Source organism: Mustela erminea, chromosome 4, assembly GCF_009829155.1.
Source record: "Mustela erminea isolate mMusErm1 chromosome 4, mMusErm1.Pri, whole genome shotgun sequence".
NCBI classification, from domain to species: domain Eukaryota; kingdom Metazoa; phylum Chordata; class Mammalia; order Carnivora; family Mustelidae; genus Mustela; species Mustela erminea.
In genome coordinates this window covers 82712237-82846007 of record NC_045617.1, presented here as the reverse complement: position 1 = coordinate 82846007, position 133771 = coordinate 82712237, and the positions used below count along the sequence as shown (strand labels likewise).

Below are 133771 nucleotides of genomic sequence, written 5' to 3'. Positions count from 1 at the left end.
AAGTGAATTCTGAAGGCAGCTGTGAATCCATAGATTATTTAATGGAAACATTGTGGGAGAATTTTCCATTAGTCTAATTTTCCTTATGTGGTCCACTAGCAAGTCATATAATGACCTTGATAAATGCCCTACTATTTCTGGAGGGATCAATTAACTTTTATGTCTCTCATGTCTCCCTTCAAAACTAACTCATAGTTAGAAACAGATCATCAACCACCTTTTCGATGTGATTTAGGTTACAAATTAGTGGTTATAATGGCTATGCTGTAAGGATGAAGTGGCTATTTATTCAGTTCATAAAACTGAAGCTTAGTTCACCATACTGTCAGTTGGTGAGTAAGCTTATATGCGACTTGAATTTACATCTGATTTTAAGTTGCCCTACTTGTCAGTGGGTTAAGTTTCTGGAGATATGAGTAAACAGAAATTACAAGTAGATCAACCCACAATGTGTGATCATTATTTGCTTTCCATGTTAATGTAATTGTTGCTATAGTATGCTTTTATACTATGTGCCATTTAATTCTTAAGTTGATGCATTATTTTCAAAGTTACATATTCTGATTTATTTTGATATGCCTAATTAATGTAGAAAGATATAATGTTGAACTAAAATTCAACCGAGTTTGACATGTTTAGGTTGGTAACTCTAATTTTTAGTACTACATAATTTAGGAAAATGATCAATAAGCATTTTTATTTGAAATATTAATTGTTTGATGTTTTAGCTATTTTTGGTTTTATAAAAGTTAATATCAAAGTTATTTTTTGACTTCTTTATCTCTTATTGATTTCTTCTCCTCATCTTTATTCCTTTTTTTTTTTAACCTGGAATACATGATTTTTTTAAAGATGCTGACATGGAAACAAGTTCTATTGCCTTTCTATAATTTTGTACTTTCTTGTTTCATATTTTGTATTTGTATTATAGCCTCATATTTTATGTAAAGTAATAAAAATTCTCTTGAAATTTCACTTCATGTCATCAAAATGGCTAACTGAAAAGGCAAAATATGTAAGTTGTACATGCTTTCTAATACAACAATTAAATTATTTCATTCAAATGTAAATAACAGTTATCAAGAAAAATGTTCTACATGTAATGCTATGTCCACTTAATAGTATTCCATAACTGACTGTGGAAATGGGGAAACTCTCCCATTTCCTTCTTTACAATGAGCTGGAAAATGGCCCAGCAGCATCCTGGCATTAGCCTTCCTATTCTTCAAAGTAGAAAAGATAAAGCCAGTGCCAGGCTTTGCTGAGGGCATGCAGTGATGAACACTAACAGAGTGATGGATGTTCCCAGAGCATTTTCCCAACAGGATGTCTTCAAAGGGATAGCATTGATCCCCTGTCTCTTGCAGTGTTCAGAATCTCTGGTCTGTTTCCCTCTTGCTAGGAGCAGACTCATGTGTTTACCCCAATGTGCTGTATAAAACTTGGCCATTTTCTACATGAGCCATGGTATGGAAAACCGGGAAAGCACCACTGAGGCCACTAGGAGATTGTGAGCACCTTCTCATTCCTCAACCTGCCCACTTCACTCTCCCCTCCTCCTTCTTTTCACTCTCTCCTCCACACTGCCTTTCCAAATGAGCCATAATCTGCCTGAAAGCATCCTCTATTACCTCTCTAAGATCTTAGACTATGACTTAGGCTGGGACACAATATCCTTCCTTGTGTCTTCTGAAGCCCGATTTTCCTTGTCTTACTGTGAGAAATTCATAATATGTGATACTGTATGGATGAAATACATTTATGCAGTAATACCCTGGTTCTGAATGTGTATGTGCATATTTCACATTTACTTTGGGTAATGCCGATGCAGATGGTCCAATTTCAAGAAGGATCATCTCAATCCTTGTGTTAAATATATCAACTACCTTTTCTCTTGACCTAATTTACTATGTCATTCTCTCATTACTTATCCTCTACTGGCACCCCAAATCAGTAAGTTATGGAAAGAGTAGCAGTTACTGAGCAACTTGAGTTGATAAATTGTTCAGTAAAGATGGTGTATTGAGCTCAGAAGCTTCAGACAGAGTGAGGGATGAGGAATAGATGCATTGCACACACAATCTTAGAACCACGGCCTGGAGTTAGTAGGTAAAGTTATCCATTCTGCTCAGTGACAAGTTACAGAATTCATGACTTAAGCAAAACTAATCTTCTGTAGCTTGAGGAAATTATATGAGTTCTCAAGAATTATTGATTTCAATATTGTATTTAAAAAGTAATTAATTCATCAAAATTACTATAATTTTAATTATTATATACAGAAAAATGATTACAATTAACATCTTCACATGTCTTTTATATAAAATTCGAAGGATTGGAAGGCTGAGGAAAAAATGAAAGCCACAATCTTTAATAATCTTGGAACAGGGATTCTAAGTAAAGAAACCGTTTAGAGTGTATTTCACAACTAAGGAGTGATTTGCAGAAGTCCACTGAGAAGATAAAGAAGTTTGGAACCAGTTTGATTACAAACCATTCAAAACAAATGTATGAGAAATCATGTATACTGCCTTAAATTTTAGATCACCTAGTTTCTTCTATATTTCTTCTATATTATCCATGATAGTAGGTAAAACATGACTAAAATTTTATGCTTACAATGTATTTTAATTTCAATTAAATTTGCCCTGTTATGATAAGAATAGTAAGGCTGAAAAGCATTCTGGTCTTGCCCAGTGATTTCTCCCAAATGAACACTGCTATGACCTGGAACAGTTTATTGTCTTCCTCTTGTAGACTACACATTATATTTTGAAATTAAATGCTCTATAAACTAGAAAATCTTATTATATAATTTATTATTTGGAATAGTAGGCACTCCAACCCCAATGCACTAGGAAAATATGTGGTAACTACTGTAACTAAAAAATTCAAAAATAAAGTTGAGTTTGTTGAGCCTGAAACACGATTCATTTATTGAGAGGATTTAGGGCTCACACACCCATACTGTGTGTGTGTCTCTGTGTGAACACTTCTTTTTGAAGAAGCAACTGCACAATTCTTTGTGTTTGGAAGAAGAAGTTTGCCCATGAAAATTATATTCCTCCTATAGTATGGAACTTTAGGGAGCTGTTTGAAAGTGTACTGGGGGACCCCAAGTTGTTTCTCCCCAAAATGGGATGTGTGAATGCCTATCTCTCTCTCTCTCTCTGTACGTGTATAGCCACTTGTGTGAATTCCTAAAGTCAAATAGAAAATAAGTACATATAATCCATACATACAGACCTATAAGGTAACAATTATTTTTCATTTGGTGTTTTGGTGTATTATTACTGCATTGGATCTTTATATAAACCCTTTGAAGTAAGTTTGATTATTCAAAACTTCCCTCACCTTTGAGTTCTATTCTTCCTTATCCAAAAAAACAAATGTAAACAAACAAACAAACAAAAACCATGAAAACCAAACAAAATCACTGCACACTCAGTTTTCAGACTGTTTTTCCCACTATCTACTGCTACTCCTAAGTCTCTGAAGTACGACCAACTTTTTGTGGCAGTCAGGGGATAAACTATCAGCTAGCCCATTACTGTATCAGTTAGTTTTTGCTGTGTAACAAACCACCTCCCAATTTTAGTGGCTTGAAACCACAGTTATTTTCTCGTGTACAGTTCTATGGGCCAGCAATTTGTGCTGAGCTTAATCCTGAGCCTCACTCATGACAGTGCACTCAGCTGGCACATTAGCCAGAGGCTGGTTATTTTAGAATGGCTTTATTTACATCACTGTCTTGTAGTTTGTTCTAGTTATTGGCTAATTTTAGCTGGCAACTAGAATAATGGGCATGACATGTTTCTGGCAAGCTAGTGTGGGCTTGGCTACCTGGTAATGGTCTCAAAATTTTCAGCATCAGTGAGAGAATGCATAAATGCTTTTCAAGCCTCTGCTTGATGTCTGCTAATGGCCAAGTTTAGAGTCAACATAAGAGGGGGATTACCCAATGGCATAAATGAAGGATACATGAATCACTGGAGGGGCCAGTACTGTAAAAATTTGTCACAATCACCATGTATCAGGCCTTATTACGTTCTTGAATTGCCTCTTTTTTTCTGCCTTTGCCTCCATTGTCCTAGGCCAAGCCTTATTTTTTATTTTTTTTAAGATTTTATTTATTTATTTGACAGACAGAGATCACAAGTAGGCAGAGAGGCAGGCAGAGAGAGAGAGAGAGAGGAGGAAGCAGGCTCCCTGCAGAGCAAAGAGCCTGACACAGGGCTCAATCCCAGGACCCTGGAATCATGACCTGAGCCGAAGGCAGAGGCTTCAACCCACTGAGGCACCCAGATGCCCCCCCCCTATTTTGTTTTATCACATGGTTTTCCTAACTTTCCTCCCCCACAATCCACCCATTCTTTACACTTTCTTCCGAAAACCCCTCAGTGATGTGTTATTATTAGTTGCAATGTGTATCTGTTAGCTTGAACAAGGCCCTCAAGATCTGATCGCAGCTCATGATCATTCATGTTCCATGATATCCTTATCCTCCAGCTGCACCCAGCCACCATTCCTCCAGCCAGCCATGTCTTTCTTGCCTCCGTGCCTGTGTACATTCCGTTTCTTCTGTCTTCCACCTGTGATTGCATACCAGACCTTTAAGACTAGTTCACATGTTATACTCTCTATGAAAATTTCTACCTTCTTGGACCAAGGCTGCCCTTGATCTGGGCTGGTCATTCTTGCCTCTGCGCTCTTTAAGCACTTTGTGCTTACCACCATTATAATATTTATCATGTCGTATTAAAACATACCTGCCTTTTCCACTAGACTGAGAGTACTGGATGGAGCAAAATCATGTCTTACTTATTTTTGAACCTCTAGGTCATAATAAGTCATTTTTGGTAGAATGAAGGAGAAGATGGAGGGTTGCCATTATTTTCCGTTCATTTTTATAACAAATATTTGGTAGACATCTACTATGTGTCAGTTGTTATTTAACATATACATCTAATATTTAATTTGATCAGCAGGTCATATTTTTGCTATTTATTATACTTATTGTATATACAGTATATATTCTCAAATGTAAGAAGTTCTCAAATACACATAAAGCAGCATATTACTTAGTTTTGTATAAGACTAACTTAACCGATTTTCTTTCTTCACTATTGCAAGCATATAATTCATTTTATATTAATCTAAAAAAGATCATTAGACTATATTTTAATTGGAAATGAAGAGAGAGCTAAGTGGTTATTTATATGTGAAGGATAAAAGTTACTGGAGACAGTGAACATAAAGTTTGAACAAAGTAACTTTCCATAAAAATAGGGTCACTTAATTTATTTAGAGAAGTGAATATTGAAATCTTTTAAATCTATTCTTTCCATTTTTAACAGTAGCATTATAATAAAAACACATCTTTCCTTGGCCTTAACATATATTATGTATGTGTATGCATCCCTAAAATTATGTAAATGTCTTTTTTATAAACAAATATAGGTCAACTTTTACTAAAGATAAAAAAGCTTGGGGTGCCTGGGTGGCTCAGTGGGTTAAAGCCTCTGCCTTTGGCTCAGGTCATGATCCCGGGGTCCTGGGATCGAGCCCCGCGTCGGGCTCTCTGCTCAACTTGGAACCTGCTTCCTCCTCTCTCTCTGCCTGCCTCTCTGCCTACTGGTGATCTCTGACAAATCAATAAATAAAATCTTTAATTAAAAAAAAAAGCTTATTACACTTTTTAAAAATTTTATTTTGAAACAATTTTAATCTAGAGAAAAGTTATGAGTGTAATGTAAAAAGCACCCATGTACTCTCTTCTTCCATTTCTATTTTCCTAAACAACACATAGAACAACAAATAAGTGACTTGCATCAGTCACTCAGTAGAATTTACAGTATGGAAAGTTACAAACCAAGAAGAACATCTTCTCACAGCCTTGAGGAAAATCTGAAGAAATGTCTGGACACTGGACTGGGTTTCAGCAGCTCTCAATCAAGGCACTTGTGATTCAGGGCTGAGTTATTAGCTCTGTGCCCCAGTGCAGGCTGATGTCCCTGTTCTGAGTTTGAGACACGTGTCTCTTTTTGGAATGATGCTAGTAAAAGGGGTAGCTGTTATTCATGAGTTGCCTGTCTGATAACATTGTGTTTGGCAATGACTGTAGTGTGTTCTGGGACAGAGTCAGAGCCATTAGCTGAGCAATTATTTTACATAGAAAGTCCTCTTATTTTCTTTGATATCTCCTGAAGACAGCAATCTGGGAAATAACTTTTCTGTTCCATGCAAGACCTGCCCACTAGTCACCAGGAAATGCTGATTCTTCCTTTAAATCACCTTAGTGCCGACCACTCACTGCATTTCTAGCCAGACACTCCCTTTCCTGGTCCAGATCACTGCCCAGATGTAATCTGGCTATAGCATTGATCTGCAGTTTTGGAAAAAATGGTTCTGCCCATACAGAGACTAAAGCCATCAACTCTGTCTCCTAACTTCTAACTGGATGAATTTCATCTTTCCTTTTTTTATTTTACTGACTCCTTCAGTCTTTTCAATCATTTCTTAACCCTCTCTCTCCCTTCTCCTCTTCATTCCCTATTTCCTATTATTTCCTTCTCATCCTACATGCAGTAAACACAAAAGAGAGAAAGAGAAAGTTAAATTAACATGGCACAACCAAGTTTGAAGGACGAAGAAATGAGACTTGAAGAAGGAATAAGATATAATTTGTTGAAATTTACAGGGCAATTACAAAAGTAATGACTCATATTTTAAGAATAAGCCTGTGAAGTTTGTCCAAACTAGTGACTTTTATCTGGTAAGAATGTAGCAGATTCTTAAGTAGTTTTTTTTTATATACCTGACTTTGCTTATTAAATTTTTTTTTTATTGAGATAAAATGCACCATTTTGACCATTGAAGTGTACGCTTCAGTGGTTTTTAGCATCTTCACAATGTTAGGCAACTGTCACCTCTCATTCCAGAATATTTTCATTACCCAAAGAAGAAAGTCCATAATCACTGAGCAGTCATTCCCCATCACCTTCTCCCTCCGGCCCCTGGAAATCCCTGATCCACTTTCTGTCTCTACAGATATGCTTATTCTGGACATTTCTCATAAATGGAATCAAACAATATGTGACCTTTTATATTAGACTTTATTTATGTAGCATGTTTTCAAACTTCATCCATATTATGGTATGTCTCAGTGCCTCATTATTTTTTTATGGCTGAATAATATTCCTTCTTATGGGTATGTCAAACTGTATTGATCTGTTCAACAACTGATGGGCACTTGGCTTGCATCTACCTTGACTCTGATGCTTGATTCTTCTACAAACATTTGCATACAAGCTTTTGTGTGAACATGTTTTCAGTTCTCTTGAGCATAAACCTAGGAGTGGAATTCCTGGGTCATCTGGTCACCCTGTTTAACTTTTTTAAGAAACTGCTAAACTCTTTTCCACAGTGGCTGCACCAGTTTACATTCCCACCAGCAGTGCACAAGGCTTCTTTCTCTCCACATCCTCACCAACATTAATTTTCTTTCTTAAAAAAGTCATAGCTATTCTAATCCTAGTGGGAGTGAGTGGTTTCCTTACTGTGAGTTTGATTTGCATTTATCTAAGGCTGACGATATTGAGCATCTTTTCCTGTGCTTATTGGTTGTTGTATATCTTCTTTGGAGAAATGTCTATTCAAATCTTTTACCCATTTCTAAATTGGGCTATTATCTTTTGATTATCAAGTTGTAAGAATTCTTTGTATGTTCTGGGTGCTACACTCTTAGTAGGTAGATGATTTTTAACTATTCTGCCAATCTGTTTGTTGTCTTTTCATTCTCTTGATAGTGTCCTTTGATGCACACATTTTAATGGAGTTCATTTTGTCTATTTTTTCATTTATTGCCTGTATTTTGGGTGTCATATTTAAGAAACATTTGTTTAATCCAGGGCAATGAAGATTTATACTTAGATTTTCTTCTAATAGTTGCACAGTTTTAGCTCTTATATTTAAGTCTTTGATCTGTTTTGTTGTCATTTTTGTATGCAGCATGAGGGAGAGTTTCCAATTCATGTGGAAAAGCATTTCTCTTGCATGTGGATATCTGATTTTTTGAGCAGCATTTGTTGAAGTTTATTCTTTCTCCATTGAAGGGTCTTGGTGTCTTTGTCAAAATCAGTATCTGCTTCATGTATTTTGGGGCTCTGTTGTTAGTTCATAACTGTCCTTACTTTCATTTGAAAGTAACAACTACATGAAATTTTATTACTTGAAGGCAAAATAAGAAGTCTTTTCTATATTTAAAAAGCAGTCTTGGTGAAAAGAAGAAAAATTAGAGGAGATATGTGATTTCACGTGTTTTATAGTAATGACACCTCCGGATTATACTACGCCCAGAAATAGTCTAGGAAAGGAGAAAGATGATTTTCAGAATCATTTCACAATGAAAGAGGAAAAAATTTCTTCCCTTGCCTATGAGCACTAAAAGAGATCTAAGTTGCAGAATGAAATATTAGATATCTTTTATAAGGGCATACTGCTTCAGGCACTGTATTAGGTTAGACTTCATAATATTTCATTTAATTCTTACATAAGCCCTATAATGTGATGTTTCTGTCAGCAGAACTTGAGTGAAGTAGTCATCTACAAGTGATTCTTAAAGAAATATTTCCAGGAGAACCAGGTAAAAGAGTAGAGGTAGCAAGACAGTGAACGGGAGGAAACCAAACAAGGATGGGATTTCAGGAATAGTCCAGCCAAAGATGCTTCAGTGTAATTCCACAAAGGAGCTCTGAGTTGTAACTTGCAACTCTGACTTACCTACTGTTAGGTCAGAGAACTAGGCTTTTATTTTCCCTAAGCACCAGTTATTGGCTAAGGGATACCCATGGAGTGTGCAGACACTGAGGCTCTTGGGCTCTCTCTGACTGTGGGCAATGGTGGTCTGGTAACCAAGAGCAGTCCCTGTTCTCAGGTGGTGGCAGTGGAGCTGGTGACTGAAAACAAATGGAGTTGGAAGCTGGAGAAAGAGTGCTCAGAAAATTTAGAGAGAAGTTAACAAAGGTTAAGTACCCAAAGACAGAAAGAGAATGAGTGCAAATGTGTGTGACTCCAAATTCCTTTTCTTTCCCCTTTAATGTGTTGCTTCCATTCACAAAGACACTGTCATTGGAACTTCCAAGAACTCCTATTTCAGATATCATTATGCCCTTTTAAAAAAACTGAATAAAATTTTTTAGTTTTTTTTTAAAAAACTCAGGATCTGTCAAATTGCAAACAGAATTCTGCGTATATAATATATGAGTTTATTCATGAGCCTTCTCCCCTCCTCTGGGGAGAGAGTTGATGGTTTACATAAATTTCTTAAAGGGAATTTAAAAAGCTAAGGGTTAAGTATCACTACTTAAGAGGTGCCTGGGTGGTTCATTCAGTAAGCATCTGCCTTCAGCTCAGGTCATGATCCCATGATTTCCTGGAATGAGCTCCGTGTTGGGCTCCCTGCTCAGCGGAAGCCTGTTTCTCCCTCTCCAACTCCCCCTGCTTGTGTTCCCTCTCTCGCTGTCTCTCTGTCAAATAAATAAGTAAAATCTTAAAAAAAAAAAGAATCACTATTTAAGAGATCATTCTCCATATTTACCTATTTTCCTGCCTAAGATCTTGTGACTTTTATCATTACATCTTTAAAACACTGGTCTCATGAACTCAAGTTAATTAAACTAATTAAAAATTTAAAAATAGGGTAATGACACTCCTCTCCACCCTGCCTTGAGCACTATTTTCACTTGTTCTTATAAGTTTGAGAAGAATTGGCATTAATTCTTTTTTTAGGATTTAGTGTAACTCACCAGTGAAGGCTTTTGTCCTAGGGTTTTCTATGTGGAAGTTTCTTTTTCCTATATGGAAGTGTTTTTTTGTTTGTTTGTTTGATTTTAAAGATTTTGGTTATTTGTTTGAGAAAGAGAGGGCACAAGTGTGAGGGTGGGTGTCCAGAGGGAGAAGCAGACTCTCCACTGAGCTCATGGGGCTCATGGGGCTCATGGGGCTCAGACTTAAGGGGCTAGATCCTAGGACCTTGGGATCACAACCTGAGCAGAAGGCAGATGCTTAACAGACTGCCTTACCCAGGCGCCCCTCTGTGGACATTTTTGATTACTGATTCAATTTCTTCACTTGTTATAGGTCTATTTAATTTACATTTCTGACTAGGAGCACAGAACTTAAATGTTATACTGTTTGGCAGATGGTTTACTTAAAATTAGGCAAAAAGTTCACTAAGGGCATTAAATGAGTTTGGTTTGTATTTCCATTGTCCAGTTCATCTGGATAATTGCCAGATATTCATTTAGGGTCTGTATGACTTACACACACCCACACCCAAACACACACAATTAGCCTGGATAACAAGAGGTCAGTATTTTTAAAAATTCAAAAAGAATTCCCAATAATTTCCCTGATTTTTTTTCTGATTATGTGATATAAGCAGCAGAGTCTTTTTATATACACATAGATAATCCCTAGAACTTTTACACAGTGAGTCTGAGGGTGTCTCTATAAGGGGAAACATTCTAAACTTGTAGAGCTAAGCTCCATGGACTGAGAAAGTTCTGGGGCTTTGGGCGACTGAGTAGAGAGGAGACTGATAGACAAATTTTCCCTGGGGGGCGGGGCAGGTAATAGCCTCTGATCTTTGACCTGTGGGTGCATGGATGGGTGGGTAGCCCCAGCCTGAACCCAGCTGCTGGAGGTTCCAGGTAGGGAGAAAACTTTTTTTTTTCCTTTTCAGCGTAACAGAATTCATTGTTTATGAACCACACCCAGTGTCCAAGCAATACTGCCCTCCATAATACCCACCACCTGGCTCCCCCAACCTCCCACCCACCCCCCTGCCCCTTCAAAACCCTCAGGTTGTTTTTCAGAGTCCATAGTCTCTCATGGTTCATCTCCGCTTTCAATTTCCCTCAACTCCCTTCTCCTCTCCATCTCCCCATGTCCTCCATGTTATTTGTTATGCTCCACAAATAAGTGAAACCATATCATAATTGACTCTCTCTGCTTGACTTATTTCACTCAGCATAATCTCTTTCAGTCCCATCCATGTTGCTACAAAAGTTGGGTATTCATCCTTTCTGATGGAGGCATAATACTCCATAGTGTATATGGACCACATTTTCTTACCCATTCATCTGTTGAAGGGCATCTTGGTTCTTTCCACAGTTTGGCGACTGTGGCCATTGCTGCTATAAACACTGGGGTACAGATAGCCCTTCTTTTCACTACATCTGTATCTTTGGGGTAAATACCCAGTAGTGCAATTGCAAGGTCATAGGGAAGCTCTATTTTTAATTTCTTAAGGAATCTCCACACTGTTCTCCAAAGTGGCTGCACCAACTTGCATTCCCACCAACAATGTAAGAGGGTTCCCCTTTCTCCACATCGTCTCCAATACACGTTGTTTCCTGTCTTGCTAATTTTGGCCATTCTAACTGGTATAAGGTAGTTTCTCAATGTGGTTTTAATTTGAATATCCCTGATGGCTAGTGATGATGAACATTTTTTCATGTTTCATGTGATAGCCATTTGTATGTCTTCATTGGAGAAGTGTCTGTTCATATCTTCTGCCCATTTTTTGACATGATTATCTGTTTTGTGTGTGTTGAGTTTGAGAAGTTCTTTATAGATCCTGGATATCAACCTTTGTCTGTACTGTCATTTGCAAATATCTTCTCCCATTCCATGGGTTGCCTCTTTGTTTTCTTGACTGTTTCCTTTGCTGTGCAGAAGCTTTTGATCTTGATGAAGTCCCAAAAGTTCATTTTCGCTTTTGTTTCCTTTGCCTTTGGAGACATATCTTGAAAGAAGTTGCTGTGGCTGACATCGAAGAGGTTACTGCCTATGTTCTCCTCTAGGATTCTGATGGATTCCTCTCTCAGGTTGAGGTCTTTTATCCATTTTGAGTTTATCTTTGTGTACAGTGTAAGAGAATGGTTGAGTTTCATTCTTCTACATATAGCCATCCAATTTTCCCAGCACCATTTATTGAAGAGACTGTCTTTTTTTCCATTGTATATTTTTCCTGCTTTGTCAAAGATTATTTGACCATAGAGTTGAGGGTCCATATCTGTTCCACTGGTCTATGTGTCTGTTTTTATGCCAGTACCATGCTGTCTTGGTGATCACATCTTTGTAGTAAAGCTTGAAATCAGGTATCGTGATGCCACCAGTTTTGAAAACTTTTGACAGCAAAAGGATGCCTTTCTCAAGTTATGCTAAAAATAGGATAATGTTCAAATATAGGTAATCTCAGCTGCGAATGCCGGTAATGCTCTTAGATTATATTACTCCTCTCTGTAATTCACCCTTCACCCATCTACCATCATGAGTCCCATTTTGGGTTTTCCGAAGTAAATTTTTGATGTAGTTTGATATTAAATTCAAGTTCAGGGGTGATTTCTCTCTCTAATGCTCCACAAGAAGATGGCAGGTTTTTGGCTGTGGTGAGGCAACGTGAGCCAAAGCACATTCCTTGCCTTTCCGGGGAGCACTAGGCATACAGTAGGCAAAGGACACACGTCAAAAGAGCAGAAGATGGAAGGAATGAAAGATTCTGTGGCAGTCAGGCAACACACACCCGAACTCTCTACAGCCGAACTGTCTACAGATTTCTCCTTCTTAAAAAGAGCACAAGTCATCTTTTTTTTTTTTTTTTTTTTTTTCTGGCACTCCACATGACTCTCTTGTCATTTTGGCTTGGAAATGAAGTAGGGCGATTTCATCCTTCATCTCAACAAATGTCCATTGCACTACCCTTAGGTATAATAGATAAGCACTTGTCAGGGATGCTTTAAGTCCCAAAATACTGCAGGGAGCGAATGAATCCTCGAAAGAGGTGAGGTCTGGGATTCTGAGCCCTTGTGCACCCAGGAGCACGGTAGTCTGGACACGAGCGGGACGGATGGCGTCTGTCTGCACGTCTCTGAGAAGAGCCTTCACCAATCCCTAAGATTAATCCGAGAAAAAGCAAACCAGGCTCAGGGCTGCAAAGACTGAGCCCTGCTCTCCGGTCCTCCTCTACCTGGATGGCAGAATCAAGGCTGCTCAGCCAGGGTGTCATTTGTGTCTGAAGAGACTAGAGATGGGGACAGCTGCAGCCCCGCTTCCCTCGGACAAAAGAGTGGGGATTTCTCGGATCTTTCTGGGAGCTCTGAGTGTAAAAAGTGTTCTCCCGCCCAGCACACGTTGTGAGAAAGGGATGAAAGAAGGGGTGAGAGGTGGGGACGGGGCCTCCCGGTGAGACTGGCGCAGCTGGGGAAGTGAGCTCCGAGTTTAGCATCTCCCAGGACCTCAGACAGGTGGAGAAAGGCACCTCGGCCCACCCGGGTCCCAAGTCTGAGCTGTACCTGGGCACTGGCTTCCTTCTCCGCGACGCCGGGGGGCCGGGGAGCCTGCGTCCTCAGCCCCCGCCCCTGAGGCCGCAGGTTCCCAGCCCCGCCCAGCCCCGCCCCGCCCTGGGCTCTGGGCTCCGCCGGGCGCCGGCCGAGCGGCGGGTGCCCAGGTCTTCCGCGGCCAGGAGGATGGCCAAGGTCCCGATGCTGGAAGACGCCTTCCTGCAGGCGCAGTCTACGCCCCAAGTTTCCCCTGAGGCCCCGGAGGAGTGCTGCGTGCAGCTCCTGGGCAAGGGCTCGCTCATTTACCCCGGGGAAAGGGTGTACCTGGCGGCTGAAGCGCAGCCGGGGGGCGCCCTGGGCAGCGCGGAGACAGGGGAAGACCCGGAGCTGCCGGCGGGAGTTAAATCAGGTGAGTGCTCCGGCCCCGCGCGGTGTGTGGCTGGGAAGCGGGTGAATTCTAAGAAGGGCATCCAGTAATAAAAGTAAACACATCACAAACATAACAGACATGTACAACATTCAAGTACAGATTTTTGTGTTTTCCCCAGGAAAATGTCAACTAAAAATTAACTCTAAGGGATTTTGCGTAGTTCTCTTCTCATCACCACCCCCACCCCCCGCCCCTTAGATCACCCCGTTTGACGCCAGGGTACATTTAGAGACTACTTAATTGATTTTCAATTCTGATTTTCTTTATCATCCTTTCAACTTGCAAGCAGAAATGCATTTGAGCAATGGTAACTTTTCCTCTGAAGAAGAGGATGGAGAGAGTCACGACAGCAAAACCAAAGCAGCCGATCTACACCTCTCTCAGAAAAAAACCATCACGCAAATGATGAAGGATAAAAAGAAGCAGACTCAGCTCACCCTGCAGTGGTAAGACTCCCAAAAGGGTACCTTTCAGCACCTGTTGAGTCTTAAAAGTCAGTACCTTAAAAAAAAAAAAAAAAAAATCTTCAGAATCCGCTTTTTTCAATTTGATTTTCCCTCAGACTTTTCAGGGAAATGCCAATAGGAAATTTATCCTTTTTTCCCCCACTGAATATTTGGAGTGGAAATGTATTCTGGTATTAATGAAAAATGATATGCAGTACAAAACCCCATCACTTTGTTCATTATTGACCCAAACTATAATTTTGTCAAATGTCAGCGATAATGAATGTTTTTATGTCTTTTTGCATAACATACAATCAATTTGACCTTTAGATATCTGTTATGTGGTAGTTTTGTGTTTATAGAATATGATTCTTTATGACTTATGAGGAGGAAGGATCTTAATATTCTTTATCCATATGAGGGCAAATTAACAATTGTGTATTGGTCATTTGGTGAAGTATGTTTGAATTAGAAGACATAGAAAAATCAGTTAAAATGTTACTAATAACTTAAATAAATGTTCAACTATTTTTATAACACCTGCGAATTGGATTTTGTGGAAAATCTTTCAGAACCAAGAGTATGCCAGTTGGTTTTCTACGTACAGAGAGCATTTTGTAATATTATCTAAAAAGAAGAGAGATCTAAAGTAAAAACTCTAAGCTTTCCCATATACTATGAAGAAATAAGATAAAAATTTCCTCCTGAATTACAAATCACAAGCAAATAATTAAAAAGGTCTATTTACTGATAAGTTGTATACAATGTTTATATGTAAAGTATGATCTAAACCTTAGAAAAATACAGTAGAAAAAATAGTATCTAAGAAACTACCACAAAAATTATTAAATTTTATTTTCAGTTATTTGGGTTACAATTCACATGTACTAAATTTGTGTACTATATACTTAAACCTTTTCAAATATTTGAAATATGAACTGAATATTCTTCTAAGGTTATGACTTAACTGTTGAAGTTGATGTCAGACTTACTGGTTAAAAATACACTGGAGCAGTAAATGCTTGAGTTAATTATCTGGAATATTTGGGATACAACTCTTTTATTAGGATAATTGGAGCAGAAGTGTTGATTAAAGATAAATTTTGGAAAGCTGTTGAGTGATCACTTCCAGTTTTTCAGTTCAAATCAACTGAGTGGAAACAAACTTTTTTTTAAAATTTTATAAATATAATTGGTTTATAATTAAGGGAAGAAATATCATACCCCAAATTAACATTGTACTCATGGCTAGGATTATTTTGAAGATAATGACACTGCCTACAAAAATATCAAAATGGCAGAAAAGTTGACATTTCATACCTGCCATTAAAATACAATCTTTAAATAGTTGAATGTTTTCTTAGTGATTTTCATATTTTTTGAAACTATAAAATTCTGTAATTTTTGTTTGAATTTTTCATACCCTTTCCTGTAAAACAATCTAATGTATATTTTTAAAAAAATGAAATGAATTAATTGTATTTGGAGAATTTCCCCTTAAGATTGTGTAGATTATTAGGGAGGTTAAAAATTACAACTGAAAAATAAAGTGAAAAATTTGGCTGAGTAACTCCAGTTTTCAACCGTCAGCCAGGAGTTTGGTTTCATGCATGCAAATTTTACTGGGGTTTGGTTCTTTTTTCCTTTCTCCGTGGAAAAATGGACATCTGATGCTTTACATCTGATGAACATCTCTTTTAGCTTTTATCTTCTGTGTCTTGGGAATCTGTTAAATCAGAGATCTTGGATAGTTGAACTCAATTTTAATCTGAAAGTGTACTCTTTATTGCATTTTTCCTATATAGGAATAATTATAATTTTGCTATACATAAAATGGGTATACACAAATTTTGGTCAAAATCACCTACTAAATTATTAGCAAAACTGGGAATACAATCTACAAGTTCTGAGTTCTTGAATGCTATGCAGATATTTGTAGCAAATATGTATTATCACATTTGTTATATTATATTTATTATATTATCACTTTTAATTGCAATTGTAGACATTCAAATTAAATGGAATTACGTCTAAATTTTCAAAATTTGCATAATTATGTTTATAACAGAGTTGAATTTATATATGTCAGTTTGGAAATGTCTTTAGAGACATACATGTTGTTTTAAGTGTATGCTACGGTTTAGGTTGTTACAGTACTGATCACAGCAAAAGGCAGAGGAGGAGGAATAGATGAGTACCATTTCAGACTTAAGTGATGTGAGTTTATTCTGAAGTATTTTGCAAATAAATGTATCATCATGCTTCCCTAACCATTTAGGGTTCAGAACTATTTTGTGAGTGAAAGTCAGAGATTGTAGGTATTTGCTGGCCTAAAACCGGGCGGCCCTTTAGGGCTTAGAACATCCTTAAAAAAAAATGTCATCTTCAATTTCACCATTCCTGTTTTTACCTCACAGGGCAAACCATAATGAATAGGGAGGATTTCCATAGAAGTAGGACTTGTTCTTTGGGATATAGACCAGGGAGGAGTGGTATTATGTTCACCATGGTATTTTAACTGCACTAACAGGTGTTCACTGGGGCTGTTGCTCTTCTAACATTAGTTCTTGTGATCTGACTTTTAATAATATCCAGAATAAAATCTACCTGGGTCCACTCATGAACTCATTTATATAAAGTTTATATTCAAAGCAGTCATTAGACTAATGTAAAAGGGGAAAGGAGAAATAAAGGAAAGGTTGGACCCAATTTTTTGCCTTTTCTTTTTTTTAGGCTTGAAGAGAATTACATCGTATGTGAGGGAGTCTGCCTTCCACGGTGTATCCTTTATGCACACTACTTAGATTTCTGCAGGAAAGAGAAATTGGAGCCAGCCTGTGCAGCCACCTTTGGAAAGGTAAATGGCATGTATTGGCTACACTACTTAACAACTAAAGTCATGTCAGGTAGACAGTGTAGAAACACGTTCATCTGAGCAAGTTTTCATGTAGAATATTCAGAAATTTCTCTCATGAGCATAAATGAAATTTCTTACGGGTGTATTTGAAACTACTATGTGATTTGTCTTGATTTTACCTACTATAGGTTTTACCTTGAACTACTTTATGCTTTGAATATTAGAACCCTGGCTATCAGAAGACTTCATGTGACATTAAAGGCATCTCCTTTTGAGGAGTAACATTTTCCTTCAAAGAGGAATGTATTAAGAAGTATGGTAATGGCCTGTACTGAGAAGTGAAATTAAGTAGAAGTGACAAGTATCTTGTGGATGCAATTGGTGGTTGTGGTTTTTGTTTTGCTGGTTCAAGTATATGTTGTTTTTATTTTTAAAGATGTTATTTATTTATTTGACACACACACAGAGAGATCACAAGTAGGCAGAGAGGCAGGCAGAGAGAGGGGGGGAAGCAGGATCCCCGCTGAGCAGAGAGCCTGATGCGGGGCTCGATCCCAGGACCCCGGGATCATGACCTGAGCCAAAGGCAGAGGCTTTAACCCACTGAGCCACCCAGGCGCCCCCAAGTATATGGCTTTTTAATAGATTTTTACTTTCTTTCATTAAGAGTTCCTTTGATTCTCCACTTCACTCTGAGTATGAATACACCCCCAAACTCCAAGACGTTGTGAGAGGATTGATTAAATATTGCTCAGTTAAACACATTCCTTTCTGCCCAACCTATATGGTTAGGATGGGAATCTATAGAGTTGACATTACTCTATTTATATATGTTGGCCTTATTTCGAGAACCGGGAAACAATATCAATTTCTTAGGAAAGCCTTGTTCTTTGAGATTCTTCTTATGCTCGGCTGTCTTAAGAAACCGAGCATAGCGCAGAAAAAATGTAGGAAGCTTAAGCTTCAAAGATGGCATCTCATGTAAACTGAAATCCAAATTTTAACCTGTAGAGGGACTCATTGTCCAGGAAATAATGAATGCTATAGTCTGGCTTCTCAGTTTTTGAAAATAAAATAATATAAAATAATAAAATCATAAATAATAAATAAATAATAATAAAAATAAAATATAACATAATTTATAAATTTAATATGAAAACCTATCTGCTTGTGGGAGTCAGTGTGATATGCTGCATGGTAATCTCATGATTTAGGTTCTGGCCTAGACAGTGACTAATTTGTTGTCAGACCTTCTGAAAGCACTTCACCTTTTCGAAACTCAGTTCACTCACTGCCTAAAATGAGGAAGTTGTGTAAGGCAATTTCTAATGTCCACGTTAGCACAGCTGTCCAACTTATAAGTCCAACTTATGGCGGTCTTCTTAACTGTTTGGGGAGTCATGGAGCACCTTGAGAATCTGATTAGAACCACAGAACCAGTGAACATTTATAAGAACTTTGCCATGGAGCCCTTAGGATATCCCACAATTTCCTTTTTCCAATAGAAAAGATTTCATTTTTTAGTTGCTAATGCCAATTTTTAGCAAATTTTAAAGAAAGGAACATAGAGAAGAAAACATTTAAAACACTGCTGTGGAGGGGCGCCTGGGTGGCTCAGTGGGTTAAGCCGCTGCCTTCGGCTCAGGTCATGATCTCGGGGTCCTGGGATCGAGTCCCGCATTGGGCTCTCTGTTCAGTGGGGAGCCTGCTTCCCTCTCTCTCTCTCTGCCTGCCTCTCCGACTACTTGTGATTTCTCTCTGTCAAATAAATAAATAAAATCTTTAAAAAAAAAAAAAAACACTGCTGTGGAGATCTGGTAAGGTAAATAACATTTCCTGTGTTCTGGCAGGGTTGGAGATGGAGATATAATTGTGGCAAACCTCTGGATAAAATTATTATAAAGATACTCAAATTTTTCTTTTAAGTACATAAATAAAGTAACAGTTGCTTTGGTAGTCATGTTAAGCAAAATCAGATACTGGCATGATTCACCCTGGAAATTGAGACAAGAGCAGTGAAATAATCTCATCAGAAAAGTATTCTCCTGCCTCTGATAATATATTATTGCTTATCAATATGGTATATGTACGATGTTACTTCTTCCAGACTAAATATACTCAAAGTTTAACATTTACTTTCTCTAATTAATTGGTTACAAGTTGCTTGCAATAGAACCACGTACTTCCTAAAAACTAAAGTGATTGACTTTCCTTTCAGACAATTCGCCAGAAATTTCCCCTCTTAACAACTCGGCGACTCGGAACCAGAGGCCATTCAAAGTAAGACCCGCTGATGAGCATGTATCAGTGATATGTGATACCTGTATGTGAGGACTGACACATGTAAAATTAAGGATTGTCTTTATCAGTGAGTGGAAGCAGGTATTCTCTTCTTGATGAAGCAGATTTTCGCCAATTGTAAGAACTATGAAGAGAAAAAAGTGGATTTTAGAATGACGTTTAAAAAGCAAAATTTATACTGGAAATTGTAATACATCCTTGTTTCTGGTGAAATAATGTAAATGAACCATGGTCATAATCTTAAGGCCACGACTGAAGGCGTCGGTGTCCTGAAAGGAGCGTGCCCATAGCTAAGGAAGTGGCCAGATGGAACCCACAGCACTCCCAAAGGCAAGGCCAAAGCCAGGGGTTGAAGCATGATTCGGGTTCTTTCTCTAGGTTTCTTTTCCAGGTAATGACTTCTTAACATCCTCTTCTCTTCCCTTCAAGACAAATGATCTGTACAAATGACTTCTTTGGTCATCTCTTCATGTAGATAGAAACATAAAGTAAGATCTTTCTCTTGATAGCTTCAGCTTTTCTTTTCTCTTGTGGCCATCTCGGTAGGACCCCCAGTGTTAGGTTCTCATTTGTCCATGATTGCCTCTGCCCTCTGTGTTTTCAGGGTTGCCTCTCCTTCTGCCTACAAGCATATTCGCGTCTCTTCCAGTTAATAAAAATAAAATCATCTCAAACCTGCTAGACTCTTCACACTTGCTCTGTTATTTTGCTTCTCGTTGCTGTTCCTTGAAAGAGCAACTCTGCTCACTTCCCTTACCAGTGTTCCCATGCCTGTGTCCTAGTGTCTGTCTTTACTGGAAGAGAAACTCCATGGCTCATTTTTACCATTAGTCATCTTCCTTGGCACCCATCTAGCATGTGAACCTGCTGACAGAGCCTTCTCGAGATAAATCAGTGTATGAAGTGTCTCCCAGGGTTTCCCTGTCACAACACTGATAACTCCTCTTCCATCTTCTGCTATTCATTTGCTAGCTCACGCAGCATCTTCTCCTGTCCTAACATCTAGTTCAGCATTGCCGGATGGAATACAACACAGCCACGTATTTATTTCAAACGTTCCTAGTAGCCACATTGGAAAAAGTACAAAGGAACAGATCTTATTTGATTTTAATGTTTCATGTAATCCAGTATATCTGAAATGCTGTCATTTCCCCAAGTAATCAAAATGAAAAACATTTGAGATATTTTATGCTCTTTTTTTCTCTGCTAAGCGTTTGAGCTCCAGGCTGTATTTTATACCGAGCGCACATCTCCATTCAGATTAGTCCAGTTTCAGGGGGTCAGTACTCACGTGTGTCGAGGAGCCACCTGTGGGGTAGCTCAGCCTTAGTCACTTGCCAGAAAGAATAAATCTCACTTTATGAATTGTCTTGAACGGGTCTCTCTCCATTCTCACTTTCATAATCTGGCCTTCACTCTGTTTTTCCAGTCCACTCAATACAACTCTTCAAATCAACCTTCTGAAGGTTCCATTCCATCATGTCATACTCCAAAACTTTTAGCAGCTCATGGCAGATTTTTCTCACCTTGACATTCAAGGTCCATTATGGTTTAGTCACAAGCCATTTGCCTACCTTACCACCTGCTTCTCACTTCTCAGCATGGAACCTGTGTTCCCATCAAATTAGGGCCAGTACCCTCTGCTTCTTCCTCAGATGTCATTCGTTTGTTTACACTGTCTTCCTCCATGGAAAATTCCCTTTCCCTTGCAGGTATGTTGAAAGCTTACCCATTGAAAAGAATGCCTCATGAACTCCCTCTTCTTTTGAATTTTTACTTATCTCTTGTTTTTTTTTTTTTAATTAACTTATTTTTTAAATTTCTTTTCAGAAATTAAATGAATTAACAGAAATTAAATGAATTAACAGAATTCATTGTTTATGCACTATACCCAGTGCTCCATGCCATACATGCCCTCCATAATACCTACCACCTGGCTCCCCCAACCTCCCACACCGCCGCCCCTTCAAAACCCTCAGATTGTTTTTCAGAGTCCATAGTCTCTCATGGTTCATCTCCCCTTCCAATTTCCCTCAACTGTAGGCTCTCTCTCTGTGCCCTCAGTGCAGTTCATTCGTACCTATCTTAATGTGAAATTAACTTATCTCTTCCCCCTCAAAAGATACTATTTTGTGGATAGATACTTTGTTTCATTCACTTTCATAACCTTTGTGTGGTCGGCTACATAACAGATGATCGATGAATATTTATTTAACTGATTCCTATTAATGTTAACAACCTGTGGTCTGAGAAGAAGTGATAAAATGCCAGATTGAAAACCACTAAGTAAGTTCTTCCCTTCTAACCAAATCAGGACTTGTCTTTCAAAGTTCAATCAGTTTAACTGGCTGATTTCTAATGAATTTGACTCCTACTGACTTGTGTAGGTGGAGGAAAGATCAGCTAGTGTTTGACATAGGTAAGTAGTAGGAAAAGAGCCAAAGCAATGCAGAGAAATCCTCTTCATGGGTCTGCAGGAGGACAGGCAGGCAGGCTGCGGAGAAAGCCAATTAATGCTAGAAGGAGCCTTCAGGATTAAGGATGAATCATTAACCGTGTCCATTGTGACACTCTGAGGCTCCAGTGTTTAGGTTTACGTAACAATATGTGGTAACTTCAGGCAATTTATCTGACATCTAAGAGCAGATGTGCCCAAGAGGGAAGCATTAATAATTTGAATTTTTTCCTACCTTCCTGATATGCCATTTGCTTTTTGTAGCTTGCTTATTATATTCATGGTATTTTGATATCCTGGGGAAAAGGCATTTTCCGTAGGGAAACTGAGGATGTTGAATGATACAGTGAGATGGAGAGTTTGTGTATCTTGCAATTGACAATGTTTTGATGTAATTATTCTTAGCCAGATAGTTTTCTCATCTTTATTTATTTCTAAGAGTTGCCTAGAGTTAGGAGCATGAAGTTTAGAGTTGGGCAATTCTGAACTTTTATTCTATTACTCCCATGTATAGTCCCTGTGTGACACCAGATGAATTGTTCAGTTTTTCATCAGTAAAGATGGTATACAGTGTCCGTCTCACAGGTTTGTTGTGAGAATTAAATGAGTAAAGTATAGGAATGGGTGGAGAAATGAATATGCTTTCAACCTGACTGTCCTTGATAATATGAAACTATCCCAAATCAGCAATGCAATTAAAAGTTACTATTTATCGAGCACTGCACACACATACACACAAACACACTCACAACTACACACTCTCAAATCCTTACAGTGACAATACAAGATGGAATTACTGTATTTTACAAATGAGAAGACTAGTTCAAAGATGACTGACTTGCCCGAAGCCACACACATGCTGTAAAATAACAATGTTGGCATTTAAATCAAAGTTTATCTGACTCTAAAGTTTGTGTTTTGTCAACTAGTAAATCCTACTTCCCCCCTCATATCAGCCATATCAAGAAAATAATTATTTAATTGAAATTTTGATTTTTTGAGGTATAAATTTCATTTTTTGCCTAATCTGTTTTAAAAACTTACTAATGTATCAGATTCTTCTGATTCTTTCAGAATCTTTTAGATTCTTTTTTAAAGATTTTATTTGTTTATTTGAAGGAAAGAGAGAAAAAGAGTACGAATATAGGGCAGGGGAAGAGGCAGAAGCCAGTTCCCCTGTGAGCAGGAAGCCCTATACAGGGCTGACCCCAGAACCCTGGGAACCTGGACCCTGACCTGAGCAGAAGGCATTCGCTCAACTGACTGAGCCACCCAAGCTCTCCTAAATAGCTAATATTTTCTGAAGCCTTAATCATAAGGCACTTTAAATTATTTTATATTTATTTAGAGATATTTATGTTTTATATAAAAACAAATGTGTGGCACAACCACACATTTACTTTTTTTTTTTTAAGATTTTATTTATTTATTTGACACACAGAGAGAGATCACAAGTAGGCAGAGAGGCTGGCAGGGAGAGAGAAAGGGAAGCAGGCTCTCTGCTGAGCAGAAAGCCCGATGCGGGGCTCCATCCCAGACCTGAGTCGAAGGCAGAGGCTTTATCCCACTGAGCCACCCAGGCGCCCCCACGCTTACTTTTTGCTTTTAATTTTTGTCCTGAACAATTCTCTATGTTGGTATATTATCTTTATAGTCATCATTTCTAATGACTAGTTAATATCTCAAAAGTTTAATATTTTTGTGTCCATAGAAATATAAAAATATATTAAAATATAAAAAAAATATAAAAAATATTTTATGTCTATAGTAATATGAGTTGGTGAAACTGAATGAAGAAGTAAGAATATTTTGGAGAAACAGGAATTTATAATTTCTCCAAATTTTACCATTATTTTGCAAAACTTATTTTATTGCAGTAGTGTTTATAATATCACTAGATATTTATTGAATTATTTTTAAAAATAAATAAATTTAGTATTGATTTATTTTTACTTCTGTGGATCATATATTAAAATATAATAATATACAGCTGCCTAATGATTGTTATTTAAAAACATAAGCTCTCAATTTTTGCCCAAATGTCATAGAATAACTAAAGTATGTCCAGTCATTTCATTTGAGTCCTTCAAACAATTTATTTTAGATCATGATTAACGCAAAAGATTCTTCCGTATTCTGGGCAAAAGATAGCACCACTGTTTCTAAAACTGTCCTTGGATACCTTTAGGGTTCATCAAACCTCTTCAAATTTTATTCCCTGTATAAAATCTGGTAGTTGGGGAAACACTGCTCTTTGTGACGAAGAGATTGATTAGTAGGATCTAAAAAACAGGAGTGAATTTTGTATCTGTTTTCAGGTTCTGTTTCTCTAAGTTCTGACATAACTGAGTATTACAATGATTGGTCCTCACTCCCCACCTTTCTGCACATGCTGCTACTTCCCCTCATGGAAGTGAAAGATGAAAAAGTTTAACTAAATAAAATGAAGCAAAAATTTACTGAACCAAAGGAAGAGATAAAATATATAAAACATACATTAAAAACAAACAAAACACCCTGGGGAACCTGGGTGGCTCAGTCATTAGGTGTCTGCCTTGGGCTCAGGTCATGATCCCAGCATCTTGGGATGGAGCCACATATCTGGCTCCCTGCTCTCCCTCTCCAGCTCTGCTTTGCTGGTGTTCCCTCTCTTGATATTGCCCTCTATCATAAATAAATAAAAACTAAAAAAAAAAAAAAAGAAATAAAATAAAGACAAACAAAAAATCCAAATGGACAGAATCACTAGGTAGATACCACTGATCACCAGGTATCACGCAATGTCAAAATTAGAAACAATTAAAAATTGAATAATTGTTTCCAGGGGCCTGTCTCATGTTCTACATAAGAAGCCATTGCTGCCTTTGGTTATGCGGGGAGAGGGTTGGGCAGAGAAGGTCTTTAAAAGTTAACACCTGAGTGAACCTTGGGGACAAGGTCAGTGAGTTTACAGAGACAAAGCTCTGCTCTCTGTCCCTTCCTTCACAGACACCATCCCCTCCCTGCCAAGAAGCCCCAGTGGCAGACTCCATACATTCTCAATACCAAGATAGAAACTCACTTTGCTTTTGAGTTTTTTGAGCTTTTTGTTGTTTTCTCTTTGATTTACTAACAATGCCAAAATATACATTTGATTTTTTTTTTCTGTGCAGTATTTTCGAAATCTGGGTTTTGAAAAAAGTAACTGAAACAAAATCAGATAGGCACTAAAGAGTAGCTAATGAAAAGTAATTTTTGCCTATCATGTCATGAATGGATTATATCAAAAATCAATCCATTCATATTTTTATCAGTGTATAAAGCATGGTGCTAAAGTTTTTAAGATGCAAACAGTGGGATCAAAAATTTTTCACTATTAATATTCATTTATTTAATGAGCATTTTGTTCAGTATCGGTGCTGACTATGCCCCAGGGACATAGTGATGAAGAAAGAAGACCTGTTTCTCACCCTTGCTCAGAAAAGCTCAGAAGAATAAGGGAGAACACAGTGGAGACCACCATGCAGATTTCATGTACACAGTAGACTGTTTGATTTGAAGTTACATTTTAATTTCTTGTAGACTTTGATCAGTTGAATCTTGGTTTTCAGACATGATGGACAAAAGCTATTATCTTATTTATTAGTAGTGATTTAGTGGGTTAATAAAACTGATACGGCAGCTGCTCTTATCATAGTAAGTTATTGCAAGTCCCTGAACAGCTTAATCCCATCATTTCCTTATCAGTGATCATTTGTGTAGTGTAAACTAACATCGGGGCTACTAGCTCAGTGGAAACATATGTTTCAGGAATTCTATATAATGACTGAACTAGAAAAGAAAAACTATAGGGGCAAGTAGAAATTTATCAGCAAATGAAGAAAAGTGTTAGACACAATGTAAATACTTTAGTAGTAAGAGCGGCAATAATTTCATTTGTCCTATTAAAAATTCTTTATATTTTATAACTTGTTCACCTCAAAATGTGGACATTAAAAACTAATAAATCTTTATTGCTCAAATGTAAATGATATCTGTCATTTGAAATAAGGCTAAGGGCAATTGACACAAATGAATGAACACAATTTATTAGATAATCACAAAGATCTTTGCATTTTTTAAAAAGATTTTATTTATTTGACATAGAGAGATTGAATGAGAGAGAAAGACAGAGAGCAAGCACAAGCAGGGGGAATGGCCTGCAGGGGAGAAGCAGGCTCCCCCTGAGCAAGGGGCTCAGGATCCCAGGATCATGACTTGAGCCAAAGGCTGCCTCTTAACTGACTGAGCCATCCAGGCACCCCACAAAGATCCTTGTATTATGCACATACCCAGGATTTTTAAACATTTATCACATATCCTTTTAAATAAAAATGGATACGAATCATATATAGAGAAAAAACTGAAATGTTTGGAAATTTTTATTCAGAGTAACCCACAGAATCAGCATTGGGTAGCGGTATATAAATTAAAATAACCAGCTAGCACACACTTGTGCAACTCTTACCTTTTATTTGACATGCACCAACCATATGTCTTTGTTGTACTGGAATATTTCTGGCAAATATTTCCTAGCAAGATTTATTTTAGGGGAATATATTAACAGTAAAATCATGTTGTAAAATGTTGCGCTTGAGATGAAAAATCCATGTATGCTTTGCATGAAATTACTCTCCCTGGTTTTATGAGGTTTACCTTTAGCTGTTAGGAAGACAGAGCTGCTCATTTATTATCTCTTCTCTGTTCTCAAAGACATTAAATCATCACTCAAGTGATAACATGTATCTAGTAGACTAAAAGGAAGGTTAAGGGAGAAAGATTATTTATTTTATAGGTTCCAGAAGAAACTAGATATGAAAGTGCTAAAGCATTACAATGGTCATTGCGAAATATTAAGATTTATATTCCTGGCCATAGTCTTTCTGCTTAAATACACTGATTTCATGTCCTTTGTACATATTGTTTAGCTATACCACCCTTGTTTGACCCCAGTATTTTACTGGTGACGTAGGAATGCTTGATACGACGAGGCCGTTATTGAAACTGTTGGCTATAAGGGAATCTGTGTTTTATAAGTGTCTAAATTTCTAGCAGGAGACATTGATTCATCTTTCAATAAGCGAGGATTTTTCTATACAGTAATTTCTAAGGAGAGTATCAATGAAGCAAAAGATACAGTTCCTTTCCTCTAAACCTTATAGTTTAGTGGGACAGCTAAGCCATGTAGAGACACACCAGTGGTATGAGGTATAAAGCTACATAGGATAAATGACCAAGAGAGGAGAGGAGCTTAAAGGACAGAGAGATTAGATTTGTCTGAGAAACCAGGCAAGCTTCAAGCATTAAAGCTATGCCTTGGGGTGTAAGTTAAGAAACCATGACAGAAAGGAAGAAGGGCATTCCCAATGAAGAATTCAATCAAGTAAGGGTGCCGAGGTGAGAAAACACATGATTTGTGGAGAGCAAGTAATTGTGACAATAATAGATTAGTTTAAACAGTGCTCATGGTAGGGTTAAAGGAGTTAGTATATTTCTTATATTTAACCTATAAAAAGGTTAAAGGAGTTAGTATATTTCTTACACCATGTTAGACAAGAAATTCTTTAATCTCCACCAAATTTAAAATTGTGCTAATATATTTAATATCTGATACAAGATGCATGGCCTTCATTGAAAAATTCCTGTTTGTAAAGTTTTCCTTATAATGCAGTTACTTCTAACTTTTTTCGTGTCATTTATTTATTTAGCAAATGTTTATTGATTTCTATTATAGGGAGCTTACATTATAGAAAGGGTCTTTGTTTATATATGGATGATCAAATATGAAAAATCCAGATCAGTGGTATAAGTCTTGGTGATTCCTGTTAGATATCAATGCTTGCTTAATAAGATTCATGCTGAGCTAGGAGTGTTTACACTGAGTGCAAACATATCAAAACATCTTCACTTAAAGATTTCTAATTACAAACAAAATTGAAATACAAAATTATATCTATATATCTATATATCTTTTGCTTATATGTACGTGTGTGTGTGTGTGTGTGTGTGTGTGTGTGTGTGTTTATCTTTTGCTTCCCAAGTATGAAGGCAACATAGCCAGTTGAAACAGAGTGCTCAGTTGTGTCTGGGTTGATAGTGTCATTTACTTTTGGCCCGTGAATAAAATACAGCATTTTAGGGCTCCTGGGTGGCTCAGTCAGTCAGTTAAACGTCTGCCTTCAGCTCAGGTCATGATCCCAGGGTCCTGGGATCAAGTCCCAGGCTGGGCTCCCTGCTCACTGGAGAGTCTGCTTCTCCCTCTGCCCCTCCCCTCTACTCCTGCTCTGTCTCTCTCTTTCTCTAGCAAAAACAAATAAATGAAATCTTTAAAGTATTTTAAAAGGATTTTCTTTTGCTGGGGTTGGAGCAGGGGTATGGTAAGGTATAAAATCTTGACTCTGAATGTAGTTGGAAGCATTACATACTTCTGTTTTTGTTTTTTTGGTTTTTTTAAGATTTTATTTATTTATTTGACAGAAAGAGACAGCGAGAGAGGAAATACAAGCAGGGGGAGTGGGAGAGGGAGAAGCAGGCTTCCCGCTGAGAAGGAAGCCCAATATGTCCCAGGACGCTGGGATCATGACCTGAGCCAAAGGCAGAGGCGTAACCCACTGAGCCACTCAGGCACCCCCATACTTCCATTTGTAAAGATGTTTTTCCCTAATGACTGGAAAAGAGGGGGCATAATAATACAGTCCTATTAGAAAAATAAGGAACCAATGAATTGTGTCATGAGAATACCCTTTTCTTAAAAGTCCTAAGTACAAAAAAATTATAAATTCATATTAGTCAGTATTATTGAGTCCTAAAGGATGGTGCAGCTTTTTTTTTTTTTTTTAAGTGACCATAAGGTGATTTTAAAAAATGGAAGTAAAATATGCCCAGTATTGGTCAGTGTGGTCAGTGTTCCATGACTGGCAAATGGTATGGCTCAGGATGCCATGAACAAGGGTGTAGAGAAGCACATTCCTGACCTGATTTTCCATGTCTGTTTTGTCATTGTATTGACATCTAGCATAGTCATCAGGACACAGTATGTCTTCTAATACTTGTTCAACTCCTGCTTATCCTTTCCACTTGTCCTACGCTTTTGTCTACCTCTGGGCAATGTAATTTCTTCTCCAATCTGCGTGAAGAACCACCTTACCATAGTATGATAGTATGTGAATGTTGAAAAAAGGATCATAGATGAGAAACAAGAAGATTAAAGTTCTAATAAAAGAAAATGATCAACTTTTAAAACAATGCTTAGCATATATTACTTTAGCAAGTGGCTAAAATACAGTTATTTAAACTCTAGCATCTATAGAATAAATAGAGAACTGTGCCAGAGAACATGAAATTACAATATATTTCCATTATAATTGATCCACTTTTCTCAAACATCCCTTGCTTTATCTCTTTTAACACAAAGACATTCCCTCTGCTATCTTTGTTCCAAAATTTAATCAAGAAAATATTAATACTTATTTCAGACTCTTAGGTTCATTAACTAATTCTAATATACTTGGCCCAATAACATCTAAATCTGCTCATTTTTTGTGGTTTTTAGGTATTTCTCCTTATCTATAGTTGTTTGGGGTAAGGTCTTTGCGACTTAAATAAGCTTCCTTCTTTTAATTTCTCACTGGAGAATTAAGTCAGGTCCATATTTTGGAGTTTCCATCGCTCTCATCCTTCCTTCATCTCCAATATACTTTGTTCCAGTATACCTTAGGGATTCTTCTTTTCCTCATCTACTATAAGATTTTCTTATTTTAGATACTGTAAAACAGGAACAATTATAAACCTCCTCTGCTCAGGTTAACAGACTCCTTATTGTCCTTGTATTGAAAACTTGTTCCCAGTTCACAGAATTCAGATAATATCTCCATTTACCTTGATCATCCCTCCTACCATTTCTCAAATATGTTTATTATAATAAATGTAATTTTTGTTTTCATATTTAAAAATTCTTTCTTCTCCATCTCAAGTAGTGCAGGGTCATTAAAAGTGACTTCTTTGACCTTAGAACTTATTGGGAGAGAAGCCATCTCTGGGCCTCACAGTCTGAAAGGCTCTCTGCTGGCCCTTCTCCCACTGCTCTTTTTCCCAGGAGAGTAGGAGTCCATAGCTTGAGTAAATATGTCCACTGCAAGACCACATTCTCTTTCTAGCCCACATTGCAGGTCCCTGGGGCCCCAGAATTCTCTGTCCAAACAGCCTCACGCCTGCCTTCTCCCTCCTATGTGGGACTCTTCCCCGGCCCATCCTGAGAAGGGTGCTGTGCTCCACCAGTTTAAATAGATCTGAAAGGTGACCACAGGTAAATAGCTCTTTGGTGGTGGTGGTTGAAGGATTGGACTGATCTTGGACATGGAGGCTGTGTGTTCACAAGAGGTTCCTCATAGTGAACGGAAGAGCAGGGCCTGGGAAGAGAAGGGTTGAGGATGGCTCTTCTCCCACCACCATGTTCACACATGAAGAGTTCTAAATTCAAACCCACCTACCCGATCATCATGGAGGTATGTTGTCAAGATAGAAGAACAGGGGTATTTTATTGAGTGGTTTGTTAGCTTGACTTATATTTAAATACTTAAATATATGGTATTGGGCTTTCATTTGTACTCTTGTCCTAGACCTTGAAAATGTTTAGGGGTGAATTTGCTCTGCCAAGTCATTTATTTATTTATTTATTTATTTATTTATTTATTTATTTTATTGTTAGATCAGAAAAGGGGCCCTGAAACAGATCCTTCACTTAGTTGTCCACTTCAAACCCAGGTGATGATGCTAAGTAATAAAATTTTAAATATGGTCACATTGAAGTCTTATAGAAAGCCCCTTACTCCTGTTTATTTCATTCCTTACCTGGTTTCAGATGAATGCAAATAGAAACAATAGATAAGGAAGCAAGTGCTGCTGCTGCATGGGTTATGGGAGGGGAAGAAGAGGGGATGTGGACGTTAGCTGGTGTTGGCCACACTTCCTCAATCCCCACTATTTGATGAGCTTTTGTATAATAGTTGCAGTGTTTGTACTTGGGTATATCATCAGTCAGAATTCTGCAGTTGAGAAGAATGAGTTGCAACTTGAGAGCTGATGAAATGCTATTCTTGTCTGTAGCTCAGGATCCATAGACACATCTATAACAAATTATTTGTAACACTGTTACTTTCCATGTTGCATGTTTCCATTGACTCATGACATAGTTTTCCCCTCATTGTTGCTCAAAATTTTGAAGTGAAAATGACAAGGAATTGGACTTCTCATTCCTCATGAGGAAAATAACTTGGAGGATCACATGTTCCATACATATCCCTGTACATGACATTGGTGTCTTCCTCCATGCAATGTCATACTATTTTCTCCATCCATTAAATACACTGTAAAGGAAACCTATCATTTTCTTGTTCAACTGACTATGTTCAAATTGAACAGCAGTCTGCAGATAGATACTTGGTATACTTGGAGCCTGTGCTGACATTTACAAATTTAGGTGACTACATTTAAATGTCTACATTGACAAATGTTTTGGTTTTTGAAACTCAATTTATTTTAGGGGTTCGTAGGGGATTAAAAAAGGGGATCCTTTTTTAATCCCAGAGCCAGAAATATGACCATAAGTAGGGCTAATGACCATCAAGGGGATTTAGCACATTAAGGTGCTATTTGAAAAAATATCAGGAAAGGAAGTGATAAAGGGGTTGCAGTTCTTACTTGTGCTATCCTTCAACTATACTTTAGTTTCCTTTTCCCCTTCAAAAAATGCTTTCATTAACACAGAGCCAATTCCTGTCCTTGCTCTAGGTATCATTATTATGGGATTGGCATCAAAGAGAGCAGTGCATATTACCACTCCGTTTATTCTGGAAAGGGCCTGACAAGGTAGAGTTCTACTTTTTTCAAGACAAGTTCTTTGCATTTCCTTACCGATGCATAATAGCAATTGAATAAGACTCTCATTTTGTTTATTGGAATGTTTTCTTTAAAGCATCAGACCTTAATTTCAACTTTGTATGGACATTTACAACGATGTGGTCTAGATTACCAGGGAATTTATATAATTGCTATCATTAATGAAAAATTAATAGTGAACAAGATCTCCCAGAGAGATGAAAAGGAGAAATCAAGGAAGCAGAATTGCTTTTAAATTAGTATTTACTCATAAGACTAGGTCTGTTTTCAGGCTGGTTTGGCTAAAATATAGGCAGAAAAATGTATTTTTTTCCCCCAAGGTATAAACTGTTTCAAAAATCTGTGAGGTTGGGTTGCCTGGCTGGTTCACTCAATAGAGCGTTTGACTCAATCTCAGGATCCTGAGTTCAAGCCCCACACTGGGTGTGGAGCCTACTCAAAATAAAATAAAATAAAAATCTATGTGCTGGATCAACACCTTACAGAGATGAAAAGTTTATTATAAGTCATCTCTAATAATACATTCTTTGAATACCAGCTTACCTTAAGTGAGTTAAAGCTAATGACCTGCTGAATCTGTATGAAAGAAAAAACACAAATGAATATAAAAGAACACACTTCTCTAATCTATCCTTAGCTATCAAAAGGAGGTCATGAATAAGTGGGGTGACATCCAACAAAACCAGTGATACTATACAATTATTATTTTTTAAATACTGGATCTCTGAATAATTAAATCTGCATCTGATGTTAACTTATGGTAATCTGCTCTTAGCTTGCAAAGGAATAAATTAATTTGAAAAGTAAAGTAACTTGTATAAAAAAATCATTTGGGTCACCTAAGTCATACCAAGATGAACTCAGATGTGGTAAAGAACATAATGGTGGCTTACTGGCTATATTTACTGGAAAATGAAGGTATACCCTGGACAAAAATAAACATTTCTTGTCAAGTGTGCTTTGCTTGCCTCAGATCCTATCTGATTTCCTTAAATATTCTTCATTTTACTTTCCCTTAATAGTTTATTTTTTAAGTAACTTGAGAAGAATGTGTGGGTCTCTTTGAAAATCCAACTGATTTCTCCAGGTTTATTTCACTAATCATGATTGAAGTCACCACTTTAGTGGGCCTTCTGCATTTCTTTGATTGCTGTAATTTTATATTTCTATTTTAACTAATGAAAATGTACTGATTTTTAAGGTTTTCTGGAAGCAAGCTGAAGAATGAGGTAAGAATTATTTTAATTTCTATTTGTGTCTGCCATAACATGTACTCCAAACTGAACAATAAGTGCTAACCATCCTTGCTGGCAAATATACTAAAAAATGTTAATTTCTGAGGAGCCTGTTGAATAATTGAGAACTTCAGACAGAGCTAAGTTTGATTTGGGGCAATTGATGTTTCTTTACATGGACATACTGAAAAATTTCCAGTTAGCCTAGGAAGGGAAATTTTTCAGTTATTCTTTCCTAATATCAGAAACTTAAGAGATTGCAAAAAAAGACCATTCCTGATCTAAGAAATTTCCACTTAAATATAAACAGAAAGCCTAAAGCTGGGGATATGGAAGAAATTGGTATTTGGAATATACCCATTTAGACAAAACCTTTAATAGTTATCAAGAAGCCCAAATTTTATGCTGTGGTTTGTTTGAACCTCGTGTGTGTGTGTGTGTGTGTGTGTGTGTAGGCAGTTTGCTGATCTCTTTTACAATGTGGAGATGGGGTGGGAGCCAGGGAGAAAGGGTACGTGTCTCTAGCACGCACACACTCAGGCACTTTCTCCCTAGACTCCTCTCCCTCTCCCTACCCCCAGCCAAGGAACAGATCAGCAAACTGCTTTTATCTAAATGAGTTAGACTACCATTAGGGACTGCATGGCTAATTAGGCACACGATAAGGCCTTCATTATCCTTAAGTTATCTAATCATTAAAAAGAGGTGCCACAGAACTAAGGGCACAGGACAATGTGTTGTGTGGTAAATCTGAACCTGAGGTAAATTGTAAACCCATTAGTTTGGTGAAATGATGCAAACATATTACCTTAAGAAATAATATAAAACCCCCAACCCTTTGAAATGACCAATTTCTTCCCACCAATGCTTTTAATACAGTTAATGGCTAATTACATAATAAAATCCTCTAGATTGCTCTTTTTATCAATGAAATAATAGCTCTTTATTAGATAAACAATTGTGAAAGTGCAAAAATATTGACTTAGAAATACACTTCAGTTGACTGAAGTTTATGTCAATAGGGAATTTAAGTAATTTCTCTCAGGTGTTCTTTCTACCACTTTGATGAGGCTGCTGGTGCCAGTGAGCCATCAGCTGTTACAACATGTGTATGGCAAGGCTCACTTTACAGAATAAAGGAAAAAGTGCTTCTCGGGTGTACTGTTTCCTCCTCAGAGGAGTCCACTACAAATTCAGATACAGATTTCGTTAATAAATTTAAAATACAATACTTTCGTTAGGCTACACAGCCTATATTTCCAAAGACACCTGAAACAATAATAGAGTATCGTTATTGTGATGATTATAGAAATGAACACGAGGGCATCCTAAAGACTCAGAACTGCTCTAAATACTTTAAAAAATGATAGTAGAATATTTGTTTAACAAAGTCGAAATTTAAAAAAATTACTTTGTACCTGAGGTGATCAGCCATCATAGTTTGCTCAGGACGTGAGATTTTCAGTATAAACCTACATGTACTTCAGCTCATTTGAACACTGATAACTGTGAGGTAGGGAAAATAGGTGTTAGCATTGCTAATTTACAACAGTTGTATTTGCTTTTTAAAATATTCTGAATAAAGTTCTATTTTTTAAAACTTATGGGCAAGATATTAATGTCTAGGCATATGGAGTTACAGGTACGAGGGGACAAATAGTGAATGGACAGATTTGCTCTTTTCCAGTGTAGCAGGAAAACATGTCTTTAAAGTAATTATATGTGGGGCACCTGGGTGGCTCAGTGGGTTAAGCCTCTGCCTTCAGCTCAGGTCATGGTCTCAGGGTCCTTGGATCAAGACCCACATCGAGCTCTCTGCTCAGCAGGGAGCCTGCTTCCTCCCCTCTCTCTGCCTGCCTCTCTGCCTACTTGTGATCTCTGTCAAATAAATAAATAAAATCTTTTAAAAAAGTAATTATACATAATTACAAAGGGTATCATAAGTGTTAACCTAGTTGAAGTGGTTAAGGACATTCCCCATAAGAAGTGACATTTAAGGAAAGAACTGAGAATAAGTGAGGGTTTGGAGGAGTGGATTTGGGGAGGAGAGGACCAGTGGATAGAATAGAGGTAACAGCATAGGTTAATGTTTCTCAGACTTAGTATTACTGACATTTTGGGTGGCATAATTCTGTGCTGTGGGGGATGTCCTGTGCACGGAAGGATGTTTAGCCACATCACAGTGTCTCTGGTTTCTATTCACCAAATTCCACACCCTATCCCTTGTGACAACCAAAAATGGCCTCAGATCTTACCAAATGTCAACAAGTGCTATATGGGAAGGCAGACAAGAGGAGCATCCTGTCATAGATATATGCATAAATCTGGATGAGAATATCTGGACAAGGATAATAGCTCTAGGGATGGAGAAAAGTGGGTGATTTTAGATAGGAAACTGGAAAAGAAGCAGGCAGAAAGAATAGAAAGATAATGGGTTCAGTTTGAGACTTATCATATTTGAAGTGCTTATGAAATATCCTGTATAGACTTGCAGTGAGCAGCTGAGTATGGGACTGGAACAGAGTACTTAGCTAGACATTTACTTTGATGGGGTTTGAAGCCATGGTAATGGATAAAAGTGTCTAGGGAAAAACCCAAATGATAATGGAAGAGGCCATAAGAAAAGAGTTGTGAAAAGCAGGGAAAAAAAGATAAGGGTTGGTAAGATAACTGAGGAGAACCCAAAGAGGTAAGAAAAGGAAGAGGAGAATTTAGTGGCACAGAGGCGAAAGAATGCTTTCAACAGAAGGGAATGGTTACTGCTACAAAATGGCGCTAAAAGTTCATGAAGACAATGGCTGAAAAAGGTCTATGGTATTAGTTAACCGGAGAGAATCAATGACTTTGGGAAAAAACTTTTCAGTGGAGAGCTGGGGTTTGATTGGTTTGTGAAATAAGGGGGAAGTGTCAGTGAATGTAGAAGATTTAGCCAAGTCGAGGGTGATAGTTGGAGGAAGACTTGAAATTTAGTTTTGAAAGATGATTAGACTATCGTTCTAATGTTGATAAGACAGATCCAATAAAGAGGAGAGACTGGAGATATAAAAGAGAGGGGAAAGCTGAAAGCCTAGGGAAGAGCTTCAGAGTGGAGGAAGCAGCTCTAGAGGGAAGGAACACTTTTCTCATTAGAACAGGAAGAAGAAAAATTTAAGTTCAGTTGCAAGTAGATTAGTAGATTTTGTGGCAGGAAATTGAGGTAGTTTTGTGGTTTTATATTTCTCTCTGAGGTATTATTAGTCAGTTAGGTTATCTGTAGTGAGTAAAAGTCATGGGGTAAGAAGAGAAATAAGAGCTTAAAGAAAGCCCCAGTTCTTCTCAATCAGGATGCCACAGAGTTGTAGCCCTCGGGACTCACTGTATGTAAGGACTATAGGTATGTAAGGAACAAGTTAGGCATATAGAATGGTACTGGCCAAATAGCATCCTTTGGAAAATTCTGAAAGTGGTCATTCAAATCTTTTTCTATAGGACTTAATTTTCTCACAGATACCCTACTAAGAGAGGTGGAAACAATCTCTATGAAAAACAAGAAATGTAGGGCATTATAAAATTAAATTGCAGGAACCAGAAGAAATGCAAAATATTTAGGAGCAACCATAATAAGAGAAGCATATTACCTACTTGAAAAAAATACAGGCATAAAAGAAATTTTTATTTATTTTTTTAAATCTATTTTTTAAAAATAATGGTAAGTATACTCTTTAATCCCTATCCCCCAGCTCCCTCATCCTCCTAGCTGGTAACCATCAGTTTGTTCTCTATAGTTAAGATTCTGTTTCTTGGTTTGTCTCTCTCTCTCCTTTTTGATCCTTTGCTCATTTGTTTTATTTCTTAAATTCGACAGAAGAGAGAAATCATATGGTATTTGTCTTTCTCTGACTGACCTATTTCGCTCAGCATTATGGTCTTTAGCTCTATTCATGCTGTTGTAAATGGCAAGACTTGATTCTTTTTAATAGCTGAATAATCTATTTTATATATAATGTATATACATATATATGTGTATGTGTATATATGTGTGTGTGCATATATATACACATACATATATATGCGTATATATACATGCATATATACGCATATATATGTATGTATATATATAGATCAATGTGTATATATACATACATATATATGCATATATGCATATATATGTATGTATATATATATACACATACATATATATATGCACACACACACATCACATCTTTTTTATCCATTCATCTGTTGATGGACACGGGCTGTTTTTATAGCCTGGCTTTTATAAATAAAGGTGCATGTGTTTTTGTATTTTGGGGGTAAATGCTCAGTAGTGCAATTCCTGGATAACAAGATAATTCCATTTTCAATTTTTTTAGGAACCTTCATACAGTTTTCTAGTGGGAGCACCAGTTTGCATTGCTCCCAACAGGTCAAAGGGCTTTTTTTTTTTTTTTTCCTCTCCCGATCCTCACCAATACTTGCTGTTTCTTGTTTTGTTGATTTTAGCCATTCTGACAGGTGTGAAGCGATATCTCATTGTAGTTTTGCTTTGCATTTCCCTGATGTCAAGCATCTTTGCATGTGTCTGTTGGCCATCTGTATGTCTTCTTTGGAGAAATGACTTTTCATGTTTTCTGCCCATTTTTTTTTTTTATTTCCAGCATAACAGTATTCATTATTTTTGCACCACACCCAGTGCTCCATGCAATCCGTGCCCTCTATAATACCCACCACCCGGTACCCCAACCTCCCAACCCCCCGTCCCTTCAAAACCCTCAGATTGTTTTTCAGTGTCCATAGTCTCTCATGGTTCACCTCCCCTTCCAATTTCCCCCAACTCCCTTCTCCCCTCTAAGTCCCCATGTCCTCCATGCTATTTGTTATGCTCCACAAATAAGTGAAACCATATGATAATTGACTCTCTCTGCTTGACTTATTTCACTCAGCATAATCTCTGCCCAATAATCTCTGCCCATTTTTAAATTGGATTATTTGTTTCTGGATATTGAGTTGTATCAGTTCTTTATATATTTTGAATATTAACCCTTTATCAGATATGTTATTTGCAAATATCTTCCCCTATTCAGTAGATTAATTTTTAGTTTGGTTGATTGTTTCCTTCATTGTGAAGAAACTTTTTACTTTAAATGGAAATTTTAAGTGAAAACACATATCCCATTCCTGGATAGTTATGCTAGATATTATAAATGTACCAATTCTTCCTAAATTAATTTAGACATATAATACCCCAATACAATTTTGAGTGGGTAGCTAATTTTTGGAAGTGATTAAAATGACTGTTCACTTGACCTAGAACAATATGCAGAAAGTAATAGTTAAGAGAAAGGTAAACAAGAATAGTCAAAAGGGACCTGTCTGCGAGATATCAAAATATTATGACACTATGATACAGACTCAACTGTAGGTGGAACAAATCTACAACCAAGATTAGATACCTGAAAAAAGACCCTAGTATACATAAGAATTTACTGTACAATCAAAGAGACATTGCACCCAATGAAGGAGAAAAAAATTTTTCTTCAGTGAATTGTCTTATGTCCTTTTTGGAGGAAGATGTTGTATCAAATAAATAAATAAAATCCTTCATCATATAAAGTTAGAAAAATGAACTATTTTGGAAAAAATGTATATCTCCTTCCTTGTATGAATTTCATATAAATTATTGAATATAAAATATACTTAGCTTGACTTATTTCGCTAAGCATGATACGCTCTAGTTCCATCCATGTTGTCGCAAATGGCATAAACCTGGTGATTCACAGACCTGTACCCCTGGGGATAAAAATATATGTTTATAAAAAATAAAAAATTAAAAAAAAAAAAGGGAGTTGGGGGAAATTGGAAGGGGAGGTGAACCATGAGAGACTATGGACTCTGAAAAACAATCTGAGGGGTTTGAAGTGGCGGGGGGGGGTGGTGGAGGTTGGGGGAACCAGGTGGTGGGTATTAGAGAGGGCACAGATTGCATGGAGCACTGGGTGTGGTGCAAAAACAATGAATACTGTTATGCTGAAAATAAATAAAAAATAAATTAAAAAAAAAGCATCATATATAAAATTTGTAGTCAAAAGAAAGACTGGAGAAAATATTTTTAGCAAATATGACAATGGGATAATACTTCTACTAATAAGGAAATCCTATCAATTTATAGAAAAATATGAGGACAACACAACAGAGTAAAAGACATGAATAGAAAATACACATAAAGAAGAAAAGGCCAATAAATGCATGAAAAGATGTACTGCCAATAAGCAAAAAAAATTTTTTTAATTATATAATTGTCAAATATTAAGGAATTATTATGATGGTGGAGATGGTCTGGTAAGATAAGCTCTTTCATGTCCTTCTGGTGAACACTGAACAAACACCCTGGAAAACTGTTGCAAGGCCTGTATCAGGTCTTTAAAGTGTTCATACTCTTTCTCCCACAGCTTCACTTTTGCATGAATCTCACATAAAGAAGTAAGAGAAAATGCTTATAAAATGTCATGCAAAAATTGTGATTGGCTACAGTAAAAAACTGTGTGCCCCTAAATTACTACTAATAAAGAAATGGTTACATCATTTATAGGACTTTTATGGGACTGAATATTATTTCACTTATTTAGAGTCTCTTTTAATGACATGGAAAATGTTAAATAGGAAGAAAAAAGGACACAAAAGCAAATATATGCATATATGGCTTCATATATGTAAATAAAATTGGATATCCATATGTCATAGATGAGTGACAGGATTAATATTCATAACTATGCTGCGCAATATAGTAGCTACTAGCCCCATGTAACATTAATTATATAAAATATTCAGTTTCTCTGACATATTAGCTACATTTCAAGTCCATAATAACCACATACGGTATTGGACAGTGCAGACATAGATCAATTTCATCATCACAGAAAGTTCTGTCAGATAACGCTGCTTTAGAATATCTAAAATATTCAACTCCATGATAAAGAGACAACTCAATAGAAATATAGCATTCCATATGAACGTGCAATTCACACAAGATGAAAAAAATAATTAGAAATAGTATTGGTGTTCATGGCACCCCTTCTAACTGACCAGGTTTCGTAACATATGGCCAACAAATATATTGAATACCATTCTTCTCCATAAACATATGAAAAGGGCTCAGCTCAATCAGGGAAATTTTAATCAGGAAAATGCAAATTAAAACTATGATGAATAATCATTTCATTATTATTGGAATAACAGCAGTTAAAAAGTCTGAACATAAGCATTGTTACAAGTATGGAGCAAAAGAACTCCAAGGAACCGTACCAGGGACAGTCACTAGTAAAGACAAAGGTGCACACAACTTATAACTGCATTCCTGGAGAAAGCTTCACACTGTGTACCCGCAGGCACATTGGAGTGTGGTTGGTGATGCCAGAATGCTGGAAAATCAATGTCCATTATAATACAGTGAGAGAATAAATGTTAATATATCTATACAAGGTGATACTACAGTGCTTTGGAAGTGAATGCATTAAATCTATAAGAATCAAATTAGATTCATCTCAGAAACGTACAGTTGAGTGAGAAAACTCATTGAGTATAGGATACACACTGTATGGTACCAGTTTTAAAGCAATAGCATATATTACTTTAACGTATTTACATAGGGGATTAAGTTTTAGAGGTTTAAATGGGAGCAGTGTGAACTAAATAAAGAACATTATTTCTTGTGGGGGAAGGAAGGGAATAAGATTAGGGAAGGCTACAGAGGACGCTTTTGTATTTCATATGTGTAATGTCTCAATCAGGTTGGTTAATACATGGCTATTTGTTACATTTTATCTGTACCTTTTTAAAGTTTTAAATAGTTCATGATATAAAAGTGAACAAATGGAAAAACAAGAAAAGTAAAACAAAAAGACAAGAAGAGGATGGTAAGAGTAATTATCAGATAGTGATATGAATTTCGATTATTTTAAATTTTTACTCATAAATGTAGTGGTTCAAATTTCAGAAATGTCTTAGAGAATGTTTCAGAATCGTTTAATCCTCGGGAATAACACTAAGAAAACCTAGTCTCAATACTTTATCCTGATCAAAGAAAGCCTTTCTTTTCCTGTGAATCTCTAGCATGAGCCAAATTTTGTTTTAACTAAGCTCCAGTAGTGAAGTTGCCATTATTTCTTAGGGAGTCAGCCTCTTGACTTCGTACCTTTCAACCAGGAAGTTTCCCTGATAGCCTGAATTTCCTTCTCCTTAACATCGACCATTCATGGCCAGTTTAACAACTTTGCACCGAGATAAATAACAAATCCTCCCTCCTTGGTATATGCTTTGCAAATATTTGCGGAGTGTTATCATGCTCTCTTTTAGTCATCACTTAGCCAAACTGTGCTGCTTAAAGCCTTTAATCTTTCCTCATAAATCAGACCCTCTTGCCTTCTAATCATATTGTTTCTTTTCTGTAGGTTTCTTCTTGTTTTCTTTGGGACATAAGATTTTTAATAGTTTACCCAAGAGTACTGAAGTCATCAGATGAGGGGAACTCTCCCCGACCCAACACACACCCCAGCCTATGACCTGGCACCAATTGTAGTGCAATTAAAATAGCAAACATATTAGTGTGATTAAAATGATCATGTTTTACTTTCTTCCCTGCTTGTCAACCGTTCCTTTCTTTTTGTTCTAGACAGCATATTATTATTTGATTTATGCCAACTTTGCACTCCATTGCTAACCCAACATATTTAATTTTTTAAAATTTTCTTGGGCACTTTTGCCTCCTGTTGATGTTCCACATGTTGCTAGCTGCTAGGACACAAAACTACTACTTATTTAGATGAGAGTTTTAAATAGATATTTATATAGAAGACATATAATATACTTCATTCTTTAATATGTGTTTCCTTAGCATGCAAACATTTTTTTATTGAGAATTTTTTTGTTCATCACACACACACACACACACACATTTTAAAAATAACCATAAGATAAAAACTCAAGACCCACCCCACAGACTAACAGAAAGAAGTCCTCTGTGTGCTCCTACTCTAATCACTTTCCCCTCCCTACCTACAAAAAGTTACTGTTCTCCACAATTTGGTGCTAATCACTCCTTTATTTTTCCTCAAATTTGATCAGTTATGAATATATATCTAAACAATGTGGTTATGGTTATATAACAATATGAATGTACTTAATACACTGAACTGTACACTTTAAAATGGTGGATAGTTCTATGTATTATTTATCATTGCTCATTTTATTATTGCATGTATTTATTTGTCCCATATAGAATAGATTCATTCAGCATTAAATTTTGTGATTCATTGATGTTGATGTAGTTAATAAAAATAATTTTCAAATGAAAATTTGAAAATTTGATGTTTATGTACATATCGGGTTTTTTTTTAAGATTTTATTTATTTGACAGAGATCACAAGTAGGCAGAGAGGCAGGCAGAGACAGAGAGGGGGGAAGCAGGCTCCCTGCTGAGCCAGAGAGACCAATGCGGGGCTCGATCTCAGGACCCTGGCATCATGACCTGAGCTGAAGGCAGAGGCTTTAACCCACTAAGCCACCCAGACGTCCCTACATATAGTTTTAATACCTTTATTTGTACTGCTGTATAAATATTCCACTATAGGAAAATATCACAATGCATTTATTTATTCCATTGTTGGTGGATTTTTTTTTTTTTGGCTGAAAAACAATATTGCTATGAATATTCTATGAACAGGTAGAGAAATGGAATTCTAGGTTCTAGGATATGCTTAATGTGTATTTACTGTTTACAATTAAGTTGTTTTCCAAATGGTTATATCAATTTATGTCTGTCCAACTGTGTGTGAGCATTCCTTCTGTTTCACATTCTCAGTGATACTTGGCCTTGAATGATATTTTAGTTCTTTCTAGTCTGATGGGTGTAAAATGGTACCTGTGATTTTCATTTGAAAATTATTTTTAGTAACTATATAAAAAATATAAGCTTACATTTTTGGGGATTTTTATTGGCCAATTTTCTTCCATGAAATATTTGCTCAGATCACATAATTTTTCTATTTTAAAAATTTGATTCTTAGGAGTTTTTTTATATTCTAGTTAGTAATGTCCTGTAGGTTATGTGTTGTAAATAACTTCACCCTGTTGGTGGCATGGCTCAACATCCTATAGTGTCTTTCAAGAAGATATTTTTTAATTTTATGGTTCGTGTTTTTTTTGTATCTTGTTCTTAAAAATTTGTAGATCCTAAAATATTTTCCTATATATTCTTCGAAAAGTAGAAAGTTGCTCTTAGCACTTAACTTCTTATTTCATCTGCAATTTTTTGTTTTTTTTTTTTTGTTGTTGTTGTGGTGGTGGTGGTAAACTACACATAGAAAAATTGACTTTCTTAATCATTTTTAAGTACACAGTTCAGTGGTATTAATACATTCATATTGTTGTGAAATCATCACCACCTCTATCTCCAGAATTCTTTTAGTCTTGCAAAACTGAAACTCTAAACTCATTAAATAATAACCCCTCCTTCCCCTCCCCCCAGCCCCTGAAAACTGCCATTCTACATTCTGTCTCTATGATTGTAATTAGTCTAGGTAGCTCATATATGTGGAATCATATATTTTGTCTTTTTGTGACTGATTTATTTAACTTAGCATCATGTCCTCAAGGTTCATTCATGATATAGCATATGTCAGAATCTCCTTCTTTTTAAAGGCTGAGTAATATTCCATTGCATTTATATACAACATTTTGCTTATTTATTCACCTGTCAGTGGACGCTTGGATTGAATAATGCTGCTATGAACATAGGTGTGCAAATGTCTCTTTGAAACCCTGCTTTCAAATACTTTGGATATATACCCAAAAGAAGAATGACTACATTATATAGTAATTTCTTATTTAATTTTCTGAGGAATCACCATACTGTTTTACACAACTATACCATTTTATATTCCTATCAACAGTACATAATCATACATGTCCTCATCAATATTTGTTGTTTTCTGTTTTGTTTTGTTTTGTTTTGTTAATACTGGTCATCCTAATGAAGGTGAAGTGGTATATCCTTGTGGCTTTGATTTAAGTTTCTCTAATGATTAATAATGTTGAATATCATTATGAAATGAGCTTGTTGATTAATACATATCTTTTTTAAAGAAATGTCAGTTCAGGTCTTTTGTCCATTTTTGAAGTGGGTTGTTTGTTTTATTGTTAAGTTTTACAAGTTCTTTATATGTCCTGCATATTAATCCCATATCAGATATATGATTGGAGAATACCTTCTTCTATTGCATTGATTATTTTTTTACTCCATTTGCAGTGCTCTTTGATGCCCAGAAGTTTTTCATTTTTATGAAGTCCAATTTGTTTATTTTTGTTCTTGTTGTCATACCTAAGAAATCATTGCCAAATCTAAGGTTATGAAGATTTTATCCTGTCTTTCCTTCTTTTAAAAATATTTTATTTATTTATTAGAGAGAGAGTACAAGCAGAGGAAGGGACAGAGGAAGAGGGAGAAACCGACTCCCTGCCAAGCAAGGAGCCCAATGTAGGACTCAATTCCAGGACCCTGAGATTACGACCTGAGCATAAGGCAGATGCTTAACCAACTGAGTCACCCAGGCACCCTGACCTGTCTTTTCTTCTAAGAGTTGTATAGTTTAGGTCTGATATTTTAGGTATTTGATTCATTTTGAGTTAATTTTTTACATGGTATTAAGTAAAGGCCTATCTCCATTCTTTTACATGCAAATATCCAGTTTTTCTAGCACCATTTGTTGAAAAGACTGTCCTTTCCTTATTGAATATTGTTGGCAACCTTGTCAAAAATCATTTGGCAGTTTTTGTGAGGGTTTATTTCTGGGTGTTCTATTTTGTTTCACTGATCTATATGTCAGGTTTTGTGTCACCTCTAGTTTCTTTTGATTATTGTAGCTTTGTAGTAAATTTTGAAATCAGAAACTGTTAATTCTCCAACTTAGTTCTTTTTTGGGGGGGATTATTTTTACAATTTGGGCTCTCCTGGATTCCATGTGAATTTTAGGATCTGTTTTTCTATTTTGACAAAAAAACCATCATTGGGATTTTACATTGAATCCTTGGGTTGCTTTGGGTACTATTGACATCTTAACAATAAATTTTCCAATTTATGAACATAAGATGTCTTTCCACTTATGTTTTAATTTCTTTGAGCATTGTTTTTTAATTTCCATTAACAAGTCTTTCACCTTCTTTGTTATGTGAATTACCATGCATTTCATTCTTTTTGATGCTATTATAAATAAAATTGTTCTCTTAGTTCTTTTCAGATTTTTTCATGTTGACTGTATCTTGTTACTTTGCTAAATTCACTTATTATTTCTAATAGGGTTTTTTGGTGGAATCCTTATGATTTCCCAATATAAGGTCATTTCATATACAAACAAATAATTTTACTTACTTCTTTCTAATATGGATGCATTTTATTTCTTTTTCTTACCTAACTGTTCTGGCTAGGACTTCCAGGCCTACGTTGAGACGTGTTGAAAATGAGCATTCCTGTCTTGTTTCTGATCTTAAAGGAAATATTTTCAGTCTTTCACCATTGAATATGATGTTGTTGTAGGTTTATCATATGGCTTTTTTTTTTAACTTGAGGGACTTTATTTGTATTCCAAGTGTTTTGATAATTATTATTACAGAATTGTGTCAAACCTTGTCAAATTCATCATTTGAAATAATCCTGTGTTTTTTCCCCTTTAATCTGTGAAGGTGGTATATGACACAGATTGATTTTTATATGTCAAACCATCCTTGCATTCAGTGAATAAATCTCACTTGGTCATAGTGTATAATCTTTTAAATATTTTGCTGAGTTCACTTAGTATTTTGTTGAGGATTAATGCATGAATATGTATGAGATTTATTGCATTGTTTGGTTTTGTTTTCTTATGGTGTCTTTGACTTTGGTATCAAGATAATTTTGGCGTATCAAGATAGTTTTGGCCTCATAGAATGAGTTAGAAAGTGATCCCTCTTCCTCAGTTTTTGGGAAAACTTCAAGAAAGACTGATGCTATTTTGGTATCAAGATAATTTTGGCGTATCAAGATAGTTTTGGCCTCATAGAATGAGTTAGAAAGTGTTCCCTCTTCCTCAGTTTTTGGGAAAACTTCAAGAAAGACTGATGCTATTTCTTCTTACATGTTTGGTATAATTTACTAGTTAAGTCATTAGGATCAGAACCTTTCTTTGTCAGATTTTTGATGACTGATTCAATCTCCTTACTTGTTATAGACTGATCCAGATATTCTCTTTCTTTGTTGTTCCACCTTGGTAGAATTTGTGCTTCTAGGAATTAATCCATTTCATCTAGGTTATCCAACTTGTTGATGTACAGTTTTCATGTACATTCTTACAGTTCTTGCTTAGTGGAATCAGTTATTTATTTATTTATTTTTAAAAAGATTTTATTTATTTATTTGAAAGAGAGAGAGAGAGAGATAAATCACAAGTAGGCAGAGAGACAAGCAGAGAGAGGGAGAAGCACGCTCCCTGCTGAGCAGAGAGCCCAATGCGGGGCTTGATCCCAGGACCCTGAGATCACGACCTGAGCTGAAGACAGAGGCTTAACCCACTGAGTCACCCAGGCGCCCCAGTTTTTTATTTTTTATTTTAGTTATTTGAGTCTTCTCTATTCTTTTTTGAAGTCACTCTACCCATGAGTTTGTCAATTTTGACCTTAAGGAACTAACCTTAAGTTTCATTGACTTTTTTTTATTGTTTGTATATTCTCTATTTCATTTATCTCTGTTCTGATCTTTATTATTTCCTTTCTTCTGCTCACTTTCAGTTTAGGTTGTTCTTTTCCTAATTCCTTAAGTTGTTCATTTAGATTATTGACTTGAGATTTTTCTTTTTTTTTTTTCCAAGATTTTATTCATTTATTTGACAGACAGAGATCACAAGTAGGCAGAGGCAGGCAGGGAGAGGGGGGAAGCAGGCTCCCCGCTGAGCAGAAAGCCTGATGTGGGGTTCGATCTCAGGACCCTGAGACCATGACCTGCGCCGAAGACAGAGGCTTAGCCTACTGAGCCATCCAGGCACCCCTCTTTCTTGTTTTTCTTCTTCTTTCTTGTTTTTTAATGTAAGCATTTATAGCTAAAAATTTCCCATCTAGCACCAGTTTTACTGCATCCTCTAGTTTTGATGTGTCATATTTCTACTTTCATTCATCTCTAAGTATTTTCTATTTTCCCTTGTGATTTCTCCTTTGATCTGTTGGTTGTTTAAGAGTATATTTAATTTTGGGTGTCTGGGTGGCTCAGTGGGTTAAAGCCTCTGCCTTCGGCTCAGGTCATGATCCCAGGGTCCTGGGATCAAGTCCCACATTGGGCTCTCTGCTCAGCAAGGAGCCTGCTTCCCTTCCTCTCTCTCTGCCTGCCTCTCTGCCTACTTGTGATCTCTCTTTCTGTCAAATAAATAAATAAAAATCTTTAAAATAAAAAAAAGAGTATATTTAATTTCCACAAATTTGTGAATTTTTCTGTTTTCCTTTTGCTGATTCATCTTTACATGAGTGTTGTATCTATTCTTGGTTTTTTGCATTTCTACATTTCTACACACATTTTAGAATCAGCTTATTAATTTTCATAGAAAACCCTGATGGGATTTGATTGGAATTGCATTGAAGAAGTAGATCAATCTGTGATATTTCCACAACACTGAACCTTCTTATTTATAATTTAATATCCTTTGATAAAGCTTCTTTTCTTTTCTTTTCTTCTCTTCTTGGGGAGGGAATGAGGGTGTGTTGGGCGAGGGACAGAGGAAGAGGGAGAGAAAGAATCTCAAGCAGACTCTCTGCCCAGCATGGAGCCCAATCTGGGGCTCAATCTCAAAACCTTGAGATCATGACCCAAGATGAAATCAAGAGTTAGACACTCACCTGACTGAGCCACCCAGGTGCCCCAGTTTGATCATTTTCTTAAAGACATTTTGCACTTCTTTTGTTAGACTTATTCCTAGGCATCTTCTAATATTTGTTGTTATTTTATACAGTGTTTTTTATTATTTATTTTTTTTATTATAATTTTTTATTTTTTATAAACATATATTTTTATCCCCAGGTGTTGTTTTTATTGCAGGTTCTTAATGTTTGTTCCTTGGTTTTAGAAATTCAGCTGACTTTTTTATTTATCTTGTATCCAGCAGTGTTGCTAAAAAATCTGTTGTTGATTGTGACAATTTTTGTGCAGTTTGTTTTAGTTTTTAATATAATCAACCACATCAGTTGTAAATAATGCTAGTTTTGTTTCTTCCCTTTCAATATGTATTCTTTCATTACTTTTTTTGGCCTTACTGCTCATTAACTTTAGTACAGTGTTGAACAAAAGATGCTAGAGTAGGCAACTTTATCTTATTTGTGATTTTTAAAAGAACATTTATAGTATTTTACTGTTAAGTATGATATTTGCTATGGATTTTTGATAATTATTTTGATTTTTTTGATATTTTGATTATTGAATGATTAAGGAAAATTTCTTATTTTTCTAGCATAGGCAGAGAGTGAGAGAGAGAGAGAAGTGAATGGTAGCTGGATTTTTAACAAATGCTTTTTCTGTATCAATTGAGATGATTATAAATGGTATTTTCCCCTCCCCTTTCTTTTCTTCTGTCAATGTGGTGAATTTAAGCCTAGCTTGGTTATAACCATTCTTATAGACTTTTGGATTTGGTTAGCTAATATTTTGTTCAGTACTCTTTCAAGTATGATAATAACCAAGACTGGCCTGTCCTTTTTCTTTCTTTTTCTGTCCTTGTCTGTCTTTGGCAAAGAAGTTTTCAAATGAACTGGAACAAGATTCTTCTTTTCCACTGTCTAAAAAAATCTAAGTTTGAAAATATCTGATTCCTGAATGCTTGATAAAACTCTCCTATTAAATATCTTCTGAACCTGTTTTTCCCCCTCTTTGGGGAAAATTTTTTTTTTTTTAATTTATTTTTATTTCCAGCATAACAGTATTCATTATTTTTGCACCACACCCCGTGCTCCATGCAATCCGTGCCCTCTATAATACCCACCACCTGGTACCCCAACCTCCCACCCCCCGTCCCTTCAAAACCCTCAGATTGTTTTTCAGAGTCCATAGTCTCTCATGGTTCACCTCCCCTTCCAATTTCCCCCAACTCCCTTCTCCACTCTAAGTCCCCATGTCCTCCATGCTATTTGTTATGCTCCACAAATAAGTGAAACCATATGATAGTTGACTCTCTCTGCTTGACTTATTTCACTCAGCATAATCTCTTCCAGTCCCGTCCATGTTGCAAATATAATTAATAATCAAAAAATTTTCCCCCTTTTGGGGAAAATTTTTTAATTATTAATTATATTTGCTAATGGAAATGAGACTATTCTCTAATTCCTAACTTAGATTTTATACAACACTATGTATTGACATTTTTTTCAGTTTCTGTTTCTCTCTCTCTTCTAATTTCACTAAATTACTTCTTGGGACAAATAAACATGATTTTCCACCCATGAGAAAAGATATAAGAAAAAAGTGTTAACTTTCCTATAATTAGAATTTGAGTGCCTATCTTGAATTATTAAGACTGATTAAATAGAGTAGATTGGGATTAACTGTGCTAACATATCAGTTCATGATAGTTAAACATGTATATAGTAGTTCTTTATTAAATTTATTTTTTACTTAAAAATTTTTTTAAAGAGTTATTTATTTATTTGACAGAGAGAGAGAGAGAGACAATGAAAGAGGTAACACAAGCCAGGGAAGAGGGAGAGGGAGAAGCAGAAGCAGGCTCTCCACTGAGCAGGGAACCCAATGTGGGGCTTGATCCCAGGACCCTGGGATCATGACCTGAGCCGAAGACAGATGCTTAACAACTGAGTCACCCAGGTGGTCCCCTTTATTAATTTCCTAAAAACTATTTAATCAGAATAATTCTTCTCTATCCATACTTGAAAATAGAGGGTACAAGGATGAAAATTAAAACCTAACCTGAACGTACTGCACTTTTAACATAAAATTTTTGGAAAGTTTATATCAAATCAATCAATAAGAAATCAAAATATCTAAAATATCTGCATTAAAGAAAAGTCGTCCTAACTTCTTCTTGATTTAGCACATAAGTCTGTAAGTCTACAAAGTTTGTGAATGATAAGAAAGGGTAAGAACCCAACTTATGTAAGTATTAATTCTTCAATATGGCAAAGACAAATGAAGAAACACAAAAACTCTAGAAGAAAATATAGGAAAACTATGAGAAAGAATGAAATTTTGTCCTTACCAGAAATACCTTGCTTCCTTTACCATAATCACAATTTCATTCTTTGCCCCAATTTTTTTTTTATTACAAACCTGTTTGTTAAATCGTTATTTGAGGGGCAAGAACAATCAGTTATGACCTGGGGAGACTGATTTACTGAGGCTCTGGTTCTGTCACAAATATGCATTCTCCCTTTCTGTGTGGATTTTTTGTAACTATGTCAATCCTGCAGCATTGTATATTATTTGTTGTTTGCCACTTTTTCTAATTTTCTGAAAACTACCAGAGGTGTACTTTCCCCTCAAGGGATTTGGAAGGAGAACACTTATCTAAATATGGGTAGGGGAAGGTTGAGGTGAGAAAGTTCAGGGTACTAATTTGGGAATCAGAAGACTTAGAGTCCACTCACAATTCTACCACTAATTATTTCTGAGACTACATAAATTAACTTCTTATCATCTTGTTTACTTAGTCCACAAATGATTTGGTAATCCATAGTGGATTTGGCAGTTCTTGCTCCCTTATAATTAATATAATTGCAATAGTTCTAAAAGTGGATCTTTCAAAACTTGGGCCATTAACAAGTGTGAATTAATATTAAATTTCTAAAAGTTGTGCAAACTGACAATACTCAAAAGTAAAGCCCAAAGTAAGAAAAATATCCTGACTATGAAATTGCTTATGGTTTAGAAGCAATAACTCTGCCGACATGTCTTGTTTATTCAGCTGAATGATCTAAACAGTTTATCAAAATCTCCTTAACTGTCGTCGTGGTTTGCAGGATGAAGAAGAATGAAATTGTATGGGTTTCTATTTTATTAGAATTGTATTTTGGATCCAAATAGTTGATAATGATCCATTTCTTTCCATTTTTCCTATTATAGGGTGGCTTCACTCGCAAATATTCACTAAGTTCAAAAACTGGAACACTTCTTCCAGAATTCCCTAGTGCTCAACACCTTGTGTACCAAGGATGCATTTCTAAAGACAAGGTATCAATTAAAGATACTTCTCTATTGATTTTCTGATATGTTGGTTCCATATCTCAATTTGCTGGGAATCTCATGGCACTTGCAGGAAGCAGTCAGAAATCTGCATAATCAAACATAATTGACTGATTTATAGGCGGGACAAATGTTTACTAACATTGATTAAACACTTTCCAATTAATTATTTACCATCTCCATGATAGTATGTAATCAGAAGTTGGTAAAATAAACCTCAAAAGACTAAAGAGTATTTTTTATTTAAAACTCAGTATCAAGGAAGAAAATATCACATACAATTTCTTTAATTATAAGCTTTATGTTTTAATTAGCCTCATATCATTTCAGTAAACAGTCATCAGACACTTCCCTGGGACGGAATTTATTCCAAGCATTGAGGGGTAGATACCTGGATGAATGCAAGTACTATACTAGAAGTGGGCAAAGATTCCTTTCCATTAGAAAATTCTGTGCTCCCTTATATATTTCCAATTTTTTTGAAAGTTAAGGAAGAAACAGTTTCATGGGATTCAGTTCATAAATAATCCTCACTGTGACTTTTCAGTGCTTATAGAGTAAAGTCTAAGGATAAATCCTCCTCTATTTCTGGACTTCTAAAGTCATTTTCTAACTATCTACTGAATGACTAACAGTTCCTGCTATTAGTATTAAACCAGGGCAAATGATTTCTGCATTCTTCTTTCAACCCAAGCTAATTTGTCATTAGTACTTAAGAAAAATACCTTTTTAAAAAACATTTATTTACTTATTTTATAGAGAGAGAAAGTGCACAAGCAGGGCGGGAGGGACAGAGGGAGAGGGAGAAAAAATCTTAAGCAGATTCTGCACTGAGTGGGGATCCAGGGGTAGGGCCAGTCCTGGGACTGATCTTACAATCTTGAGATCATGACCTGAGAAGACTCTAAGAGTCAGACATTTAACCGACTGTGCCACTCAGGTGCCCCTTAAGGAAAACACTATATATATATATATATACATATATATATATGTATATATATATATATATGTATGTATGTATGTTAAGTCAGTTCATATTCTTGAGGTACAAAGAGCACCTCAAGAGGAGTATGAATAACTAATGTCCAACTGGATTACATTAGTAGTGGGCTTTCTGTGGAAACTGGCAATATAATAACATATTGACAAAAAGATCTATTGACAGGTAAGTAGAGATGCACAGTAACTTACGGGGTTCATTCTGATGACCTACTCTTCCTGTTAAGAACAGGCAAAATATTGAAGATAATTCTCACATGCTCATTCCAAGCAAGTCTCCTGAAGTGTGTCCACTTTGTATCATTCTCTCCCATCATGTTTCTCAAGGTTATCACATCATTTTTTTAACGTTATAGATGTTATGTGATATTATGACTTCAGTAAATGCTAACATATGGCAGTCTGTGGGGAAACCTGTGGAAATCAGTGACGTTCCAGGCAACATGGTTCTTTGGGGAGGGTATTGTTGGATCCCCCATGTGGAGAGAATTGCTTACATGCAAACATATCATGAAGATGTTTGCTGTGTAAATATTCCTGGTGAGACAGATGGGATGGGGAGAGGAGCAAAGAAAAAAGAGAAGTGAGGACATCTTCCTGTAGTTTCTTTCAGTTTCTCTGCTAGTCTCCAAGGAATTCCTTCCTGTCAACTTAAAAAACTGGTAAATCATTTCTCACTCAAGTATCAGGATGCTTAAATAACCCCTGGTTTCTAAGGACATTCCCAGTGGTCCTTATCATGAGCACCAGGGACTAACACTTCTCATTGTCCCTTGAAGACAGCTGGACCCTGCTTTTTACCCTCTTAGCCAGTAGCCAAGTTCCCCAGATAACTTGTCAGTTTCTAGCAAGAGGGGTGGGCTGAAGTGAAGCACTTTATGCCCCTGCTTTCTTGAAGCAGAAAGGATGGGACTTTCCAGGGAGAAGTTGATCCCAATGAGGTGGGGGGTTGGCTGAAGCCGAGGGGCCACTTTCTGCCTCTTTATGGTGTCACTCGAGGCAGTTGCCACCCACCCCCCACATACTCACTAACTTCTCTCGAGACAAGCCTCTATCTTTCATACTGTCTTTATCCTTACTTTTAAACATGAGTCTTGGCAACCTATATAAAAATGTATTATGCCTCCATTAGAAAGGACGAATACCCAACTTTTGTAGCAACATGGACGGGACTGGAAGAGATTATGCTGAGTGAAATAAGTCAAGCAGAGAGAGTCAATTATCATATGGTTTCACTTATTTGTGGAGCATAACAAATAGCATGGAGGACATGGGGAGATGGAGAGGAGAAGGGAGTTGGGGGAAATTGGAAGGGGAGGTGAACCATGAGAGACTATGGACTCTGAAAAACAATCTGAGGGTTTTGAAGGGGCGGGGGGTAGGAGATCGGGGTACCAGGTGGTGGGTATTAAAGAGGGCACGGATTGCATGGAGCACTGGGTGTGGTTCAAAAATAATGAATACTGTTATGCTGGAAATAAATAAAAAATAAATTTTAAAAATGTAATATCATTGCCTAAAGTACAGAGCTTGTCTCAGTTCCATCAATGGTGACATATTCTGCTAGAGGCGTCCTGTAGTCAGCATACAGTTAATCTTGCAGGGAGATTAACAAGTTTGCACATCACTGTGATAGAGCCTTGAGCTACACCACAGGGGTGTGTGCTCTCACTAGGCTGTAGGGATAAAGGCTGGAGAGCAGGTTAGAGTAAGACACTGCCATCACCGTCACCGTCACCATGTTGGGATAAAAATAGCTCCAGCAGTCAATCTCTCAACATGTGTTATGGATTATTCCAGCCACCTTGTTTGCGTTAATTTGTTTAGTCCTCATAACAGCCCTATTAGAAATTTACTGTTATCATCATCTCCGTTTTCCAGGTGACGAATTTAGAACACGCAAATGTTACGTGGCTCGCTCGACATCCTATAGCTTGTGAGTGAGAGATCAGAGCTGGTATTCAAACCTAGGCAGTCCGTGGGCACACTTCTAAGCTTAGCTTTGTTTGTTGAAGTATTATTTAGTAATAAACCATTGTGGATTTTAGAATATATTTACAACTTTTAGCTATGCTATCCAAATGTCTGTGGTAACATGGAAACAGAGACTCTTCCTAATAGACACTCACCATTCAGATCTTTCTTGGGTATATTTTTGAGTCATTTGCTCTTACTAATTTCAGATAATATTTAGTAAGATCTTACTGTGTACCAGACATTGCTCTACGTGCACCATATCTTTTTGAATCTGGGTAATATATCATTCGTCCTACTTAAAGACAAAAAGCTTAGGGTTCGGAGACCAAGCATCCTGTGCACAGTAGGGCAGGAGAACTGAGCACTTGATTTTAGCTGACCCCACCACCCACACTGGAAACCACTAGGCAACACTGCCCAAGAACCCACTTATTACAACTGTATGAAGAGGTGATATATTTCACCATTTTATGTTTATTCCTGCAACCAAAGATAATCTTCTTACTAGGTAGAAAAACACAAGGCTGCTTTGGCTCACAGCTCCCTGAACAATCACCTTTTTTCATTGTTCACATGATGCTATGCTGTAAGTGTTGGTTTGCTTGCCTTTCTCCCTTCACAAGGCTGTAGGCTCCTGGAAATAAGAACTGTGCCTTTGGTTTTGATTCCTCGACATTGAGCACAATGCCTGGTACATAACAGGAGTTTAAAAAATGCATGCTGAATAAATGAATGAACCAATGAATGCATAAACAAATGAAGGCGGGGTTGAAAGGACTCTTTGGTTAAGCACTGTCTTCCTTGAAATAGGTTGATACCCTCATAATGATGTATAAAACTCACTGCCAGTGCATCCTGGACAATGCAATTAATGGAAACTTTGAAGAGGTAAGGGTGACAAAGAATGCTTCGCTGATCATTATTGTCCTGTTCTTTATGAGTTCACATTAAGAAAGAATTTTAATGTATATACTTTTTGCTTTATAACTAGATCCAGCATTTCTTATTACACTTTTGGCAAGGAATGCCTGATCATCTTCTTCCCCTGCTTGAAAACCCTGTTATCATTGACATTTTCTGTGTTTGTGACTCAATTCTTTATAAGGTAAGCTCTTTGGGGTGTCTTAAACACAAACAGTGTTTGTTTTAATGAGCATTGTGTCTACATTTTCCCATTTTACTTACAATAAATTTGTTATTTCTGGATGGAGAAACAATATTTTTTTTTCTGATGAGAAAGCAATATTTAATAAGTATGTATTTTAATGTACATTTATATGAAAACAAAATTTCTGTTTACATTTAAGAATGATTCTAACTGTCCTATAGTTGCTAATAATACATGAAAACTTAGTTAATTTTTAGTAACTGTTTAAGGTGTTCTCAGAATGAATAAATAGCATAATGGCTTTTTCACTATTGGTGTTCTGGGGGAAAAACAGATTGAAGCACCCTTGTGGGATTAACATCCTAAAAATACTGGAAATCTCTAGCTTTAATGAATTAGCCTTGATTTCTGTTCTCAGACCAAATAAGTCTGCAGAAGGGTCATGAAGACATCATGAACCAAGATGAGCTGGTTGGCCTTCTAGCCAAACATTTATCTGGGAAGATGGAGACACTAATTTCTTGGTAGTGTGTCCCTTAGTTAGAGCAACACTAAGGTACAAGCTGAGGGAGAAAACTACATTTCAACCTGGGTAAAGTTGTTTGGACTGTCATTCAGTACCTCCAAGAAATATCCTTAAAGCATATTCTTTTTTATTTTCCTTTCCAAATGGTCTTTTTTTTTTTTTCATCCAACACTAAAGTCCTAAGTTTAAGGACCTTTAAATGCACTCCTCATGGGGTACCTAGGGAGGCACAGTAGAACGTGTTTCTGCAGCACCTTCATTCCATCTCTAAGGAGGGGTCAGTTTTCAGTCTAAAACAGCACATGATTACCAAGGTCAATTCATTGGTAACTAACTTACTGGGCATATACATTACTGTCTCATACACATGAAATACATGTGCATTTTGCTGCTAGGACACACAGGCTTTTGTAGATTACCGTCTACCCAAATTTTAAAATACGTTTTCCTCTAGACCTCTTGGTCGTCTTTGTCAAGCCGGACCACTCAGTTTATCAGTGGGCTCTGTGGATCTGCTTTGCCCATATCCTATTTGGTCCCCACTTCCTTAGTCTAATTTTTCCTGAGCTGGGATCAGTCATCTCTATCTAATTTCTTCTTTCTATGAATTCTCATTCAAGTCCTATTCATCTTGTCCATATTTAGGGCTTAGTCTAGCCCTTCCTTTCAATATTCTTTCTGTTCTGATAATTAACTCTCTGGACCCAGTATAGCAGTGCTACTTGCTTAACCTAGTATTGTAATGTTTCTAGATCCCCACCCTGCCTCTCTCTCTCTCTCTCTCACACACACACACACACACACACATTCATTTCAGAGATAAAAATCTAACTTCCAGAAATGAGTTAATATATCATTTTTTAGAAAGCTAGGAATACAAAGTAATTGACAAATAAGTGTCTTTCTATGAAAATACTAAGTAAGGATTTATGTTAACTCTCTTTTGCTGTGATTAAGGTTCTTACAGATGTTCTCATTCCTGCAACAATGCAAGAAATGCCTGAAAGGTAGGTTCAGTCAATAGAACTGGTAATTTCTTAGTGTAGGGTTTAACCCTATCCATCATATTAAAGGAAAACATTAAGTAGAAATTCATTTGTTTATCAAGATTACTTGCCTGTTCCTGTCCCTTTGTAGTAGCTAGGAGATGTGCCTCAATCCTTATATTGAAACCTCAATGAACAAGATTGATGGAACCATCCTGAAATCCTTTTAATAGAGTGATACCCAAGTGAAAAATAAATATTTAGGTGTCATTGACCTTGAAATAGTGAGAAAGTTTTTCAATGGAAACTGGCTAAAGGAATGTAAGTGGGGATAACTGATGGAAAATAACCACAATGATAAAAATTAAAGAACTATTTTATCTTTATTATTAACTTTGGTCTTAATTGCAAAATCATAAGGTAGCATAACAGAACTATTACCTTCTTTTAATGAAGATGTGTCTTCATGCGCCTTTTGATCCCTTTCACCCATTTTGCCCCCACCCCTGGAGACCCCCATCCTCTCTGGCACCTGATGACAGATGGTAACTAGACTATTGTGGTGACCAGTTCACATGTATACAAATGTCAAATCACTATGTTGTACACATGAAACCAATATAATGTTGTCAATTATACTTCAATGTAAACATCTCAAATTGAAATGACACCTGAAGATTTTTCATAAAATCTTTCTGATGTGTGAATAATAAAAACTTGAAAATAAAAAGCCAAATTTTGATTTGTAAACAATGTGTAATGAAAAAGTGAAATTTGTTTTAGTATTTTGGAACACAAATACATGTCAGATGAACATAGTTGATTCTCAATAAATGCATAATGATTGATAAAACAAATTTTTTTATTTACTTTTTCTCTAGATTGTTTTATTTATTTATATAGTAGCTGGTATCATTCTAATCAATCATTTTTTTAAATTATCAATGTGTAACCTTGAAACATCTAGTCTGAGCTCTGAATTAAGTACTCCTAACCCCTCTATGTCACAGGGGCACCTGGGCGGCTCAGCCAGTTAAGCGTCTGCCTTCTGTTCAGGTCATGATCTCAGGGTCCTGGGATCGAGTCCCACATTGGACTCCCTCCTCTGACTCTGCCCTGCTCATGTTCAGTCTCTCTCTCTCGAATAAATAAATAAAATCTTAAAAAAAAAAAAGACACTTCTATATCACAGCAGAATGGCCGCACTTAATGGCAGACATCCGGCCATGCAACTGATCTAATAAATAATAGCTGGCGTTTATTAAACATGTCATGGGTTTGAGACTACATAAACTATTTCACTTAACTCCTCCAACCACCTGAAATGACTATTTATGTATTTATTTATTAAGTAGGCAACTGGTTCTTTGTAGAAAATGAAAAACATGCACAAATACATTTAAAAAGCTCTCATAATCTCTCCACATTCTTAATGTATTAGGTTATTATTTCGTAGACTTTTTTCTAAGAGTATCTGAAAAATAGACACATTTTGAAAAAAAGGAACCATGGTATACATACTAGTGTGGTATGCTGTGAAAATCTTTCATATAAAATACAGATCAGCATTATCTTTTTAAATGGTTGCATAGATTTCTAGCACCTGAAAAATACTATACTTTATTTAACCTATTCCTTATCATTGAACGATTGGATTTTTTTAAAACACAACTTGTCAGACTATTCCCTGGAAGCTATTATGATACCATATTCACAAATGAGGAAACTGGCAGCAGAAGGAATTAATTTATTTGCCCAGAATCAATGAATTTGTAAGAAGGAGAGCCACGATTTTAATTGAGAGCTCTCGAACTCCACTTCTGTTCTTTTTCCTCTATGATGTTACTGCTTACCAGTATAAGTGCCATCCCAAATGTAAATTTAGATCTCTTTTATTGGGATGTAGTGTGTAGATGGTTACTGTTTTTTTAAATTTTTGTGTATATATACAAATATTGTGTATATGCACAACTAACATTTGCAATTTTCTAAATAGGGTCCTGTAGTAGATTTTCAATTATGTATCTCACAGTTATATTTGGACTATCAGAATAGGTTACTAGAAACTAACAGTAAATATCTGAAATGGCACTATGATCCCTCTGTGATGTCTCTCAGGAAGCTGTTGAAATCAAGATGCATGCTTATATTTCCCCAGAAATATTTTATAGAAAATGACTGAACCATGAGCTAATGTTAATAAGGTATTATTTATTGATTACCCTCTGCATACAAGGCTAGACCAGAGAAATTTCCATGAATTATCTTATAAAAATCCTCCTAACAATCCTGTGACAAAAATACTAATCTTATTCCTATTTAATAGATGAAACCAGAGCTTGAGGAGACTGACTATTTTGACCAAGGAGATAATGGCAGACCTAGGCTTAATCTATCTGAGTTCGAAGTCATGTTCTTGAAATCATAGAATAACAGTATACCTCCATTAAACTACATTTATGTAATGCATTTTGAACAATTTAGCATTTAATACATAGGCTTTTTTTCCCCTCTCTCTCTCTCTCTGTGTGTGTGTGTGCGTGTAGCTTATTAGCAGATATAAGGAATTTTGCTAAAAATTGGGAACAGTGGGTTGTTTCATCCTTGGAAAACTTGCCAGAAGCTCTAACCGATAAGAAGATACCTATTGTGCGAAGATTTGTATCCTCCCTGAAACGACAAACATCTTTCTTACACCTTGCTCAGGTATGCTGGTATTTGAGTCACCAAATTTAAAAAAATGAATGATCTGATAGCAGAGTAAGAAATTTTCAGAGATTGGAGATCACGTAGGCAACAGTTAAATGCAATATGAGATGCCAGAGTGTATGTTAGAACAGAAAAAGGACATTATTGGAAAAATGGATGGAAATTTGAATTACTGCCAGTGTTGCAGCGATGTTAATTTCCTGATTTGGGCAATAAACAATGCTTAGGTAAGAGGATAGTATTAGAAGAAGCTGAATAGGGAGTATATGGAAACATTCTGCACTATCTTTGCAGCTTTTTTATAAATTTAGTATTATTTCAGAATAAAAAGTAAAAAAGACACAAAACTTCTGAATGCAGTATAAAATGAAAAACTGTTATTTGCTACATGAATCCAGCTAATAAAATTTAGGTTGTGGTGACTGAACCCATGTGATATTTGATACTGTGAAATCCACAAACAACACATGTTAAGCTACCAACTGATTTGGGTCTCTTAAATAGGGAGAAGAAAGTAATCCTTAAATTACTGTTTGTATATTGTTAAAATGTATTTCTCCTCCCTCCAGATAATTTTTTGCTTTGAGAAAGTTTCTAGTCCCCTAAATTTTAAAAGACCTGGTTGTGATAGTTCCAGATAAGAAATGTAACCCTGTGAAATCCTTATTATGTGACCATGGATTAAAACATTCATTTTCTAGGGGCACCTGGGTGGCTCAGTGCATTAAAGCCTCTGCCTTCGCGCAGGTCATGATCTCAGGGTCCTGGGATGGAGCCCTGCGTTGGGCTTTCTGCTCAGCAGGGAGCCTGCTTCCTCCTCTCTCTCTGCCTGCCTCTCTGCCTACTTGTGATCTCTGTCAAACATATAAATAAAATCTTCTAAAAAATAATTTTCTAGTTTCAAAAATAGTTTTCAAAGCTTTAACAGAGATGATCACCAGTCTCAGCAATTGTTTTTAGTTTTAAAATAAGAAAACATTCATGATACTCTTCTCTCAAGGAACTATTTCTCCCGTAGCCAAAACTTTCCTTTAGATAAATCATCGATAATATGATTTAGTGTCTTTATACTTCCTTCACGCAGATTGCCAGACCAGCTCTCTTTGACCAGCATGTCGTGAATTCCATGGTATCTGATATTGAAAAGGTTGATTTGAATAGTATTGGATCACAGGCCCTTCTCACCATTTCTGGCAGCACAGACACTGAATCTGATATCTACACGGAACGTAAGTTTTCCCTCTGTTTAGAGCTGGGTCTCCCAGCCTTGCTTCCATTGACATATTGGGCTGGATAACTCTTTGATGGAGGTGGGAGTGGGAGTCCCCTTAGACCAAAAAAGAACTGTTTGAGAAAACTTGGTTTTTAGAAACTTTTTTAATTAGAAGAAATTGTCCTACTTGAAAACAATTGTAGGTACAGATTGTGGAAAACCTGGAAAATGTAGAAAATATTAAGAGGAAAATAAAAGCCACTCATAATCTCATTGCCTAAAAATAACCTGGAAATAGTGGAAATGTTTTTGAGTGTTGTGAGTTTTCTTCCAGTTTTTTTGTTTGTTTACATTTTTTTAAGATTTCATTTATTTATTTTTCAGAGACAGAGAATAAGCACAAGCAGGGAGAGCGGCAGGCAGAGGGAGAAGCAGACTCCACACTGAGCAGGGAGACTGATGCGGGACTTGATCCCAGAACTCTGGGATCATGACTTGAGCCAAAGGCAGACGCTTAGCCCACTGAGCAACCCAGGCATCCCGGTTTTCTTTCAGTTTTACATTACATGCATATACACTTCCCTGTGTTTTACACTCTTAGCCTCATATAATATATCATGCATATCAAAATGACATTTCAACATAATACTGTTTTGCAAAGCAGAAATTCCCTGCCCAGTTTTGGACAATCTGACAAAACAAAGGCAATATGTGTGACTATAGAACTAGGTTCTATCTCCCAGGGATAGCAAACCACTCCTTCCCCACTCTCTTTCTCTGAAAAGACATGTGCAGCCTCTGATAGGCTGTTGCACAAATGATTGGCTGCTCTCTGGGGTGGTCCAACTTCAGCTTTGTTTTCTGTTTCCTAGCAAAAATTATATTATCCTTGGAGATTCAGTAAGCTTCAAACTCTTTAACAAATGATAGTCCTAAATGGCCCCTTTAACTTTTACAAGATAAAAGATTCTTCATGTAAGCAGCTCAGTTTTGCAGTGAAAAATTTAATTTTCGCTAAAGGTAAAGGATAGGTCAGAAAGCAGGAGATCAACTAATTTGGCTTAGCTCATTCATCAGTTTTCAATGAATCTGTTGCATTTAATGAAATCTTCGGATTCAGAATCAATAATCAGCTATAAATGACAATTTACTCTTCCTTAGTATATAACATACTTATATAATACACAAGATTTTATTCCATTTGTACCAAGAGACCTAAAATTATTATTCAAATTTTGAAGAGTAAATAACTAAGGATGTTTTTGTTACTTACTCTCAGGATATGAAATAATTCTTTTAATTATTTATTTAATTTATTTAATTTTATTTATAACATATTTAATTTCATCTGTCTTTTCCTTTTATGCTATAGAATTCTTAATGATTTCTAGCTTCCGGTTTTCTCGTGGGTTCAAAATAGAATAATATTGTGTTGTTGTTGTTGTTGTTTTTTAATATGGTAGATGACTCTATCACAGTGTTCCAAGAACTGAAAGATCTTCTTAAGAAGAATGCCACTGTGGAGGCTTTTATTGAATGGTTGGATACTGTGGTAGAGCAGAGAGTTATTAAGGTATACTTCAATGACAGATTCACAAAATAGAATTTTTAATAGTAAATGCTAAACTGGCTATAATTTCTTGCATGATGGGGGAGGGGTGATTGTGTGTAAAAATGCTTTGAATAGCATTTGAAGACTTGTAAATAAGGTGCTCAAATATCAAAATTAAAAACAGGCCAGATTTGATAGTGTCAGGCAGATTCAGTTCTATTTACCACTTCTTGACAAAGGACTACAAGGCACTATGCCTTCCCTGTCAGTCCATAAAATTAACAGTGGAGTAACATCAATAGTGAAAGACAAAAATTGAGAAGACTTGGCCCTTTTTGTAAAAGTAAATTTTCATAAATGCTGACAGAAAGTGTGGTTTTAAGTGTTTCTATTTTTAAATTCTGGGAGCACAGTATTTTGTGTTTTCTATGTTTTTTCAACTCTTTCTGAGAATGTGCAAGTCATCCATCATGAAGCAAGGCAGTAAGAGCAAATAGATCCATCACTAGTTGGTGTTAGCCATGCCCTATCAAGGAAACTAGTTGCAGAGTAGGGACTTTTTTTTCTCTCCTGGAAGAAAACAGATTATCATTCAGGAGCAGAGAAGTTAGAGTTAATCATTCACAGAAATATATAACCCTTCTTTGACACTTCACCTTCTGTTCTTTTTTGAAGTTCTGTCAAGGAAAAATGAGACAAAATATTTTTTATTCACAAAAATAATTTGTGAATTATTTTATTTTGTTGTCCAGTTCTGTTAGGTAACAAAACCATACAGAATAAAGATCTATTAGCCTTAAAAATGACAACAAAGACAGACAGACATTAAAATCCCTGGACAGGTCACTATAATCTGATAAAATAAATTGCATGTCATGCCATCTGTCCATTTGTCAGACAGCTTCTCAACCTCTTGATTTTACGTAGGATGCATATAGTAACGAGATGGCAGATTTTACAGTTTCGTTTTGTTCCTTTACTTGTAGACCAGCAAACAAAATGGAAGATCTTTAAAGAAGAGAGCTCAAGACTTCCTGCTTAAGTGGAGCTTTTTTGGTGCTCGAGTAATGCATAACCTCACCTTGAACAATGCATCCAGTTTTGGTATCTCATGTACTTTATAAGGCTCTTCCTCCCTGAACACATCATTCACTCTCCAGTCACAGTTCCTGTTGGTTTTTAAACATGGGGCACTGTCACTTCTCAGATCTGATTATCGAGCCAATAGACAATGGTAGTAACGCCCCTGGCTTGTGGAGTCAGACCACAGGCAGTTAAATCCTAGCACTGCTTCTCTCTGGCTTGGTTTTAACCCAAGGTGCCTCTGCTCACTGTAAAGGGGATGAATATTTATAGCAGCATTACCAACAAGAGCCAAACTATGGAAAGAGGCTGAATGTCTATTGACTGATGCATGGATGGAGAAGACGTGGTCTGTATACAATGGAATATTGCTCAGCTATAAAAGAGAATGAAATTTTGCCATTTTCTACAATGTGGATGGAGTTAGAGTGGATTATGCTAAGTGAAATGTCAGTCAGCGAAAAAAAAATCATGATTTCACTCATATGTGGAATTTAAGAACTAAAGCAGGTGAACATGGGGGAAAGAAGAAAAGCAAAGAGAGAGAGGGAAGAAAACCATAAGAGACTCTTAACTATGGAGTGTTCTTAACTATAAAGCAACTGAGGGTTGCTGGGGGGAGTGAGGTGGGTGAGGATGGGCTGTACGGGGGATGGGTACTCTGGAGGGCACTAGTTGTGTTGAATATTAGGTGTTATATGTAAGTGATGAATCACTGAATTCTACTCTGAAAACCAATATTACACTGTATCCTAACTAACTAGATTTTAGATAAGAACTTTGAAGCCCTTAGAAAAAGGGAGGATGAATATTCCTTTTATTGGGCTGTATGGGCATTTTAGTGAGATGATATTCATGAAAAAAGCAGTCTAGTACCTGTTGAACACTTAATGAATCGCAGCTATTATTATTACATTCCATCAGTACCTTTTTGTTGTTAAACAAGCAAGTAAACCATCATTAGTACATTATTTTCCAAAGACACTACTCATTGCAGTATGGCAAATTTTTCATCTTTTCCAGGAACCCCATAGGTGCACTCCAAGAATCAAAGAGCAGCTGAGAAGACATGCTCTCATATTTCTCTGAAACATCTTTCCTGATCAACTTGACTTATGAAACAAATTGAGTCAAGTTAGCTTTTTCAAAAATTGGAAACCTTCGTTTTCCTAAAATTTCTGGGACTCTGAATTTTGCAGCCATAATGCTAGCTCGTGGACAGCACTTCTGCATTTAGTAGTTGCTTTTCAAGAAATCTTCATATTATAAATAGGTTATAGTTAACTAGGTTGTTTTTGTTTAATTCTCAGTGGAATTAGATAAAATCAGTGAACTTGCACTGAGAGATGAACAAAATGTCTTGAGCCTTTTATTTGAAATCTCTTGCTTAAATGTAAGGTTTCTTAAAATATACATTGAAGCCTGACTTTATGATGAAACCAGCCTTTTGCTGGGAAGCCTGTGGAATAGTTCAAAGAAGTTTAAGGTTTTCCAGGACAACTTCCAAATGAAAATGACTCTTTTGCTTTTGTCCAAACCAAGGAGAACTTTGTTTCAGGCTAGAAAGACATCTTACTTGATACATTTTTTCAGACCCTAGTGGTCATTGTCTAATTATTTAGTACAAAGTAAACAGAAATAGAGCAGAGTAGAGCTCATTCTCCCCAGGCTAAAGCTTATCACGCTCCAGTGTGTGCCCTCTTAAAGCATAAAGCATGTCTCACTTTCATCCGTATTTTCCTTTGATGTAATTAGTGGCCAAAGAGCTGGCAGGACAGTACACACAGTAAGCTGGGCAGGCAGTACACAGAAAGATTAGAGACTCAGGTTAAGCATGTTGGTCTTAGCAGGTCATTTAAAGTCCAACAAGTATTTGTTGATTTCAGTTGCTCCTTGTAAAGTGTTGTGAGATGGTCACAAAGATAACTCGACCTCTCTCTCTCTCTCTCTCCTTCTCCTTCTCTCCCTCCTTTCATCTGACATTGCCCTCTCCCCATTCCCATCCACAAACAAGGTTCTTTCCATTTGATCCGAATGCTTCTGGATGAATACATTCTCCTTGCCATGGAGACCCAGTTCAATAATGACAAAGAGCAGGAGTTACAGAATTTACTGGACAAGTATATGAAGAATTCAGGTAATTTAAAAGTATATCTTGCTTTGCATGTTTCTTTCTTTGAACCTAAATTCAAGAGTTTGTAAGTACATGTGTAAACAGCTCAGAGGTTTCTTTTCCCAAGCATGTCACAACTAACACAGGATGGTAACACTAATTGAAACACTATTTTTTTCTCTCCGCTATTTACACATAGAGTAGTCAAGGGATTTTACTGGAAGTTCTGGAGGATAGAAAATGGATGTTCTTGTGAGAATTTAAATGACGGTGGTGAGGTGATTATAATAAAAATAACCATAATTCGAGACAACACCTGTGGTATACCACCTTATAAATGGCATAGATATAAGTTCTATAGGAATTTGGAGAAGGAAGAGAACATGTCTATGTGGGATGTGATGACTTGCACTTTGAAGACTGTCCACTCCCAAAGTGGATTCCTTAGTGTCCCCTCAGAACACACCTCACACTCACAAAGGTACAGATTATAATGACCACAAAACCCCAGCACCACTGCCACAACCCAAGATCTGCCAGCCTTGGTTCCCATGGAAGATATCCTCTGGAGTTTCCAGATTTATGACATAACCCTAAAACCTTTTCAGTTCCCTTTCTTTGGGCTCTTTATTAGGAATATGGGAATGATGTTAGATTTTCCATTAAAAAAAAAAAATCTTTCCAGATGCAAGTAAAGCTGCCTTCACTGCTTCTCCAAGTTCATGCTTTCTGGCCAACCGGAATAAAGGGAGCACTGTTTCCAGTGACACCGTGAAGAATGAAAGCCATGTGGAAACAGCCTATCTTCCTCTGTCATCCAGCCATCCTGGAGGCTTACCCTCTGCTCTGCCCCCATTCCCTGCTGGGACTACAGACACCATGGCACTCCCAGGTACACTATGGGACACTCAAGCTGCATGCCATCTCTCATGAGGCTGTTCCTTTGTTTTCTTCAAACTTGGTAACATCCAGCCATTCCAAGAATTAAAAAAGGCTTGTCTTAACTTTTCTTAAAGCTTTATATTTTTGTGACTTTTTCAGCATTTGTCATTCACACTTTTATCAATACCATTATGAACATAGATACCACACTGTGATGTGCTCACTTAGCTATGCTGGAAATACAAATAATTAGTTATTTTCATTTAGTAGAAGAAAAAATTAGATTTGTTAAATATAAAATCTTGAAGATGCTTTGAAAGTCAAAAAAATGGTCTTCCTATTTATTTTTGAGTTTATGTCTCCTCCACTAAAAAGTAGATATTGTCATTTTAGGATAACCATTACAATAATTTTCCTCTTTGGTCTAGATCTCCCTTTGTGTACATCTGAATGCTTAGTGGCTTGGCTTGAACTCATTACTAGATATTATTTTAAGTCTGTTTCTTGCCTTATGTCTTTTCTGAAATTCGTAGGTATAACTTCGTTGGACACACAGAATTTTAAACCTGGAAGGGCCTTTTAGTTCAGGGGCACAATCCCACCAGTGGAAAATCAGACTCTCAGGGAGTAGGTGGCATTCATAACTCATTGTTCGTCAGTAGTGTTTGCATGATGTTTTGAATCCGCTGCTTTGAAGCTGTGGTTGTTTTGACATTACTGCCTTTTCCTTTTACCCTAAAAATCAACCACTTAGCATTCAGCTTGGTTTTTAATTATGAAGAAATGTGAAGATCCCTTGACCTTCCCAAGCTTGAGCTGTAACTATCTTCGTACCCATGGAAGCACAAAGACATCCTGGACTTTTTTCCATAGTTACTAATACTAAATGTCTTCATGTTGTGAAATATACATATATTGCAATGGTGTTATTTATTTATTTATTTATTGTGATGGCATCTTTCATTTTATTTTTTTTTCAGTGTTCCAAAATTCATTGTTTATGATGGTATCTTTTAAACCCAGGTTTGTTCTGTTATTTTTAGAGAGTGGGAATGAACCAAATTAGAAAAAAAAATTTATTAATACATCTTTTGGATAATTTTTAAAGATATGTGCCCATTTATTTTAATATGCCACTTGTGAATGCTCTGTGAATTTGTTTCCAGGTCAAATGGAGCTTTCCCAGAGTACTGGTCATCTGATGACACCACCCATTTCTCCAGCCATGGCAAGCCGAGGAAGCGTCATTAACCAGGGGCCAATGGCCGGGAGACCTCCAAGTGTGGGCCCCGTCCTGTCAGCCCCATCACACTGCTCAACATTCCCAGAGTCCATTTATTCTACCCACCCTCAAGCCAACCATGACTTTTATGGGACCAACTCTAACTATCAGACTGTGTTTAGGGCACAGCCTCACCCCCCATCAGGACTGTACCCTCATCGTCCTGAGCATGGTCGATGCATGGCCTGGAGTGAACAGCAGCTTTCTAGAGACTTCTTCAGTGGCAGCTGTGCTGGGTCTCCATATAATTCTCGACCACCTTCCAGCTATGGACCATCCTCACACAGCCAAGATACACACAGTATGCAGTTTTTAAACACAGGAAGCTTCAATTTCCTGAGCAACACAGGGGCTGCCGGCTGTCAAGGAACAACATTGCCTCCTAGTTCACCTAACGGTATTGAAATTTTTAAAGAATCTTTCTGGGTTTTGAGATGGCAAGAAGGCAAAAATCAGACAGTGAGCTCCACGTCTGCTGAGCAGCATGTCACCCCATGTGAAGTTTCTAAAGCTCATGGAATCTTAGATACATGGAGCTCATTTCTTCCACATATAAACATGTCCCTAATTCCTGTGGTTTCTTAAAGTTGCTGTTCTAAATGCCACAAATGATGAAAAATAACTGTGTCAAACTGTTTGAGATCTCCCTTAATAAGTCCAAGAGAAGAATGTTTTGTCCCTTGAAAATATTTCTAGTGAATAATGTTTCTTCTGGAGAATTAGCAGCAGATCTTACAACTTAAGGACCCAAACAATGTCCCTGTTAATCTGATAAAACACTTAAAGTTTAGGGAGTTGGAAAGATCTGTAGACTTGCTCAGCCCCCAAAGAAGGCTCAGTGTCCTCTCTCTTAAGTATAGGCCAGTCCTTCTTCCAGAAACCTAAATCTGTGGATAAAATTGGTATTTGACAAGTAGTGTAGTCTTTGTGAGAGGCTAGTCGTGCTTTCTTTGTTTATAGGAAGATCCTGTTAATTTAGAAGAGGAAAATATATGAAAGAGGTGTTGTCATATATCTGAAAATTAACAATAGGATAACTCCTTTGTATTTTTTTTAAATATTTTATTTATTTATCAGAGAGAGAGAGGGGGAGAGAGCGAGCACAGGCAGACAGAATGGCAGGCAGAAGCAGAGGGAGAAGTAGGCTTCCTGCCGAGCAAGGAGCCCGATGTGGGACTCGATCCCAGGACGCTGGGATCATGACCTGAGCCGAAGGCAGCCGCCCAACCAACTGAGCCACTCAGGCGTCCCACTCCGTTGTATTTTTAAAAAGAAAAAACCAGCATAGTGAACCATATCCATATACAAGCATGGATCCAACTCTATAGTAAATGGAGATGTGAATGTAATACCATGGATCTTTAGGGTTCTACTCTATTACCTTGTCCCTTTTTTTCCTTCCTGGAATATTCTCTGTAGTAAGTGAAGAGTACATGCTTGACATTTTCTGTTATAGGATACTATGGAAGCAACGTAAACTACCCAGAGCCTCATAGACTTGGATCGATGGTGAATCAGCACGTGTCCGTCATCAGCAGTGTTCGCTCACTGCCTCCCTACAGTGACATCCACGATCCGCTTAACATTTTAGATGACAGTAGTAGAAAGCAGACCAACTCGTTTTATGCAGACACATCACCTTCAGTTGCCTGTCGAACTCCAGTAGTAGGTAAATTATTTTAGTAGTTCCTGAAAACATTTTTAAAAAGCTGTGAACCTCAGGTATGTAGTTTTACTTTGGAGGGTGACTGTTGAGGTGAACCGGGCCCTCCTGTTCCTACAGGTGACCTATCACTTTGGATCTGAAGTCTTATTTTTGTATTAGTAACAGTCTTCCCAATTCCCAGTATATATGTCACTGCACAACCTAGTGCTAAATCTGTTATTCTTTCAAAAGCTGACACCTCTTATGTTTGCAAAAAATAAATCAAATCCATCAGGTGCAGTTGGAAAGACTTTAAGTTTTACAAGGGCAAGAATGATGTCTTTTTCCTCACTCTCTCTTGTTCACTGTTGGACCCAAGGGCAGTGCCAAGAGGTGTCTTTGGACCCCATAATCCCCAGAAGTACCCCCAAAGCCACTCCAGGTTGAAAACAGTGGTGATTTGTGATAAACGTTACTGTCATTTTCTCAATTATATGTAAAATGGGATTAGACAGCTCTGTAGAAAATGTTGTTATTTTTATTGTTCTGCTACATACAGTTTAAGTAAAAATGAGCAAAACTGTGTGTTTGCCATGAAGTCCCCTAGCATCTTCTTGCAACCAGGTTGCTCTCCCTGTGAAATCTCTGTGACATACTAGATGCGTCAGCAGCAGCTGCCAAGTGTCTGCCACAGAGTAGGAACTCCATACATCAGTGCATTGGGAAAAAAGGGGTAAAAATATATGTGGAGATATATATATATATATATATGGATAGATTTAGTTATAATGTAAATATATACATAGCACAAGTATAGTTGCATGTAAGTATCAAGGCAGAGTGTTAATGCTTATATGCAATGGTTGAAATCTTCCAGTGGAATAGATTTCAAACTAGCATAAGTCAAGAGCATTGACACCCAACTGAAGCATAAGGGAAGATGAGATAAATTCCATCTCTCCCCTCTCAGTGTGCTTTTCCAGTAACTCAATAGGAAGCACTTCTTCCTTTTCCGTGACCATCACAGATGCTCCCTGAGCAGAGTTTAGCAGCTCATCTCATGCTATCTGCAGATGGTCATTGCTTCTAGGCTACTCTAATGAAGCAGAAAATTCCACTTCAGGAAGTTTCCTCACCATCAGACTGAAATGTACGTGTTGCTATTGTTACTATTAGTTCTGTTTACTCGTAGAGATAGTGGAAGCTTTGCTGGAACATAGCTTGGGTGTAGGATGGATTCTAAGCTTTAGTTGTCAGAGATGGCTTATAGGTAAATAGCAAAGAGGGCTTCTGAGTGAAAAGAGAGACTAGAGTAAGAGGTAAGGAGTGCAAGGGAAGTTAGGACCCACTGTTTCCTTAGTTATAAAGACTGGTTTTCAGGGACAGAACAGGTAGTTAGAAAAACGAGATAAACAGCAACGAGAAGCCAGCAACCATACATGAAGGAAATGTAGTGTCGGGGAGCAAGTTGGTCAAATTCTTGAGAATCTACTACAATGTACCAAACTTCGTTATAGACATGAGTTTATAACGGTGATTGGGATGGAGTTCTATCTATAAGAAGTTTACATTCTAGTAAGGAGAGATAAGACAGTAGATGCATAGACAAATGCATTAAAAAGATAATGATGGATACTCTGAAGTCAGTTAAGTAGTGTAAAATGGCAAATAGTTATGGAAAAACTGCTTTTGGTAACATAGTTGGGAAAAGAATCCTGAAGCAGAGACATTGGAGTTGAAAGCTGAGTCATGAGGAAGCATTGACATGAAGACATGATGGTGGAGTTCTAGGCAGAAGAAATAATAAGTGCATAGTCTCCGAAAGGAGAACAAGGAAAATTCAGTGGGCAGAAAGGCGGCCAGTGTGTTTTGAGCATAGTGAATGAAAACAGTAGAGTAAAATAAATCAGCGGACAGAGACGAGTTCATAGAAGGTATTGTGAACCAGGGCAGGGAGCTTGGATTCTGTTCTAAGAGTAATGGAAAATCATCATCGTAGCATTCGAGAAGAGTGACACTCTACTGTACACTTCAGTAACATCATCCCAGCTGCTCCCTGCACAATGAGAGGGTGTGGCAAAGGTGAGGGTCATGAGACCAATGAAGAGGCTGATATGTTGGTTCAGGTAGAAGAAGACGGTGGTTTTCTTATTTTTGTTTTTAAATTTTTTTTAATTTAAAATAAATTAATTAACATATTGTGTATTATTAGTTTCAGAGGGAGGCTTTAGTGATTCATCAGTTACATGTAACACCCAATGCTCATTACATCATGTAATGCCCACCACCAAGTTACCCCATCACCCCTACCTCCCCTCCAACAAAACCCAGTTTGTTTCCTATTGTTAAGAGTCTCTTAATGGTTTAGCTCCCTTTCTGATTTAGTCTTGTTTTATTTTTCCTTCCTTTCCCCTATGTTCATCTATTTTGTTTCTTAAATTCCAAAAAGGAGTGAAATCATATGATATTTGTCTTTCTCTGACTGACTTATTTTGCTTAGCCTAATACCCTCTAGTTCCAACCACATTGTTGCAGATGGCAAGATTTCATTATTTTTGATGGTTGAGTAAAATTCTGGTATATATATGTATATACCACATATTCTTTTTTATACAATTTTAAAAAAATTTTATAAACATATAATTTATTATTAGCCCCAGGGGTACAGGTCTGTGAATCTCCAGGTTTACACACTTTACAGCACTCCTGGTAGCACATACCATCCCCAATGTCCATAACCCCACCACCTTCTCCCTAGTCCCCTCACCCCAGCAACCCCCAGTTTGTTTTGTGAGATTGAGAGTCTCTTATGGTTTGTCTTCCTCCCAATCCCATCTTTTCATTCATTTATTCTTTTTCTACTCCCCAAACCCCTCACGTTGCTTCTCCACTTCCTCATATCAGGGAGATCATATGATAGTTGTCTTTCTCCGATTGCCTTATTTTGCTAAGCGTAATACCCTCTAGTTCCATCCACGTCATTGCAAATGGCAAGATTTCATTTCTTTTTTTTTTAAATTTTTTATTTTTTATAAACATATATTTTTATCCCCAGGGGTACAGGTCTGTGAATCGCCAGGTTTACACACTTCACAGCACTCACCAAAGCACATACCCTCCCCAATGTCCATAACCCCACCCCCCTTCTCCCAACCCCCCTCCCCCCAGCAACCCTCAGTTTGTTTTGTGAGATTAAGAGCCACTTATGGTTTGTCTCCCTCCCAATCCCATCTTGTTTCATTGATTCTTCTCCTACCCACTTAAGCCCCCATGTTGCATCACCACTTCCTCATATCAGGGAGATCATATGATAGTTGTCTTTCTCTGATTGACTTATTTCACTAAGCATGATACGCTCTAGTTCCATCCATGGTGTCACAAATGGCAAGATTTCATTTCTTTTGATGCCTGCATAGTATTCCATTGTGTATATACCACATCTTCTTTATCCATTCATCTGTTGATCGATATCTAGATTCTTTCCATAGTTTGGCTATTGTGGACATTGCTGCTATAAACATTCGGGTGCACGTGCCCCTTTAGATCACTACGTTTGTATCTTTAGGATGAATACCCAGTAGTGCAATTGCTGGGTCATTGGGAGAACCACATATTCTTTATCCATTCATCTGTCAATGGACATCTGGGCTCTTTCCATATTTTGGTTATTGTGGACAACGCTGCTATTAACATTGGGGTGCAGGTGCCACTTCAAATCACTATGTTTTTATCCTTTGGATAAATACCTAATAGTGCAATTGCTGGCTCATAGGGTAGCCCTATTTTTAACTTTTTGAGGAACTTCCTTTCTGTTTTCCAAAGTGGCTGTACAAGCTTGCATTCCCACCAACAGTGTAAGAAAGATCCTCTTTCTCCACATCCTTGTCAACATCTGTTTTTTCCCAAGTTGTTAATTTTAGCAGTTAATTCTGACTGGTGTGAAGTGGTATCTCATTGTGGTTTTGATTTGTATTTCCCTGATGCCAAGCGATGTTAAGCATTGTTTCATGTGTCTGTTGGCCATTTGCATGTCTTTTTTGGAGGAATGTCTGTTCATGTCTTCTGCCCATTTCTTTTTTTTTTTTTAATATTTTATTTATTTATTTGACAGAGAGAAAGAGATCACAAGTAGGCAGAGAGGTAGGCAGAGAAAGAAGGAGGAAGCAGGCTCCCTGCTGAGCAGAGAGCCTGATTTGGGGCTCAATCCCAGGACCCTGAGACCATGGCCTGATCTGAAGGCAGAGGTTTTAACCCACTGAGCCACCCAGGCGCCCCTTTCTGCCCTTTTCTTGACTGGATTATCTGGGTGTTGAGTTTGATAAATTATTTATAGATTTTGGATATTAGCCCTTCATCTGATAAGACATTTACAAATATCTTCTCCCATTCTATAGATTGTCTTTTAGTTTTGTGGACTGTTTCCTTTGCTGTTGAAAGTTTTTCATCTTGATAAAGTCCCAATAGTTCGTTTTTGCTTTTGTTTCCCTTGTCTTTGGAAATATGTCTAGCAATAAGTTACTGCTTCCAAGGTCACAGACGTTGCTGCCTCTGTTCTCTGGGATTTTGATGGATTCCTTTCTCACATTAGGTCTTTCATCAATTTTGAGTTTATTTTTGGGTATGGTGTGAGAAAGCGGTGAAGATGGTAGTTTGAACAATAGAAGTGTGGATGGAAAGAGGAGGTAGATTTGGGATCTATTTGGGTGATAATGTTGTCTCAACTTAAGTTTGAAATTGAGTTTCCTTTGTGAACTGTGCAGAAGAAAAAACAATTTCTGGGAAAATAGCATAGATATTGTGATAAATACAAAAATAAATAAAGAGGCTTAGAGTGAGTGGCACTTGCAAAGAAAAAATATCAAAAATTTTTTGTAGTCAATATTCAATCACTGATTATATTTTCCTTTACAGCATCCAGCTTGCAAACACCAATTCCTTCCTCCTCATCTCAGTGTATGTATGGAACTTCCAATCAGTATCCAGCTCAAGAGACCCTGGATTCCCATGGAACGAATGGTAGAGAAATGGTGTCCTCTTTACCACCCATCAATACTGTGTTCATGGGAACAGCAGCTGGAGGCACTTAAATCAATAATGTTGGGTGGGGAATGAAACCAAAAGTCTCTACTGCTCAAATATTACTCACTCAGATTGCCATCATAGTAAAGAAAATGGAGTATACAGTGACAGGACATTGTTTTTCAAGTCACTGATACAAAACTATGGAGAACTCCTTTAATGAGTGGAGATATTTGCAGACTTTGCCTTGCACACAAATGGTTTAAAATGTGATCTCATTATTAATTATAGTTTCAAACATTATCAGTGGAAACAGTGGGGCTTTGAAGATGCAAACATTTCAGCTATGAAGATTTAATATTTTGCTTCCTAATTTATTGAAAATCTATGTGCTCCTTCATCTTTGGTCTATAAAGGGAAAATATTTAATGCCTTAAAATAAATTTAATTTATTAGGGTCTCAGAATCACTGTTTACTATCCCTTATTTGACCAAAAGTCAAATGTGTATGTTCTACCTCCTATGGAAATGTTTACAGGGTCAAGACTTAATTAAGTTCATTCTAGACCAAAGTTGCTTGACTTTCAATCCTGGGCATTAGAGTGATGATTTCTGTTACATAGCGATATGTCAATTCTATGTAACTGAATGGAGATTATAAATGCTTTCCCTCTTTACTTAAGAGAGATAAGAATAAATGAAAGAAATAAAGTATGAAAATATTTTTAGAGGCTTGATTTCTCTCAGAGCTGTTACTCTTTCTGAAGAATGCTTGGGATTTGCTGGCAAAGCTCCTTTGGCTATTAAATTTAAGACTACAGCTGGTTGGTCAAAACATCAGAATTCAAGAATATTTACAAATCATATCCATGCATATAAATATAAGGAAATTGTGGCAGATAGACTATTTGAACTTCTACAGATTTGGAAGCAGTCTTTCATCAAATACTTGGCTTAGAAACTGAGAGTGAAGGAGTGTTCAGGGATCATTTGCATACAAAGGGAAATTTAGAAGTGAGGAATTCATTCCATATGAGTTAATAGAATTTGATACACCACCTATCTAGCTCTATTTCTTTCTCTTTACTATATGTCTTAGCTGAGAAGTCTGTTGTAAGATCATGGCCTGTAACGGCAAACCTCCGTTAACTTCACAGCCTTTTCCTATACTCTCACGACAGGCCTTAGATTATTTGTGTCAGGGACTGGGTTATACTGTGATCTCTGGATACATTTTTAAAGGATTTGTAAGCCCCAAATACCCATTATACATCATGATGTAATTTGGTGAAGACAAACTGTGGAATTGTTTTCAGCAAGCAATAAACAATGAATTGTGGACTTGCCGGAGTGTTGCTGCCCTTTGCTCAGTAGCGTGCTTAGTAGCGTGTAGTTTATGAGCTAATTAATTGAGCAGAAAAATTTTGCAACAGTAACAGATCATGAGAAATAGCCATAAATGTTCTATTATTTGCTGTAGTAAAATCGTTAGAGTACAAAAGGGAGTGAAATGAATAAGGGCTTGGACTGAAGGAAAGAACAAAACAGCTTTAAAGAAATGTTTGGACAGAAGTCTTGAAAATTAAGAACAAAATTTCCATTGTATAGTAATTAAATATGTATTCAGCATCTGTTTTGTGGAGACACACTGGAAAATGCAAGTTGAAAACGATGAAAATTAAAATACAAAGACAGTAAAACAAAACAAAACAAATAACCTCCGCCAATACCTTTACTAAATTCTGATGTAATGATGAAGGGCTGAGATGATAGGAAATGGAAACTCACAGAAGATTTTTGAGTAAAAAGCAGTATGGGGGAAGCGATGTTTGAGAAACTGCCAGCCGCAGCTGGAAAAGGATGTAGACCAGACAGAAGTGCAACTAGCCCAATTGCTAATTTGGAGGCTGTTTCTCTCATCCAGATGTCCCACTGAGAAGCGCTGAGACTACATGGAAGCTAGCGAAAGGCGCGGGAGAAAGAAGGCCAAGCATCATTCCGAAGAGGCATGAACATCATTTAGTACAATCAAAGGACTGGCGACTGACTAGATAGAAGGGATTAAAAAGAAGTATGTTAGTAGTGGCTCTAAAGTTTTCCTTAACCCTATTTGCAGAGCATTACAGTGTAAATAGCTGACTGTAGATTGATAGCCCCTTTGTAGATGGTGAAAAATGATCTGGAGCAGAGAGAGTGCAGAAGACAAGTGAACATTGTCTCTGGGCTTCATGTGCTCCTGGCTGATGATAAGGTACTAAATTTTGACATCAAGAAGACTAACTTGCTATTTTCCCCATGAGGTGGTACTTGAGTTTATCTCTATTAGATGTATAATAATTTTCTCAGAGTGGGCACTATTGGCTTTAGGGCAGAACAGTTCTCTATTTTACACGACTATCCTGCATACAGGACAAGATTGAGTATCTCCATCCTTCAAACACTAAATACCAAAGCAGTCTCCTCACCCAGCCTTGTGACCACTAACAACATCTTCCATATTTCCAAATGCTGCTGGAGAAGCAGTACCAGTCATGCATGAATTAGAAGAATTTGAGAATTGTTTCTTTCATGAATCTAAAGCTTGGATGCTCAAGGCATTGTCTGCTACTCTTTAGGTTAATTTTAATGTAGTTAAAGAATCTTGCCTAGCTTTTTAGTGTTTCTGTTTTTTTTAAAAAGGTTTTTATTTATTTATTTGACAGACAGAGATCACAAGTAGGCAGAGAGGCAGAGAGGAAGGGAAGCGGGCTCCTCGCTGAGCAGAGACCCTCACGTGGGACTCAATCCCAGGATCCTGGGATCATGACCTGAGCCAAAGGCAGAGGCCTCAACCCACTGAGCCACCCAGGCTTCCCATTGTTTCTGTTTTTAAAAGTAAATAAATGATTCTTCAATTAACTTTTAGAAGCTGTGGAGTATCAATTATAAAGAAGTGACCTGTGCAAGCTCATGCTTATGGGAAGTCCAAAATTAAGGTTGGAAATAAAAAAGTTAGAGGTTTGTAAATTCAATTCTCAGGGTACTACCTTTCAAATATTGTGTTATAGCAGTTATAATAGAAATTGCATAATGAAAAAATGAATGTTTCAAATAATTCAGTGGATTCTTAATACAATTTAGGCACCAAGAGCCTATTTTATAATAGCTTGAAGAAAAATGAAAACCCAGGTATATTGTTACTATAGAATTAAAGGTCAGGAGCAATCTGGTTTATGTTCCTCTCTCTAGGTAGTACTATACTCATAAAAGTTAGAGCTCTCCTCAGTTATATGTTTCCAAGTATGGTTTCAGCTTAGAAATGAGTTTTTAAAAAATTAAGCTAAATTCCAGTTACAGTTGTGACCTAAAACCTTTCTCTTTGTTTCTGCTTTGAAAGAGAAAATTCCATGAGACCCTCAAGGTTGCCCAGATCAAGAGACCATTTTGGAAATGGGAAGGGGAATATTTTTATTGCTGTGATGTCTAAAGAGAGCAGGTGCACTGGCATTTAGTGTCAGGACCCGGGATGTGAGTATCCTGTAATGTGTGGAACCGATTTGCACAATGAAGAACTGTGCCACTTCAAAAAACCAATAGCATTGTAGGTAGACCAGTAGGCTGTGAGAAAAGGTTTCCCAAACTTTGCCCTGCAGTGGTGTTCTATATTAAATGGTATCTACCTAACCCAATCATAAGATTTCTCCAGGAACTGTGACTACGAACCTCATGCACACAGCCTAGAGAAGCAAACAAGCAGTAGAATATGACTAGAAGCAGGAAGAAAGAGAGAGAAGAAGAGCTAGAGAGAAGCCAGGTTGTGAGGGGGTCCAGCAGGCAGCAATGGGTAGGTCTCTCTAACAGGACACTGATACGACAAGTACCCAGAGCTAGATCTCTAGAACACCAGAGCTGACAACTGTGCCATCCTGAGTAGTGAGACACAATGCCCATTTGTCTGTCCTCTGTCCTTCCAGATTTATCCTTGGAGCCCTTAGTGACAGGATCTCCATTTAACCATTCAGTGTACACCTGCTCTGCCTACGCCACCAGTCCACAGCACTATGGGTTTCCTCTTTTTCAGAAAAACTTAATAAATAGTAAATTAGAGGCTCACTGGTGATATTTTTCAACCACTGAATTTATGCTCATACAAATGCAGTCCACAAAAACAAGACAAAAAATACTGCCAATTCTTGAAAGTGAGGTCAAATGGTGCATTCTCCCCCACTCACACATCCACACTCCCCCCCCCCAATAAAAAAGAAAGAAAAGAAGAAGAAAAGAAAAAAATAAGGGAAAACCCTTTGAAATAAATGAATTCTGAAATCCAAACCAAAGTTTCAACTTTTCAAAAAAGCAGGAGACAAATGAGTGTGATATTGGAACTCCCTAAAAAGGGATATTATAGGCACTCATATTTCTTTATAACAAGGAGAAAAATTAATTGTTATACAAGTCTCCCATTAACAGCTCTGAACTCTTCTGAGGCCTGGAGTAGGAAACTGGTCATACTATATTTTGAAGGCAGATTTATAATCGCAGGTGAGTTATAGAAATTTAAACATAAACCTTCCAGAAGAGTAAACAATAGTGATTATGGCATACAGCACATTTTGTACTTTGAGAAAGATAAGAAATGATGAGTTTATATAAAATGTTATTGTACTATCTCATTCAATTATTGAATTCTAAATTAAATGCTCAGGTTTGTAAATGGCAGAGAACACAACTTGTCTGTTCCAAAAGCACACCGATTAAATGAAAAGAAAATAAATTTCAGTTACTCTTGATTATAGGTGTTAACAATGGCTGGGAAAGATTGGTAGCTGCAATGAGTAATTTATTCATTAATTTTGAGATATTTCATTACAAAATAAGGTCCTATCTCTGTTCTGACTGGTAAAAGGGCTTTCAATTTTCCAATATCAAAATCTGATAAATAGTGCTAATTTTTATTGATCTTGGGCATATAATATTATGGTAGAAATGTTTCTCATAAAAATAGTCTATTTCCAGAATGAGCAAATTAATACATTTAGTTTTTTTTTCCTTTTTTTGTAGAATTTAATCCAGTTGGAGAGATCCCTGATTTTTTTCCTCAAATTCTCTTCTAATGTCTATAATTTAAGTCATATTCATGCAGGTGTTTATGGGGATAAAAGTGACCACTCATCCGTTTGACCATTTTATTTGTCATTTCTAGAAATTCTGTCATAACTAGAAGGTTCTAGTTCTCTCTGTCCACTCAATAGCACAGGAAGCTTCAGACATACATACAAATGTAGAATACTTCTAGATTCCTATTCCTATTAAGAACTTTGTCTCGTTATTTATAAATATTTCATTTAATGTCAAGACTTAAAATTTATTTATAGCTTGAATATTTTAATGAAATGTCTCCGTCACTTCTTAGGCTCGGCCAAGTTTTGTCAAGGAGTTAATATGTTGAAGGTTCCAAGAGATACTCAGTTTTATACCACATTTTAACAACAAGTATGCTCACACTGATAACAAGGACAAGGTCCCTCCCTTACCCTTTATGAGGTAAGGCAGACATTAAGCTATGCATTTACACAACTGGTTACAACCAAGAAACAATTTATTGACATTGTGAAAAGAAGTTAAAGGCTGCTCAGAGAAATAATGAGAGCTGAGCCCATGAAGATATTTTCAGGGCAGGGATGGGGTGGGGATAGCTGGTCAGAGAAATTTTTTGCAAGAAGTGACATATTGAGACTGGAAGGGTAAGTGGGAAGCTGGTGATGCTGGGGAGGAGGTAGTGGAGGGGGAAGTGTTGAGCAGGCAGGATGAGTGTTCAGGACAGGAACACAACCTATAAGGAACCTATGAGGGGAAGTAAAAGATGAAAAGATGTGGCAGAGGACACCTGGGTGGCTCAGTCTGTTAAGTGCCTGCCTTCAGCTCAGGTCAGGACCCTGCGGTCCTGGGATCGAGTTCTCTGTGGGACTTCTCGCTCAGCGGGGTGCCTACTTCTCCCTCTCCCTCTCTTCTCCTGTTCTTGCTCTCTTGCTCCCTCTCTTCCTATCACAAGTAAATAAATAAAGCCTTAAAAGAGAGAGAGAGATGTAGCAGACCCCAGAGAGTTTGGAAGAGCATCCTGAATAAATCTAGAGGGATACTCCCTAGGCTTTCAGATTTTAATGATCATAATGACTTTTGAGGAAGCATAAGAAATCTGACTGTGAATATATATAAAAGTATATTAGACACGGCTGGTAAGAATGTCAAGATGAGATTTTTATGAATTCTGAAATGCTAAAATATTTTCAATGAACACCACTGTTTTCCTAGAACCTACTACTAAAAATAGCCTTTAAGCTCCTTTTATGTGTTCTGTGACAACACATAATTAAGGAAATCAATATCATCATTTTCTTTTTTTATTGAGATATAATTGACATGTAACATGATATTAGTGTTAGGTGTTGCTTTTCTTCATGAAGGTCTTAATTTGGTTCTCTTTTCAAAAATGAGTATTTCAGCCAATAAAACTAGGTTTAATAGAATTCTCTATTTGTTTTCCACAAATTCAACCCCAGACTTCCTCCCTTGAAAAATGTATTTAAATACCAGGTAAGAAAAAAATATATTTTCTTGCTTTTAAATGGTATTTTCTATATTGCCCATGTGATTAATTTTGACCCTAAAGTTTAAGGGAACTAAAGGTGAAAAGCAGGCCAAAACCAAAATTTCTCAGTGTGATGTGGTGACTTTACCTCTTAAAATAGATGTCATAGAGTCTTTAAGTGAGAATTGGGTGAGGAACACGTTTACAAAAGTGAAAAATTAACTACTCAATATGATACCTGCTCTAAAGTAAAGAGAAACCATTGTTTTTATTAGTTAAAAACAAGGGTGGTGTTCTTACCAATCAATAGAATGAGGGTCATGGTTTACAGCCTTCAAGCATCTTTAAACACACAGAGGCAAATATGAGCTTCGTGGGCAGTTTGTTAATCAAGATTTGCCATTTAGCTTTGTGTGCTTTAGCTTATTAATGCTTTACACATGATCCCTCTGGAAAATAAAATTGTTCCCATTTTTTATATTGCAAAATGGCAAGATTTCTCGTCTTTGAATTTTTGGAGTTATATATTTGTACTATTTGCCATCCCCTCTCCCCATACATTATTGTTTTTCACTTATTACTCATTATCCAGATACTTCTACAATTTATGATATTCATTTCAACACTCTGCTACCCAAAGAAACGTCAGTTAGAAAGTGTGCCTGAAGATGGTACCAGATGTATTTTCACAGGAAGCTGAGTTTTTAGTTGCCTGAGGGAGGGGTTGGGGCATTTGGACGACAAACTGACAAAGTAAACCCTCTGAAAGTGGGACGCCTGAGTGGCACTGTTGGTAAAGCATCTGCCTTCAGCTCGGGTCATGATACCAGGGCCCTGGGATGGAACCCCACATTGGGCTCCCTGCTGAGGGAGCCTGCTTCTCCCTCTACCTGCAGCTGTCTTGCATGCTATCTCTCTTTCCTAACAAATAACTTAATAAAAAAAATCTTAATAAAATAAAATATAAAACTTTGAAAAAGGAAAAGGGGACGCCTGGGTGGCTCAGTGGGTTAAAGCCTCTGCCTTCAGCTCAGGTCATGATCCCGGGGTCCTGGGATCAAGCCCCACATCAGGCTCTCTGCTCAGCAGGGAGCCTGCTTCCCCCTCTCACTCTCTGCCTGCCTCTCTGCCTGCTTGTGATCTCTGTCAAATAAATTTGAAAAAAAAAAAAAAAAGGAAAAGAAACCCCTCTGAGAGTTCATTAATCCTTTGATGAAAGATAGGCCCTTGGCATATTAGCAGTTCTCTCAAATAATTCTCCCCAGGGAATATAAGGGAAGAATGGACAAGTGAATTGGGGAAACCAGGGAGAATAGCTTGACTTTATCACAGACTTCAATGCTAAGTGGCTTGTATGGCTTTTCCTGGGGTTCCCTGTATTTAAAAAGATAAGACCATTAAAGATTGAGATAAGGGTGCAGTAAAGGACTAAGAAGTATCCTAGTCTTGAGTTCTAGGAAAGACACTGCCCCAAGAACCACCTATTTGCCTTACACAGCAGAGCTGAACTGGTTTTTCAAATTTTTATTAAAACATGAAGACAGGATTAACATAAGCTATGATTTTAAAATAGAGACAAATTGTGGAGAAGCGTAGAAAATGCTTTCTATGGAGCAGACAAATCTGTGCTTGAAACCACACTAGTTATGTGACAAATATCTTTCCTGAGCCTCATTTTCCTCATCTGTAAAATGGGTTTAATAATATTATCTACCACAAAATGTTTTTGTGAGGGCTAACTGAGCTACTGCTTATAAAATACTTGGCAAGATAGTTTCTGTCATATGGCACAGGCTAAACAAACAGTAACTGTTCTTAGTTATCATTATTCTTCAAATCCCAGTGGAATCAGTAATGTTACTGAATGCAATGCCAACTGTTCTTGTGTGCCCTTATGTGTAATGTAGACTGCTATATTGCCAAATTCGTGTATCAAGATAACCTAAGCTGGTGTAATTAAATAAGAATCTATTATGTAAAAGTAAAGGAAAAAAGCAAAATGTAGTAAATCATTAACTATCCCAATATGGTTATATAGAAGTGACTCTCACAGGATACAATATGGTCTGATTGTTTAGATATGAAAACATTATTACAAGCAATATTTAAAAATAATTTGTGTCTATACATATTTTACCAGTTTCAAACGATGTAAATTTTTCTTTGATTAATCAGTAATTCTGGGAGTGAGCTGTCAATGTTTATTTCAGTCTGATTTGTTTTCACAGAACTGTAATAAACAGTTATAAAAATATATTATGAGGCACCTGGTGGCTCAGTCAGTTGAGCATCTGACTGGCTCAGGTCATGATCTCAGGGTCCTGGGGACAAGCCCCTAACCGAGCCCCCTGTCGGGCTCCATGCTCAGGCTCTGCTGTACAGCAGGGAGTCCACTTGTCCCTCTGCCCCTCCTCCCACTCGTGTTCTCTCTCTCTCACTCTCTCTCTCTCAAATAAATAAAATATTTTAAAATATATGAGATTTTTTCTGTGAAAATTTATATTAGGAAGAAAATACTTTTCATTAATTTTTATTCCCCCTTAAAAGTCAATTAAATTAGTATTTCAAAAAATATACATGGTTACATTTATAATAAAAAATTGTTAAGTGTTGGACATTTCTAATGTCTTCATAACTGCAAGGCTGGGGACAAGGTGTTTTCTGTTCTCTTTATTATTGCTATCAGGAAAGCCTTTAGCTTAACCAAATGCACTCTCCCAAGGCACTAAGCTGAACAGTCGATTACTGGGCGTCTCCTCCAAGATGCTCTGCAGGAACCCAAGGCTCAGCAGGCTCAGAGTGGGAGCCATTCGCTTCATTCTTGGATTGTGTTCCCCCCCTGTTTTCCCTCTTGTCATTATAGTGCTCTGGAAGCCAGAAATCAGGAAGTTATCTTCACCTTTTCCTCCTTGCCCCCTTTTCTGGTCACTTTGTTCCTTCTGATTATCTTTCTGAGTTCTCATCCTCCTTGTACTCATGGACAATGTCCCAAAGCAAACGCTCATCTCTTATTGGGATGCTGGTATTAGCCCAACTCAGTCCATTTCTCCATCACTTCCAGACGGATCTTTCTTAAACAGACCACCATACTGCACTGCTCAAGACCATTCTCCGGCTTTTCTTTGATCTCAGAACAAGGCCCAAACTCATTAGCATGGGCCTAGGGCTTTTTCATTCTTCCTGCTTGGACCTAATATTAATCAATATAATGCATATGCTCTTTGGAACTTTGTCTGCAGATGGAAGGTTCATAGGATTTTTAGATGTCTAAAGTAATCACTCTGTAGGTACTGGTATTTCCTTTATGTTTTATAGTCAGAGTAGAAAGTGTAGCAATGTGAATGATAAATGGTCAATAGAGATAAAATGCTTATAAAAATCAATAGCTTTAATAGCTTTAAAATATTTCAGGACATTAGCATTTGACACAAACAACACCGAAGGCAACCTCATTTAATGGAAAATTTTGGCTCCATCCTCGGTCTTTCTAATGTGTGACAAAATGATATTGAAAGGCTGAGGAAATAGACCTTGATAGACCTCAATGACGTATAGGCAGATAGAGGCTTAATTGAAGCCAAGAGATTTAAAACAAGTTAATACACAAGAATTCAATAAATAAAATAAACTCTCTTTCTCTTCATCTGCTTCTCCTGTGTTGGGATGATTCCTACTCAACCTCCTGGTATAGATGTTGCATTGTCTGAGAAGGTTCCCTGGAAACCCCAAAGTCCAGGTTAGTGTCCCTCCTATAAACTCCCTTTAGATCCTAGACCTATTTTTTCAGCATGACACATAACATACTATTTTTCTGTCTTTTGAACTTGACTATAAATTCTGGGGTGGCTGAGGTGATTGTTAGGTTTACTGATGTATTTCTCCAATAAACACATGTTTGATTAAAATTGCATGTTAAGGAACACTTTTGAATATAGAATGAATAATCACCTTTAGGTCCATTGCTCGAGATGTTGTGTACCAAACAACACAATGAAGCCAGAGCCAGGGTGAATCAACAATCACTGTCATCTCACAAGGGCCTAGACCTGCACAAAGTAGAAACACTGACCAAGACTGGGCTTGCCCTGGTATAGTCACCAATCTGAAACATGACTTGGAAAGGAGAGTCGTGCTATTATTTTTGTGTTTAGATTTGATTTTATTTTGAATTGTAATGCTAAAATATATTCTATTCTAAAACTAAGATCTAATTACTTCTTTTAGTAGTCTAGGCCCTCAGTAAATATTGATTAACTCACTGATTGGTTGATTGGTTGCCTGGAAAATGCCTTTGTAAGTCATGGTTCCACATACACATTCTAAATAAATGCTTGCACTTTTGCTTAACAAGACAGAAGGTAGGGTGTTAACAACATTATTTGCAACAGAGAAAAAAATTAGAATGAACTTAGATGACCATCAATAGATGGATAAGAAAAAAAAATTCATGCAACGTAATACTATACTTAGGCAAAATTAATGAATTAAATCTACACATATTAACAAGAATAAGTCATTACATAATCAGGTTGAGTGGAGAAAGCAAGTTTGAGAAAATAGGTAAGATCCAAGATTTATATAAATTAAGAAAACATAAAGTATTACTTGTTTATGGAAATACATATGTGGTAGAAATATAAATATGTTGTTGGGAGGTGTGTATGGTTAATCCTTGAACAACACAGGTTTGAACTACCTAGGTCACTTATGTGCAGACTTTTTTCTATAAATACAGCATGGTATTATATATGTATTTTCTCTTCCTTATGATTTTCTTAATATTTCCTACTCTCCAGTTCACTTTATTGTAAGAATATGGTATCTAATACATATACAAAATAGTATTAAAATGACTGCTTATGTTCTCAGTAAGGTCAACAGTACGCTCCTAAATAGTAGGCCGGTTAAGTTTGGAGGATGTCAAACCTGGCGATTCACAGACCTGTACCCCTGGGGATAAAAATATATGTTTATAAAAAATAAAAAATTTAAAAAAAAAGTTGCTTGTGGATTACTTTCTTTTTTTACATGTGGATTTTTGACCATATGGAGGTAGGTGGTGCTACCCCTAATCCCCGTGTTGTTAAAGGGTTCGCTATACTTTTTAATAGATTTAAAAATCTCATAATTATTTCTTAAATTACAATGGAGAAAAGTGAACCCTAAATTGGGAGAACCTATTCGGCTTAAAAAATTACAATTTTAGGGTGCTTGGGAGGCTCTGTTGGTTAAGCGTCAGCCTTGATTCAGGTCATGATCCCGGGTCCTGGGATAGAGTCCCACATCGGGCTCCCTCCTCAGCAGGGAGTCTGCTTCTCCTTCTGACCCAACCCCCCATGCGTGCGCTCTCTCTCTAATAAGTAAATAAATAAAATCTTTATTTAAAAAGATAAAAAAAGTTAGAATTTTACCCATAGATGTTAGTTCAGCAATGCATCAGCGAGTGATATAAACTGTATATTTTTGGCAGTTTAAGTCTCATTGGCCAGTGTTCCTAACTCTGGGGAGGCAGTTAGGTAGTAATAAATGGTTTTGTTAGGTAAGATGGGGAGCAGGTTTTTCCCTTGCAGAGATTTAAATATTTTTCTAATTCCTAAAGCAAAAGATGTTCAGAAATGCAAAATAACAGGAAAAATTCACATATAAACTCACTCTTACAAATAGAATCTATAAATGCTATTTTTATACATGTACACATGCCTCTATGCATATACAACCCAAGAGCATCTCTCTGTGCACACTTGGGTTACACTTAGTAGTAGATGATGAACGTTTTTTCTGTCCTTTAGTTTCCTTTACCAGAAGATTCTTAGTAGCTGTTAGAATTTCCTCAGGTGGATGTATTATAATTTGCTTAACCAATTTTCTACAGATGAAATTTAGACCAAAAAAAAAATCTAGACTTAAGAAAAGAAAAAGTAATTTTCTGATTCATTGGAAATACTATGGTCTAGAATATTTTCTAATCTAGCATTGTTTTCACTGAATCCCAACATGAAAATGCATACACTTGATTTTTGTTTTAAATGTACGAAGTCATCCATGAACTAAATTTTCCAGGTGCTTTTGGCATGTCTGATGTCCAGGAGACAAAACCTCTGTGACATCTCAGTCAGTTTTTAGCATGTTGGCATGCTTAGACTATGAATATATCCCCACAATGATTTTTTACCTGCCTACTTTGGGAATGGGGAAAACGGACGTCACACTGAAAGTGTTTAAAATAAAATTCTTAGGGAATGACCACATTATTTAAATATTCTTAAGTGGGAATTATTTCCATATTGATACTGGATATGAACATTCAACCTCACTAAAACCTTATGTAATATATTTGTTGAAATAAATTTCTAGGCACAGATGGAGCTGCTCTTGTCCAGGGTGCCATGTCAGCAAACAGAAACTTAGATCACTGTTTCTGTAAATGCCGCCCTTGACAAATAACGTGGTATAACCTGTCAGCCGATCCCTAAATACCAGGCTGGCTCTGGCCTTTATTGCTTCCTTCCTTGTTCTTTTTTCCTTTATCCTATAAAAGCTTCCTGCTTTCCATCCCATTTTGCAGTTCTCTGAATGGAAACTATCATTTCATGAAGTGTTAAATAAAACTTGTTGGTACTACTGAAATTTTCTTCTCTAATCACTTTTTAAACAAATTCCATTAACATTTATCCTGAAGGTAAAGAGAAACTCTTTTGATTCCTCTAGAATAGACAATCACAAAATAGTCTTGTTGGTCTCATTGTCAAAAAAGACCTTCTGACACATGAATATCCATGTTCACGTGTTCCTGAGGATATGCCAGTGGTCTAGGTGAAAGATGATGAACGAATTGCCCAATGGAGAACACAAGTAGAGTGAAGTAGGGTAAATCGAGCAACCATGCTGAGTGAAATTCAGGCACTGTGGAGGTCATGATTTGATCCCCTATCAATGTCAATGTCACAATTCATTCTTTCAAGTTCAGTTAATATTGATGAGATTATAAACACATGGCTCCCTCCCTTGAAAGTATTTATCCATCCAAACACACCTCTCAATAGCCTAGCAACTCATCTGCCTTCTGCTTTCAAGGCTAAATGTATCACACATTCCCTTAGATAAAAGGAATGATTCGGACAAATCTTCCTCACATCCCCATGAAGGAATAAAATCCAGTTTTCCACCCAAGGTCAGTTCAAACAGTAGCATCGAACAATTAAGGACTTTTCTAAGTTATGTTGAGGAGACCAACTCGCGCTGGGACTGGTTTTTCTGAGACAGGTCTGTGTGCTTGTTCTTCTATTGGAGTACAAATAACTCACAGGACGAAGCCCTGTGTGCTATATAAAAGCTGTGCTTGGAATTCTTTAGGTTTCTACAATCTATATAATCAGTGAGGAAGATACTACAATATTCCAGGTAAAAGGTGGTTTAGGCCTCAACTCTAGTGATGAATTCAGCAGGTTTCAAAACAAGAGAAGACAGACTTGATTAATTGGCCATGGGGGATGGACCTGGTGGACAGTGTGATGAGAAAGAGAAGAGCCAGTCTGAGACTTGGTCTGTGGTGATGCCAATAAGGGATTAGGAAGTAGGAGCATGTGTGTTTCCATGAAAGATATATGGGTGAAGGGTCACAAGAAATGTAATCATTTTATGCAAATTAATTCTATTTTTTGAGATATTTTTGAGGTATACCTGGATGGGCCTGTTTCTATTCTAAAACTTGGGGGGAACAGCAAAGGTTGGAAATTTGTGCTTATTGGTCATTAAGGTAAGGTGTTAATTAAAACTGTAAGTGACAAACTTACTGCCCAGGGAGAATCATAGGTAGGCAGAACAGTGGGCCAAGAGAAGATCCTTGAGAAAAGTCTTGTGTTTAAAGAGAAGATACTGAGAACGTTCATGAAGTAGACTGATGGTCAGAGCTGGGAGCAGAGAAAGGGGAAAGCTGTGACCTGAGGTCAAGAAAGTGGGAGAATTTCAAGAATATGTGATGGTCAGCAGGGACAAATGTAGTATAGGTGCTCCATAAGAAAAGGTTTGGAAAATATCTATTGGGTTTGGGAAGGTGGAAATGGGTGGGCTGTTTGAGGACAGTTCTAGTGGAGGATTCTGAGCAAAAGTCAGCTTGTATGGGTTTGGACTGAGTTGTAAGTGGGAAGTGAGAAAAGGAAGATAGTGAGTATGGAACATTCTTTAAAATTTCCTATAGAGTTAGAAGAGGGCTGTTTGTTTTTCTTCTTTCTGAGTGGGAAAATTTAAGCAAGCATATGGATTACAGGGAAGTAACTGGCATAATAGAAGTCACTGAAGTTATAGGAGAGGTGGAGGTTTTAAGGAGTGACATAGTGGAAGAGATGTTGTCATCCGGGGATTAGCTGCATCACTTGAATGCATTAATTGTTATATGTCTTCTCTCTATTCACTTACTGTTCCTTATCTCTTCACACACATTGTCAGTACCTGCAATAGGACCCATCCGTTTGTAAGTCTTGTTTTTCCAAGCTCTCCTGCAAAATCCTGGCAGAAGAAAAATGGGATGGACCTGGTGATTGGTGAGTGAAAGCAGAATCTAGCCAGAAAGACTTCTCTACTCGATTCCGTTCTTCTTTCTTAATTTCTACATCAGTAATAAAATGACCACATGATCTGGTTTTCCTCATCCAAAAGACAAGATCAATTATCAAAGCTATACACCCACAAAGCTTAATGATGAGGTGGAGATTTCTGCAAAATCCAAATTAATGGGCACATCTCACAGGACTCTCTGACTTCTTGAATTGAATTAGTGTAGGTTTTAAGCCAATGCATTATACACACATGTATGGAGAACACACAAAGATATATTATTCTCCTTGTCCCTAAGTGGAGTAGGAAGTTCTGATATAGGAATAAAATGCCATAGACATATTTAGGCTAATCTAGAGGTGGATATTAAACTTCCAGCTTTTTATAAAGCACACAGTAGATATCCTTATGCCATTCCTGACCCCCAACTCAGCCCTCAGACTCACTCTTCCATCTCCATGTGTGACCTGGAGGACAGAGTAAGGGTTAGAAGTGCAGTGAAAGTGTCCTTCTGTGCTTGTAATATGGCTGTTCTTTTAACCTGGAAATTTAATGCTTTGTCTTTTTGATTTCATGAATGCGTATAAAATTCAGAATAGTCATAATGTGAAAATGATAACATCAAAACAATCTTTTAGGATAACATGTGACTTTTCTTGGTGTCTTTGTCATATCTTCTTCTCATTCCTAATCATCTCACTTTCCAACAATGACCCTCTCCTGTTTGTGTTTCCCTATCTTTCCCTTCTGAAGCTCATAGCTGTCAAGACAATTCTTTGTTCACTGCCCTCATCCCACAGCCAACTATCAATTCCTTCTACTAGCAGTTCTAGAAGCCTTTTCTGAAGTAATTGGTATGTCAATCAACAAATCTTTTTTTTCTCTTTTCCCTTTATTTTTTAAAATTTTAAAATTATTTTTTTTAACATGTAATGTATTATTTGCGCCAGAGGTACAGGTCTGTGAATCATCAGGCTTACACATTTCACAGCACTCTCCATAGCCCATACCCTCCCCAGTGTCCATCACCCTGCTGCCTCACCTCTACCTCAACAAGTCTTTTTGAGCACCAAGCACTATGGCGCTGAGGTGTAACATGAGTTCTCCAGAGCCAATGGCCATAACCAAGGATACTTCATTTTATTTTCTGGTGCTTGTCTGCATGGAGAGCAGCACTAGTAATTAAAATCTGTCTTACACCCCAGAAATAGCATCTAGAACCAGACATGGACAAGAAAGGAGCTTGTAGCATCAGAATGGCCCGGAAGCCCAGTGGTGTTTAATGAGCTGTTCCATCAGAAACTTGGGAAATCTCACCTATTAACATCATTTGGAATGACTTGTATTTGAAAAATAGTCAGGATTCATAGGAACTCCAAGATACCGTATAAATTTTCCTCAAGTTCTGGAAGAAACATATTAGGGTAGCAAATATTGTGAAAGCCCAGGAATGAATTCCCTTACTTTGTCTTTCTTCACAAACGGAGACCATTTGTTCTGGAAACCATGATTAGCAAATATAGAATTTCTTGTTTTCATGTTTCTTGGTATAATCCTGAGAATTGTGCCCTCTGCCTAAAATCTGAAAAAGAAGAAAAGAGGAATGCAAAGACAAAAATGATGATGCAGGAGAAGAAAATGAAAATAAACAAGCAAACAACAAAAGCAACCCATCTGCGGCTCTTTAGATTCACAGAAAGGAGGAAAGGACACCTTTCCATTCATCCAGTGGCAGCCCTTCCATATGCATATTCAAATGAACTTTAAATATTCATTCTTGTTGTGCTGGGGGAAGGCCTTTATTTCTGTCCATTTTTACCTCCTCAATGGTGGCACAGATGGACTCACAATTGGAGACCACGTAAAGAGATTCTATTTCACAGGTGAGCTAGGAAAGCTGGCCTACCTTCCTCTGGGCTTGGTTGATTATTACCCTTGATCAAATAAGACGCCACATGTTCCAGCTGCCCTTATGCCCTGGTTACCACAGTGAGAGAAAGAAAAGGAAGAAAAAAAGAGAAACAGAAAGAAGACTCAAGACAAGATAGATACTCTTATATGAATTTGCATAGCGTCTCTGAGCCCTAGCTCCTCTCAGGCGTTCAAATTCTTCACTTTTAAAAAGAACATGAAAATGGGTTGAAAGTGGCTCCCAATAAATCCTTTACTCTTGCTGTCATGGAAATGATAATCTCCTGCAACATATTCAAATTAGAAACGTCATCTAATATATGCATAGAAAAAAGAGAAGAAAAGGGTGAGGGGTGAGAAACAAGAATAGGGAAAGAGCCAGAGAACAGTTACTGCTTTTGACGTCACAGGGATCCCTAGTAGGGTATGGATTTCCTGGGATCCATGGAGCTACCGCAGCGGTCTGCCCGCTGGCAGTAAGAATGAGAAGTCATGCTTAGAATCCTCCATATTCTTTGAGACTTTGGAAGTGCTAGCATTTAAGGAGGATAATAGGTTCATTGAGCAATATCTTCTTGCTGTCCATTTGAACTTAACACATTCAGTTGATATTTGGAGCAACATTAGCTATTTCTGAAAGCAAACACTTTACAAAATGAGATGTTCCCCCCCCGCAACCCCAAACGAGTTTTAAAACCTGGTGCTCTTCTGAAACACATGGAAACATGAAAACATTTCCATGTGATAGGGGGTGGGAAAGTGGATAACAAACTAGTTTACATAATATCACACTTTTCTTGAAAACATACATTTTGCAGGAAGGTATAACCATAACAAGAAAATGTTGGGGAGGGAATTTGGCCTCATTTTGTTGCTAATGAATTTCCAGGGTAGAGGAAATTATAGGAGATTTTCTGTTTCACAATTTCTTACAATTATTAAATTTTGTTGATTACTTTGTAATTAGAAGAAATATAAAACATTTTGTATTGTAATGTATACGCTATCAAGATTTAGGAGTTGGTAATTAAAGGGTAGTTACAGTGGCGATCCCAAACAACGTTGAATATTTTATTAGTGACCTGAGGCTAAAGTGTGTTTTCTTCAGAATTCTGCCTCTGAGCAGCCCTGTTTGAACCTGATGAACCAAATATGTAAATAGAACAACCTTGAATACTTGCCATGTTCTCAAGGAAATTCTTTGCATTATCTCATTGTATTGGCCCAAGTCAAGGGGAATGATTGGTTGATGACAAATTTGCACAAAATAAATTTTAGAGATATTGTTGCAATTGCCCAAGGCAAGCAAGATGAAAACTGAAATATAGAAGATTATTTGTAGCCTTCCAGCTGAAACCAGAACTAAAACAATAACTGCTTCATTTAGACAAGGAAAAGTTTTTGGAGAATGTGTTTAGTGGAGGTAAATAAATAGGAAGCTTAGAATGTGAGAAGCTCTCAAATGTGAATGACAAGAGGATTGGCTGGAATGATAAGAGTGGGGGAGAAGCATCAAGTCAGCTCTAGAATGATGTCACTCTGAGCATGAGATTGCTTGACTTGAAGATAAGTGTATCTTTCAATTTTTAAAGGGAAGTGAAACTGAGAAAGGGCTTTGGTTTTACTCATTAACTTTAAAAGATTAAAGACTAATATTTTGGGGGGCACCTTGGTGGCTCAGTGGGTTGAACATCTGCCTTTGGTTCAGGTCATGATCCCAGGGTCCTTGGGTAGAGCTCCATATTTCTATCCCTGCTCAGTGGGGAGTCTGCTTCTCCTTCTCTGTCTGCCTGCCACTCCCCCCTGCTTATGCTCGCTCTCTGTCTCTCTGTCAAATAAATAAATAAAATCTTTTTAAAAATGACTAAGATTTTGAAGTCTAGCATGAACACAATGCAATTTTATCTGACATTCTAGGCCTGATGAGGCGGGGAGGGAATTGAGCAGTGTGCAACATGCTCACCTCAACAGGAGGCTCAAACTCAAAGGTCATTCTTTTGACATCCACAAAGTCATTTGCTCAATTCTGATAAATTTCAAATTACAGAGAAAAGGGCTTTGCACCTTCTGACAACTTGAAGCCTTATATCCTGCAGTAAAGATTACTTTGAACTAAATTGTTAAAATGACATTCTTCCTTCCATAGTTGTTGACCAAAGTGAAATCAAGATCTCTTTCCAAAATCATGGGGATAGCAAAGGGCAAAATGTATTTTTACTAGTTGTATCCCATGTTAAGTCCCCATTATCTGCTTCTATTACTGTTGCTTACGTGCAACAGCTGAAAATGGATGGGTTTTGGGCCCAAGTGGGGCATAAGTGGCTGCCTATGGGGAATCACCAGTGTTTCTAGCCACTTTTTGAAAATGAATCTCCATGATTTTATAGAATAAACAATTTTTACTTGGTTGCTGCTGCGGAATTTGGTCTTTCTCAGAGAGATTTTGTCATTGGCTTAAATAGATGCCTTCCATTCCACGGCCGCCTCGTTACCCCGACTCCTCGAAACAAGCATATCCCAGATTAAAGAGATAGCTGTCAGTGTATCCACAGCTAGAAGATAGCTTTTCTTTCGCACGGCATTGTCTGTAATCTGCTGTCTCCACGATGAGCATCTGCAACGGGCTTTGTCAAATAGAGTCAGATTGAGATCAAAGCAGTGGACTTTGTGACGGGTTGACTGGCAAGAGGAGAACAGCCACGGAAGAACAATCGGGTGGCTGATGCACAGCTGATGGGTTCCCGAGCTTTCTTTCACATCTGGTTTACCTCATTTTATCTGTGCTGATAAGAATAAGAAAAGTATTTGAACTGGACAAAGGTTAATGATAGCATGTTATTAATAATATTCACATAAATGCCTGAAGGAATACTTGTAACTGACCAAGCAGAACCAGATTAGTCGTTCAGCTGTGATTTCTGCTGGACAGTTTTCCCTCCAGAGAGACTTCAAGGTTTTCCATCCCACCTCTCCCTATCCTCCATGCTCAGAGGGAAGGAGTTGGTCCACAGCCCAAGGGGGCACCATTGATCTGTTGCTAAGCTATAGCTGGTTCATGAAAGCACCTATCTCTCAACCAGGAGAAATTCCCTACTCCATGGGGATTGTAAACCAGATTGACTTTTAAGGAAGATAGAAATTCTTTGATGTTCAGGGTTCTAGAAGGTATTGCTTTATGAACTGACTATGGCATGTGAGATAGGGTTTTTTTTTTTTTTTAATCCATGTAATGTTCAAACAGTTAAAAATCCCAGGAGTTGCCGAAATAATTTCTATTTCTTAGAAATTCTTTTCCTTATCTTAGCTTTAGTTTCTTTTGAAGCTTATATATTTTTTTTCACAGATTTTCTAAAGTTTTCTTCCATTTAGAACAGTTACATATCGTAATGTGCTGCTGGATTATGAGTTTACAATGCTTTCTATAGGTATCAGAATTGTTTGGGAATATTATGAACAGTTACGAGCTCATCATAACAGACGACAAATAAAATTATGCATCTCTTATTTTTCTAAACACAGATAGGATACATTTTCATGAAGTTTTTGCTTGTATTTTATATCATTTGTAATCAGAACCATCCTATAAACATTTTCTCACATCCGTGGTTTCAAGGGTCAACTATGTTATTGGTACACTCAACTGAATGAACACTCTAAGTAATTTTTATGTGCCTAGTAATTTTTGTGTGTTGCTAAAGATAAATTACTCATCTTCCATTTCAGGGTAAAAAGGACCATTGACCTATTGGTTGTCTGACATAAGCATGATTTTAATAATAGCTTCTATTAATATGGTCACAATAATGCTATAAAAGAATAAAGTTCTGAGTTTGGCAGAGAGTGAGTAAATGTGTAAGAGAAATTGGATACTCTTAACTATTTGTGAACCTTCATGACATTGGTGGTAACAGTTGTTCAATAGGCAGTCATCACATATTCATTATGGCTCTCTTATAATAAAAGTAAATAAAAAATAAATCTACCGAGTGTCTTCTGTGGTCCAGGCATGGTGCTAAACAGGTTATAGCCATTACCTTAGTAACTCTGCACATCAGCCCTATGAGGTAGGTACTTCTGTTCTCTCCATTTTACAGATAAGGAAACTAGACACTGGAGACATTAGGTGGGCTCCCCAAAGTCACATATCTAGGAAGCAGCAGGATTGAATTAAATCCAAGCATCAGGAAGTGAAAGCTTCCATTCTGAGACAATACTGTTCTGCCTAGGATTGATACTGCGCCCTGTTCCTCGCCCCCCCTCCCCCACCCGCCCTGATAGCACCCGTCCCAAGGGATAGTCAGCTATTGCTGGCTTGCCATAGGCCATTTATGAGGAATCTCTGAATTGGACTTTTTGCTCAGTCTCCAAGTTATTGGGGGGGGGGGTGATTCAACTAATAATGAGTTTTATGATACTTGGCAGTTACTTCCCTACTTTGTTTCTCTCCCCAGATGGACGTACATAATATGATGTCAGCCAAAGAGAACTACAAAGTTGCCTTAACAGTCCACTATTAAACCATATCTCCAGGTGTTTTGATTGATGAGCTACATGCAACTGAGCAATGTAATGAATTGAGACAAACAGATTTCCTCTGTGCTTCCCACATGCCCGGCACTGTGCAAAGCATTTGGCCACATTATCTAATAAAGACCCCATAGAAACCCTGTGTCAGAAATACCTCTATTTTCACTGTTTTATAGATGACAGGACCCCAGGTTAGGGAAGTTAAATGACTTCCCCACAACCACAAATGAAAAAGTGATATGGCCATGACTTGGGTCCTGTTCTGACTCTAAAGTTCGTACTTTCAAACCCTTTTTGCTACATTTCCTCAATGCAAAATGTGCAATTTACTGGTAGTTCAGGCAGTATGGACTGTTTGGGCATGAGGGATGGAATTTATTTCAGGCTCTTTAAAAAAGGTTTAACAGAGGTGCAAGAAGGGGCCACTCTTCTTCCTCTTCTTTCTGGGAAGAGAAGGCAAGACGTAGAGCTTCTTTATCACCACAAAGCCAATACATTTCCTAAGCCACTTATGTAAAAAGTATTTTCCCCTTCTCTGAACATTCTGTTTGAGTCATGAGCCCTCCTTACTCACTGCGATAAGAAGCAGGCTACCCACGTCAAAAGCACACTCTTAGGGGCACCTGGGTGGCTCAGATGGTTAAGTGTCTGCCTTCTGCTCAGGTCATGATCTCCGGGTTCTGGGATCGAGCCCCACTTTAGGCTCCATGCTCAATGGGGAATCTGCTTCTCCCTCTTCCTCTGCCTCTCCCCTTGCTCATGCTCTCTCTCTGTGTATCAAATGAATAAATAAAATAAATAAAATCTTAAAAAAAAAAAGGCACACTTTTAGAATCCTGACCATATCATGGCAAGTTGGCAAGGAAAATTTCCAACACTTTGTAATGTGTCAAAACCTGTCTTTAATATCACCCCATGCCTTCTCTAATAAATTAATAATAATAGCTCTGCCTGTGCAAATGGGAACAATAGACCCTTGGAAAAGAACAGCAGGGATTTTCTCTGTATTTCCTGTGAGTTCTACAACAGGCTTCCTTTTCTGTCACTCAGAGAGAATTTCCTCCTCCTCTCGGTTAACAGATTAAGGTCCTAAAATCAGGACTCTGAAAGTTAAAAAAAAAAAAAAAAAAAAAGGCAACTGTAGATTTTTTTTCTTTCAAGGTAGAAAGGAAAAAGAGTTTACCCTCTTACCACAACAGATGGCTTTAAATGCAGTGATTACAAAATTCTGAAGGTAAAATGGTTTAATTACAAAGTCAATACTGCCTCCAACCTGAACTGAGTGTAGCGTAAAAACAACAGACGGAGCAGAGCAAACGCTAGGACAATGTTTAACCAGAACTTTGCATAGCTACTGCAGTAGGGTTTTCCATGGGGCTTCAGTAAACTACAGAGCACATGATTCTGTGTTTCTACTCCTTGCATGTCCTCAAGAACGAAGAGTTCTATACATTCGCACCTATTTCCCTATGTGATAGATGTACATACACGAGTTGTGGGGAGGTCTACTGGAACCCAATATTATGACACAGTGTGCAATTTTAGCAAAAATGAGCAATTAGAAAAAATAAGGATGCAGAGAAGGAGTTTGACGCAGAGATGAGTTCGCAGTTCATTAAAAAAGGACGTCATTAGAAAAAAAGAAAGAGGACGTCATTCTGAAATTATATGTTCATAAGACTCATGTCCAACATTAAACTGTCAAAGAAAAAGCAATGACATACTAAGAAACGATTCAATTGCTAGATGTTTTATAAAATTGCTTTTTAAAAAAGTCACACCAGAGGGCAAAACTTAAGCTGAACTTCTTTATAAAAATTATCCTCTTTTTTCCAAAACAAAAAGAATTGGAGGAGACAAAAAATTACCTGTAGATTAAATTTTTATTTCAATTACATTTATACTACTGAAAAATAAAATTAGAGTGCCTGGTGAAAGCTTTCCTACATGCCTAACAATAGGCTCATATCATAAGTGACTCAATTAGTGAATTTTTTTTCATCTTATCCATGAAATGGAATTAGAACCATCCACAAAAACAGATGTAAAAGAAAACCACATGCATTTTGCTTCAGCTGGTATGTTCTTGCCTCACACCCACTAAGCATTTAGTATAGGCAATTATAGGATAGTTAGGGTCACTGAACTAAGCAGGTGTGGGAGGATCTAAATAGTTAAATAAGATAAACATTTCTGATGGTCTTATCTCTGCACCTTCTGATCTTAATAAATGTCACCAGGATAACCTAAAACAACTCTTCTAGCAATTCTTTACTGGGAATTAAAATCAGAAGCATTTTGTGATTTCTAATCTGTTTAGGTTGTTCTGGAAGGAAAAATCGCCCATTCCAGCAGGAAGTGCCTGGACGATGTTAAACAACATTTGGAAAGGTTGGTGTTGAGGTTAAAATGTGAAGAAAAGAAAAGCAAAAAGAAATAAATACCATGTTCTAAAAATGAAAATTACTAAAAAGGTACCATTTTAAAAACATTACATTAAGGCAAAGGAAGTTGCTTTCTGAATCATAATTACCACACTTCATTTCACTTTTGGAGAAGTATGAAGATTTAATTACCCCAATTCTTAGTAATAAGCCTTATATCTAGTGGCTTATGTCATTTCATCCTTTGCCATACATTTTCTAAAAAGCCCTGAAGCAAAAAGAGAACAACTTACTCTTCTAAAACCCATGATTAAATTAAGAAATTCTTTGTTATTCCTCGGCAATAAGTTCTTGAAAGCCATACATTTAAAGTTGATTCAAAAAAATTTGATTCATTTTTTCATTTCCTCCTTGATAGACAACCACTCTAATGTGTTTAATGTATAACTTAAAAAAAAAAAAAAGTTCTGTACTGCAATATCATAAAAAATAGTTCCGTCTATCCTAAGTGTGCAGCTTGACTGAACACACCTGTGCCATCAGCCCCAGGATCAAGGAGCAGATGTGGCTGGCACCCCACAAGCCTATCTTGGGCACCTTCTAGTCACTGTCGGCCAAGGGGAGCCACTCTCCTGACTGAGCAGGAGAGATTACTTTTGCTTGCTTTGTACGTTCTAGAAACAGGACCATACCATTTGCTCTCCTGCATATCTGGCTTCTTCAGCTCAATGTTGTGTTTTTAAGATTCATTCATGTTTTTGTGTGCAAGTGAAGGTTGTTTATTTTTACTGCTGTATAACATTCCAGGTTGTAACTATTCGCTGTTCATTTCCCTTCTGTTGTTGAGATTTGGGTATGTTCTGGTTTTGCTCTTGCTGATAGTGTTGCTGAGAACCTTCTGGTTCATCTTTTGGTGAACATATATCCATAGTTCTGTCAGGTCTTTGCCCAGGAATGGAACTGTAAGTCACAGCGGGTACGATATGTTCACCGTTAGTCAATGCTGCTGAGGCTGTGTTACAGAATGAGTATGTGTGTTGAGCTCTGACTTGTACGCTGTGAACTATTGTTTTGAATGCACATGTTTTTACTTAAATGAATAATTTTTATGTTATGTATCTTATTGTGTTTCCTACTTTTTTTCCCCACTTAGGATTAAGATCTGTGCATGCTACTATGTGAACATTGAATCTATTGCTCTTAATTGCCCATTACCATGTGATGATGAATAGTGACTTCTATTTTTTAAAGATTTATTTTAGAGAGGGGGAGCATACAAGCTGGGGGGAGGAGGGGCAGAGAGAGAGGGAGAGAATGTCAAATAGACTCCATGCTGAGCATGGTGCCTAATGCAGGGCTTGATCTCACAACTCCGAGACTGAGACTTTGACCTAGCCACCCAGGTGCCCCCCAAAGTGACATTTTTGTAACAATAGGAGAATGATTTCATCCAGACAACAAATGCTATAGGCCCACTTAAAACCAGGTTCTTAAATACTATTTGATTTTGTGGGGAAATATTCATGAAAATCAATACTAGGAAAAGAAATATAGAAAACCATTTATAAAGTATGATCCAAATTTTATTTTTAAACTTGTATATCTGAAAAGAAATACACCAGATGTAAACAGTATTACTATGATATAGGATTTATGGTGCTTTTTTCTTTATATTTTCTGTATTTTTCAAGAACATTACAATCAGAAAAAGGTAAGTAGAAAAACAGAATATGTAACCTATGAATTCTGTCTCATTGACATGAATTAAAAGTGTTAGAAAAGATTCTTTTTTTATATCTCAATCACGCTTTCCCATTATATTTCACATCATTGTTTTTATAATTATCATTTATGGTTTGACTAAATCATACTGTAATCCCTTTAAATATTATTTTGTTTTAATATCTATGTTTTCCTCTCTGTTTGGTCTTCAACTTCTACTCTGTGCCTTTCTTCATTAGAAAAATTCATTACTCGGAGTCACTACATCCCTTACTTCTCAAGGGAGCAGGTTCTTCTGCCTAACTGTTAATATTTCTCATATTGTGGAACTCAATTATTATGGAAAGACCACATCCTGTTGCTTCATTTTAAGATGCCTTTTCTCTTCTCAAGTTCATGCCTTAATTAGGCAAATCATCATGTCTACACTACACTGAAAATACTTTTAATTATAATTGCTAATGTTACTAAGTAGAAATAGAATCTCACATAAAATGAGTCCTTCTACAATTTTAATCTGCATTAGAACAAGGATTCATGTTACTCAATTTTGCTTCTACTTTAACCTGCCTTTTGTTCTTGGTTATAAGCAGAGCTGTTAGTGGGCATTCCCTCAAACAGAAACAAAACCCGATGATTAGGATCAGGAGACATTTCCCAGTTTAGAAAGGACAGTGGTGGTCATTGAATTGCCCTGATGACCTCACAGGTTGGGAGATCTTCCCAAACTTTCATAACTGTTTAGAGCTCATCAGGAACAAACCAGAGACTGCATCTTGGCTTCCTTTCCAAAGCTCTTTCAACCACCCTCTGGTGCTTTCATTTCAGTCTAATTTTAGAGAAGAAGTTATTCTTTCCATTGTTGTTGACAGCTAACTTAAAAAGAACGGTACAGAAAACCTACACACTGCCATTTTGTTTTAAGATGCCTTTTCCCTTCTTATGCTCATTTACCAATGCAATACATTATATCTAACCCACTTTGAGAATACTTTACATTATAGAACAGATTAAAATTTGTCAAATGGGAATGGTCAACCATGGCTGCACCATGACTTTCATGAGCCTGAGGCAGCATTATGTGTAAGCCTCTTCCTCCATATCAAAATTCCAAAAATGGAAAAGCTTGACGATCTGATCAGGTGAGGAAAACAAGTAAAGGAGATAGAACAGAGAAACAAGGAGGGGGTACATGATGACGAGGATCTGTCCACGCAGCTGCCTGGATAGAGGACTCCCCTTGGACTGGCCCACTTTTGTCTCCTCCCTCCCTTGCCACATTCTCTTCAAATTGCTCTAAGAAGCTCTTAGAAGGCCGCCACCATGTGCTCCCAAACTATCATGCCTGCTTATCTTCCTTTCACAGAACTCTTCTGTCCTTTAGCTCATCACCTCCCCCCACTCCCAGGCCCTATTATCTGTAACTAGCAACCTGGAGCCCAGAAAATCACATAAGAAAACCTCCCTAGGTATTCACAGATGGTACTGCACCAGGGGGGAGTCACTCTTCATTCTTTCTTTCCCACTGTAGTAAAAAAATAAATGCATGCCCCAATAACTGACTTGTGACTCTCTAAATTGTCTCCTCCATCTTGGTTTCCTGACTTGATGGACTGACCATAGAACTGAAAATGCTGGACAGAAAGCAGGGGTTCTCCCTAGAAGGCCAGCACCCTCCTCCTACATAGTGAGGCAGCTGGCTGGCCTCGCCTGCACCCAAGGTAAAACATCATGGTGTAGCGCCTCTAGATTTCTGATCCATCAAAAAATAACTTCAAAGCAGTGTTCAATCCAAGGGTAAATAAAGGAGAAGACCTCTACATTTTTAAGCTTTCCCTTGGCTAACAACTTGTACTAATGATGGCAACAAAATTATTGGAGCCTGCAATAAGTCATCCAGTGGTCAAATAGGTCACCTTATGACCAGTATTTAGATTTAAATATCCTTTAAAATTAAACACTTTGGAGTTATTAATGTTTCCTTTCCTCTCAAAATTTTTGTGTTGAGAGGAGGTATGGGAGGAAATGTATTAGCAACAGTAGGATGTGGAGAATAACTCTAAGTACATTAAACATCTGTTGATGGAGCTATTAGCACAGTTTGTAGATACCGCCACCTGGCCCTTATTCCATTTTGCTCGAACTTTAGTGCCTGAAAATATACTGTAGCAACCATGTTCCACTTCTATTAAATCTTTTACTACTGCATTAGGGGGAACATAAGTGTCAATCAGTTCTCATTGAGAGAAAAAAGACCTACTTATCACAAAAATCAAATGGCAAGAAGAAAATGCCAAGGGTTAAATATCACTTAGCATCTCAAGCTGGCTGTGTTACTGTCTGTACAAGAGGAAGTCTTTAAAACAGCACATGGAGGTGAAGGAGATAGCGCTGTATAATCACATTAGTCAGGTAGGAGAATTTCAGCTTCTTCCTTTATCACTTCTATGGGTTATCTCCAAGTGCAGTGTTGGATTTATCACAGACAGAGAGTTAAATAAAACAGGAAAGGCCTCCATCTTCCCTGAATGTTAAGCCTAAACTGATTATTCTTATTTGGTAAAGCATGTGAACAAGGGCTTGTTCTGAAGTGTCATCAGATTTATAGAGTCCAAATAATAGCATAAAAAGTTCTCTACTGAAAGGAACATTTAAATTCAATCTGATTGTTTGCCAGATTCAGTTTCTTGTGGTTATCAGACTGAAGCCAGCCCTTTTTTGCTGGCTGGCAACCAGGATCTGGTCTTTGTTTCCAGACAATACTCCCATTTCTTCTCAGGCTTTCCTGTAGCCTGCCCACAATATTGGGGGCTCAAGTCTCTCTACTTGGAGTCCCCACAACTCCCCCTCTGCTGTGTCTGTCTTCTGCCTCCAGTCAGAGGAAGTTATCTGCTTTTAAGAGTCTTTGTGATTACAATGTGCCCCCTTCCTGGATAATGCTGGTTAATACCCCTATTTTACAGTCTGTAATGTAAATTATATCTGTAAAGTTACTTATTCACAGGTACCAGGATTTAGGGCATGGACATCTTTGAGGGAACAGGTTAGGCACCTCCTGGGCCTATTGTGGTGGAGGTGCCTAACCTTGTCTTTCAAATTAATTGGGAGTTTATTAGACAAAGTGTGACAATGGTTTTCTCCCATTGCTGACAATGGGAGAAAAGAAAACCAGTTAGAGAATTACAATTCTTGCCATTCACTCCACATAGCTAGAATACTGGGACATTGTTATGTGTGGGAAGGGTGTGGAACAAGACATAGTCTAGAGAGATGGGCAGAAAACTAGATGTTGAAGGGTCTTGTGTACCACAGGGAGGAGCTCAGAATTCATCACAAGAACAATCAAGAGCCCTCAAGGGATTCTGAGCCTGAAGCTCATGAAGGGATGTGTGGAGAATAACAAACAGGACAAGGGCTATGTTTACTGCAAGAACAGAAGAACTTGTACAGAAAACCATGTGTGAACACTTCTGTGATCCAACAAGTGAGGAAGAGGAAGTGGCCATGCAGAAACCTGCCAAAAATGTCCCAGATACCCAGGGTAGACTCAGGTGCTCTGATTTCCTACTTCTTGGTGGGGACCATGAGAGAATCCTCAACTTCAAATTGTCTCCTACCCTATGTCTGAAGATCTTTATTTAATTTTAATTTCCAAAATATCCCTAGATAGACATCAACATTGATTAAAATTTTTCCCTCTTTTTCTTTTTTTTAAACCAGCTCTCCCTCTCATCGTGGTTCAATTCATTAAATTGGCAATTCATTTAGCAAAAAATATGTGGAAAATCTACTCTGTCAAGCACTAAGTACTGTGGAGTAGCCATTCCCACCTGTAAATTAATATAATTCTTAATATAATTATTAAGCTGACCTTCTTAATATAATTCTTGACTTAGGTCAGCTAAGATAATCACCAGAACTGGGATGCCTGGGTGGCTCAGTTGGTTAAGCGGCTGCCTTCAGTTCAGGTCATGATCCCAGGGTCCTGGGATCGAGTCCCGCATCGGGCTCCTTGCTTGGCAGGGAGCCTGCTTCTCCCTCTGCCTCTGCCTGCCTCTCTGTCTGCCTGTGCTCGCTTACGCTCTCTCCCTCTGTCTCTGTCAAATAAATAAATAAAATCTTAAAAAAAAAAATCTTATAAAAAAAAGAAAGAAAGAAAATCACCAGAACTGAAAGGGTAATCACATTTCAGAAAACCTCTGGAAAGATATTCCCTAGGTGGAAGGAACATGGTGGTGGGTGGGGTGAGGGGGGGCAGAAACATTGAGGTGTTCAGATGGGGAACCTGAGAGTACTTGAACTTGGACCAGAAGGTGAGAGTTCCAATACAGCCACAGATATAATCTTACAGATCCAGTATTTATCAAGGTGAAGTTCAATGGCTAATTTTTAATCTGACTTTTTAGTGCTTACTTAAAAACATGGCGATCTGGATCTGGTAAATTTACAATTTTTACCAACTGCTGGGATGGTTTTTGCATGTGCTGAGGGAGGAGAACCCTTGACCTCGGCCTGCTCAAGCTCTCCTCATTGACAGATGAGAAATGGGGCCTAAGAAGGTCCCCTTGTCAGTATCAGCAACAGAACTGGGACTACAACCGTAGACGCAGGGCTTTCCATGGGGTGTTCTGTCCACTGCCTTGCACTTACCTGTACAACTGAACAGGAGCCATGGTGTCAACAGGAAAACCTGGTCCTAACCCAGTGGACCTCATTAGAAGCCACAAACTGGACTGAGCTGTGAGCAGGAACTCAGGATTGTTCTTGAAGTATAAACCTGAGAGGACACTGACAAAATAACTAAAAAGCCAGACTTAGGGTAGAAGAGTGTCTCAGAAGAAGTCAGAGGGCATACCTCCTCTTATAAATCTCAGAAGCAGGGGCGCCTGGGTGGCTCAGTGGATTGGGCCACTGCCTTCGGCTCGGGCCCTGATCTCAGGGTCCTGGGATCGAGTCCCGCATCGGGCTCTCTGCTCAGCGAGGAGCCTGCTTCCTCCTCTCTCTCTGCCTGCTTGTCATCTCTCTCTGTCAAATAAATAAATAAAATTAAAAAAAAATTTATAAAAAAAAATAATAAAAAAAAAAAGAAAGAAAGAAATCTCAGAAGTTGGGCTGAGGCTGACTCTGGATAGGAATAATACCTCCACATGGTAAGGAAATTACAACAGCATTGGCAGGACAGTACTTTAAACTTCTAAGGGGTAGCAATAAAAAACCGTTATGGTCCCCAAGAGGAGAAAGTAGTCACACCTAAGGTCACAGGCTTGGCTGGGACACAGCAAAGGAAACTGAGTTTGGAGAGAGGATCAAAAAGTCACTGGGAGGAAAGAGCAGGGCTATGTTCACCTCTGAAAGAGGTGAGCTCAAGTTCTTCCTGCTGGCTTGTGCTTCATTGAATCCAAGAGCAGAGAGAATGTGTAATGGAAATCCTGACCATAGTACTTCTCCACCTGGGCTATGTTCCAGGGTTGGGGACCAAGGGGTTCTCATTGCGCTCTCACTACCCGCCATGGGTCCTGGAGGAATCACAGCCCACAGGGTTGCTGTGAAACCTGCCCCCCTCTCTTGAGAAAACAGAGGTGTAAACACTTTGAGATTCTGTGAGGGAATAACTGAAGAATGTGAAAATATCTTTTGGTTTCTGCAGGTACCAGTTGGTTGATCTCATCTCAAGTTTTAAGTAAAAGGATTCTGGATTGAACTTTGTCTCAGTGACATTTCTCCTGAAGAGGCTGACCAATGGTGGAGAGGAGGGCTGCCTAAACTCTTTTGAGTTGCTGCTCCATGTAGAGACATTAATACCATATGTCTTCTCACTGAATCCTACCGCAATCCCGTGAGGTTGCTAAAGGGGTTCTGCTTTGCCAGTCAGGATCCCAGAACCCAGCGAGAGGATGTAATTTAGGCTTGGCAGTGGCGCACTAGGAATCAGTGCTAGGTTTGGTGCAAATCCTATGGGTTATCCAGGTTTTAAAGCTTCACTGGGGGTGGGGGGCGCCTGGGTGGATCAGTGGATTAAAGCCTCTGCCTTCAGCTCAGATCATGATCTCAGAGTTCTGGGATTGAGCCCCACATAGGGCTCTCTGCTCAGCAGGGAGCCTGCTCCCCCCTCTCTCTGCCTGCCTCTCTGCCTACTTGTGATCTCTCTCTCTGTGTCAAATAAATAAATGAAATCTTTAAAAAAAAAAAAAAAAAACCTTCACCAGGATGCGACTGAACCATCAGGCTTAACTGGAACAACTCAGAGTGGGCTTCAAACTCTTTAAAGCAGTGATGATGCTTCTTCAAAGAAACTACACTGCGTTCCCATCTTACAATGAAGGGATGTGTCATTGCCAAAAAAGTTAGGAAGCAAATGATTTCAGAAAAAAAAAAAGGCCTTCCCTACCCAGAAAAAAAAGCAAATCATTTCAACAGAAATCTATCTTCGTGGTCCTTGTTTGTCTAATTTCTCCAAAGATAAAACTGGTAAATTTGATCTCACTCTTCAGATTGGCTTTTATGAATCACTCACTGACTAACATCTTTCAGTGCTTTCTATGGCTGCTTATTTTCACACTGGCAATTTCAGACATGGCTTCCAATATCAGCAAGCTCTCTATTTTATATGAATGTGTAAATAGAAAATGTATATATATTTTCATATTCATATACATAAAATCATAACATTATAAACACATTCAATATATACATATAGACATAATAATATACATATATCATAAGTTATACATATGTAAGTTATATCTTTATAATACACAATATTTATGTTCATGTATATAAAACCATACATGTATTATATATAAAAATTCGCCTGGGTGGCTCAGTGGGTTAAGCCGCTGCCTTCGGCTCAGGTCATGATCTCAGGGTCCTGGGATCGAGGCCCGCATCGGGCTCTCTGCTCAGCGGGGAGCCTGCTTCCTCCTCTCTCTCTGCCTGCCTCTCTGCCTGCTTGTGATCTCTCTCTGTCAAATAAATAAATAAAATAAATAAAATAAAATAAAAAAAATAAATAAAATCTTTAAAAAATATCATCTATAAACATAATTATATAAATATAATTATATGGATGATGTATACATATATGAAACTACACATAAATGAAATTTTAAATGTATATTATATATAATAAAATTATATGATTTTATAAATATCTTTCAAATAGAATAGGAAATTTTTCTGAGTCATCTGGATGCTCACTTTCTAAAGAAGACCGTCTAATTGTCTTTGGATTTTGGTGCCTACGGCTGATTTTATGTATATGATACCATGATTTATGTCTTAAAGAGAAAAGAATAAAAGACCTAAATGATTCGTTCATGCCAAGTGAACAAAAAAGTCAAAAACAAAACAAAACAAAACAAAAAAGTCAAAGTCCAAAAAGCATGGGGAAACCGAGTCTTCACACTGCACTGAGCAGCGGCTGAGGACAAGAACCCACAGCCCAGCAGCAGCATCGTTTCATGTTTCAACTAGACACTACGTTTCAGCAAAACAAAACCATCTGTTGCATTAAATTAAATGTTACCATGAGTCATGTTGGTTTTGTAATTTTCTTTATATATGAATTGAAATTTCATTTTATTTATTAACTTTTATATCTAGTATTGTGGCTTGACATGCATAACTGATGTTATTATATAAAAAAATGATTTAAGTTAACACTGGGGAGGGAGTCCTTAAGAATAACTTTTATTTATAATTCAATTTTCAGAGATGTAACTCTACTATTGTATTTGACTGCTATCCTCACGAGACAGGTGATTACATTCTAGTCATATAATTGGGAAGGAAGGGAAAATGGCACTACTTAGAGAACTGTGGTGTCAAAACATTTCTGGGGGTTCCTGGGTGGCCCAGTCTGTTGAGCCTCTGACTCTTGGTTTCAGCTCAGTTCATGATCTCAACGTTGTGAGATCATGCCCCGGAGTTGGGCTCTGTGCTCAGCAGGGAGTCCGTTTGAGATTCTCTCTCTCTCCTCCTCCTCTGCCCTTCTACTTACACACTCTCCTTCTCTCTCTAAAATAAAAATAATAAGATTTCTGAACTTAAAGGGCAGATTATCTTGGGTCATAGTAACTTCTCTCATGAGAGCTCGAGTTCTAAATTACAAGCATGCGCATTTCTCCTTATAATGCTGTATATTAATTGAATTCTAATATATGAATGAAAAACACAGTTTTTATGTTTAATGAACAATGCATCTGTTTTGCGGTAAAGCTTTTGTATAGAATATTAGAACTTCAAGGGTTAAAAGGACTGTTAAATTCAACTCCATCACAAACACATGCACAATGTTTACAATTAAAAACAAAAAAACAAGGCCTTAGGGAAATTGAATGACTTGTCACAACTTCTTGGTAGCTTAATCAGGACCTACCCTTTCTACATGTGAGACCCAAACTCAGTCAGGTCAGCTTATGAACTGAGCCCACAGTGTCTTACGCTTCTTCATCCAGCCCAGGACAAGGACAATGCCTGCCTTCCCCACTGGGCTCAGAGCTTCGTGAAGACAGGGATTTCTTATACCTGATTCCTACTGTACCCACAATGCTGGGCACATGTTTAATGAGAAAGAGAGGCAGGGTAAGGGAAGGGCAGAAGAATGAGATGAATAGAAAGAAGGAGAAAGGAAGAAAGGAGGAGAGAAGGAGGAAAGGAAGAAAAGAAGAGAGGTCTGCTGCACAAACTCTCAATCTACTCTTGCTACTATACCACGCTCCACCCAAAACTTAAAATGTCCCACTTTAACCAGCTGTGTTGCACAAGGTCCTGGGCAGATGCTCTAGACAAACCAAGTGTGAGGGGAAAAAATGGTGGGAAGATCAAGCAATGGGTGAGGCTGGGGAAGCAAGCAGTCAGGGAATCTCACGGGGGTCAGTGGGGAGGCGTGCGTGTAAAGGATCTCAATGACTGCGACATGGAGCAGTGAAGACGCTCTAGCTTTGACACTGATAAACTTGGATGGGGGCACTACCAGCCACGTGGCTTTGAAGAAATTAGTTGTCCTCCTTGAGCTCTAGTTATTTTTATTTTTAAGATTTGTTTATTTTTTGTGAGAAATTTGCACGTGGGTGCAAGGGGGGGTGGCGGAAGGGCAGAGGGAGAGAGAGAATCTCAAGCAGACTCTGCGTTGAGCTTGGTGCCCAACTCAGGGCTGGATCCCTTGACCCTGAGATCACCACCTGAGTGGAAACCAAGATAGAAAGGCTCAACAGATTGAGCCATTCAGGCATCCTAGGTCTAGTTTCTCTGGTTTTTCATATGTGAAATAAAGACAGGGTTATTTGCCTTAGAGTGAATATGTATATAGTTGCTAGCATGCAATAAGCACCCAATGAGAGCTACTTTTAAATTATTATTATTATTATTATCATTATTGTTATCATTATCAGCAGCAGCATGTCAGCATCAGAGATCTTTGAACACACAGAAGGAAAAAAACGGTTGCACATCTTCGCTTTCGCATTTCTAACAAGCTCCGAAAGGGTGCCATGGGGCTGACCTATGGACTACACACTGAGAGGGCAGGTTGGACCCTCCTCCAGAACCACAGTCCAGCAAGATCTCCAAGTGATTCCTAGGTACACCAAAGTCTGAGCAGCACTAATCTAGAATACAGATTTTCTGATGCAAGAGGAAAAGTTCTTTCTGCAAGAGACATTATGAAGACTAATTCACATTGCCCTAAACAACAACAGCAAAATGATGTTAATGGGACCCAGTGTCTCGAGCTCTCTTCTCCCTGGGCTCTGTGGGAAGAACCGTCAATGAAGGAGGCCGCTGATGCCCAGGAGTTAAACCACATGCATTGTCACGGAAGCAGCTAAGCTGGTGCCGGTCTCTCTTGCTTTTTATAGAATGAGGATTTGACAGAGACAGGCTGGTGTGTTCTTAGAGTGTTACGGTGAGGCCAAAGTGGACCAGCTGCTCTCACGGTCCCTTTAAGCCTTTCTTTCTGTGGCTTGGTTCATTTTCAAATGCAGAGAGTGGAAAAGGTGCCAAGTGTCTCAGCCTGTCCACCGGAGCTAATCGCCCCACAGCTCTGCACAGAAAGCACTCGTTATGGCTTCACCTTTGCTGACTCACTGTGAATGAAGAAGCAGCTGTCCCACTCGTCCTCGGGCTTCTCTGGGCAAGGTTTGTACCCTCAGTCTTTATCACCGGGGCCTGTAAAGGGACACCTGGTTGGACACAACAGGGCATATTTTCCATCCTGAGCCTCTGTTCTTAAGCAAAAATAAGCTCCTGCCTCACTGTTGGCTGGGCTTTGAGGAAATGGAAATTGCAAAGAGGAAGGGGTATGGGAGACTTAAATAAAGGGGGAGAATTGAAGTTTCTTCTAGCTCTGAGGAAGAAGCAAAATCACACACAAAGAGAGAATCTTGGATTTATGACCCCTGGCTCCCCATTAGCACAAGAATCTTATATGCCTGTGGGGTAAAGACTGAATAGAATCTGCTTGTGGCTACTCATTTACCAACCAGGAGCTCCATGGTCTGCAAAATTGAGGTGAAGCAGGAAACCAGCGTTTAGAACAGGGTGTCTAACTGCCCTCTCTCCGACCCAAAGAACCTCATCCTTTCCTGGGTCTGCAAATCCGTACTCACTGCTCCCCCTGCTGGAAACACCCGAGTAGGTGACCAGATGTCTAAATTCCAGGTCGGTCATTGTGTCTGGTCCTCTAGGAACCAAGCTCCTGCTCTGAGGCGGTGGGGAGAGCGGGACCTCCTGACATCTTGCTGACAGTTCATGTTATGGGTTAGAATGAAAAAGCGCAACCGCCTGAATTATTTTCCACGGAAAGAAAAATTCAAAGGCCCCAAGTAAAAACACCTTCTAAATAGCAACAATATAAAAATATTCCAGGGAAGAATGAATAAATATTCCTCACGTGCTAGTGACGCAACACTTATGCAACTACTTCTCTCCTTTTTCTTTCCCATGAATCCCCAGCACGGGGATTGCAAATGAAAATGCTCTTGGCATGCAAGCTGAAATGACTATATTACATTATTTAAACCAGAGAAAAACAGTGAGAATAAATAGCTCACTGTGGACACAATATAATCTATTAAAAGTATTTCCCTCTTTCTACTTTCTTTCTTTCTTTGTTCTCCATGTCTAAAATAGTTTTGGGGTGAAAATCCTTCCCCAATCTCTCCTGTTGTCATGAGGAAGCACTGTTTTCAGGAGATAATTTTTCAATTATTAAAATTAAAAGATAATTAAAATTAAAAGATGTTAAAATTAAAAGATAGTACTCCCTTCCAGATACTCACGATCCAACTTCAATAGTCAAGGCCAATCCAAAGTGTCTACACCTCCTTTAGCTTTCTTCAGTTGTACTATTTTCAAATAACTTTCATACATATTATTTCAGCCACAAATATTCCAGTATTTACTTCAAAAGGTGAGGATTTTTTTTAATTTAACTATATCATTATTACACTTAAAAAGTAATACCTCCTTAAAAACAAGTATCCAGTAAGTGTTCAAATCCCAATTGTCTATAAATATTATTAATTTTTTTACAGTTTATTGCAATTAGGTTTCAAATACCATGCTTACACTGTGCTTAGTTGATATGGTTTTTAAGAGATTTTAATGTATAGATTCCTCTATTTACTCTACTTTTTTTTTTTTACAATTTATTTTTTATGAAACCAGGTTTTTGTCCTATAGAATATCCTTCCATTAGGATAGGATTTTGTTGATTGCATCTCTGTGGTATAGTTTAATAGATTTGGGGGTGCTTTTATATTTCTGTATATTGTGTAACTGTGATAAAAATAAAATACTGCATTTTTGGGAAACAAAATTGCTATTTTGACCTAGGAGTCAGCAGATTTAGGCTCAATTCTTTTTAGCAAGACTGCTTCATAGGTATGGTGTGTTCTTCCACCTAGAGGCATTTAATATCTGATCATCACTCCTTTTGTCCTGTTGCCAACTTTCAACACTCAGTGACTAAACCATTCATACATTGTGGGTAGAAAAATAATGATATTCTAATTCAATGACTTCTTATTCATTTATTAATTGGAATAGTTCTACAGAAGTATACTAGTATTTCATTACCTAGTGATAAAGTTTGGATAAGAAAGGCAAGACAAATGACTGAATATTTCTCTCTTAATGCCAGTTATCAAAATAATGAGTGGTTCTCTGGAATCCTCCAGGGGTGACTCATTAGTTTTGTGCCTAGCCATGCATTCTTAAATAACCTCTAAGGCTAGTCTTAGAATAGTTGGGTTTTGACAGAATTCACAGATTTCCACAAATTAAATAAAAAATTTTTCTTTTCATTCTGTCATTGTCTTCAAACTGCAATACGTATATTCTTTTTTTTCTTTTTTCTTTTTTTTTTTTAAAGATTTTATTTGACAGACAGAGATCACAAGTAGGCAGAGAGGCCGGCAGAGAGAGAGGAGGAAGCAGGCCTCCTGCTGAGCAGAGAGCCCGATGCGGGGCCGATCCCAGGACCCTGAGATCATGACCTGAGCTGAAGGCAGAGGCTTAACCCACTGAGCCACCCAGGCGCCCCGCAATACGTATTTTCAATCTTTTAGTTGGTGTTTTCTTTCCTTCAACTTGGGTTTCCCTCTTCCTTCTTGCACATTTGAACATTTATTTATAATCCAACTATCTCTCACCCCGTCTCATTTGTAAGCCTACTCAGTCATGCATTCTTCTTCTTTTTTTCTTTTTTTTGGTCTATAAAACAATGCTTCTTAAATGACAACTGGGTGCCAAGTATTTTCCTAAAACAGAAAGCCCCTTTTTCCTTGGAATTACATTCTGATGAAGAAAACCGGAAACACAGACACAAAAATGCGCATACAGAAGTGGACACACACTTTTTACCTCAAGATAAAAAACACGCCGTCCTGCTTTCAACTTCAATACCATCCTCTTATTTTGGTTCCCTCTTCTTCTTTTTTTTTTTTTTTTTAATTTTTATTTGCATTTATTCTGTGCAAATTTACTCCCGGGCCATAAGTTTTTGTTTCTTCAGTTTCTTCTGGGATATCTTTTTCTTCTGTGCAACCTTCTCTTCTGGTTTAGGAACAATCTGCTCTTTTTCAGTAAGGATCATCTCAATGTGGCGGGGAGAGCTCATGTATGGGTTAATGCGACCATGAGCCCTGTAAGTCCCACGCCGCATCTTGGGGGGCTTCGTTCACCTGAATGTGCTCAATGACCAGAGAATCGACATCTAAACCCTGAAGTTCAGCATTACTCTCTGCGTTTTTAAGCATGTGCAGTAAAAATTCAGCACTCTTCTTGGGCCACCGACCTTGTGTCCAGCCCCACTGTTTGGCCTGGGCACACCTACCAACTCCACCATTGTAGCGACGGAATGGCACACACTGCTTCTGCAAAGTGACTTCTTTCAGATACTTGGTGGCTTTTCGGATATGCATACCCTTGATGGCCTGGGCAGTTTCACGTGTGTTCTTAAAGTGAACACGGAGATTTGAACCTCTTGACTTGCATGATTTCGTAGGGTTTTCCGGGTCAAGCGAATAGCGAACCATTTTCTCACCCCAGGCCGCTGAGAGGAAGAGCGGTTCCCTCTTCTGAGTAGGACCAATAGGTATCCGTTTTAGAGCCTTGTGAGTTATACTGGTAAAGCTGAGTTTCGGTTGGAAGTTCACAGTAAGAAACGAGGTGCAGAGGAAGCAGAAGGATAAGCCAGCTTCTGCCATTGTGAATGTGCATGTGTCTCTGCTTGTATGTTTGTATATACTGCTGCGCATGTGCGCTGACCTGGCCGATCGTTAATCAGGAAATTTGGGGACCGGAAAGTACGTCTCTGAAACTGACAGTGGAGAACAGGTGACAGAGACTGGTGTTCATGGCTGTGTTAAAGGCTGCCGGCGCAGGGGTACAACTGTGACTACTTGATCTCTGTGCCTTAAGTAGCATTTCTTAATATGATACCTATTCTAATTTCAGGGGAACTTACAAAAGTGACTGATGTCAGGCCATATGGAATAAAAAAGAGTATTTTTTTAGGGGTTGGGAATGGGGATTATTTAAAAAGCTTCCCAAGTGATTCTAATGTGCAAGCAAGATTGAGAAGTTGAGCCTATATTAACTGGCTTTGCGCACGGTAATGACGGTAATGAACAAGTAAATCAAGTTTCCTAGTAGTGTCAGTAGGGGGCAGCACTAGCTCAATAATTAATTCAAACTATGGTCATGGATGTCTCATTGTATTAAACAGATTTTTCAATATTTTAAATTATATTTTCTACTTTTATAAAAATACTATTCTTATTCCAGAACTATGTAAGCTTTAACTCTATTTTATAGCTCTATAAAATTTAAGGTAACTAAAAATTTAAACTTAATCTAGATTCTGAACAGAAGTTAGCAATTTCAGCAATGACCAAGAGGTCGTTTTAAACTATAGAGTTTTAAAGCAACATTATCTTAAACCAGAGATGAGCAACTCAATAATGTTACCATAATAAATAACATTTAGGTTTTGATAAAAGTTTGAGAAAATCTCCCTGGATTGGGTAAATTATATAAAATATTTTTAAGTAACACAAGTTGTCAGTATGAGTGATTTTAATCGTAAAATCTCAAAGGACAAAATGTGGCAATAAGAGCAAGAAAGACTTCCTGTGAAAGTATTTTACAAAACTGCTTCACTATCTTCGGATAATCAACAAGTGTCTGCTGCATTATTTAGATTCAGCAGATGGGAGAATTCTTGAGCCAGTAACTAAGTCCTGTTTTATGTAAAGAGTCTCATTTATTTAAAAAACAAGAAAGTGCTTGATATTTTTTAAATGTCTTTATCTCCGCACTGTATGTAACATGAGTGGAACCCAACGATAATATAATCGAGACTGTACTTCTATCTGTTTGCTCCATCTTTTGTCACGTTTTGGTACCATTTGGGGTGAATACTGAAAACAAATAAAGGTACGTAGATAGTCATTTGCATATAGCACCCATCCTCATACATACACAAATGCAAACTACACACCCTTCACCCATTGATGCTGGACTTCAAAAAATGGTGTTTGTATTACAATTTTGCTTCCATCCATAGACTATATTGAAAAATTCTCATTCATGTAAAAATTATCATTCAACAACATAGCCTTAAAATTCACATAAATTGCACTTTTATACTCCAGAGGTCTTGACTTGTGCAAGCAAAACTTAAGATTTTTCACTACGTCTTTATAGCACTTGCACAAGACAGAAGATAATAAACTAGTTATACCCAAATTTTCTTGGTGGAAAGTTGCTTAGAGCGCAATAAGAAAGGGAGAAACCCTCAAAGACAGCTCACCTCCTATAAATAATCTCTTTTTGAGCAAAGTAATTTTGTACCCAATCCCTTTAATGGAAATGCTTTTCATCTCTAGAGATGCCAAATTGCCTGTGTATATGTGACACCCATGGTTTAGCTTATATAAATGAAAACCAGATAAAATATGATGCTAACAGATACAAAGAGGAATTTCCACGTTAGGATACAAGGACGATAAGCATTTGTAATGCCATGTTCAAAACACTGCCACTCCCAAGTCTGCTGGTCTCCTTCCCTACAGTCATGGGAGCTGTTTGATCATTTTACTTTAACGTACGAGAGTCAACTGACTCCCCACTCCCTTTGCCACAGGCCGGCAAGCTTAGGATGGAAAACAATTTCGACATTCGCCACTTGGACTCCCGCCCTTAGCAAGCACATTTGTTGTTCATACATGGTCTTTTGGCTGCCTTCTCTCCCAGCCATCTGTTAAGAGAGGCATTGTGCCTGCTCAGATGGGATTGTGCCACTATTTCTAACAGACTCTCACAAAATATATATGTCTTACCTACCTCCACTTAACAGATTTCTAAGCACTTTATTTACTGACCAGGATTACATTTTAAAAGCCAACAGAGCTGAATAATTAAGGGCTAAATTCTGTCCCGGTAACTTGTGAGGTTCCTAAAAGAATTATTCCAGACTTACTTTCAATGGGTGGACAATGAAATTGAATGCTGCATTTTCCATGATTGAATACAGGATATAAATACAGCTGCACGCATCATTGCTTTCTCCTTTCATGTGACCAGCCCTGAGAAAACAACGACCATACACCTGTTATCCCCTCATCCTCGGGCCACACATGTCTCATCGATTCACAGAGACTGTTTATGCACTTGGAATGTTTGATTTGCGTATAATTAATTTTGGCTCAGTCTACACGCGCCCCGATTATCATTAGCAGGCTGTGGTAATGATAATAGATTTACTCTATGTAATCCTCAAGGCCCGAGACCGCCTTCCCAAAGAAGTCTGGTCTGAGCCTTTTGCACCTTTCAGCTAAGACATTTTCAAGTTCACCATTTCCCCTCAAGGCTTAAAGGTCCTTCTTACCAGATTCTTAAACACCCGGCGTGGAGTGTGAGCACATCCCCAGGTCTGTGTCGAGTTTCATCTTTCCGCTAGCTAGGTCACCATGTTTTGCAGCCAGATTGTATGTCCTTCTGCATTTGGCTGGTGACCATTTCACACTTCTACATCTGGATTGGAAAGCAAAGCTAATTTGGGGAGACAACCTAACTAAGCCAGCCAAACACCACCTCAATGAACTCTAGCCCTGAATCATACAATAAAGATTACTGTTGTGTATGAACATGACCAGATTTCATCATTTGTAAGTCTTTTTCCTCCTAAATCCCACTTAGAAAAGAATGATTTCTTAGCTGAAAGTAAGCATAGAAAGTTATTACCTAAAACCACGTATTAAAAAAAATGATTACTAAATACAATGTATCATACTCCTGGTGAGGACTAAATGATAATTAATAATTTGATTTTATGTGGAAAGCGAAGCTATAATTTTTCCCCAAAGTGTATGGCAAGGGATGCAGATAGACTATCGCACTTGATCCAGGGAGGCTTTGGGCATGCTGTGGGTGGCTTTGAGTAAAGTAGTTCCCCAGTGTGAGGAGCATTCTGCACAGAGTGAGGTAATTCTGTAAGTGAGGTAATGAAGATCCAAAAGAAGAGTATCTGGATGGAAAGGGCAAATGGCAGAAGGGAGTTCTCATGAGCTGAACGGGGGTAATGGGATAGGGAACACAGTGAAATGAGCTCACTGAGTCTTTCAGGGGAGTGCAATAGGAGCCTTGTAACTGAGGATAAGGAATCTGACCCTACAGTCCAGTGTGATGGGAAGCCATGTGGGTCCTGTGAGCTGAGCTGAGGTATGGTGATCCAGGCCAGGCTTAGCCTGAAAGTAGCCTAAAGAATTCGTCACGGCGGGACAAGGACTAAGAAGGCAGATGGCTAATGGCAAACTGAAGTGTTCTAGCTGGGGAGGGACAAGTATTGCCTTTGACTCTCAGCTCTTTGAGTGGAAACAGCATGTATATCTTGCACATCATTGCATGTCTAGGGCTGAGTACAGAACAATAGCATATAGTGGGTGCTTGGTGAGTGTAGTTAACCAAATGAGTGTGTAATAAAAGAGTGTTTCTGGTGATGGTTTGAAGAGCACTAACATTCAGCAATGGAATGGCTCTTATGCCTGAATGACAGTTATTATTACAAAGCTTCTTGGGGGCACCTGGGTGGCTCAGTGGGTTAAAGCCTCTGCCTTCGGCTCAGGTCATGATCTCAGGGTCCTGGGATCGAGGCCCAAGTGGGGCTTTCTGGTCGGCAGGGAGCCTGCTTCCCTTCTTCTCTCTCTGGCTGCCTCTCTGCCTACTTGTGATCTCTGTCTGTCAAATAAATAAATCAAATCTTAAAACAAACAGACAAAAAAAAAAAAAAAAAAAAAAAGCTTCTTTAGTTGGTACCAGAGGTGGATGTATAACAAGCTACCTAAGTGTAAATTTCAGGTCCCTCACTTTTGTGCAGGTCTCCTTCCAAGATCCCGGAAGGCCCTAGCAATGTGTATATGTCTCATCTCTTTTCGTAAAATCATCAAAAGAAAGATAATTTAACAACACTAGATAAGACTACTATCCTTTTCCACTCTGACTTTCTCTTGGTCATTCTGACCTTCATTTTTGGGGTGGCATTATTGCATAGACATGATCCTTTTTTGGAATCCGGTTAATAGAAAGTTAAATTGAAGATTCAATGAGCTGTGGTCTAGTGAAATACAGTTATGAAATTTGCAGTCATTTTTGAGTATAGCTAAGTCCTAGGAATACTCCTTCTGCCTGCTGTGACAACTCACCTAGTACTGTGACACAAGAGGCCAGGAACAGAGGAAATATCAAACAAATGGCCTGCTGGCAGAGAAAATTTTCTGATAGTGTCCTATAACCCCAATACCCAAAGAATGTGCAGTAGAGGAGAAATGGGGTCTTAACTATTTTGAGGTAGAAGCTAGTTTTTAGAGAACTTTTCTTCTTATCTGACGTGTAAAATTATAAGTCAAATTTTCCATTTTCATTAATACCTAATCAAAAAGGAAGTTATTCCCCTGGAGAATGTGTTTGGTAATGTGGTACAGAGTATTGCAAACTCACCACGTATTTTTTTTCCTTTTTGATTGGAATCTCATGAAATGAACTTATTAGAATTTTTATTCTGATAAAAATTTAAAAAGCTTTTGTCAAAATTACAAATAGTGATATGTCTGTGTGTAAATTTACACATTTTATGTATCCCATTATCAATAATAAAAAAGGATCTTTAACTTATCAAGAAGATACAATAATTATTAGCACAACACCTGAGAATTGAGTCCCAAAACACATAATGCCAAAATGGACAGAACTAAAAAGAAATACAGACAATTCAATAATTGTTGGATACTTCAGTACTCCATTTTCAGTGATAGGACAACTAGACAGATGATTAACAAGGAATTAGAGGACTTCATTACCACATAAACCACTAGACTTAATACACTTCTATAAAACATCCCACTCCAAATACCAGAATACCCATTCTCAAGTGCATATGGAACATTCTCCAAGAGAGAACATATGTTATTCCATAAAACAGCCTTGATAAATTTAAAAGTACTAAAATTATTCAACTATGTTCTATGACCACAATGGAACAAAATTAGAAAAGAGTAACAGAAAGGAATCTGGAAAATTCACAAATATGGGGAACTTAAGCAACATACTTGTAAATAATCAGTGGGTCAAAGATGAAATAAAAAAGAAAATTAGGAAGAACTTCTAGATAAACAAAGGAAAACACAACACACCAGCTCCCAAGAGATGCAGCTAAAGCAGTGCTTAGGGGGAAGTTTAGCCATATATGGCTACATTTGAAACCAAGAGTTGTTTATCTTTTTTCTTTTTCTTTAAATATATATATTTTTAATTTTTAAACAATTTCTACACCCAACATGGGGCTTGAACCTTTGACCCTGAGGTCAAGTTGCATGCTCCATTGACTGAACCAGCCAGGAACGTGAAAAGTTTGTTTCTTTGAAAAGACTAACAAAGTTTATGTAAGTTTAACTACAGTTATGATAGAGAGAAAACTTAGGTTCCTAAAAAATCAGGAATGAAAGAGGGGGCATTACTACTGACCTTATAGAAATAAAAAGGATTATAAAGGAATACTATGAGCGACTGTTGGTCAACAAATTATATAACCTAGATGAAATTGATGAATTACTAAAAAGACAGTAGACTGACTGAAGAAGAAAATCTGAATAGATCTGTAACAAATGAAGAGATTGAATTAGCAATCTAAAAACTTCTTAGAGGGGTGCCTGGGTGGCGCAGTGGTTGAGCAACTGACTCTTGTTTTCAGCTGGGGTCATCATGATCTCAGAGTCATGACATTGAGCCCCATGTCTGACTCTGCTCTTAGCTCTGCTGTAGCAGTGAGCAAACTTTAAATAAAATTAAGTAAATGATTCCATTTATCCATTCAAAAAAGAATAAAATATTTAAGAATAAATTTAACAAAATAAATTTAAGACTCATTCATTGAAAACCACAGAACATCACTGAAAGAAATTAAAGCAAATCTGAATAAATGGGAACATATCATGTACATATATTAGAAGATTTAAAATTGTTAAGATGGTCATAATCCTTAAGGCGATGTACAGATTCAATGAAATTTTCATTGAATCTCAGCTACCATTTTTTTCAGAAACTGACAAGATTTTGTAAAATTCCTATGGAAATACAAAGAACCTGAAATAGGCAAAAAAATCTTGGCAGAGAACCAAGTTGAGAACTCACACTTACACATTTCAAAACTTATTAAAGACCATTATAATCGAGACAGTGTGATATTGACATAAAGATTTATACACAAATCAATGGACTAGAATTTAGAGTTCATAAATAAACCCTTCCTTTTTTTTTAAGATTTTATTTATTTATTTGACAGAGAGAGATCACAAGTAAGCGGAGAGGCAGGCAGAGAGAGAGGAAGGGAAACAGGCTCCCCGCTGAGCAGAGAGCCCGATGCGGGACTCGATCCCAGGACCCTGAGATCATGACCTGAGCCGAAGGCAGCGGCTTAACCCACTGAGCCACCCAGGTGCACCTAAACCCTTCCTTTTATGGTTAATTGGTTTTCTACAAAAACACCAAGACAATTCAATGGGAAAAGAACAATCTTTTCAACAAATGAAACAGACAATTAGTTAGCCACATGAAAAAGAATGAATTTGAAACCCTGTCTTATGCCATAATAAAATATTAACTCAGAATGGACCAGACTTACAACAACTACAGTCAACAAAAGAAAAAAATAGATAAATTGGACTATATCAAAATTTAAAACTTTTGTGCATCAGAAAACACAATCAAGTGAAAGTGTAACCCACAGAAAGGGAGAAAATATTTCCAATCATACAACCGGTAAGGGGTTACGAATCAGAATATATACAGAACTTCTATAACTACACAAAGAAAACCAAATAAACTGAATAAAAAATAAATTCTTGAGAAGACATTTCTCCAAAGAAGATATATATATATAAATGGCCAATTAGCATATGAAAAATGCTCAATATCATTAATTATTAGGCAAATAAACATCAAAATCACAGTGAGAGATCACCCAGTAGGAAGGCTATTATTAAAAAGAAAAAACCCAAAAACAAAATAGCAAGTGCAGACAAGGATGTGGAGAAATTGGAATTCTTGGATACTCTTGTTGGGAATGTAAAATGATACAGCTGCTATGGAAAACAGTATGGTGTTCTTTAAAAAAATAATCAAATTACCATATGAGCAAGCTAAAGAATTGAAACCAGACAGTAAAGTATATATTTGTACACCCATGTTCATAGCATCAATATTTACAATAGCCAAAAGATGAAAGCAATTCAAGTTTCCATCAGCAGATGAATGGACAAACACAATGTAGTACACACAGGCACACACATGCAATATTGTTCTGCCTTAAAAAGGAAGGAAATTCTGATACAGGCTACAACATGGAGGAACCTTGAGGATATTATGCTAAGTGAGATAACTAGTCATAAGAAGTACAAAAATTACATGATTCCATTTATATGAGGTATCTAGAGTAAACAAATCTATAGAGATAGGAAGAATAGTGATTGCCAAGGACTAGGAGAGTAGGAAATGAGGAGTTATGGTTTAATGGGTATTGAATTTTGATTGTGCAAGATGAAAGGAATTCCGGAAATGGATGATGGTGATAGCTGCACAACAATGTTGCAAATATGCACAATGGCAAATATGCACATGAAAGGATCATCAGCATCATTAATTAGGGAAATGCAACTCAAAAGCGCAAGTACCATTTCACAGAATTAGGATGGCTATAATCAGTAATCAATAAATGTTGGTAAGGATGTGGAGAAATAGGGAGCCCTCATACATTATGTTTGTGGGAACATAAAATGATGTAGCCATTGTGGAAAACAATTTGGAACTTCCTTAATAAATTAAACAGAACTACCATAATGACATAGCAATTCCACTTGTAAGGTATTTACTTAAAAGAAATTAAAATATAAACAAAAATAGTATCAATACACACAAAAAGTAGTATCAAATGTGAGTAATTATTCATAGCAGCCAAAAACTGGCAACAATCCAAATGTCTATCAACTGATGAATGGATAAAAAGAATATGGTATACCAATACAATAATATTATTCAGCCATAAACAGAAATGAAGTACTAATAAATGTTACAACATCCGTGAATTGTGAAAACACTACGCCAAGTGAAAGAAGCCAGACACCAAAGGTAACATTTTCCCATTTATATGAAATGTTCAGAACAGGCAAATCTGTAGACAGAAATTTGATTAGTAGTTGCTAGGGTTGGAGTGGAGAATGGGGGACTGACTGCTAATGGGAGCAAGTTTGTTTTTGGGGTGATAAAATTGTTCTGGAATTAGATAGTGGTAATGGTTGCAAGGAATTGTAACTATACTAAAAATTGCTGAATTGTACAATTTAAAAGGATTTTAAATTAAAATTAAAATTAAATTTTATGGTATGTGGATTATGTCATAATTTTTAAACGTTCTTTAAAAATATTATTCCAATGTTTTTTATTTTTTAAATTTCAATCCCAATATAGTTAACATACAGTTTATATTATTTCAGGTATACAATACAGTGATTCAACAGTACCATACATCGCATGTTCATAGCAAGTGCGCTGTCTTCTAATTTTTATTTTCTGAATGCAAATGTATCTTTAAAAAAATTTTTTTTTCAGTTGGTATGAAGCAATCTGATTGTACTGTCTGATTGTACCATCAGATTGTACAATTGTACCATACTTTGGTATGGTTTTTTATAGTCTTTCATGTCTCTTGTGTTTATGTTTCATTGCAATTCTGGGATCTGTGAGTTTATTGCTTTAATCATCAAATTTTTAAATTTTAATGCATTATTTGTTCCCAACTTTTTCTCCTGTTACCCACCTCCCTCCATTTTGGGCATTCCAATTAAATATATGTAAAGCTGTTGAAAGTTGCTCCAAAGATCACTAAAGCTGTAGAGATTTTTTCAGGATTTTTTCCTTTCTTAATAATTATTTTTTTATAATCTTTTTAAATTTACTAATATTATGCAGTTTCTAATCTGCTACTAGTATCCTTCATTGTATTTTTCATCTTACACATTATAGTGTTCATTAAAAAATTCCAGTTTTGCCATTAAGAAATATCTTCTATGGCTCTCTTAACATCCTTAGCTTTCCTCTTTCTTTTGGGACATGTGGACTACAGTTATAACAACTGCAGTATCTTTACTTGTTAATTCTGCCATCTGTGACATTTCTAAATCTATTTGTATTCATTGGCTTTTCTTTCTTTTTTTTCCTCCAAGTTTTTATTTAAATTCAAGTTAGCTAACACATCATGTAGTATCGGTTTCAGGAGTAGAATTTAGTCATTCATCACTTATGCATAACACCCAGTATTCATCACAAGTGCCCTCCTTGATGCCCATCCCCCACTCACCCTGTCTGCTGCCCGCCTCCCCTCCAACAACCCTCAGTTCATTCCCTATAGTTAGGAGTCTCTTGTGGCTTGCCTCCCTCTCTGCTTTTATCTTATTTTATTTTTCCTTACCTTCCCCTATGTTCATCTGTTTTGCTTCCTGCAGTATACATATGAGTGAAATGCTTGTGTGGTATTTGTCTTTCTCTGCCTTTTTTCATTTAGCATGCTCTCTAGTTCCATCCACGTTATTGCAAATGGCACGATTTCATTTTTTATTGCTTTTCTGATGAGTCACATTTTCTACTTCTTTGTACCCCTCGTATTTTTTATTAAATGCTAGATGTGAATTTCACCTTACTGAGTGTTAGATAGTCTTGTGTTCCATTAAACATTCTCAGTTTCCATTCCGACAGGCAGTTACGTTAACTTAGAAATCATTTTGTCCTTTCAAGCCTTGCCATTAAGCTTTGTCAGCCAGAGTTAGAGCAGCCTTCAGACTCAAGCAAGTTTTCTGCACTACTGAGAAAGTACCCTTCAGAGTAGTCTACCTGGTGCCATATATATTACAAGGATTTTATACTGTGGTTGTTGGAATATAAACTATTCCGAATAACAGCTCCTAGGATTGCTCTACTTGACTCTTATTTAAAAGAGAGACTGAATCTTCCCCCCGAAGCTTCAGTCTCCTTACATGCATGTGCTGATCAGTCTTCAGGTACAGATGGTGAGCAGAAGGACTCTGCAGATTTCCCAAATGCTGTCTTTATGCAGAATTCTCCTCCAGTATTTTGTCTTGCAAACTCTATTGACCTTGGTATCCCTGAACTCCCAACTCCATCTCTTAAATTATGGGGAAACTACTGGGGTTTGCCTGGGCTCCATTTCCCTGCGAGGTGGCCTGGAGACTCCCCAGGCATTTAGCTGGGCATGGTACAGCTCCTCTCGTTTGTTTCCTATATATTAAGAATTGCTGTCCTGCGCTGTCTGGTGTCCAATGTCTGAAAACAATTGTTTCATATGTTTTGCATGGTTTTTACTTGTTTAAGGTAGGGCGGTAAATCCTGTCCTCAGCACTCCATGTTGGCACAATGTGGGGATCAAGTTATATATATGTTTCATATTCCATAGTCTATGGAATGGGCCCATTCCAGACTGAGTACTGAAAATTACCACACTAAATTTTACCGCAGATATTTCCAAGAGTTTCTCAGGTGATTCTTCCCAGTTGAGTCAGCAAAGAAGACCAAGAAAAAAGTAGTCAGGAACAGCTAATAATAATAACAGCTAACATTCTTACAGGGCTTACTATGTGCCAGGTAATTTTCTAAATGCTTTATAAATATTAGCTCATTGAATCCTTATAGCAATGCTACCAGGTAAATGTTAGTATCATTTTTCTTGCATAAGAGGATTGTTAGTTATAGTCAATGAAAGCTAATTGCCCTGGAGTCAGTGAGTGTCTGAGCTAAGATTCAAACCCAGGTAGTCTGACATCCCTTGTCATAGGGCATCTTCAGAATCAGAAGCATATGTTTCATAGAAGTTAAAAGAAGAAAGTGTTTCAGGTAAGAGGGAATAGTCAGTTGTGTTGAACACTGTTAATAAATCCAATTAAGATGAGGATGGACATGTCAGTTGGGATTGGCAACATGGAGAACATTGGTGACCTTGACATGAACAGTTTCAGTTCCTCAGATGGAAAAAAATCAGCTCATTTATAAGGTTTAAAGAGTGACCAGGAGATGAGAATTCTATACTTAAAATCTAGAATTTTATTTAATTGTTATGTGTATATGTGTATGTATGTGTAGGAACTGAATAAAATTCTAGACTTAAGGAACTATGTAATGAATAAGGTAGGCAATTACAGTCAAATTAGTCAGATGTCCACTAGTATATTTAAATTATAATCTGGGATAATCATAGAACTGGTATGTTATGGTTATACTACCCACCAAATATTGTTAATCATTTTTTTCATTTGACTTCTTAACGAGCTCTTTTCTTTCTCTACTTTTATCCTCACATTTTGCCTGTTTTGAAATAGAGACCTATCCCTCTGGCAGGAACACAGCCATGTCTGTCAAACTGTGGCCCTGACTATCACTGAGGCATTGAATTCCCCACGTACGTGCCTCTTAACCTGTAAAGAGCAGCAGGGTACTGTAATTCTGTGTGTGAATTTCTGGGATAAACATTACAGGCGTTTCTTTCATTGGTGATAAATATCTAGGAAATCTCACTGCAATCTTGGCACAGTAAATTTTAAATCCAAGTATATCCTAGAGTCAAACTGGATGTGTTATGCAGGGATTAGAAACAAATTAAATAAGCAGTTTTGTTTGCACCTACCAGCTTTAAGAAGATAACTTATGGAATCAATGTATTCTTTAGAAAATTGGCTGGTTGTATAACATTCCATTATGTCTCTATTATTAAAGTGGCTGGTGGTTCCAATTTTTTTTAAGATTTTATTTATTTGACAGAGAGAGATCACAAGTAGGCAGAGAAACAGGCACAGAGAGAGGGGGAAGCAGGATCCCCACTGAGCACAGAGTCCGATGAGGAACTCGATCCCAGGACCCTGAGACCATGACCTGGGCCGAAGGCAGAGGCCCAACCCACTGAGCCACCCAGGTGCCCCTGGTGGTTCCAAATCTTAAACTGGACTTTAAGCATGATGGATAGAAACTACACTTTCAGTAATAATAAACTCATTTTTATAGATTGAAAAGAATGTTCTGAGTGGGGATACACAGAAAATAAACACATTAAGCATATTCAATTATTATTTTGTTTGAATCCATATGATAAGTGCTCAGTAAATGTCATCTAATCTTGACTTTTGTTGGGCTGATATCATATTTATGTACAGAGATCAGCATAAAATCAATGCCATGATTGCTGCCATTCTGGTGGAGTAAGGCAACAGAGGAGAATTCTGGCCTGGAAATCTTTAAGCACACAGAAGATATTCATCTGGACACAGACCAATCTAGCCTAAATTGAAGAGGACAAATTAGATGACTTGTGAGGTCTACTTCTTTTTTCAACTGAAACAAAAAGGTAAACATCTTGCTAAATATTAATCCGAGTATGATGTATTTGGGGATAAAACAGTAGGACTTGCCTGACCACTTAATTCTGTAGTGTCCCTCACGTCCATCAGCATGGCATGACTTTTTGGCTTTGACTGTTGGCACTAATGATGATCTTTTTAAAAAGCCCATAAATTCATCTGAATGAGTATCCGTGGCACAGATCAAGTTTTGACTGGAAGAGCCAAGTCATGCTCTTTCACTCTGCTTTTCTTTGGCTCCCTATCCAATGTTCCCATTGATTTTCCCACAGAGAACAGTGACGTGCTCAGCTTCCAGCCCATATGAAGCAAGAGGCTTATTAAAGTCTAGATACAGGTTTGTTTCTAACAAAACCAATGCCTGAAAATGAAGTATTCATTCCATCAGTATCTGATGACAGAAAACAACTGGTCTGACTAATGTTTTCATTAAGTTAACAGGTGTTTAATATCCTGAATATCATACATGATGTGGCTTAATAGAAAGAACATAAACATAGAAATCAGGAAGGTTGGGCTTAAAGTCTGGTTCTGCTCCTTATAAATGCCTTAACCTCTCTGATATTCAGGTTATCTATAAAATTGGCATAACTGTGCTCACGCCAGAATGCTTTATGAGAATTAAAATGAGGTAGCATATGTAAAGAGCTTAGGTTTTAAAGAAAGACAGTGAAAAATAGTATGAAAGGAAAGAGAATAGGAGATGGGTCTCAGAGGACTGTAGTAATATATATGTAAGAAATGGTAAAGTGGTGAGAGGTTGTTTTATATAACCCACAATATTTCTGGGATCTATTCTGGTTGTAGGAATGAGAAGGGGTGGAGAGAAAGTGGGGCAATAAACAGGAGGGCAGTGGGAAGTCCAGAGCAGAAGGGGACCGTGGAGGTTTCAGATGGGAACACAGTAAGTTTAAGATACTCAACAGACATCCAAGTGGGGTTCAGGGAAGAAGCATAGGCTGGAAATACAATGAAAGGCATCATCAGTATGTGGATGATAGTTGAACCCATGAGACTAGATGAGGTCACCAAAGAAGTACTTGGAAAAAGAGAAGAGCAGAGGCCATAGGCTAAGCCTTCGACTCAGCCTTGGGGAACAACTTCATTTGAAGGTCAGACTGGTGACGATGTACCAGGACAGGAGACACTACAACTGCTTCCTTTTCTGAATATATTTAAATTTTCAGTGTCTTTGAACAGCATCAACTATTGCAAGATAAATAGGGATTGTTATAAATTCTTAAAAAAAAATCTAGAAAAGAAACAGCTCTTACAACTTTAGTATATAAATTAAAGATATAAAGAATAAATGTGTGCATGTATTTTCATAGTATCTCAAAGTCTTTTGTTTCCTTTTGTGAAAAACGTTTAATTGATAAAGAAGTTCAAAGGTACGAAGGATAAATCCTCAATATATGTTTTTATATCTCAGCTGCTGTTTCCTTGTCTTTACAGCAGAAGGTACATGAAGGCAAAAAGTTTGCCCCAGAGTTTGTCCTCCATGGCATCTTAAAAGCACAAAGGCACTAATTTGTGTTTTGAAAGACAGGGCCTATTTCAACAATTTCCATTTTTCTGAGGACAGTCATTCAAAAAAATTCATCCAGTATACAAGGAAGACTTTATGTAATATAGTATTCTATAGCTGGGTGTTCAGACTTCTCTCATTTGATTCCCTTATTGGCAACTATTCATAACACAAATGCTTTTTGTCCTTTTCTCTCTCTCCCTGCCACAATAGACCAAGTAATTAACCAAGTGAAGAGGCTGTCAATTAAACACTGATACTAATCTAGGCATAAAAGCTTCTTTAGGGAACATTGGTTTTGAACATATTTTCAGCATTATCAGCATTGGTTTTATTCAGTCCAATTCTCATACAATCGAGTGCTCCAAATGTTTACACGCCAACCGGGCAACGCTTGCAACATGGACGACCCACACTGTAGAAACAGCGTTCACAAAGAATGTACGGAGAATAAGCTCTCTATTGTGCCTCCAAGGCCTGTTTTTCCAGGAATAGATGTTCCATCATTAATTAATGTCCCACATCTTTAATGATAAGATTGTCAAAGACAATTAAGGAAATGATTACAAGTGTCCTTGGCAACTGGAATGCCCACTGATTTTAGCTTACTTTCCCTAAGTGTGGCTTAAAGGTCATTTCTTTGAAGTGTGAAGACTTAAGCATGCCTCGCATTGGTGTCATTATGTACAAATGTTACACAGAAAGAAGACATCTTTTTAGCTTGATTTCTTTGGCATGAATAAGAAGATATTTAAAAATAATTAAATTTTTGAGCCATTGCTTCAACAAATAACAAGGTATCTAGTATTAACTAATATCTAGCAATAAATGATCTTTGGGAATCACTAGGGTTTGTTTATTACCTACCTCATTAACCTGTTTGATTAATTCATATACCGTTCACTGTAATTAACTTCCTTCAAGTAAATGTACCTGGGCCCTCACTAGCTATAAATGATTTCCTCCTTTCTCTTACTTTCACTTCAGTATGCATCCTTTCTCAGACTTGCCCAAGCCTGTGAGCTTGGGGCTTCAAGAAAAGCTTCCTCTTTTGAATCATTGTCAGAAACTGTGGACAGTCTGCAATTTTACCCTGCTTTCAAGCTAATACATTAGTTAGTCTTCCAGCTTCACAGATGCTAGCAAAAGACATGCACCCTGTGCATGAACTTCGCTACTCATCGCACAGCAGGCAGCATTAGCACCGTGTCTGCCACACTTCTCTTTGCTTCCCAAGTGCCATGGATGTGAGACAGGAGTGCAGGTGGATGCTGCACACACAGTGACCTTGAATCGCAGCTGAAAAGCCCCGTGTTTAGAGACCTGAACCTTTTATATCAGGCGCCACCAAATCCATGTGACTTTTGCTCCAGAGGAAGAAACTGTCTTTACCATATTGGACAGGAAGCAAACCTGTCTTCTGCTCTAGAGGGAGACACTATCTCTCTCTTTAAAAGCTGTCTCCTGCACAAAAATCCTTGCAAAGATAAAGGTAATCAGCACCTCTAGTTAGAGGACTTGCGGAAAGATGAGAGGGCCATGGAGAGTCTTCTCCTAACACCCCATTTCTGCCAGACATTAACTATGAGAGAATGTCTGGCAGGGGAGCATTAACCATAATCACCTTTGAAGGAGGACTTCAAACTACACATGCTCCACTCCTCCAACATTCTAATGACTCTTTTCCCACCCGCTCTTAGCCCATTCCCCAGGCATGCCATTGCCTTCCTGATAATAAGACCTATAACATTTTCAATGGTTTTTCTTTTATGCTAGCCACACACGCACACAGAGTCATGTCTACTGCTCAATCACAGAAATTTACGGCAATGCCTACCAATAGCTTATTTGCTTCTTCCTTTCTTCTTCTAGCCCTAAGTTTCCATTTGCTTGTAACATTTCCATCTACTTACAAAATAACATATTGCATATATTCTCTATCATAAACTACCTTAAAATATTGTAGGAAAGAAGCTGCTACGTATTTTTTAAAATAAGTATCAAATAATGGAAAAATTGCACAGGCCAAAATAATATAACTATTTTTAAAAATTTCAAAAACAGAGAGTTCGCCAATGACCTCTCCAAAGATATTTCAAAGCACTTCTGCGTATTCATTCGTCTCATAGCTATTCCCCAAAGTACTCTAAAATATTAGAAAAGGTAAGAATAAGAATTTTAAAAGGTAAGAATAAGAAACATCACAACAATGAATAAAACAGGTCAGGTAATTTTAAAATTCATATTGTTTCCTGGTAATAATAGTAGCATATGTTTATTATATTAAAAATATGGGTTATAAAAAAATTAAATCATCTGCAGCATACTACCATCTGATATAAACAGTGTTAACTCTGAATGTAGTTCCATGTCAACCTTTGTATCTATCGATATTACTTAAATCATATCTGTTTAGATTATTTACTGACTTTTTTAAATTAACAATTTATCACGAGCATATTCAAGCTATGTTATTGGTGCTATCTGAAAACACAAATTTTAATGGCCTCATATATTTTTGTATTACATGGCCAGACCATAATTTATTAACAATTTCCCTATGGTTTACTATTTGAGTTGTCTATAATTTTTCCAGTAAAAATTCTGTAGCACATAATCTTGTACTCAAATATTCGTGCATATTATGATTATGTCCTTGGGATGGATTCCTAGAAATGAAAAACTAGGTCAAATAATTAGGTGTAAGTCTCTTGAAGCACATGGGTCTGCTGCTTTTCCCAGAAAAACTGAACGAATGTATACTTGTGTCAACTGCAAATGAGAATGCCTGTTTCACCAAAACCTGGCCAGCATTGAGAATTATTTTACATCTTAGATTAATGAATTAAAAACAGATTTTCAGTGTTTTAATCACATTTCTTTTCTTATGAGTGAGGTTATTTTAAAATACGTTTTTTGGTCATGTAAGTGTCTTCTTGTGGTGAAACATTCAACTGTTGATTTAGCTCTCTTTTTCTCCCCTTTTTTAAAAAGAAGACTAATTTTAAAAAAAGGGAAAAAAGAAAAACTGGATTTTTCTTAGTCATTAAATACTATTATTATTATTAAGGACATTTTTGCCTGTCTTATTTGCCATGAATACATTTTATAAGTTTTCCATTTTCTTTTTTTTTTAATTTTTTATTTTTTATAAACATATATTTTTATCCCCAGGGGTACAGGTCTGTGAATCGCCAGGTTTATACACTTCACAGCACTCACCAAAGCACATACCCTCCCCAATGTCCATAACCCCACCCCCCTTCTCCCGATCCCCCTCCCCGCAGCAACCCTCAGTTTGTTTTGTGAGATTAAGAGTCACTTATGGTTTGTCTCCCTCCCAATCCCATCTTGTTTCATTGATTCTTCTCCTACCCACTTAAGCCCCCATGTTGCATCACTACTTCCTCATATCAGGGAGATCATATGAAGTTTGTTTTTGAAGTTTAGAAATATGAGACATGTAAACCATCCCATACATATTATTATTTCTTGCATTGCTTTTAGGATTTTAAATTCTTTGTCAATTCTGAGATTAGTTAGATATTTTCTAATGTATTTTTCTAGTTTTGTGAGTGGTGGAAGTGTCATGTTTTGTGTTTAATCTTTAATTCACCCTGGGGCTGGACTCCCAAATGATAAACCAGCAAGGAATTACTTAGCTGAACTCCAGGAACAGTAGAGTTGAATCAAGCACCAGGAGAAGAATAGGAAATGAACCTTGAACTTTAGTTTCTTTCTTCTCAGTAGTAACTTCTACAGATATGGGCTCCACTTCTCTGCCCAAATCCTTACCTGATTCTGACTTTTAGGCTTGATGTGTTCTAGAGTCCAAAAAGTGAATCTGGAGAAGGCAACAACATGTGGGTTGTGGTTTGGTCATTCTCTAGCTCATGTATCTAAACACACTTTATTTAATCATATTTTTATTCTCCATCCAAGTCCTCAAAGCATGCACAGCAAAAGGGAGTGTCCCCACCCTCTTTCTATTTCTTTTTTCTTCGCATTCCCGCTTTCTGAGGCAACTGTCTTCACCATGCCCTTCACTGAGGAACCTGCATCATGAACAGTAGATTGCTCTGCTAAATTTTTTATAGGTAGATTTTGAGGGTGCTTGGCATCAGCATGCCTAATGTTGACATTGGAGCCAAAGTGCCTAGGTTTGAATTTCATTTTCCTCATATAGGAACTGTATGAACTTGGACAAGTAAATTAACCTTTCATTTGATTACTGAGAGTCTCTTCTGCAATGGGGGTCCACATACAAGGCGAACACTGTCATGTTCTAGATCTATCCAAAAGATCCATCCAGAAACCTTTTCACTAGACCTGTCACCAATCCTCTAATGTTGCCCCTTCTGACTCCCTGATACTGTGCCTAAATCATTTGCTATTGCTCATGAATTAATACAGATTTGTACCTCAGACCAATTGCCCTTCAAGAAAAGTGAATACCCAGATATACAGCCATCTTCTAAAGAATTTAGTGCAGAGCTTCTAAAATGTTGAGGTACATACAAATCACTTGAGGATCTTGCTAAAATGAAAATTCTAATTTCAGCAGGCTTAGGACGAGGCCCGAAATCCTGCAATTCTGCATCTATAAAAAGGTTTCAAGTGTTTGCTGCTGCTGGTCTGAGTACCACATTTCAAGCAGGGAGGATCCAAGATACCTTCTTATTGTTTATCAGGCTCTATCATCATGATGTCTTAGAGGAGGGTAAAATTAACAAGTCCCTCCGTCTAGACTAATTTCTAGAATCACAGTGTTGATATAGCCCTGAAGTAATTTGGTGAAAATATGTAGCTACCCTTGCCACAGAAAACAAGTCACTTTTAAGATTATTGAGGATTATCATGTGCCAGAGTCTCCAATGCAACTGCAACTAGAATTGAAGTCACACTTGATTAAACTTGTCATAATTATTCTTATTCTCTAGGATCCATCACTCAATTACTTCACAAGGTACTATCACCTGATTTCCTCGGGGGTAAATACTGCTTTGGTCTACTATTTTGCCAATTAATGGGAACTCCACTTTATGCTTTCTATCAGTACTACCGTGTTACTCCACATGTTAGAAAAACGAAGACAGGAACTGAGATTCTGAAAGAGGCTGAAAAGGTATATTCCAACTACACATTTAAGAATAAGAACTGATGAAACAAACACCAAATGGTTTCATGGACTCTCTTAGCTCACTATGAGATTTATTCTCCACTTATCACCTGAATTCCATAAGACTCCACTCTAAATGGGATTAGCCCAGCAGTAGTATAAGCACACTAGGGGTCTGTAATCCTCCAAAATTCTAAATATTTCCTCTGATTCTAATCTAACCATCAGTATTTTCTGATTCTGGAAGTGGTTTCAGATCCCTTTCAGGAAGACTAGGAGGGATATTTACTGAAATCTTTGAGTCCGTTAGTTGACTCAGGTAATGACTCAAGTCAGTTCTTAGTTTAGTATATCTAGAGTTCCTTTGGTTATAAGGACTAATTAAGACTTTGGAGGGCTATCTATGAAATTTAGTCTTAGTGATTGATTAGCTGCTATAAAAATCCCAGGCCTGATGCCTTTTATGTCCTCATACCCATTGTGATACTTGAGGTTAAGTGTTGATTCCCAGCTTCTTCTACCCCAGGATCCCATTATTCCAAGAAATCTGAAAAGATATTTCAAAGACAGTATCACCCTTCTCTCTAGCTTCAAAGTGAACCAGTGCAGCACTTTTCTAGGGAATTAGTCCTTGTTATCTAATGTATTTTTCCATGTCTTGATGATGTCTTGATGAT

The 133771-nt window shown here is 37.4% G+C and overlaps 1 protein-coding gene and 1 pseudogene across 1 annotated transcript; one reads left to right on the top strand and one right to left on the bottom strand.

The window, feature by feature from the left end:
• Nucleotides 1-13508: 13508 nt before the first annotated feature.
• On the top strand, nucleotides 13509-75626 carry RFX6 (regulatory factor X6). The gene is made up of 19 exons (XM_032339715.1): nucleotides 13509-13755; nucleotides 14066-14222; nucleotides 16956-17079; nucleotides 19298-19359; nucleotides 31643-31720; nucleotides 32952-32979; nucleotides 51098-51205; nucleotides 55004-55081; nucleotides 55185-55298; nucleotides 56785-56834; nucleotides 59360-59519; nucleotides 60607-60751; nucleotides 62199-62308; nucleotides 63274-63391; nucleotides 65385-65507; nucleotides 66169-66375; nucleotides 67532-68044; nucleotides 69104-69316; nucleotides 74204-75626. Exons 1-19 carry the CDS (start codon nucleotides 13533-13535, stop codon nucleotides 74377-74379), a joined length of 2787 nt encoding a protein of 928 aa, XP_032195606.1. The 5' UTR covers nucleotides 13509-13532; the 3' UTR covers nucleotides 74380-75626.
• A 37303-nt stretch (nucleotides 75627-112929) lies between these two features.
• On the bottom strand, nucleotides 112930-113524 carry LOC116587794 (annotated as a pseudogene).
• Between the last annotated feature and the right edge of the window lie 20247 nt (nucleotides 113525-133771).

Bases quoted from the DNA above. Each gene is read 5' to 3' on its own strand.
- RFX6 (XM_032339715.1), top strand. From the start codon at position 13,533: ATGGCCAAGGTCCCGATGCTGGAAGACGCCTTCCTGCAGGCGCAGTCT. The intron at 13,756-14,065 runs GTGAGTGCTCCG...ACTTGCAAGCAG, and splicing joins GCCGGCGGGAGTTAAATCAG to AAATGCATTTGAGCAATGGT. The intron at 62,309-63,273 runs GTATACTTCAAT...CTTTACTTGTAG, and splicing joins TAGAGCAGAGAGTTATTAAG to ACCAGCAAACAAAATGGAAG.